General features: G+C 43.0%; 1 protein-coding gene, 1 long non-coding RNA gene and 2 pseudogenes across 2 annotated transcripts; 3 read left to right on the top strand and 1 right to left on the bottom strand.

The window, feature by feature from the left end:
* Positions 1-630: 630 nt before the first annotated feature.
* Positions 631-2,068, bottom strand: LOC141407714 (eukaryotic translation initiation factor 2 subunit 2-like; annotated as a pseudogene).
* Positions 2,069-20,915: 18,847 nt separating this feature from the next.
* HHEX (hematopoietically expressed homeobox) lies at positions 20,916-26,576 on the top strand. The gene is made up of 4 exons (XM_005565955.5): positions 20,916-21,308; positions 23,310-23,488; positions 23,645-23,695; positions 25,481-26,576. The coding sequence occupies exons 1-4, from the start codon at positions 20,948-20,950 to the stop codon at positions 25,700-25,702; spliced, it is 813 nt and encodes a 270-aa protein (XP_005566012.1). The 5' UTR covers positions 20,916-20,947; the 3' UTR covers positions 25,703-26,576.
* A 3,828-nt stretch (positions 26,577-30,404) lies between these two features.
* Positions 30,405-92,157, top strand: LOC102130565 (uncharacterized). Its single transcript, XR_001493542.4, has 4 exons — positions 30,405-30,595; positions 69,621-69,726; positions 87,232-87,298; positions 91,161-92,157. It is a non-coding gene; the product is annotated as an uncharacterized lncRNA (long non-coding RNA).
* A 32,761-nt stretch (positions 92,158-124,918) lies between these two features.
* LOC102130950 (non-histone chromosomal protein HMG-17 pseudogene) lies at positions 124,919-126,128 on the top strand (annotated as a pseudogene).
* The last annotated feature ends 18,051 nt before the right edge of the window (positions 126,129-144,179 follow it).

Here is a 144,179-nt window from a genome sequence, read left to right on the forward strand (position 1 = left end):
GTTCACAATTTTTTTGCATTTTTCAATTCTAGAATTTCCATCCAATTACTTTTTATAGTTTTCAGCCAAAGTACTCCATCTTGTCTTTAAAGTTTTTGAAAATTCAAGTTTTAAAAACTTTGTTTGGGCTGGGCATGGTGGCTCATGCCTATAATCCCTGCACTTTGGGTGGCCGAGGTAGAAGGATTGCTTGAGGCCAGGAGTTCAAGACCAGCCTGGGCAACATAGGGAGACTTTTTGTCTCTACAAAAATTTTAAAAATTACACCGGTGTGGTGACATGCACCTGTAGTCCTAGCTACTTGGGAGGCTGAGGTGGGAGGATCACCTGAGCCCAAGAGTTGAAGCTGCAGTGAGATATAATCACACCACTGCATGCCAGCCTAGATACAGAGCAAGATCCTGTCTCAAAATCTTGTTTTACAACTCCATTAGCTGTATGGTGCTTTTTTTTTCACTGTTATAATAACTTTAATTTAACTTGCATTTTACAGAAGTCTAGGAACGATTTTTAAAAAGCACCTTCTTACCCCATATCATGTTTCTTTGATAGGTGTTAAAGTAGACAATGAGTATGTCAACAGCTTGAGCATCAGCGTCTTGCAAGGACTTCAGATCAATCAACCACTCGCCAAAAATCTTGGCAGCTTTTTAAATCTTGCTTTTAATACAATGGTACATCCACTCTGATGGCAAACCTGTCCAGCCACATCTCCACAACACGCTTTGCAAAATCAGTGATTAGCAAATTAGTTAGCTTTGGCACCGAGCTTTGCTCGCTTGCCCATGACAGCCTGGAAGCCAGTTTTGATGCTGGCAACAGAACATCTAGAATGACAAGTTTCGCACTGTAGGAAATAGAGTCACGTGTCCTTCTGCAGGATTGTGTCCAGTAATCGGCACATGTGACAAGTGACATATTCCTTGATATATCTTCTCAAGGCATTTTCTATCTGTTTCTGTTGGAATCTTCCTTTGATTACAAGTTGATTATTACCAGCTATAGAACTACTTGTATCCAATTCAGCCAACAAAAATGCAGGAGATGTTTGGGCTGACGATGTAATAGTTTACAGATATGTGTAAAGTTGACAAGTTTTCTTGGTTCCTAGTCGGACGAACTGTGGAGGTTTCATGACAAATTTCCTTTTCTCCCCAGCAACCAGATCTGGATTCTTTTCCCTCGTGATGTTGAACACTCAATTCAGTAGCTCCTCATATGTGTAGTCTCTTTCTGAGCCTGCCCAAGCAGGGCCTGTCTGATTACCAAATGAGATACCATCATCTTTTTTGTTGTCTTCATCTTCTAGAGCTTTATCTTTCTCTAGTATTTCATCCTCATCTGGGAATTTGACCTTCTTTTTCTTCTTTTTATTGCCAAGCATAATGTCACGGTCATCCTCTGGTTTAGTTAGTTCTTGAACATCACTTTTTTTTTTTTTTTTTTTTTGAGACAGAGTCACTCTGTGTCACCCAGGCTGGAGTGCAGTGATGCGATCTCGACTCACTGTAACCTCCGCCTCCCAGGTTCAAGCAGTTCTCTGCCTCAGATTCCCGTGTAGCTGGGACTACAGGTGCCGGCCACCATGCATGGCTAATTTTTGTATTTTTAGTAGAGATGGGGTTTCACCATGTTGGTCAGGCTGGTCTCGAACTCCTGACCTTAGGTGATCCGCCGGCCTCAGCCTCCCAAAGTGCTGGGATTACAGGCGTGAGCCACTGTACCCGGCTTGAACATCACTTTCAATCTTAAGATCCTTTACGCTTTATTTAGCTTCATCAGTATCAAACATCTTTTTAGTTTTTTTCTTCTTTTTCTTTTGATTAAAGAAGTTCAAGTCATCTAGATCACCAGAAGCATCTTTTTTTCCCAGTGCCCTCTTCATCACCTTCCAAATCTTTGTCCTCATTTGGCTCTGGCTCCACTTGTTTTGTTTCTGAAGGCTGGTTTTCTCAGTTTGGGTATCCCCTTCCTCATCTAACATAAAAGGCTTCTTTTTCTTCTTTTTCTTTTTGCTCATAGTAGGATCAAAAATCATCTCCTCCCCAGACATGGCTGCGGCTCGAGTGGGCTTGGGACGGACGGGAAGTCAGGCTCGTGAGCCCCAGGCCCCAGCGGCAGTGCTGCTCCTGCCGGTTACCTCTCCCACCACCGCACCGGTGCTTTTTATTTTTATTTTTTTAATTGTCTTTTCTCTTGGTTTTGGATCAAGGGCTATCTTCTTGTATACCAGATTCTTTCTTTTCTTTTTTTCTTTTTTTTGAGACGGAGTCTTGCTCTATTGCCCAGGCTGGAGTGCAATGGCAGGATCTCGGCTCACTGCAACCTCTGCCTCCTGATTTCAAGCGATTCTCCTGACTCAGCCTCTCGAGTAGCTGGGACTACAGGGCGCCTGCCACCACGCCCAGCTAATTTTTTGTATTTTTAGTAGAGACGGTGTTTCGCCGTGTTGGCCAGGATGGTCTCGATTTCCTGACCTTGTCATCCACCCACCTCAGCCTCCCAAAGTGGTGGGATTATAGGCGTCAGCCACTGCACCCGGCCTGTATACCAGGTTCTTTTTTTAAGGAGTGTAAACAGCTGTATTTTACGGATGCACAATGTTTTTAAAATTGTAACATTTAAAAACTTTGTCATATCTGCTAATTAATTCTACAAACAATATTGATGTCTCTTTGATATACGATAGGACACTATTTTCTTTTAAAAAAATTTTTAATAATAATAAAAAAGACTATCTGCTGGGCACAGTGGCTCATGCCTGTAATCCCAGCATTTTGGGAGGCCAAGGCAGGCAGTCACCTGAGGTCAGGAGTTCGAGACCAGCCTGGCCAACGTGGTGAAACCCCGTTTCTATTAAAAATAAAAAAAGTAGCCGGACATGGTGGCAGACACTTGTAATCCCAGCTACTCGGGAGGCTGAGGCAGGAGAATTGTTTGAACCTGGGTAGCGGAGATTGCAGTGAGCTGAGATCGCCCTATTACACTCCAGCCTGGGCGACAAGAGCGAAACTTCGTCTCAAAAAAAAAAAAAAGAAGAACCTAATAACAGTACACTTTCAATTATTCTCTTTAATCTTTTCTATGATTGCTTTTATTTATAAATTTGCAATAAACCCACAATACATTCCACTATATTTCTTTTTGAAAGTCAATAATTTTTAGAGATCAAAAATAAAAGTAAAAAAGTTTTTATATGTAATTTTAGTCATTTCCAGAAATCTTCATTTTTTGTGTGTAGATTTCTTTGCTTTGTGTGTAATACCAGATTCTGTGCTATCATATTCCTCTTGCTTAAAGAACTTCCTTTTTTTTTTTTGAGGCAAGCTCTTGCTTTGTCACCCAGGCTAGAGTGTAGTGGCACAGTCACAGCTCACTGCAGCCTCTACCTTTTGGGCTCAAGCAGTCCTCCCACCCCAGCCTCCCAAGGAGCTGGGACTACAGGTGTGCGCCACCATGCCTGGCTACTTCTTTCCTTTTTTTTTTTTTTTGTAGAGACAAGGTCTCACTATATTGCCCAGACTGGTCTCAAACTCCTGGGCTCAAGTGATCCACCTTGGCCTCCCAAAGTGCTGGGATTACAGACGGGAACGACCACGCCTGGCCTAAGAACTCCTTTTAACATTTCTTTTCTTTCTTTCTTTCTTTTTTCTTTTTTTTTTGAGATGGAGTTTCACTTTCACTCTTGTTGCCCAGGCTGGAGTGCAATGGTGCGATTTCAGCTCACCACAACCTCCACCTCCTGGATTCAAGCAATTCTCCTGCCTCAGCCTCCTGAGTAGCTGGGATTACAGGCATGCACCACCACGCCTGGCTAATTTTTGTATTTTTAGTACAGATGGGCTTCTCCATGTTGGTCAGGCTGGTCTTGAACTCCCGAACTCAGGTGATCCACCCGCCTCAGCCTCCCAAAGTGCTGGGATTACAGGTGGGAGCCACCATGCCTGGCCAATATTTCTTATAGTACAGGACTGTTGGTAATAAATTGTTTGGTTTGTTTTCTAAGGAAGTATTTATTTTGCCTTCATTTTTGAAAAGTATTTTCATTGAGTATAGAACTCTGGTTAAAAGTGGGTTTTTTCAATATTTTTTAAATGTCACTTTATTGTCTTCTGGTTTGCACAGTTTTAATGAAAAACCTGGTATAATTCTTATCTTCATTCCTCTGCATTTAATGTGCCTTCTGTTTTTGGTTGTCTTCAAAGTGTTCTCTTTCTGGTTTTCAGTAGTGTGGTGGGGGGCTAGGTTGCTAGAGGGTGTTTCTTTTCTTTTGAGACAAGCATCTTGCTCTGTTGCTCAGGCTGGAGTACAGTGGTGTGATTACAGCTCACTGCAGCCTCGAACTCCTGGGTGGGAGTTGACTCCTGGGCAGGAGTCAGTACAGGGCAGCAAATGTTGAGGTTTCACAGGGGCCTCTCTGGAAACCTCGCCCTCAAGGCCCCTGCTTGTCTTAAAGAGCTCTGAAATGCCTCTGCGATCATCCTTCCTTTGCCTTAATAAACGGAACCTGGTTTTCCTCTAGTCCTACTAATCTCTTTAGCAAATTGTTGCTTGGCCATGGCCTTGGTTTGCTCTCCTGAAGACGCCTTTTCACTCTTTACCAGGACAGGCCGTGAATTTTCTAAATCTTTCTGCTCTGCTTCCCTTTTAGTGATACATTCAATCTTTAAATTATTTCTCATCAGGCCTGGCGCCATGGCTCACGCCTGTAATCCCAGCACTTTGGGAGGCTGAGGTAGGTGGATCACTTGAAGCCAGGAGTTTGAGACTATCCTGGCCAACATGGTGAAACCCTGTCTCTACTAAAATTACAAAAATTAGCCAGGCGTGGTGCTGCACGCCAGTAATCTCAGCTACTCAGGAGGCTGAGGCAGGAGAATCGCTTGAACCTGGGAGGTTCAAGTGAGCTGAGCTGAGATGGCGCCACAGCACTCTAGCTTGAGCGACAGAGCCAGACTCCATCTCAAAAAAGGAAAAGAAAGAAATGAAATTAACTATTTCCATCAGTTCCTTGGTGGGAGTAAAAAAATTCTTTCTATCCTCTCATATCTTACTACATGCAGTTAAAAGTAGCCACGAAGCTCCTTCAATATTTTGCATCTTAGAGATTTTTCCACGAGATATTCTATTTATTTTTTATTGTTGTTTATTTTTTTGAGATGGAGTTTCGCTCTTGTCACCCAGGTTGGAGTGCAATGGCACAATCTTGGCTCACTGCAACCTCCACCTCCTGGGTTCAAGCAATTCTCCTGCCTCAGTCTCACAATTAGCTGGGATTACAGGTGTATGCTACCACTCCTGGCTAATTTTTTTGTATTATTAGTAGAGACAGGGTTTCACCATGTTGGCTAGACTGGTCTTGAACTCCTGACCTCAGGTGATCCACCTGCCACGGCCTCCGAAAGGGCTGGGATTACACGCATGAGCCACCGTGCCCAGCCCAGATATTCTATTAATAGTTCATCACACTCAAGTTCTGCCTTCCACAAAGCCCTAGGACATGGATGAAATTCTATCAAGTTCTTTGCAACGGTATAAGAAGGATGGTCTTTTTTTTTTTTTTTTTTTTTTTTGAGACGGAGTCTCGCACTGTCGCCCAGGCTGGAGTGCAGTGGCGCGATCTCGGCTCACTGCAAGCTCCGCCTCCCGGGTTCACGCCATTCTCCTGCCTCAGCCTCCCGAGTAGCTGGGACTACAGGCGCCCACAACCGCGCCCGGCTAATTTTTTGTATTTTTAGTAGAGACGGGGTTTCACCGTGGTCTCGATCTCCTGACCTTGTGATCCGCCCGCCTCGGCCTCCCAAAGTGCTGGGATTACAGGCGTGAGCCACCGCGCCCGGCCAGAAGGATGGTCTTTACTCCAGTTTGCAATATCTTATTCCTCATTTCTATCTGAGACCCCATCAGAATGGCCTTCATTGTCCATATTTTTTCTTTTCTTTTTTTGAGACAGAGTCTCACTCTGTCTCCCAGGCTGGAGTGCAGTGGTGTGATCTGGGCTCACTGCAACCTCTGCCTCCCAGGTTTAAGCGATTCTCCTGCCTCAGCCTCTCGAGTAGCTGGGATTACAGGCACACACCACCATGCCCAACTGATTTTTGTATTTTTAGTAGAGACAGGGTTTCACCATATTGGTAAGGCTGGTCTCGAACTTCTGACCTCAGGTGATCCACCCACCTTGGGCTCCCAAAGTGTTGGGATTACAGGCATGAGCCACTGAGCCTGGACTACTGTCCATATTTCTATGAACATTCTAAGCAACATCACTCTAGTAATCTCTAGGAAGGTCCAAACTTTGCCAACAGCTTTTCTCTTCTTCTGAGCCTTCTTGAGAATTGCCCTTAGTGCTCCACTCATGGCAGTCTAGGTGTTTTCTAGCCTGCTCTTCCAAATTCTTCCAGCCTGTATGCATTACCCGGTTCCAAACTTGCTTCCACATTTTCAGGCATTTGTTATAGCATCAGCCCTGCTTCTTGGTACCAGTTTTCTGTCTTGGTCCATTTTGTGCTGCTGTAACAGAATATCTGAAGACTAAGTAACTTATAAAGAAAAAATGTATTTAGCTCCCAAACTTTTGAGTTCTGGAGCCTGGAAAGTCCAATATGAAGGTGCCAGCATCTAATGAGGGCTTTCCTGCTGCATCATCCCATGGTGGAAGATGAGAGAGTGGGAAAGGATGAGAGAGGGCTGACTCGATTTTATAACAAACCCACTATCTCGACAATGAATCCACTCCCATAATAACAACCTTAATCCATTCATGAGGGCAGATCATTCATGACCTAATTACCTTTTACACATCCCATCTCTCAACACTGTTGCATTAGGTGATTACATTTACAACACAAAACTTTGTGGGATACATTCAACTCATAGCATTTGCATAGTTTATGAAGTTAAAAAATCAATCAACCAAAAAATTGTTTGCCCTTAAACATGGGAGAAGGAAAGATGGGCTGAGCTAAGGTTTTTGGGTTTTTTGTTTGTTTTTGTTTTCGTAGAGATGGGGTTTCACCATGTTGCCCAAGTTAGTCTGAACTTCTGAGCTCAAAAGATGCTCCTGCTTCAGCCTCCCAGATTGCTGGGATTACAGGCATGAGCCACCATGCCTGGCCTGAACTAGTTTTTTCTACAGCTATTTTTCTGCCACTGGGCAAAATTTATTCGACTCTCCTCAAACAGAAGGAAGTAGAGAACTTACTGGGTCAGGCATAGCGCTAAACATTTTAAAACCATATGATACGAGTGTGATTATTAGCCGGCCTTTTTTTAAAAGGCTAAACTCAAAACAAAACAATAAAAAAACACTCTGAGAAAGAGTAAATGCCTTGCCGAACGTCACAGAGTTAGGAAGTTTAGAGAAAAGTCCATACTTTTAACTACTGGGTAACACTACCTTCTACATTCAGGAATATATATAAACACCATACAAAAAATTCAGTTGCTAAGCACAGGTAAGAAGATGAGACTATTGTCCATGTGATATTTGGCACATTGCCACACTAGTGACTAGAGAATCTAGAGTATTAGATTCATTGAATTTCCAGCTCTTGAATCTTCATGTTATATATTCATTATAATTAAATCCACTACAATAACACCAACAAAAATCAGATAGTCTGGAGCTTTTCAGGACATTCATTTACCAATACCATTATAACAAAGCTCCTTGAGGGCAGGAGCCTTGTCCTATTAATATTTATATTCTCCACTAGATATTTACATCTAGCACGATAGACCCTGGGTAAATTTCTAACTGAAATCCTCCCTATAGTAACAGATTTCCAAAATTCAGACAAGGCACATTTATTTCAAGCAATATTTGCTAGAGAAATGCTCTACTTTACCATAAAAGAATTAGAAGAGCCCCTTGAGCTACTTTTCTCCATTATCATTATTGTAGTTGTCATTGGCATTATTATCACCATAGCAACTACCATTTATTAAGTGCTTACTCTATGCTAGTGATTTACTGCAACAACTCATTTTATCATCACAATACTATTATGAGAAAGATATTACCATCCCTATGCTACCTGAAGGACACTGGGGCTCGAAGAAGTTAAGAAACTAATCAGGCTGGGCTTGGTGGCACACACTTGTAATCCCAGCACTTCAGGAGGCTGAGGCGGGCAGATCTCAAGGTCAGGAGTTCAAGACCAGCCTGACCAATATGGTGAAACCCCGTCTCCACTAAAAATACAAAAATTAGCTGGGCGTGGTGGGGCACACCTGTAGTCCCAGCTACTCGGGAGGCTGAGGCAGGAGAATTGCTTGAACCTGGGAGGCAGAGGTTTCAGTGAACCAAGATCATGCCACTGCACTCCAGCCTAGGCGATAGAGTGAGACTGTCTCAAAAAAAAAAAAAAAAAAAAAAAAAAAGAGGAAACTAATCAAAGCACACAGTTAAATTGGTGGGACTTGAATTCAAAATCATGTTTGCATGTGACCCATTATTGGGTATATTCTCAAATAAATATAACTCATTCTACCATAAAGATGCATGCACTTGCATGTTCATTGCAGCACTGTTCACAATAGCAAAGACAAGGAATCAATCCAAATGTCCATCCAAAGTAGAGTAGATAAAGAAAATGTGGTACATATACACTATGGAATAGTACACAGCCATAACAAAGAATGAGATTATGTTCTCTGCAGCAACATGGATGGAGATGGAGGCCATTAACCTAAGCAAACTAATGCAGGATCAGAAAACCAAACACCACACGTTCTCACTTATAAGTAGGAGCTGAACATTGAGATAAAGAAGGGAGCAATAGATGCCAGGGTCTAACCGAAGGTGGAGGGTGAGGACTGAAAAACATAGTACCTAAAGGGTACTATGCTTATTACTTGGGTGACAAAATAATATGTACACCAAACCCCTGCAACATGCGATTTATCTATAGAACCAACCTGTACATGTACCCCTGAAACTAAAAGTTTTAAACAATCATGTTTATTTGACTCCATTCATGCAGCTTTTCAAAAATACCTATTGTGCACCTACTATATGCCAGATACTTTTTAGAAACTGGGTTCAAAATTCACAAAGTACAAAAGTGGCAGCATAAAGCCATTTCCCATCTCATTCTGCCCTGCCTCTCTCCACCACTGTGTCTACACCACCAACCAGCTTCCCTCTTTTGAGCAACCAATGTTATCAGTTTCTGGTGAGGCCTGTAACTTCAGTCAGGGAGTTCCTTTTTGGGTCAAACCTTGGCATGGGCAATCTCTCCTACCACTCTCACACCTCTCCAAATGACCTCAGACTTCTTCAATAAGCCAATCTTTTTTTTTTTTTTGAGATGGAGTCTTGCTCTATCACCCAGCCTGGAGTGCAGTGGCACGATCTCGGCTCACCACAACTTCTGCCTCCTGGGTTCAAACCATTCTCCTGCCTCAGCCTCCCGAGTAGCTGGGATTACAGGTGTGTGTCACCACGCCCAGCTAATTTTTGTATTTTGAGTAGAGACGGGGTTTCACCATGTTGGCCAGGCTGGTCTTGAACTCCTGACCTTGTGATCCACCCACCTCAGCCTCCCAAAGTGCTGGGATTACAGGCATGAGCCACCGTGCCTGGCCAGCGATAAGCCAATCTTAAATAATTCAGTGTTTCAGGCCCATTTCACGTCTGGGGGAAACATGTGTCTTGGGAAGGCAGCTTATGTTTGAAACGAGATGAAGTCCTTAAGGAACGGAAGGGTGAGTTCCTGTAGGTTAATTCACAATGTCTTTACCATGAAGCCTCTGTTTTTCTAGGAGGCAGCCATCCTCAGCTCTCATAGATCCCCATACTTAGAAAGTCCACACTGCTTCCCTTCCACCTCTGTCTGAACCGGGCTCTCTCTGACACTGGCAGCCCCACAGAACACGGGTCTTGCGACTTCTTTGTGGGCCTGGCATCGTGACATTTGTTGTCTTTTCCTTTTCTCAGAGTGGAATCTTTACAGTGCTCCTTAAAGTGAAGGATGGTGGAATTTTGTGGCCATAAGATCTGAGAGGACATTGTGAAAATTTTAAAATCAGGAACAGAATTTGGACTGGCTTCCAGGTTTTCCAATAGACTTTGAGATCTCTGGCAGTAAGTCCCTCTTCCCCTACTTTCTCGGTGGTGATTAGAAGGGCACCTGGTTAGCGAAAAACATGCAAATTAAAAGGCACAGGATCAAGAGGAGCAGGCTGTTCCTCTTGAATAGAGGTGTCCATGGTCCAGACAGCATGAGTCCTGGTTTATCATTGAGATTAATAGTACCGGCCAGGTGTGGTGGCTCATACCTGTAATCCCAGCACTTTGAGAGGCTGAGGCTGGCAGATCACCTGAGGTCGGGAATTTGAGACTAGCCTGACCAATATGGTGAAACCCCATCTCTACTAAAAATAAAAAATTACCCTGGCTGTGGTGGCATGCACCTGTAATCCCAGCTACTCAGGAGGCTGAGACAGGGGAATTGCTTGAACCTGGGAGTCAGAGGTTGCAGTGAGCCGAGATCATGCCACTGCACTCCAGCCTGGGCAACAGAGAGAGATCCTGTCTCAAGAAACAAAAAACGGCCAGGCGAGGTGACTTGCGCTTGTAATCCCAGTACTTTGGGAGGCTGAGGCTGGCGGATCACCTGAGGTCAGGAGTTTGAGACCACCCTGGCCAACATGGTGAAACCCCGTCTCTACTAAAAATACAAAAATTAGCCAGGCATGGTGGTGGGCATCTGTAATCCCAGCTACTCTGGAGGCTGAGGCAGGAGAATCACTCGGACCCGGGAGGTGGAGGTTGCAGTGAGCTGAGATCACGCCACTGCACTCCAGCCTGGGCACTCCAACAAAACTGAAACTCCATCCCCCGCCAAAAAAAGATGTTGATAGTACTTTCTCAGGACTTGTTGCCTAGGAGTTTGGCTGTATATCTACAGATTTAGATTATATGTAGAAATCTCACTTCTGATATTGTAACCCTCGTTTAAAATTATTATAGGGTACATTACTGGCTTTCATATGATATCCTTTCATCGTCTAAAAAAAAAACTACGTAGAGGCTGGGTGTGGTGGCTCAAACCTGTAATCCCAGCATTTTGGGAAGTTGAGACAGGCCAATCACTTGAGGACAGGAGTTTGAGACCAGCCTGGCCAACATGATGAAACCCCATCTCGACTAAAAATACAAAAATGAGCTGGGCATGGTGGCACAGGCCTGTAGTCCCAGCTACTCGGGAGGCTGAGGCACAAGAATCACTTGAGCCTGGGAGGCAGAGGTTGCAGTGAGCTGATATCACGCCACTGCACTCTAGCCTGGGTGACAGAGGGAGACTCCGTCACAAAAAAAAAAAAAAAAAAAAAAAAAAAAAAAGAACCAAACCTACCAGTTGTATTGAGATATAATTCACATATCATAAAATTTACTCATTTAAAGTTTTTTTTTGGCCGGGTGTGGTGGCTCATGTCTGTAATCCCAGCACTTTGGGAGGCTGAGGTGGGTGGATTACCTGAGGTTAGGAGTTCGAGACCAGCCTGGGCAAGATGGTGAAACCCCGTCTCCACCAAAAACACAAAAATTAGTTGGGTGTGGTAGCGCACACCAGTAATCTCAGCTACTTGGGAGGCTGAGGCAGGAGACTTGCTTGAATCTGGGAAGCAGAGGTTGCAGTGAGCCAAGATCATGCCACTGCACTCCAGCCTGGGTAACAGAGTGAACTCCGCCCTGTCTCAAAAAACAAAAAAAAAAAAAAAAGAAGAAAAAGTGTTATTAAAGCTATTCACAAAGCTATGTAACAACCACCACAATAACTGTTAGAACATTTTCATCACTCCAGAAAGAAACCCTGTATCCACCAGCAGTCACCCTTCATTTATCCCCAACCTCCTCAGCCTTGGCAAACACTATTCCACTTTTCATTTCTACACATTTGCCTATTCTGAACATCTCATATACAGCAGGGGTGTCCAATCTTTTGGCTTCCCTGGGCCACACTGGAAGAGGAACTATCTTGGGCCACACTAAAATACACTAACACTAACGATTGCTGATGAGCTAAAAAAATAAAAAATAAAAAATAAAAAAAATCACAAAAAATCTCATCATGTTTTAAGAAAGTTTCCGAATCTGTGATGGACTGCATTCAAAGCCATCCTGGGCCACATGCGACCCATGGGCCGTGGGCTGGACAAACTTGAAAGATACATATAATATGTGGGCTTTTGCATTTGACTTCTTTTGAAAATAAATCTTTTCAAAGTTCATCCATGTATCAGATGTATCTTTTTATTACCAAATAATATTCCATTGTATGGATATACCACTTTGAACATATACATTCATCATTTGAGGGACATTTGGGTTGTTTCCACTTTTTGGCTATTATAAATAATTCTGCTGTGAACATTAGTGAACGAGTTTTTGTGTGGACACATGTTTTCATTTTGTGGGAATATACCCAAGAATAGAATCATTGGGTCATGTGGTAACATTATGTTTAAACTTTTCAGGCATTGCCAGACTGCTTTTCCAAGCTGCTGCTTCATTTTACATTGCAATTAGCAAAGCATGGGGTTCCAAATCTCCACATCCTCACCAACACTTGTGTTTTTAAAATTATTATAGCTATCCTAGTGGATGTGAAGTGGCATCTCATTGTGGTTTTGATTTGCATTTCCCTGATGACTAATGACATTGAATATTTTTTCATGTGCTTATTGGCTATTTGTATATCTTCTTTGGAGAAGTATCTATTCAGACCTTTAGCCCATTTAAAGAACTGGGTGCTCTTTTTATTATTGAATTCTTCATCACTTTTTAAATTGAGCAGTTACCTAAAGCTCTACCTAAAGCTCCATGGTCAGTAAAATTCACCCACATGACAGTGGTATGTGATGCACCTTGTAGTATGTAAAATGTGGAAAAAGGCTAGGCATGGTGGCTCATGCGTGTAATCCCAGCACTTTGGGAGGCTGAGACTGGTGGATCACCTGAGGCCAGGTGTTCAAGACTAGCCTGGCCAACATGGCAAAACTTCATCTCTACTAAAAATACAAAAATTAGCCAGTACCTGTAATCCCAGCTACTCGGGAGGCTGAGGCAGGAGAATTGCTTGAATGCAGGAGGTGGAGGTTGCAGTGAGCCAAGATCACGCCATTGCACTCCAGCCTGGGTGACAGAGCAAGACTCCATCTCAAAAAAAAAAAAAAAAAAAAAAAAATTGGAAAAAGAACATCACTGAAGCAATGTCATGATGCCTACTGCTTATGTATTTCAGGGCTCTGATTCCATTTATGATGTGGATGAGGCATTTCTGTTTGATTAGGTTAGTATTTTGTAAATTAGTAAACCACTAAAGCACTAACTAGATTTTGTCAAATATTTGAAAAATATATGATTTGATATGAAATTCAATAAATGCTTTAGTCATCCCAACAGTTGAAGATAAAACTTAGTGTAAGTATAAATAGAACCAAGTTGTTATAATAAAATCCACTGATGCTTTCAAGCTATAGCTAACTTGAATTTTTACCTCTACATATATTTATTAAAAGTAAGTTGCAAAACGTTTACCTAAATTCCTTCTAGATAAATTACAAGAACCTTCTTACAAATTTGGTCTTTTGCACAACAGCAATGGCTAAAATAAATGGGGCCAAATTTTTGGAGAAAGTCTTGTTTAATTCAGAATATAATTAAAATCTCATGTAGCTTTATTGGTTTTAGTATCCAGCAGAGAAAAAATATTGAAACTCCAAGAGATTTTGAATTAAATAGCTAGAACAGTTTTGTTTTATTAGTTCTGACTGTGTGAAAAAAAATCATAAGGACAACTTTGGAAAAATCTAGTTCTTTTAGGGCCCCAAATGACTTTTAAAACAATAAAACAAACTATAAAACGTACACAAGTGATATTAAAAATTATGTAGTTCAATAAATGTGACATTCACAAATGTGGTTGTAATTTTTTTTTTAACTTTAGCTAAGTGAACATGGATCTGATGATTAGATGTAGAAAAGGTAGTGTTATATAGCTTAACAGAATTAAGTGCTTCAGTTTGCCAGTGAGAATTATGTAGCTGAGTTGGAATGTTTTACCAATGCCTTCTCAGATCTCCATCTACTTCCCAGGATCTGTGGCTAAATCAAAGAAAGAGAGGATGCTTCCTTTATTAGTGATTATTTAATAATTCTATGCTAGTGATTATTTCCCTAGCATTTTAATATATATTTTTAAAAGATTTGTAGATTTAGATCTTTTGGCTGGTGGTTGAATCATGCACAGAATAAACCAGTACCATAAACTCATACTATTTCTGAAGATGGGGAATAAAGGCTGGCTAGTGATTTACTGTGAAAGCATTAAATGAATTGGAGTCATCATCTGTTACTTGCGGAGTAGAAGGGGCAGGAAAAAGGAGAACAACAAAAACAAGGGGGAAACATTTTGTGAGAAAAATAATAAGCACAGTTTTCTGCTTAGTTTACTGAGGTCCCAATCTTTGAAGACCCAAACATAACTTGTGAAGGTAGGTTTGAATTTCAGATAACTGTTCTTTCTTGGTCCCCAGAGCTTGTCTCTGTCCTTGGAACACAGAAGAGCACATTGAATTCATCAGGCCATTCATGAGAATGATGACTGGTGGAGATGGCATAATATTGGAGCTGACCCACAGAGGGATCAATGATTCCCAAATAACGCTTCACTGATAGTTTCCAGGGGCAAGGCACTACCTGAAATTGTACGCAATCTTCACAAATTATTCAAAACATTTTGCCTTTAAAAAAATGGATGGTAGGCCGGGCATGGTGGCTCATGCCTGTAATGCCAGCACTTTGGGAGGCCGAGACGGGAGGATCATGAGGTCAGGAGATCAAGACCATCCTGGCTAATACGGTGAAAGCCCATCTCTACTAAAAGTACAAAAGAATTAGCTGGGTGTGGTGGCGGGCGCCTGTAGCCCCAGCTATTTGGGAGGCTGAGGCAGGAGAATGGCGTGAACCTGGAAGGCAGAGCTTGCAGTGAGCCAAGATGGCGCCACTGCACTCCAGCCTGGGTGACAGAGCAAGACTCCGTCACAAAAAAAAAAAAAAAAAAAAAAAGGATGGTAAAAAGGAATTTGAGATTTAAAAAAAGAAATGGTGTTTTCATTTTTTTCTCATTTTTACATTGAAAACTTTCAAATCTATAGGAATTATGGTAATTTAATTACTATGTGTAATTATAAAAAAGCTAAAATTAGAGTATAACAAATACTTATATACCCTGAAATTATAGTAAAACAAATACCTGTATACTCTTCGCCTAAATTCACCAGTTAATAATTCTCGATACAGGCATGCCTCATTTTATTGTGCTTCACCTTATTGTGCTTTGCAGATACTACCGTTTTTTACAAATTGAAGCTTTGTGACGCCCCTGCATCAAGCAAGTCTATTGGCACCATTTTCCCAAGAATATGTGCCCATTTTATGTCTTTGTGTAACATTTGGGTAATTCTTGTAATATTTATTATTATATCTGTAATGATGATCTGTGATCAGTGATCTTTGATGTTACTGCTGTAATCATTTTGGGGCACCACAAACTGCACCCATAGAAGATGGCTAACTTAATAAATGTCGTGTGTTCTGACTGTCCTACTGACAGGCTGTTCCCCAGTCTCTTTCCTTCTCTCCTTGGGCCTCCTTATTCCTTGAGAGACAACAATATTGAAATTGGGCAAATTAATAACCCTACAATAGCCCTTAAGTGTTCAAGGGAAAGCAAGAATCGCATGTCTCTTTCAATCAAAAGCAAGAAATGATTAAGCTCAGCAAGGAGGTCATGTAGAAAGTTAAGATCCACCAGAAGTTAGACAAGCTGTGAACACAACGGAAGAGTTCTTGAAGGAAATGTAAGGTGGTACTCCAATGAACAAATGAATGCTAAGAAGTGAAACAGCCTTATTGCTGATCTGGAGAAAGTGCAAGTGGTCTGGATAGAAGATTAAACCAGCCACAACATTCCCTTACACGAAAGCCTAATCCAGAGCAAGGCCCCAACTCTCTTCAATTCTATGAAGGCTGAGAAAGGTGAGGAAGCTGCAGAAGAAATGGTGGATATTAGATGAGGTTGGTTCACGAGGTTTAAAGAAGGAAGCCATCACCATAACATAAAAGTGCAAGGTAAAGCAGAAAATGTTGATAGAAAAGGTGCAGCAAATTACCCAGAAGATCTAGCTAAGATCATTGATGAACATGGCTACACTAAACTGATTCTACATGTAGATCAAAAAGCCTTCTATTGGAAGAAGATGCCATCTAGGACTTTCATAGCTAGTGAGAAGTCAATGCTGGCTTCAGAGTTTCAAAGGACAGTCTGACTCTCTTGTTAGGTGCTAATGCAGCTGACACTTAAGTTGAAAGCAATGCTTATTGGCCATTCTGAAAATCCTAGGGCCCTTAAGAATTATGCTACATCTACTCTGCCTGTGCCCTATAAATAAAACAACAAAGCCTAGATGGCAGCACATCATTTTACTGTGTGGTTTACTGAATATTTTAAGCCTACTGTTGAGATCTACTGCTCAGGAAAAAAAAAATATGCCTTTCAAATTATTACTGATCATTGACAATGCACCTGGTCACCCAAGAGCTCTGAAGATATACAAAAAGATGAATGTTGTTTTCATGCCTGCTAACACAACATCCATTCTGCAGGCCATGAATCAAAGAGTGATTTTGATTTTCAAATCTTATTACTTAAGAAATACATTTTGTAAGGCTATAGCTGCCATAGTGATTCCTCTGATGGATGTGGGCAAAGTCAAGTGAAACCCTTCTGGAAAAGATTCACCACTCCAGAGGCCATGATTCATGGGAGGAGGTAAAAATATCAACATTAACAGAAGTTTGGAAGAAGTTGATTCCAACCCTCACAGATGACTTTGAGGGGTTCAAGATTTCGGTGGAGAAAGTAATTGCATATGTGCTGAAAACAGCAAGAGAAATAGAAGTGGAGCCTGAAGATGTGACTGAATTGCTGCAATCTCATGATACAACTTGAATGACGAGGAGTTACTTCTTACGGATGAGCAAAGAAAGTGTTTTTTTGAGATGGAATCTACTTCTGCTGAATATGCTGTGAACATTATTGAAATGACAACAAAGGATTTAGAATATTACATAGCTGGATGCAATGGTTCATGCCTGTAATCCATTTAGGGAGGCAGAGGCAGGAGAATAGCTTGAGCCCAGTAGTTCGAGACCTGCCTGGGCAATGTAGTGAGACTCCATTCTCTACAAAAAGGAAAAAAAAAGGACAAAAAAGAGAGAGACTATTACACAACCACACTTGATAGAGCAGCACAGGGTTTGAGAAAATGAACTCCGATTTTGAAAGTTCTACTGTGGATAAAAATGCTATCAAACATCACCACATGCTACAGAGAAATCTTTTATGAATGGAGCAGTCAATAGATGTGGCAAACTTCATTGTTGTCTTTAAGGAGTTGCCACAGCCACCCCAACCTTCTGTGCCTCCCACCCTGCAGTCATCCACATCAAGGCAACATCCCTCAAAAGCAAAAAGATTATGACTTGCTGAAGGCACAGATGATTGTTAGCAATTTTTTCTTTTTTTTTGAGATGGAGTCTCATTCTGTTGCCCAGGCTGGAGTGTAGTAGCATGATCTCAGCTCACTGCAACCTCTTCCTCCCGGATTCAAGCAATTTCCGCCTAATTTTTGTATTTTTAGTAGACACGGGGGTTTTACTATATTGGCCAGGCTGGTCTTGAACTCATGACCTCAAGTGATCCGCTGGCCTTGGCCTCCCAAAGTACTAGGATTACAGGCATGAGCTAACACCCCTTGCCGATAGTTAGCAATTTTTTTAGTAACAAAGTATTTTTAAATTAAGGTATGTACATTGTTTTTTCAGACATAATGCTATTGAACACTGAATACAGTATAAAGATAACCTCCTTTATATGCACTGGGAAACCAACGAATTCATGTGACTTGCTTTATTGCTATGTTTATTTATTGAAGTGGTCTGGAACTGAACCTGTGATATCTCCCTCTTTATATATACATATATGTGCATATACATAGATATGTGTGTATAAATATACATGTAGATGTGTGTGCACATATATGTATATATTGAAGCATATGAAAGTAAGCTGCAGATATGACCCATCACCCCTAAACACTTTAGCTTGCAACTCCCAAGATCGCAGACATTTTCCAAAGTAACTTACAATACCAATATCATATCTAAAAGAAGATTAATAATGTCAACTAACATACACTTCATAGTTTGTCCCCATTTTCCCCCCATAAAAAGCAATGTCTTTTATAGTTTTTTAAAATCTAGAATCCAGTTAATTGGGATGATATTATGAGGCCTTGTGAAAATCCTCATCCTCAACATTTCACTTGTTAGTTGATGATGACTTTCTTGAAAGAATCATTACTTTTTTTTTTTTTTTTTTTTTTGAGACGGAGTCTTGCTCTGTCACCCAGGCTGGAGTGCAGTGGCCGGATCTCAGCTCACTGCAAGCTCCGCCTCCCGGGTTTACGCCATTCTCCTGCCTCAGCCTCCCGAGTAGCTGGGACTACAGGCGCCCGCCACCTCGCCCGGCAATTTTTTTTTTGTATTTTTTAGTAGAGACGGGGTTTCACCGTGTTAGCCGGGATCGTCTCTCGATCTCCTGACCTCGTGATCCGCCCGTCTCGGCCTCCCAAAGTGCTGGGATTACGGGCTTGAGCCACCGCGCCCGGCCAATTATTACGTTTTTTGATTGTACCAATTTTTCTGCATCTGTTAGCTGGCATTCTTCCAGCTTTCACATCCACTGCACGTTTCCCCCTCTGAGTACCACTATGGACTCACGAATTGTTATATTCAAAGTGGTATAAATCTATAATGTATTTTTAAAGCTTAAATCACCCCAAATTTTGCCGATGGAAACCACTCCAAGGTGGTCCCTATTTTCTTTTCACGGTTTCTGGCACAAGATGTCTTTGAGCTTACCTTGTACTTTTCTTGCCCTAGACCTAGAATCAGTCACTTCTTCAAGGACTTACTTATACGACAAATAGGTCATACATCCATCTAGTGCAAGTCTCCAAATATTCACAGCCATACATGTTCCCTCCAATCCACCCTTTTCTTCATAGTCAACCAATGTTCGTTATCCTTCCAGAGATAGTTTATATCATATATAAAATTATAATTTATATATACTATATAATAGAGCAATTATATTCTTACCTACCCCCAACATGCTTTAACTCGAATGACAGTGTAGTACATTTCTGAGTTTGTCTGGGCTTGTAGCTCTTGTTCGTCCTTAGATTCTGAAAGATACCTGTTAACACTACCCTAGAAAGATTAGGAGCCTTTAGGCCAAGTCTCAAATGTTTCAGGTGAGAAAAACTCAGGGATGGTGACTTGATGAAAGTTGCATTAACTAACAACGCTCACATGCTGTTCTCTGGACTTGGAATGTGAAAGCACCCTGGGCTTGCTGACACCTACTCACTTTTCAAACATCAATTCTTGGGAAGCTTTTCCCTTCCTTAATGTCCCCCAGATAGCTGATGTCCCCTTGTTACAGGTTTTAGATCATTATGTACATCTCCTTCCTAGCACATACATGTATTAAAATTTGTTTCCTGTCTCCGTGAGGAGAGAGACTACATCTGTCCTTTTCACTGCTGGCACACACTAGTTGCTCAACAAAAATGTGCGAAGTGAAACTCGAACAGGCGGTCAGGCTCACAGTCCACGCCTCTTCCTACTGTGGTCCCGCTGCGTTTGGACAAATAGTTCCAAATTATAAACTTTAAAACCTGAGAAGTCTCAGTAGAAAAAGCTGGGAAAAAGCTGGGAAGTCTTTCCATTTCCACGATTAATGGAGCACCTTAGCAGAAACCGCTCACCGCGAGGTGTGACGACCGCAGGAGGGCGTCAATCAAGAAAATGCCCCCTTGCCCCGCAGGCGAGTGGAGCCGCACAGAGCCGAGGCCATACCGGCCAGCGGTAGGGACTGCCTCAATAGAAAACACGTGCAAAACCAGAGAGCCAGACTGCGCGCAGCTGCGACCCTCAAGAGCCGGCAGAAAAGACACGGAGCAGCCCCCACTGGATTGTAGACTGCACAGCCTCCGCCCGGCGCTGTAGAACCCGGGTCTCCCCTTGATTGCTGCTCGGTGCGGCTTCTGCCAGCATCCTCGCGGAAGTGGCTTGAGTCCGAGGCCTCCAAATGAAACCGGGGGGAGCGGCCAAGAGCCCGCAGCACCTGAACGCCAGCCATCCGAACCCCGCCGAGCCGCAGCTAAGGGCCGCGGAGCAGCCCTAGGAACCCAGGGCGCTGTCCCGCTCTGAGCTCGGGAGACGGCCGGGGTGACAGCCAGCGCCACTGTTAATCCAGGGAGCGCACCCACTGGGAAGGCGTCTTAGGCCAGCGGCCTCTGCTCCCGCCGAGTCCCGCTGCTCCCCGCCTGGAAACGCCTGCTGCCACCCCGGTCCCGGGGCCGGACGGCGCTCCCGAATTTCGGCAGAGGTGCCTCGGGACCGCGGACAGGGCCGCTGGAGCCCGCACTCCAGGCGGCCGCCTTCCTCGCGCCTCCCCCGACGCACGCGGCCCCGGGCTTCCCTCGAGGGCGTCCTCAGCCGGGGTGCCTGGAGCCCCGAGGGGCGACGGCGGCGGCGGGGAACCAGGGAGCCAGGTCCCCGGAGCCTGGGAGCAAGCGCGTCCCAGGGGCGGGGAGCTCGGCCGGCAGGGCGGGCCGGGGTGGGGGCGGGCGGCAGCTCCTGGGGCCCCGCGCCATTGGCCGCAGGGCCCGGCGGCAGGAAGGGGCCAGCAAGCGCGGCCCCACCCCGCGGCCGGCGGAGCCTATCGCCGGGAGCGCGGAGCGCGGATAAATGTAGCGCCGCGGCGCGAGCTAGTAGCTCTGCGAAGGGCCGGAGCGCGGCGGAGCCATGCAGTACCCGCACCCCGGGCCGGCGGCGGGCGCCGTGGGGGTGCCGCTGTATGCGCCTACGCCGCTGCTGCAGCCAGCACACCCGACGCCCTTTTACATCGAGGACATCCTGGGCCGCGGGCCCGCCGCGCCCACGCCCGCCCCCACGCTGCCGTCCCCCAACTCCTCCTTCACCAGCCTCGTGTCCCCCTACCGGACCCCGGTGTACGAGCCCACGCCGATCCACCCCGCCTTCTCGCACCACTCCGCCGCCGCACTGGCCGCTGCCTACGGACCCGGCGGCTTCGGGGGCCCTCTCTACCCCTTCCCGCGGACGGTGAACGACTACACGCACGCCCTGCTCCGCCACGACCCCCTGGGTAAGGCGGCCGGGCGAGGGTGGGGGTGAGGAGGCGCCACCCGGCAGGTGGCAGCCCCGGGGAGGCCAAGGGGGCGAAGGGGCCAGGCCGTAGACGGCTGTGGCAAAAGCGATGGAAAAAAGGCTGTGGGTCACGCGCGGCGACAGGAGGCGCGCGGCCGGGGCTGACCGCACCGTGACTCAGATTGGTTTTCCTGCACCTTGCAGGCGTCGGGGCCCGCGGGCCGGCGATAGACCTCGCGGCGAGAGCAGCCGTGGACCGCGCGTGTCACCCGGGGTGGGGCTCCCTTAGCGGGAGGGATGGGGAAAGGGGCGTCGAGGCGCCTGGGCCGGCCCCCGTGGGGCAGCCGGGCCCGGGTGACTACGGGGCTGGACCTGGTTCAACAGGCTTGTGCAGTGAAAGAGCCTGACCCTTTCCGTTCATACAGGAAATCTTGAGTTCTCGATAGGAGTAAATCTGGTTTCAGAAGCTGTTAAGTGTTTTCCTGGCTGCATGAAGCAGACCCTTCCCCCGGAGTAGTGCACGCTGCTGATTATTTTATCGACATCCTCAATACAGACAAATTCAGGAAACACTCGACTTCTGATAGCCGGGATCCGTTTTTCTGATATTGTTCATTTCCTCTGTGTGGGATGTGACTTTATGGCAGCTAAAATAACCAGTTGCTTCCTATTTTTTTTTTCGAGGCTGTTTTGCACCAGTCTGAAGCCTGACGCAAGCAAAATCTCGAAAAAACAATGCTAGCTTTCAAAGCGTTGAGGTGCAGGCCTGCACACTGACGGACACACCGACCGACACTACTTTGGGAGTAGGAAGCAGCAGCTGCTGGTCGCCAGTTAGGAAGGGAAGCAGGGACACATAGGGCATATATTCCAGAACTTCGGGGCTTGTCCCCTCGCTGTGCGGCCTAAGAAATAAGCCGCCCGTGGTCCGCGCTGTGGGTGACCCTTGGCGCCTTCGAGGTCTGGAGCCCTAGGGTAAATAAGGAAACGGGGCGCCTCTAGAGTTTTAAATGAACTCTGTTATTAGAAGCTTCAGTAGGGACCCTGAAAACAATTAACGTCTTAATTAGCATTTTAATGTCGCCATTATTATGGCGCGGCCTCTAGCTCGGCCCTCTACCTTACCTTCTCGCCGTTACAGGGAGGGGGATTGTATTTTTAGTTCATCTTTTTATGATTTTCAGTTGTTATCCTGTCTGATTCCAGCCTCGAGGGTTTGATGATGCGGCCCGAGCCTGGCTGTGGTCGCCTGTCGGGGCTGGAGCTGGACCCTCAGCCGGGCCGGACCTGGGGGCTAACGTTTTCACAGTGCGCCCTGAGTTTCCTTGGGTTACTGCTGGGACCGCGCAGGAGGAAGCAAAGGGTTTTTCGAGCTAGACCAACAGGAAACACATTGACGGAAATGTTGCCATAGCCCATGGGGTGGCTTTAACTGGCCGCCCCCGCGGGCTGGGTGTGAAATCAGAGGAGGCCGCGGCTCCCCCAGCCAGGATTGGAGGCTCCTCGCGCGGCCTAATGCGGGCGGCCGGGCCGGAGCGCTTCCCGCGCAGCCAGGCCTCGGCGGTGCAGCAGCCCCGCTCCTCTCCAACACGCACACACCCGGTGTTCGAAAGCGCGGCCCACCAAGGGAGATCCAACGGGGCAAAAAGTTATGTATAAATCCGAGATCCACTGGTGAAAGAGGGTCATGGTATTGTAAAACCAGCAGGTAGTGCGCATTTTTTTCGGGGTTAAAGATATGTCTGGATTTAGTTCTAGGTGTGACGGCTGTGCGTCTGTGTGTGTGTACAAGGCTGTGTGCATCTGCGGTGTCGGGTGTGACTTTGGGTATGTTTATGTGTTGATGGGAACGTGTTAGGTCCACCTGCCGGTGGGTGTATGTGAACGTGTCTGGTTGGGTGGCCTCCTGGCCAACCTTTGTCATCCCCTGGGCCCGGCAGCTCGGGTCTGGCCAGGCCGCTCCAGGGCCGTGGGTGAATGTCGCTCTTTCCGCCCGCAGGCAAACCTCTACTCTGGAGCCCCTTCTTGCAGAGGCCTCTGCATAAAAGGAAAGGCGGCCAGGTGAGGTTCTCCAACGACCAGACCATCGAGCTGGAGAAGAAGTTCGAGACGCAGAAATATCTCTCTCCGCCCGAAAGGAAGCGTCTGGCCAAGATGCTGCAGCTCAGCGAGAGACAGGTGAGCTCGTTCGGGGGCCTGGGGCCGCCTCCCGGGAAGGGAAGGCTTCTGGGGCAGGGGTCGCCGGGTCACCGAGAGAGAGGCGAGGAGCCACCCTGCCCTCTGGCACGTCCCGATGCGGGCTCGTGGCAAGTTTTCTTTCTCTCTTTTCTGTAGGTCAAAACCTGGTTTCAGAATAGACGCGCTAAATGGAGGAGATTAAAACAGGTATGGACATGGTTCTGTTTCTATGGAAATATTTTTATCACGTTATCTCAGTGCAAGGCTGTTATGGGTTGTATGCAAAAGTCATTTAAGAGACTATTTAACCTCTTCACCTTGATTAAAAAGACAAATAGTCCTGCTGAAATTCAGGATGAGTTGCTCAGGTGGCAGTAATGCTAAAAGCACCTAATGGGGTTCCTATATCAATTATGCTTGGGTTTTCACACACTGGCTAGTAAAACCCCCAGCTAATTGTTTTATAAATCCCATATGTTGTTTATCTAATTAACGCAGGAAAGATAAAGTAATTGACAGTAAATGACTTAAGCAGTTATCTTTGGGAGAAAATTGTTTCTTTTATTTACACAGCCATAATAAAACCAGGCAGAACTCAAGGGTAAATATAAAGAAACAAACACCTTTAAGTCTTGTTTGCACTGTTTTTTTAGAAGAATTAAATGTCACGGAGTTTAAAAATTATTTTCTATCTAATGCCAGCTCTTAAAATGAAATATAAAACTTGTAAGAAAATATTCAAGCCTGTTTGAAAAGTAGCTTAAACTTTCTAACAGTCTTTCTTCCAGTGACCTTGTTTCGCAATATGCGATAAAAAGTAAAGGCTAATTTGGTTTTTTAAAAGAAGGTCTATTGACTTAAAGCTAAACATTCATTTTTGATATCCTAATCTGGATATATTCTCCATAGTTATCTGATAATTGCTGAATTGTTCACTTGTCATTATATATACAGTTTATAATAAATACTTTGAAACAATGAGTAGAGAAATTTAAAGCAAAGTGGATTTTAAAATTTACTGATCATTACTTTTTCATTAAAAAGAAAGTGTCCCAAAGAATATTTTGAAATAGAAAATAAAATTCCTGTAATTTCATTACTGTAATGTGATTTAAATATTTGCAGATTCACTCTCAATTTGTGACCTTGTACATCTATTTGTTGAGACTATAGGCTTGCAACTATATAACAAATAGATGTTGTAATATTTCTGTGTAGTATTTATATGCATTTTAGACAAGCATAGGATTAAAAATTCACTAGCTTATATACTTAATAGTTCTTGGTCAAAGGCTTGACTCTAGTTTACCAGAGACCTTAAAAATAGTGGTTTCTATGTAATATGGGGATATTTCCCAGAAATTTGCCCCAGATTTTAAGTAAATTGTAGCTAATTGTCTACGTTCTCAGTTGGCAGCCTTCTTCCAGATACACATTTTTTTCTTTGCCATGATTTTTTAACTTGTTATACATTTACACATGTAGATGTTTATAAATTTGCTCCAGAAAATGAATGAAAAAAATCCAGTCTAATAATTTTGAAACTTTATTCTTAATTCACCATTTAGCATTCTTATTTTTAAAATGTCGGAAAGACTGTTAATTGGCAAGGTGTTTAAATATTTAAAGAATGAAGTTAAGGTGTATCTGTAGAGATCGGATTTTCTTTCCCCCTTAAACTTTTGAGAATATTGAAACCATGGGTCTGGGCTGGTGTTAAGTAACCAGAATTCATGTTCAATTGGTGTAATATATCACACTTATATTCATGATTGGTTCTCATCTTTTAAGCATATAATCTTTGATATGACAAACTTTTCTTACAAAGTGAGAGAAAAGCACAAGTATGTATCTCCTGAATAAGATTATAAACTAAAAACAGTAAACTAAAAATTAAAAGATGGAATCAGATGAGGAAACATTTTGATATATTCCTCTCACTATCCATATTTTATGATCCTTCCAATCTCCATTTTCATTTCTTTTATTCAGGAGAACCCTCAAAGCAATAAAAAAGAAGAACTGGAAAGTTTGGACAGTTCCTGTGATCAGAGGCAAGATTTGCCCAGTGAACAGAATAAAGGTGCTTCTTTGGATAGCTCTCAATGTTCGCCCTCCCCTGCCTCCCAGGAAGACCTTGAATCAGAGATTTCAGAGGATTCTGATCAGGAAGTGGACATTGAGGGCGATAAAGGCTATTTTAATGCTGGATGATGACCACTGGCATTGGCATGTTCAGAAAACTGGATTTAGGAATAATATTTTGCTACAGAAAATCTTCATAGAAGAACTGGAAGGCTATATAAGAAAGGGAATCAATTTTCTGGTATTCTGGAAACCTAAAAATATTTGGTGCACTGCTCAGTTAACAAACCTACATGGAGACCTTGATTTTGACTTAACAAATAGTTTATGTACCGATCTTAGGTGGTTTTCATAAAGTGACATTGTAGTGATTAAATTCATCCCCCTTTAAAAAAAAATAAGTTGTTTTCACTATTTATAAAAAAGTAATTTTGTTAAATTTAAATTTTTAAGTTACAGCTTTAAAGGTTTTAATAGGACCTTCTTGAATGTCTTTTCTGTAATCTGTGTATCTCCCACTTAATGGAAAGGCAAAGGGATACCCCAAATCCAGAGGTGCCTACATTTCAGGCAGCCTTGGAGTATTTTAAAATGAAAACATTCTTTACTTTTATATGACATTCTTATACTGGCGTCTTAAATCCAAAACCATTTCAGAGCTCTTGTCTCAGAGATGTGTGTTCTTTTTGTCGGAGATATAGCTGATAAGAATCTTAAATGCTTGTTTTGCACTATCACTTAGTACCTGTTTGACCAAGGTGTTAAGGGGATAGTACCTCCCAATTCAAGCAGAGAAACTGACCTGACTAAAATTAATCGCAGATGAACTAGAAGTCACAGCTTAATTAAATGTAAGTAGATTGTAGATACTGTTTTATATCAATGTTTATAATGTGTATATAGAATTGTTCACTGTAAAAAAAAAAAAAATGGCCCAAATGTTTTTTTTTAAATAAGTAACTTGACTGTAAAATAAAGCCGTCCGTGGGACGACTGACCTCGTTGCAAGTCTAATTCTTTGATTTAAAAAATCTGCATACCTTTTCTTGACCTCCTGGGTGCCTGGCGTGGTGCTGGGCTCTGGGGACAGGAAGTAACTGGGGCTGCATCTTGTTGGCTCTCGCTCTGAGGCCCGGGACCGCGGCTGGGTGCTTGGAATGTGGGTTGGGGTCTCTCCCGGGGCGTTTGCCTTGGGGCTCTGCTCCTGCCGGCGGATGGCGAGCCGGGCAGGTTCGAGTCCCGGGCACGCCAGGTGACGGGAAGAGCCGAGGCCCAGGCCCCCTACGCTGCGAAGCGCGGGACTGTCCGGACCCCATCGATTCGCCTCAGCCCCCGGGCTGGCCCTCGCTGTCCTTGACCGGCTGAGTCAACACCGCGTCATCTCTCCGTGGCCGGGGCTCAGGAGCCGGCTCCGCACCGCTGGGCCCGCGGTGGGGAGGTTCGTGTGGGGGGATGGGGGACCCTGGCCGAGAGGAGCGGGGAGGTGGTTTGCACTGAGAGCGGTTCTCGAACCCGGGGAACTTCAGAACCTCCTGCAGGGCTTGTGGAAGCTCATTGCCAGCCCTGTCCCTGGAGTTCTGAGCTGTTAGGACTGGGCTGGGACCGGGAATTTGTATTTCCAGCAAGCGCTGAGGTGACACCAAAGCTGCGAGCCCAGACACCACCCCTGGGGAACCACTGATGTGAGCGCTTGGGGGTGTGGAAGCAGCAGCTGGGACCGGCACTCCTCCCTCCCACCTGCTTCCCCCGGGTAACTCTGGCCAGCAAGAGGCTGGGGCGGCGGCCTGAGAGGAAGGAAAGGCGAGGGGGAACAGAAGAACGCGGGGCTTATCCAGGCTAGTGGGAGTGAGGTTTGATGGCTGAGCCCAGGGCGCAGGGTGGAGGAGGGGACACTATGAGATGGAGGGAGAATGGGGTGCTGAGGTTAGGTGGGTGTGGGGGCCCAGGTTTCTGACTCTTCAGGGTATTGCTAGTCTGTGCCAGCTGCTTGCCTAACTGAGCCATCAGGTCTCTGACATTCCAGGTAAACCATGACAGAGACCTTTTCGGGAGAGGTCTGGAAATCTCTCTCTCTAGCCTTGGCCTCCATGGAGGCCTCTAGTTGGAGAGTTGGGTACCTCCTGGCTAAGGACTTGTGAAGGAATGCCCCTACCCCTGGCCTGGCTCCCAGGGCTGTGGTACCCCCAGATATGGACACTCAGATGAAGACAGTGAAAAAGTCATTGCTCTTAGGGACTTGTCATATCCTGCCTCCTTTTTAAGAAGGCCCCTAGAATTGCAGGGGAATTAAGATTTCTGAGAAAAGCAGTACTAGCCCTTAAGCAGAGAGGTGTGGTTAGACTTGGAAGATTTGGGTTGGTGTTTTAGTTATTGGCCTCAAATCATTTGTAGAATGAAGATGGTCTAGTTGAACCACACGAACCCCTTCCAGCTCCCAAATTCCCAACTCAGTTCATGCTGTCATTATTGTTCTCCCTATTCCCCATGTCTCCTCAGCCTTGGCACCCAAAGTGGCCACCCAGAGGGAGAGTTTCCCTTCCCATCAGCTGTAGGCTCCAAGCTCCAGACCCTGCCTAACAGATTACATCAGGGTTTCAAAGGTCATAATCTGTCTCGTCTGAAAATGGGATTGTCCGTATCAGATTTTTGGAGAATGGGAGGCTTATGGATGTAATATTAAAGTAATCCTGAAACCTGTGTGTGTGTTTCACTTCTGGAGATAAACCCTGGTTAATGTTTATTCTTGAGAGTAACTGTATCATGACTATTCAGCAGAGAAATACAGACTAATGTATTGATTGACACTAGAAAATTTGAGGGGTAAAATCTAGTTTTAAAGTTGACAGTTCCCTGAAATCAGGCTGCTTTCCAGTTTCAAGCTTATCCTAACTCTCTTCAAGTCGCTCCCATTCTGAATCTAAACATGTCTTAAGAATCAAGAGCATGTTAACTGGAGGAGGTGCAATATTCTCAGGACACAGGTAGGCATTCACTTTTCTGAAGTACCCCATTGCAGATTGCCAATGAAGATTTAGAAATTCCTCCTACGATCCGGGCATTTTTCATTTGTTTGTCTTTTGGCTATTTCATGTTGAAGCAGCACGTATGACCTTTACAGCACAACTCCTGTCTTGTTTTTAACTCTTTTTATCAGGAGATTCAACTTGAAAACGGTTATCATTTAGCAGAAAGACAAACAGAAAAGCACATTTTTGTAAGCAAAACGTTAATGATTGGAAGAATTGCCCTAATTTCACCATGACAGTGTGTGATTAATCCCCTGGGTCGTGTACTTATACTTTAAGTTATTCAGTTCATTGGTCTTTGATATTCAGAACCCTTTCTAACTTAATATGATATTGATTTTGTTGGATGATGTACTTTGACTCTTTAAACAATATCACTTTTAGAGATGACTAGCCTACTGTGTAGTATTTTATTCAGAGAACTATTGCATAACATTTCTTTTTCTTACTTTTTATGGTTTTCTCAGGGTGAAAGCTGATAAGACATCTTGTGGGAAAAGAGGAAACCATCTCTGATAGTGAAAGTACCTTTTCTCTTTCAACTTTTCTGACAAGCTTGTGTGTGTGTGTGTGTGGTTTTCATTACTGTGAATACTCATCTTAGTTAATGGGGGCAGACAGGGATTCAAGAAAACTTATTTGGACTTGGGGAAAATGCATTTTGCTAGGGACAGAAGACACCAAAATTCCCACTCCAGATATATTGGCATGTGGAAGCTGATGAACTCAAAATCTCCTGATTTTGATTTTTTTTTCAAGATCTACTAATCAATGATCCTTTAAATCTGTGATTGGAGGTACTTACGTGACTACTTACAATATGGGACAGAATGTGAATACCAAACAATCACCCAGGATGCTTCTAAATGATTGGGAGTTCAAGCTGGGCATGGTGGCTCATGCCTGTAATCCACCACTTTGGGAGGCCAAGGTGGGCAGATCACTTGAGGTCAGGAGTTTGGGACAAGCCTGGCCAACATGGTGAAACTCTGTCTCTACTAAAACTACAAAATTAGCTGGGCATGGTGGCACGCACCTGTAATCCCAGCTACTCGGTAGGCTGAGGCAGGAGAATGGCTTGAACCCAGGAGGCAGAGGTTGCAGCGAGCTGAGATCATGCCACTGCACTCCAGCCTGGGTGATAGCGTGAGCCTCTGTCTCAAAAAAAGAAAAAAAAGAAAAAAGAAAAAAAGAAAAAAAAGAAATGATTAGTTCAGTATTTTGTCGTCAAAATAATCAGGTTGGACTGACATTTATTTTTCAGTCCATAGAAGTTTTAGGAAGTCCCAGTTGGGCTCTGTATATGTCTAATCTAATTTTGTCCCTTGATATGTATTTTTTGGTATTGCTGATAACTCCAGATAAGAAGCACTTTGGAGACTCATCCCACTCACCCAAAGATCTGAGACCCCAGGTCTACAGAAGAGCAGTTACCCCTTCACATGTGGCTGTAGGAAAACCAGAATCACCCCGTTGTGGATACAAGCATGGCTCGCAGCAGGGGAGATGGAACCCCCTACCCTTCTCTTGCTGGCGGGAGCCCCGGGGGACACCGGCATCCTCTGCCTACGTCCCTCAGTTCCTAGAACGGAAAGCGTCCGTCCCTGGCCCGCCGTGGGCCCCGAGTGTCAGTCAGAAAAGCTAGACAGCCCGAGTGATTCCCTTCTTCTGAGATAGCTCTTGGGTTCGCAGTTGCAGGCGGGAAACCTATTCAGTCGGATGTACACAAATCTCTCTGGAGGGCTGCGGCCAAGGGACCTTGGAGCTGGTAGAGGCATTTCCTGTCTGCGGAGGATCTTGACTTTGGAGCATCCGGCCGTCGCCGCGAGCAGCCGAACACTTTCCTGCGTCGCTACTTAAAAAAAAAAAAAAAAAAGTCACTGCCAGTATCAGGCGACTTTCCACATGAAAGCCAATGAGGCCGCTTCCCACTTTAAAAACATTTGTTTAAAACATATTTTCTAAGCATTCCTTAGACTCCTTTTTATTTTGGAAGGTGAGTTTGGTGTCCTTGAAAAACCGTAAGTATTCAAAAATCTCATTCTCTCTGAAGACAACTTCATAGATGAACAAGTATGGGAAACAGTTAACAGTAGAGGATCCCTCCCCTGATGCTCGCAGACGCTTGCAGTAAGACATGCTCATAACCTTGTTTATGTTTTTCTTTCATGGTTCATGCCCTTCCATCCTTCTGCTCCCCACTTTTCCTTCCTCATCTTATTCATTCCCTTTCTCTTTTTTCCCCCTTCCCTTTTAGGATTCCTCATCTTCATTCAGTTTACTTCCCCATTTAGAATAGAAAATGACTAATCTCCGCTCTTTGGATGTCACTATTGGGGCCAAGATTTTCTTTACATTTCTAGAAATGTTCAACTTTTAGCTGAGGTGAGAATCCTGTTTGAGGGAAATGTTGCTGGAGTCCTAATGCGTTGCTCCCATCCCACCAGGGATTTTTTTTTTTTTTAAACAAAACAAAACAAGCAATAATAATAACATAGGCCGGGCACGGTGGCTCATGCCTGTGATCCCAGCACTTTGGGAGGCGGAGGCAGGCAGATGATTTGAGGTCAGGAGTTCAAGACCAGCCTGGCCAACATGGTGAAACCCCGCCTCTGTTAAAACAAATACAAAAATTGGCACGGTGTGGTGGCAGGTGCCTGTAATCCCAGCTACTCAGGAGGCTGAGGCAGGAGAATCACTTGAACCTGGGAGGTGGAGGTTGCAGTGAGCCACTGCACTCCAGCCTGGGTAACAAAGCGGGACTCCATCTCAAAAAATAATTTTAAAAAAAAATAACATAAATAGAAGAGTAATAATCCCTGTGTCTCTAGGGTCCAGGCACTCAGTAGCACTAGAGTGTAACGGAGCTGACACAGAGAGATGCTGCAATAAGGGGTGGACAGCAGATGCTGTGGCAGAGTCCGCCAGGGACTCCCAACTAGAGAAAAGGAAAAGGAAGGCTGTTCCACGGAGAAGGACGATCCTGTACACAGGCCTGGAGGTGAAAGAGGGCAGGGAGTATGCATGACTGGACTCCAGAGATTTTGGATTTGAGAATTTTGAATGAGGGATTGTGGACCTATGTTCTTTCTACGCACCACAAAGGTCTCTGTTTTTGCATTGGCACTTTCCTCTCTCTGGAACTCTCTTCTCCCCAAATATAGCCTCATGGCTTGCTCCCTCCTCTACTTCAGACATGGCCTTCACTTGCCACCTTTCTACGTGCCAACCTCCTCTTCCTATCCCCAAAAACAATTTAATTTTCTCTATTTCACTTAATGCAATTGGATATAATATTTTTACTGTCTTATTTATTATTTGTCCTCATTGACATATGAACATCATGAGGGTAGGGATTTTTGTCTGTTTTGTTCACTGCTATGTATCTTCAGCCTGACCTATTAGGTGCTTGTTAAACATACGTTACATTAATGAATTACTGAGCGTGTACTATGTGCTGCTAAATATTATGTAAGTCTTTCACCTGCTTTATATCATTTAATCATCAACGACTGTATGAGGTAGAGGCTGTTATCAACCCCATTTTCCAGATAAGGAAACTGTCACTGAGAAATTAAGCCCAAAACCTCAATTACCATACTGGTCAATGTTGTAATGAGAAATTCCTCATTGAATCTGTTGCATTCTTGAGAAGGTATCAAATCAAGTCTAATTCTAGCTATAAGAAGAGAGTTGAGGCTTTTTTTTTTCTCATCTTATTTAATCTTTTGCCTTGATTCAAGTCTAGCATTACATCTGGAAGGGATTATGATACAGTATAGGGGATAAGCAATTTCTGTGTATGTAACATATTATTCTATTACATTAGGAAACTAATAAGCTGGGTGAAGTACCATTTTCCCCTCAGTTTTCTGGGGAAATGAGCATTATAAGATATACTTTATATCTTTCAAAGTGTTTAAAAAAAAAAAAAAGTTGGCCAGGCGTGGTGGCTCACGCCTGTAATCCCAGCACTTTGGGAGGCCGAGTCGGGCAGATCATGAGATCAAGAGATCAAGACCATCCTGACCAACATGGTGAAATCTCATCTCCACTAAAAATACAAAAATTAGCCGGGCATGGTGGTGCACTCCTGTAATCCCAGCTACTTGGGAGGCTGAGGCAGGAGAATCACTTGAACCCAGGAGGCAGAGGTTGCAGTGAGCTGAGATGGGGTCACTGCACTCCAGCCTGGAGACAAAATGAGACTTCATCTCAAAAAAAAAAAAAAAATATATATATATATATATATTTTAAATGTCCATATATATAAAATATCCATATATATAAAAGTTTGCCTCTCATCTGGCCCATTGAGGCATGTTCCACAAGGGACTCTGAACATGGCAATGTGATGGCTTACTATTTGTGTCCCCAGCATCCAGCACTGTGTTTGGCCTACAGTAAACTTTTAATAAATATCGTATTACAGAATGAAAGTGAAAGCCATGTGCCCTCCCTGAAGGAAAGGAGAGCCGTTTCTCTCCCTCCCCAAGCCCTGCACTCTCACTATACTTCCTATTCTTTGGCCACCAGAAACACAGCTTGCCTGAATGGCTTTGGGAGCACAGCAGAAAGCATAGTGGGTAGGGGCTGTAAGTGCTACAGAGACACTTGCCAGGTGCCAACTTGGGCCACAGGTGAGGGGAGGACATATTTAGGTCTATTTAAGCCTAAACAAGCTCTAAAAGAAAATGTTCTCTCCCATCTTTTTACCAGCATAAATTTGAAGAGGAAATGCTTCTGTGGTTTTATTAGCCATTTTTCCCTTTCAGACTTGGCAATTTCATTCAATTTCCAGTTCACACTTCTCAATTTCAATCAAGAGTTTTATTTAAAATATACCCAGTTTCCTGGAAAAAAAAAAATGACACTATTTGGGATGGGCTGTGATCACTACTATTTTTATCAGCATCATCTATTCAGAAAATGGAAGCAGGAAATCCAAATGTTTTAAAATTATTTCTGAAAGTATTTTATGAATTGCAAAGAAACAAGTATAGAAGGAACAGAAAGTGTTTGCTTCACATGCTCTTTCAAAGTTTTTACTTTCCTTAGCTGCTTATGGAATCTGCATTACTACAGACTTTCCATTAATTGTAGATTAGACCAGACTAATTCAATAAGTGTTTAAAAAATGGACCCTGAGTGCAGGTTCAGACGTCTAGAGGAAATGACTTGACAGTACGGAGGTGGAAAGGAGTGAGAAGTTATGATGATATATGGTGCTGTTGATCAGTTAATTGAAGGTAAAATTTTTAGCTTCACCAAGCAATTACCTGATCTCATTAAGGTCTTTAAAATCACCTAAGTACCATTTTGCCTGAGGCAGCTGCCCCTTGTTTAGAAGTTATTTCAGGCATTAAGAAAAACACAATGTTAATGGTGACCAGGGAATTTATGTGTGCAGTTTCTGGTATATATTGTTCTGAATCTTAGCCATTATTCAGTATTATCCATCCTGTATCAACATGGAGCACTAAAATATATTTACATTTTGCATATATTTACATTTCGTATTTGTTTTACTTTTCAAATGTATTTTAAAGCATGTTTACAAGATAGTTTTTTTTACAAGTAAAATTTGTCAAGAGATATGGATTGTCAATTTTTTTCAAGAAACTACTTATTACAATATAATATATATATTTTAAAAGCTCACAAATCATAGGTGTACAGCTTACAACATGACTACACTATGTAACTGGAATCTATATCTTGAAATAGAACATTACCAGATCCCAAGGAGCTCTCTTTATGCCCCCTCTAGGTCACTATCCCCAACCCCACTCCAAGGGACTCCACTAACCTGATTCCAAATCGCATAGATTCACTTGCCAATTTTTGAACTTTATGAAAGTAAAATCCCACAGTATTTTCTCTTTTATCTCCCATTCCTTTAATTTTTAGGTTTTGGTTTTTGTTTTTGTGTTTTTTTTTTTTTTTTTTGGAGACAGAGTCTTGCTCTGTCACCCAGGCTGGAGTGCAGTGGCGTGATCTCGGCTCACTGCAACCTTGCCTCCCAGGTTCAAGCAATTCTCCTGTCTCAGCCTCCTGAGTAGCTGGGATTACAGGTATCTGCCATCACACCTGGCAAATTTTTGTATTTTTAGTAGAGATGGGGTTTCACCATGTTGGGCAGACTGGTCTCGAAGTCCTGACCTCAAGTGGTCTACCCGCCTCGGCCTCCCGAAGTGCTGGGATTACAGCACTGAGCCACCATGCCCGGCTGCCCATTCCTTTAGTTTTTTGCTGGTAAAATTCATCCACGTTATGGTGTGATGTTGTTTGTTCATCCTCACTGCTGCATAGTGGTCCATTGTATGAATTTTCATGTTAGTTTAAATAATGCATCTAAATATAAAAACTGTACCATAAAATTTACATTTGAAAATGACACTGCTCACATTTTACTGGACTCCAGGACTCCTAGGTGTAGAGAAAGAAAGACAGCAGAAAGACCAGGAGCATTAGACTGTCAAGAAACAAATTACTGCAACCTTTCACATATCAGAAGGGCTGGGAATATCAGTAACCAAAATACCACTTATTTTTCCCACTCATGTGGGTTAAATGAAAAATCACCTAGGTTGGGTGCGGTTGCTCACGCTTGTGATCGCAGCACTTTGGGAGGCTGAAGCGATTGGATCACTTGTGGTCAGGAGTTCGAGACCAGCCTGGGCAACATGGTGACACCCATCTCTACTAAAAGTACCAAAAAACAACAACAACAACAACAAAAACTCTAAAAAATTAATCAGGCGTGGTGGCGGGTACCTGTAATCCCAGCTACTCGGGAGGCTGAGGCAGGAGAATTGCTTGAACCTGGGAGGCAGAGGTTGCAGTGAACTGAGATCATGCCACTGCACTCCAGCCTGGGCAACAAAGCAAGAATCCGTCTCCAAAAAGAAAAAAAAAAATTTCTAAAGACAACTTTATTTTAATTCTGGACATAGGTCTCCCTGTAGTTACAGTATTTTATTTCAGTAGTTTTAGGAATTTAGTTTGCATTCTATTCCACTTTCATTTTCTGTTGCTTTGATGTTTATGATTATAAAGCTGCTATGGGATGGTGTGCTGGATTTTATGCCTAGATTTGCTGTTAAGTAGCAATGTGACTTTGGACATGTCACTTACCTCTCTGTTTCCTCATCATAAAATGAGGCGCTTCAACCAGGTCATCTTTTTTTTTTTTTTTTCTTTTTTATTTGAAATGGAGTTTCACTCTGTCACCCAGGCTGGAGTGTAGTGGCGCAATCTTTGCTCACTGCAACCTCTGCCTCCCGGGTTCAAGAGATTCTCCTGCCTCAGCCTCCGGAGTAGCTGGGATTACAGGCACACACCACCATCCTGTCTAATATTTGTATTTTTTAGGAGAGATGAGGTTTCACCATGTTGGCCAGGCTGGTCTCAAATTCCTGACCTCAGGTGATCCACTCCCCTTGGCCTCCCAAAGTGCTAGGATTATAGGCGTGAGCCATTGCACCCAGCCTAGGTCATCTTTAATGTTGCACTTAACACTAAGACGCTATGTTTTTCTGTTCTATATCTTTCTAAGCAACATATTCATCCCCTAAACTTCAGTGGCTATGTGTTTTAGGTGTTGAGGGGAGTGAAGAATCTTTTATTTCACCAGCCTTCTGGTGTTCACTCCCTGAGCAGGACTTGTCTTATACTTAAGGTCAGTTCTAAGGTTGAATCAAGGCTCAGTCTCTATCAAAGCCTATAAAAGCTCACCCTAGGGAAGTGTTTCCCAGCTGTCCATATATTTTCAAACAAATAATAGGGTATTGAAGTAAACTCGAATGTTGATTATAATTTTTCTATCAAATTATTCAAGTATTCATTCAGAAAATATTTATTGAGCACCTACTATGTGGCAAGTGGTATGAGAAGCCCTGGGGATATAAATTTGCATAAGGTACAGTAGGATGACTTTGAAGACCAGAAAAAACATCCTTTTAATTTCCAATATTCAAGGATGAACCTATTTTTATCCTAAGCATAATTATAATTTTGCTTGCTATATAATAATTTCATGCTGTTTCAGTTCTTGAGTTTGTCTTGCAAAACTTTTGCCAAACAACCCATAGCAAAATATTTAATAACACATGGGCATTCCAAAGTCATAAATAAGAAACGAAGTGGACCTCCTTTTAGAGCATGTCCCCACAAATGCCCTCTTCTCTCCTCATTTCCATTCTGGGGTCAATGCCCACTTCACCTCCCACACAGTGTGGTTGAAATAACGATAAAAGTGTCTCCAACAGATGGCATTATCTGGCATCCCACACCCAGGACTGTCATCTCTCCCTTGACATTTCCTTCCTTTAGCATTGAGGCTGTGAATCTGCCCATCTCCCCTGGTTTCCTCCAGGTAACTCCACCTTGGGCAAGGTTTGCATTATGTGTATATATATATCTATATTTACATGTATAAAAGTATATGTATACATATTTTTAGAGGCAAGGTCTCGCTCTGTCACCCAGGCTGGAGTACAGTGGCATAATCATAGCTCACTGCAGCCTCCAACTCTTGGGCACAAGGGATCCTTCCACCTCGGGCCCGCAAGTAGCTGAGACTATAGGTGCATACTACCACACTTGGCTAATTTAAAAAAATTTTTTATAGAGGTAAGATCTCTATGTTATCCAGGCTGGTCTTGAACTCCCAGCCTTAAGCAATCCTCCTGCCTCAGCCTCCCAAAGTGCTTGGGATTACAAGCATGAGCTACCCTTTGGGCACATAATATATTATTAGGTAGAGATGGCATGGTTTCTTAATTCTCTTGTTGGGTTAATGTTGTTTTGTTATTATAAAATCTTCTAAAATGAGAATGTTTTCCCTCCATTTCAGTTTAATTCCTTCTAGAGTATATTCGTAGAAAATGAATCATTGAGGCAAAGGGATGAATATTTGATAAATACTGTGAAATTACTTCCTGGGAAAGTTCTATCAATTTATATCAGTGGAGAACAAGGATTATTTCTCTATATCTTCACCAATGGAAGTGCTGTTTTTCTAATCTTAATTATTTAGGAGAAGAATAGTATGCTGTATTTTAGTTTTATGTTTCATTTATTTCATTATTCCCAAAGGTGAATTTTAAAAATATTCTGGCTGGGCGCGGTGGCTCACGCCTGTAATCCCAGCACTTTGGGAGGCCGAGGCGGGAGGATCATGAGGTCAGGAGATCGAGACCATCCTGGCTAACACAGTGAAACCCTATCTCTACTAAAAATACAAAAAATTAGCCGGGTGTGGTGGCACGTAGCTGTAGTCCCAACTACTTCCGGAGGCTGAGGGAGGAGAATCACTTGAACCCGGGAGGTGGCGGTTGCAGTGAGCCGAAATCATGCCACTGCACTCCAGCCTGGGTGACAGAGTGAGACTCTGTCTCAAAAATTAAAAAAATGTATATAAGCTAAACTTTTATTTCTTTATCTTCTTTAGTATAATGTCTTTCATGTCTTAGTCCTTTTTGTGGATTTATTTGAATTTTTTATTTTTTTATTTTTTGAGACAGTTCACTCTGTTGCCCAGGCTGGAGTGCAGTGGTGCCATCTCGGCTCACTGCAACCTCCGCCTCCCAGGTTCAACCAATTCTCCTGCCTCAGTCTCCCGAGTAGCTGGAACTACAGGTGCGCACCCCCATGCCCGGCTAATTTTTTGCATTTTTAGTAGAGACGGGGTTTCACCATTTAGGTCAGGCTGGTCTCAAACTCCCGACCTCAGGTGATCCGCCCGCCTCTGCTTCCCAAAGTGCTGAGATTCCAGGTGGAAGCCACCATGTCCAGCTGATTTATTTGAATTCTTTATGTTGGAAGATATAAACTTTTTGCCTTATTTATTGCAAAAACGTTTCTCAGTTATTTAAGAAGATGTTTAGGAAAACGGAAAATTTCTGTGTAGTCAAATGTAACAATCTCTTTTATTATTTCTTTCTTTTCTCGTAAGCTTAGAAAGATTCCCTCATTCAGAAAGCAAATGGACATCCACATACATTAAACAAAAACCCTCCCCCTAAAACTCTTCCTTCTCTCCCCAACCCCTCATTATTTTACATTTAATGCTTAATCTACCTGAAATTCATTTTGCTCAACAATATCAGGTAAGGAACTAAAATTAAAAATTACCCCCAAATACCTAACTGTTTCATTCATGCAATAATCATTCCTTTTTGCCCTTTTCCTGGATTAAATGTCTAAAAACACCTTGGTTTCTGGGCTAATTGCTATGTTCTTTCAATTTTGTTTTTGTATTTTGTGTGGCTGGGCTTACGGACTAGAATTTGCTTTCTGTAGCAGAAGGATGAGAGCTTCTGTTCATTCTTACATATAATCAGCTTTCTCCTTCAAAGGTGTGAGCTGGCTTTTAAAACAAACAATAGCTAGCCTTCTCATCAGATTCTCTTCAGAGTCTACCATATCTGGGTTTTCCTGTTTATGACTTTTTTTTTTTTTTTTTTTTTTTTTTTTGGTGAGACTGAGCCTGTCTCTGTTGCCCAGGCTGGAGTTCAGTGGCACGATCTTGGCTCACTGCAAACTCCGTCTCCCGGGTTCAAGTGATTCTCCTGTCTCAGCCTCCCGAGTAGCTGGGATTACAGGCGCTCGCCACCACGCCCGGCTAATTTTTGTATTTTCAGTAGAGATGCAGTTTCACCATATTGGTCAGGCTGGTCTCAAACTCTTGATCTCAGGTGATCCACCCACCTCAGCCTCCTAGAGTGCTGGGATTACAGGTGTGAGCTATCGTGCCTGGCCTTCTGTTCATGACTCTTGCACTGCAGATGAAAGTGCTATCAGAACCTACAGAGCACTGAACTCAAGAAACAGAACGTAGGAAGCTTTATGTGTATCATTGGCTGAATCCTCTGACACGGAGGAGCAAGTGCCCTGCCTGCTAGTCCATTTCTATTTTAAATTATAGTATACTACTCCAGTGGTGTATTAGAAAAAGTCTTTAGATGAAAACAATAGCTAACACTTACTAGAGACTTATATTTTTTGCATTTTTTTTCAAATCTTTATGAATGTCCTCAGTAAAGTTAAATATTTTCTTTAATACATACTCATTAAAAATTTTCAAGTTTATTGAGGTGAAATATTACATAAAATTAGTCATTTTAAAGTGAACAATTCAGTGGCATTTAGTACATTCAAAATGTTGTACAAACACCACCTTTATTTGTTCCAAAACATTTTCTTTTCCTTTTTTTTTTTGATTTAGCTTTTGGTGCCCAGGCTGGAGGGCAGTGGCATGATCTCAGCTGACTGCAACCTCCACCCGCTGGGTTCAAGCGATTCTCCTGCCTTAGCCTCCTGAGTAGCTGGGATTACAGGCGCGTGCCACCACACCTGGCTAAGGTTTTGTATTTTTGGTAGAGATGGGGTTTCACCATGTTGGCCAGGATGGTCTCGAACTCCTGACCTCAGGTGATCCACCTGCCTCGGCCTCCCAAAGTTCAGGGATTACAGGCAGGAGCCACCATGCCCGGCCTGTTTCAAAACATTATCATCTTTCCAAAATAAAACTCTGCATCCATTAAGCAGTCACTCCCCATTCTCTCTTCCCATTTTCTGGCAACCACCAATCTGCTTTCTGGATGGGTTTACTTATTCTAAGCATTTCACACAAATGGAATAATACAATATGTGATCTTTCATGTCTTATTTATAAAACATTAGCATAATGTGTTTGAGGTTCATCCACGTTGTAGCATGTATCGGTACTTCATTCTTTCTTATGGCTGGACAATATTTCATTGTATAAATAAAACACAGTTTATTTATCCATTTGTTAGTTGATGGACGTTTGGGTTGTTCCCACATTTTGGCAATTGTGAGTAGTGCTGCTATGAACCTGTGTGTCCAAGTACTTATTTGAGTATCTGTTTTCAGTTACTTGGGGTATATGCCTAGGAGTGAAATTGCTGGGCCATATGGCAATTGTATATTTAACTTTTTGAGGAAATTCTAAATCATTTTCCATCATCACTGCGCCATTTTACATTCCTACCAGCAATGTTTGAGGATTCCAGTTTCTCTGTCCTTACCAATACTTGTTGTTTTCCTTTTATAGAAAAATTATAGCCAACCTCATGGGTATGAAGTGGTATATCTTTGTGGTTTTGATTTGCATTTCTCTAATGACTAATGATGTTGGGCACCTTTTATATGCCTATTTGCATTTGTATACCTTCTTTGCTTTTTTATTTTTTATTTTTGAGTAGCCAAGTGCAGTAGTGAGAAGGGGGAAAGAGTAGAACAAGGAGTTCGATCTATAACTGACTCTGAACAATCAACTGAGATAACTCACTATCTTCAGATCAGCCTGTATACCTTCTTTGGAGAAATGTCTTTTCAAATTTTTTACTCATTTAAAAATTGTGTTGTTTGTCTTTTTTGTTGTTGAGTTGTAGGAGTTTGTTACATATTCTGGATACTGAACCATTATCAGATATATGATTTGCAAATATTTTTTCCCTATTCTGTAGGTTGTCTTTTCATTTTTTAAAAATTGATACATAACAATTGTACTTATTTAGAGGGTACGTGTAATATTTTGATACATGCATACAATGTGTAATGATCAAATCAGGGTAACTGGAATATCCATCACCTCAAACATTTATCATTTCTTTTTGTTGAGAACATTCCACATCTTCTAGCTACTTTGAAATATACAATAAATTATTGATAACCATTCTTTCACTTTTTTGATAATGTCCTTTTTTATATAGAAATCTTTAATTTTGATGAAGTTCCATTTCTCAATTTTTCTTTCATTGCTCAAGCTTTTGATGTCACAGTTAAGAATCAGTTGTCAAATCCAAGGTCATAAAGATTTACTCCTATGGTTTCTTCAAATAGATTTATTATTTTAGCTCTTATATTTGAGTTGTTGATTCATTTTGAGTTACTTTTTGGATATAGTATGAGGCAGCTTCATTCTTTTTGTTTTAATTTTTTTTTTTTTTTTTTTGAGACAGAGTCTCACTCTATTGCCCAGGCTGGAGTACAGTAGTGCGATCTCGGCTCACTCCAACCTTGGCCTTCTGGGTTCAAGCGATTCGCCTGCCTCAGCCTCCCAAGTAGCTGGGATTACAGGCGTCTGCCACCAGGCCTGGCAAATTTTTGTATTTTTAGTAGATACAGGTTTCATCATGTTGGCCAGGCTGGTCTTGAACCCCTGACCTCAAGTGATCCACCCACCTCGGCCTCACAAAGTGCTGGGATTATAGGCGTGAGCCATCATGCCCAGCCAAAGCTTCATTGTTTTGCAAGCCGATATCCAATTGTCCTAGTACCACTTATAGAGATTATGCTTTTCCCACTGAATGGTTTTAGCACCCTGTTGAAGATCAATTAACTATAGACATATGGGTTATTTCTGTACTTTCTTTTTTTTATTTTAATTTTTTTTTAAATGGAGTCTCACTCTGTTGCCTAGGCTGGAGTGCAGTGGCATGATCTCAGTTCACTGTAACCTCCGCCTCCTGGCTTCAAGGGATTTTCATGCCTAGCTTCCCAAGTAGTTGAGACCACAGGTACATGCCACCATGCCTGGATAATTTGTGTGTGTGTGTGTGTGTGTGTGTGTGTGTGTGTTTGAGACGGGGTCTTGCTCTGTCACCCAGGCTGGAGTGCAGTATTGCGATCTTGGCTCACTACAAGTTCTGCCTCCCAGGTTCATGCCATTCTCCTGCCTCAGCCTCCCGAGTAGCTGGGACTACAGGTGCCTGCCACCACACCCTGCTAATTTTTTTGTATTTTTTAGTAAAGACAGGGTTTCACCATGTTAGCCAGGATGGTCTCGATCTCCTGACCTCAGGTCATCCTCCCGTCACAGCCTCCCAAAGTTCTGGGATTGCAGGCGTGTGACATCACGCCCGATCCTGAGCTTATTTTCTTAAGAATTACATACCGTCTCTGTCGAAGAGGAGAGACCATTGGCACTTAATACGTTGTTTACTTTAGGTTTACAAAAGGTTAGATAAACAAAAAGACTAAAAATCTGTTTGTACTAGTGAACGTTTCTTAATTGGTAACCCACAGTTAGGTTGATAGATATACTGAGCAATTTTTCTTGTTCACATATAGTACTTAATTTTTGTCAAGTTTGTGACTGCTCAGTTTTGCATCCTCCTTTGTCTTCCTCTTTTCATGACCTTATTTCTTCAGATGAATGTTTTGAGGTTATTTTCTATTTTGAGAAAACTATACAAATCTGATTTATTATCACAATAGCTCAAAAGTAGTTCCTGTTGAAGCTGTCCACATTGTCAATACTGTGACCTCCTGTCAGTCTCCTACACTGGATGGGAAACTCAAGCTGAGATTTCTCCAAAGTGCTTCCCACAGTGGCTGAACTAATTTCAATTCCCACCAATGGTATATAGGCGTTCCCTTTTCTCCACAGCCTCGCCAGCATCTGATGTTTTTTGACTTTTTAATAATAGCTGTTCTGACTGGTGTGAGATGGTATCTCGCTGTGGTTTTGATTTGCATTTCTCTGATGACTAGTGATGTTGAGCATTTTTCATACATTTTTTGCCTGCTTGTGTGTCTTCTTTTGAGAAGTGTCTGTTCATGTCTTTTGTCCACTTTTTAATGTGGTTATTTGTTTTTTACCTGTTGGATTATTTAAGTTTCTTATAATTTTGGATATCAGACCTTTGTCTGATGCAGTTTGTGAATATTTTCTCTCCCATTCTGTAGGTTGTCTATTTACTCTGTTGATAGTTTCTTTTGTTGTGCAGAGGCTCTTTAGTTTAATTAGGTTCCATTTGTCAATTTTTGTTTTTGTTGTAATTGCTTTTGAGGACTTAGTCATAAATTCTTTCCCAAGGCCGATATTCAGAATGATGTTTCCTAGATTTTCTTCTAGGATTCTTATAATTTGAGGTCTAACATTTAAATCTTTAATCCATCTTGACTTGATTTTTGTGTATGGTAAGAGGGAAGGATCCAGTTTCATTCTTCTGCAAATGGATAGCCAGCTATCCCAGCATCACTTATTGAATAGGGGAGTCCTTTCCCCATTGCTTATTTTTGTTGACTTTGCTGAAGATTAAATGGCTGTAGGTTTGTGGTGTCATGCCTTTTGAATGCATTTTTTTTTTCTTTTTCACTTAGTACAGTGCATTTGAGGTTTATCTGTGTTCATATGCTTATTAATAGTTCCTTTGTTTCTGAGTAGTATTCCATAGTATGCATATACCTCAGTTTGTTTATTTATTTGCTACTTGAAGAACATTTGAATTCTTTCCAGTTGTTGGTGATTACAAATAAAGCAGCTATAAACAGTTAACATAAAGGTATTTGTGTAAACATATGTTCTCATTTCTCTTGGGTACGTATCTAGGAATGGGATTCCTGAATTATAGGATAAATTAAGGTTTAATAAGAAACTGCCAAACATTTTCAGTTTTGTAGAGCCACCACAACGAATTATCACGGTCTTGGTGGCTTAAAACAACAGAATTTTTATTGCCTCATAGTTCTGTGATGCTAGAAGTTCAAATTCAAAATGTTGGCAGGCCCATACACCCTCTGAAAGTTCTAGGGGAGAATTCTTCCTTCCTTTTTTTTTTTTTCCTGAGACAGACTGTCACTCTGTCACCTAGGCTGGAGCACAGTGGGGCAATCTCAGCTCACTGCAGCCTCTGCCTCCCGAGTTCCAGCCATACTCCTGCCTCAGGCTGCCAAGTAGCTGGGATTACAGGTGCCCATCACCTTGCCCGGCTAATTTTTGTCTTTTTAGTAGAGACAGTGTTTCACCATATTGGCCAGGTTGGTCTCAAATTCCTGACCTTAAGTGATCTGCCCGCCTTGGCCTCCCAAAGTGCTGGGATCTTTGGGGTATCGATTTTCTTCCTGGAAACCTTTGTGGCCGGTGGCACCTTTGCCTGAGTTCTTGTGTCCAGGAAGAATGAGGTACGCAGACAAGTGAAAGGTGAAGACGTCAAAGGGGAGCTTTATTTAGTGTTAGCACAGCTCAGAGGAGACCCACAGTGGGTAGCTCCCCTCTGCAGGCAGGTTGTCCCATGGAGTGTTCAGCTCTCAGCAGAGAGGAGGCCCTGGAGAGGGTAGCTCCTCTCCACAGGCAGGTTGTTAAGGGCATCTCTGCAGGTCTCTGAAGCTCTCAGCAGAGAGGGTAGCTCCTCTCTGCAGCTAGTCCTCCCATTGTCTGTCCATCCTCTGCCCTCTTCTTGCTGAGCCCAGGGCTCAGAGGGGAGGAAGTATGTGCTGATTGGCCCATGGCAGCCATAGGTGGCCTGGAGGAGGCACCACAACTCCTCACTCTGGTCTGTGGGACTGGCAACCCAGCCCCCTCTCTGGCCTGAAGGTGTGGCCTTACTGGAATGTGTTCCCTTCCCCGCAGGAATCTGTCTGCCTTCTGCTGCCATTCATGACCCCAGGGCTCAGCCCCCACGCTGCTCAGAGATTGGAGCAGGCACTGGGAGAGGAGAGAGGCCAGGCAGTGGGAGCAGACAACCCCAGGCCTGCAGGTATGGGTGGGAGGGGCCTTCTTGGGCCCCCGAGGGTGCAGGCTGCAGAGATGCCTGGGTCCTGTGCCTGGGAGGGCAGCTGCAGCTGCACCCTAGGAGCTACCACCCCTCCAACTTGGAAGCCTCTTCCTCTGCTTGTCCCTGGCTCCTGCCTGCTCTGTGGAGCAGGAGGCCCAGGTCTGCAGCTGCGGGTCCAGGGGCTGCAGTTGCACCCAGGGGGGCAGGGCCCCTGCCTGCTCAGTAGAGCAGGAGGACTGGGTCTGTGGCCATGGTCAGCTGCCATCCCTGGGATGACAGGCATGAGCCACTAGCCTGACCCTTCCTTCCTCTTCTCACCTTCTGGTAGCTCCTGCAAACCTTGGAATTCCTTGGTTTGCAACTGTCACTCAATCTCTGCCTTTATCTGCACATGGCCTTCTCTCCTGTGTCTTTCTGTGTTTTTTCCTTTTTTTAACGACACTAGTCATTGGGTTTACAGCCCACCCTTATCAAGTATGACCTCATTTTAACTAATTATATCTGCAAAGACCCTATTTTCAAGTAAGTTCACATTTTTAGGTTCAGGGTGGACATGAATTTTGGGGGGAACACTTACTCAGGCTGTACCATGTTGCATTCCCACTAGCAGTGCCTGAGAGTTACAGTTGTTCCCAATCCTCACAACTTCAGGCTTAGCAACTTCAGGAGATAGGAGAGTTTCATTAGAAGTCTCAGGACTGTCTCTCATTGGGCTGCCTTGGCATACATGTGTGTTCATCCTTGAACTTATCGCTACAGCCCAGACATGGAACATGATGGTTGGCCAGGATGTGATCATGTCCCTACTCCTAAAGGTAGGGATGGGCAGGGGTCAGTGCCACATGAATCATGTAAATTGATTGTGGATAAGGGGCTCCCTGGAAGAAAACTAGGGAGATGTTAACAGAAGAAGAGGAACTGAATGATTGTCAGGTAAAAACAACTAATTTCCTCTACAAATAGGAAAGTGCCTTTTGCAACCGCTCCTTATCAGTTTCCAACAACTGCTGGAATCAAAGCAATTGATTATTTTCAATGTGCCGGGCACTATGCCACGTGTTTTACATGGCTCTAGTTTCCCCAGCATTCCTCTGGGGAAGATTCCACTACTCTCACCTCTTTTTGTTTTGTTTTCTTTTCTTTTCTTTTGAGGCAGAGACTCGCTCTGTCACCCAGGCTGGAGTGCAGTGGCACGATTTCCGCTCACTGCAACCTCCACCTCCCAGGTTCAAGCGATTCTCCTGCCTCAGCCTCCCGAGCAGCTGGGATTATAGGCGTCTGCCACCATGCCCAGCTAACTTTTGTATTTTTAGTAGAGATGGGGTTTCACCACGTTGGCCAGGCTGGTCTTGAATGCCTGACTTCAAGTGATTACCCTCCTCGGCCTCCCAAAGTGCTGGGATTACAGGCATGAGCCACCGCGCCCGGCTCACCCTTTTTACATGTAGGAAACTAAGACTTGGAGACTTTGGATAACATTCCAAAAGTCACGTAGCTATTAGGGGGTACCCTGGATCCTGGGCCAGGTCTGCTAACGTCGGTGCGCATTATACTGTCCTCGTATCTCTCCCCAGTCTCCCAACCAGCCAGTCTGTCCCTGTCTACCTGGATTTGACCCTTTCATTGACATGAATAATTTCATGGAGTGGTAACTTTTTTTTTTTTTTTAAATAACATTTCAGGGCTTTTCCTAGTGATAACCTCTGCTTCCTGCTGAGTTCTGGATCTAGAGCACAGGCAGGTTTCCTGCCCTTTCTGCCATAGCTACTGAACTCTGACTTTGTACTGATGGAGTGTCTGGGGCCCAAGAGAGATTTCTGGCCTTCACCTGGCAGCAGTAGACCGCTAATTTATATCAGAGTGTGTTTCTTGCCCCTCCCCCAGGGGCAGACAGGCACCACCTTGTCCTCAGACAAGACTCAAGGCATGAATGGGCTTCTCTAGGTATGCCTGCTCCACCCTAAAACCTTGGCAGGTGCTGTAGGGCTGTACCACCAAGGGGGAAGGGTCTCCTAGGCCTACTGCGCTGTTTCCAGTCTTTCTCCTGCACACCGAGTAGAGGCCAGTGGGAAAGGTGGCAAGCAGATGGGGATTTCTCTGTGTCCAGCATGCTCAGGACTTCTAAACTGCCCTGCTAGCTTATCCTTTGCCGGTAAGAATTTGTTTTCTTCTTAGCCAGTTTTCTGATGATTGTCTGTTCTTCCCATTCTCTGCCAAAAGAGGAAACAGCTGGTGTGTCTTGTCCCTCTTTGGAAGGACTTGTGAGCTTTAGGAATTCAGTTGCCTTGATTGCTTTATATAATAGCTCAATTTGCTGATGAACTAAAACAAAACTATGGTTTTGTATGTTTTATAGGTTATCCATTTTTTAATATATTTATTTGACACATTGAGGGTTTTTGTTTGTTTGTTTTGTTTTTGAGACAGAGTCTCACTCTGTTACCCAGGCTGGTGCGCAGTGGCACAATCCTGGCTCACTGCAACCAACCTCCACCTCCTGGGTTTAAGCCATTCTCCTTCCTCAGCCTCCCAAGTAGCTGGGATTACAGGTGCCCGCCACTACGCCCAGCTAATTTTTGTATTTTTAGTAGAGATGGGGTTTTGCCATGTTGGCCAGGCTGGTCTCGAGTTCCTGACCTTAGGTGATCTGCCCGCTTCGGCCTTTCAAAGTGCTGGGATTACAGGCGTGAGCCACCGCACCCGGCTGTTTATCCATTTTTTTCTTGTGTAAGCCAGCCTCACAGAGTGTGGGATATGAGAAAGAAAGGATCCTAGGGTTGAATAAACTTAAGACATTTGTCATGCCTTATCCTCTTCTGGATATTTACATGGTACATTCACATCTTAAAGACCCTGAGAATTCTTGCAGAATAGAGAAATATATATATATATTTTTTTTTTTTCTTTTTTTTTTTTTGAGATGGAGTCTTGCTCTTGTTGCCCAGGCTGAAGTGCAATGGCACAATCTCAGCTCACTGCAACCTCCACCTCCCAGGTTCCACCTCCCAGGTTCAACCTCTCAGCTCACTGCAACCTCCACCTCCCAGGTTCAAGCAGTTCTCCTGCCTCAGCCTCTCAAGTAGCTGAGATTATAGGCACCACCACACCTGACTAATTTTGTAGTTTTAGTAGAGACGGGGTTTCTCCATGTTGGTCAGGCTGGTCTCAAACCCCTGACCTTAGGCGATCCACCAGCCTCGGCCTCCCAAAGTCTTGAGATTACAGGCATAAACCACCACACCCGGCCTAGAGAAGTAAATTAAGCTTTGTTTAACAAAGTGTCCCTAAAGTTTGTTTGATCATAGAACCCTTTGCTTGTGTAGCACTCATTATTTCCCTTAGAATTAATATTCTGTGAACACAGTTTAGGAATAGAGGACTGGATGTTGATGTTTTATTGTCTGGGAACCTGGAACCAAAATAGAAAGCCAGGATCCATAAAGATAGTAACAGAATTGTTGTGGGTATTTCTAGAACCAAAAGCCATCCTGAAGATTGGGTGGAGGTTCTGGGTGATACCGAGGCACTCAGCAATGGCCTTGGTCAGTAGTCCGTGTTTCATCTTGTACGCTATAACTTCAGAGATGGCCAGGTGTGGTCACTCACTCCTGTAATCCCAGTGCTTTGTGAGGCCGAGGCGGGTGGATCAGTTGTGGTCAGGAGTTTGAGACCAACATAGCGAAACCTCATCTCTACTAAAAATACAAAAATTAGCTGGGCGTGGTGGCAGGCAGCTGTAATCCTAGCTACTTGGGAGGCTGAGGCAGGAGAATCGCTTGAACCTGGGAGGCAGAAGTTGCAGTGAGCAGAGATTGCGCCACTGCACTCCAGCCTGGACAACAGAGTGAGATTCTGTCTCAAAAACACAGAAACAAAAACAGAAACAACAAAAGACTTCAGAAAGGATACCTGGATGAATGAGACACAAAGTCAAAATAAAATGGAAGTCTCTAGATCATTCCATGGACTCTCCTTTCTGACACACCCATCTCACTCTCTGAAACCAATAAGAAATCTCTTCCTGGCCCCTGTGTTTATACAGCTTGCTCTGATGGCTGGTCCTCACCAACCCTGTTGTGGCTGGGGCCGACTCTGAATATGGAGCTGCTATTATATAGTAGGGCTGGATGCGAACCTGTTTTGTGGATCTTCATCCTAGTTGTAAATTATTTCTCAGCCTCAAATTTAAACTCCTTTGCTTCTGGGCCCTGGTCTGCCCCATGGATTTGAGAGTGGGCATTTAGTCTCTCTGCTCTGTGCCCCTCAGTTCCATTACCATCCCTTGAAGTAGACTAGACACCTGTTGTTTTCAGCTCCTTACATCCCTTTTATTTTTGCTCCTGGGACACCACCTCTCTCCTCCATCCTATATTCAGGTGGGTCTGCCTGTCCGTAATTGCTGGTAGGGACCAAAGCTGGGGTTCAAACCCAAGAGGTCTGACTCCAAAACCCACTTTCATAAAAATTACTCTAGCTTGCTTCCTGGTGCCAAATTGCATTGCTTTTCATTGCATTTAATTTTTAACACTCTAGATCGTGAAATATACTAGAGTTTCTCTCCAGTCATTTGGATAACCACATGTCAGACAATATTTGAGTCAAGGTTTAAGATTACACAAAATAAACCAAAGTTCTCATCTCATAACAGGGAAAAGTTTCATCTTACTAGTTTTAATGGTGGCAAAAAATTAAGCTTCTGTTTGAAAAATTATTTTTACTCTAAGATCCTTAGTCCTTTTTATTCCTCAACTACATCAGTTAAAATGTGGCCATGTATGATGATTAGGGAAGCAAACAGCTCTTTCTAAAGGATACTAACCTAATTACTCTGGAAATATCAACCATGAATCAAGAAGCATATTATGACTTAATTGTTCATTACACAAAATTTAGATAATCCTTCATTTCTTCCATGCCTTTCCTCTCTCCATCTAGAAGCATATTTAACTAAGTAATCAGAGGTACTAACTATTCACAGCCTAGGCAAGTGTGGGCAAATAACCACTGCAATAACACATTGGCAGCCTCAGAAATGACTGGCTATGAATAAGCACATAGCACTTAGTCTGCTCCTTCTTATGTGTTTGCCAATACATTTGCAATTTCATGCACAGTTTTAAATGTTAAGCATTAATCTGAAATGGGCACTGAAGCATCAATAAAGTCTACAATTTGCCCCCTTTAATGAAAATGCTAGATATAGATTTAATGCAAAACTAAACATTTGGCTCAATATGTTCTACTCCAGTAAATTAGCTAGTGTTTGTCATCTTTTTAAAAAAACAGGGGTTGAATGCCTCATTTCACATGGTTTTGTTAGGGACAGATAGAAAGCTGATAAACAACCCATTTGTTCTATGACAGTAGCTCCTAGTCACACTACTGAAGTTAAGCTTCAGTGCTCATTTCCTTTACAAATCCTGTTGTGAGTTTAAGTGGCCTGCTGTTGAATATTTGAAGTGTAGCCTTGATGAGAGTGTTTTCCCAGAGGAACACAGACTAAGCTTTTTTGGATGGTGGCCCTAGAGCAGTGGGTTCTGAAATGACTCGGTGAACCTGAAAGGGAACAGGGCATCAGTGAGCCCTACTGTGTGCTATTTGAAACTGTCAGAGATGTTATCCCACAACACCCCCAAAAGGTTCATGTAATTGCCCTCTACTTGGCCAGATGAGGAAACCGAGGGCTAGAGATGAAGCTGTGTAGCTAGGAAGTGAGGAAACCTGGATTTGACCCCACTCACTATTTCACACTGTCTGGCAGCTGGGAGCTGCCCTTCTTCTATCTCTACCAGTGGTGCATTATTCAAGGAGCTTACACATGCCACCTCCTCTAGGAAGTCATTGCTGACTGCTCACTATTAACCATCCTTCTTATGTGTTTTTATTGTACTTTGTCTGTTTCCAATGTAGTCCTTAATTTCGAACCTTTTGGTACATTAATTTTAATACCTGTCTGACTCTTTATAAGGGGAAGGGCTATCTCTTACGTCGACCTTCTATATACTGCAGGACTTTCACTATCAAAGGCACTCAATAAATGTTCATTGAGGCTGGGCATGGTGGCTCACACCCCTAATCCCAGTACTTTTGGTGGCCAAGGTGGAAGGATCACTTGAGGCCAGGAGTTTGAGACCAGCCTATGAAACATAGCAAGACCTCATCTCTGCAAAAAAAAATTTTTTTTTTTGAGGCGGAGTCTTGCTCTGTGGCCAGGCTGGAGTGCAGTGGTGTGATCTCGGCTCACCGCAACCTCCACCTCCGGGGTTCAAGCGATTCTTCTGCCTCAGCCTCCCAAGTAGCTGAGATTACAATGGCGTGCCACCATGCCCAGCTAATTTTTGTATTTTTAGTGGAGACGGGGTTTCACCATGTTGGCCAGGATGGTCTCGATCTCCTGACCTCGTGATCCACCTGCCTCAGCCTCCCAAAGTGCTGGGATTACAGGCGTGAGCCACTGCACCCAGCCAAAACGTTTTTTTAAAAAATTAGCCAGGCGTGGTGGTGAGCACCAGTACTCCGAGCTACTCAGGAGGCTTAGGTGGGAGGATTGCTTAAGTCCAGAAGGTCGAGGCTGTAGTGAGCTATGATTACACCACTGCACTGCAGCCTAGGTGACAGAGTGAGACCTGTCTCCAAAAAGAGTTAAAAAACTGTTCATTGAAATGTTTATAAAATAGATGGTTCTCAATATCTCATATCCTATTTCCAGAATTATGAAGAACAGTACAGTCGAGGGGGCAGGTCTTGCAGTAAGCCTGGCTGAGTTTGAATCCCAGCTGTATGACCTTAGGAGAGTTGCAGAGCTTCTCTCAGTTTCCTATTCCTTCTGTTATAAAACAAGGATAGGAATAGTAGCTACTGCAAAAGGTTGTTGCAAAAGTCCAATAAGAGAAGGCACACATAGTGCTTAGAATAGTGCCTGGTACATAGAAAATGCTCACTGAACCTTGGCTATTATTTCCGGAAATGTTTGGAGATTTTTACTGCACAGGCGAGAAACTTTGTGGCACTGGTTGTTTACCATTTTAAAACGTAAAAAAAAAAAAAAAAAAGGCAATATTTGATTTGATTAATAGTTGAACTGACAACGTGCAAGAACCATTTAATAATGACCAATCATTAAAGATTATGGAAAAAGAAATGATTTAAGAAGGCCAAGACCCAGGCCCAGGTATTGGTAAGCCCAGAACTCATCACATGCCTGGAGTTGACAGTTCGATCAATTCTAGTCTTGAATATGGGCAGGAGATTTTTGTAAAAAAAAAGTTTTTGGGCAATATGCATACTGCTTTCTTTTTTTCTTTCTCTTTTCCTGCCCCCTGGGCAATATGCGTACTGCTTTCTGAGAATGACTTTCCAAATAATTGTGTACCTACTGACGCAGGTGTCATAATTTCCAAACCCATCCAATCAATATGTACCGGCGAGAGATCTGCTCACAGTTCAGAGAGCTACTTTGGAAACTCCAGTGGGCCATTCTATTCCTTGTTCTGGATAACCAACTGACTAACCTACCTGCCTATTTAACACTATTTGACTTGGGTAAGCCCCTCAACATCCCTTGGGACTTGAATCTTCTTACGGATAAATATGGATCAAAATATGGATACCTCTCCTTCCTTTCCCTCTTTGGACCTCAGTTTCTCATCTGTAAAATGACCAGGTGGCCTCTCAGTCCCTCCTCTGGCTAACCTTCCATGGTTCTGCCTCCTCTGGGATGCTGTAAAGTCAGTTCAATGATATTGACTAAGCTCCTGTGAACTTCATGACCCACAGCCCAGCTGGACACCAACTGACTAGGAGGGCTGATGGCCACATGGGGAAGAACTGCCTCTCCTCAACTGCTGGACAGGGAAAGGAGGGGTGGGGCAGCTGCTGATGGCTATGTCTTCCCCTGTGTCCTGCTCACCTGGCCTCTGCTTGCATGTAACAACTCTATTTTTGGACAGGAGGTGGGTGGCAGGAGGGCCCAGAGGTCTGAATTTTCTTAAACAGTCAGGCATCCTTGGGCTGACACGGTGTCCTTGCTCTCACCAAAGGACATGATGAGTGTATAGAAAGTGAAGCTACACGAGCAGCCCATTGTGAAGGGAGGAGAAGGGCAGGAGGTCTTGTAGCCTAGACTCTTTGGCTCCAGATGGCTGGAAAAGTCAACAGCTCTAGACAGTTTCCCAAGCCGGCTGTGCACCAGCAGCACTTGGAAAGGTGGTTTGAAGTACAGATTTGTGGGCTGTAGCTTAGAACAGTCTGATTCAGTAGGTGAATGGCCTGAGCGTCTTATTTTTAGCAAACTCCCCAAGTGGTTCTCGTGCATAGCAAGGCTTGGGAATCCCTTTGGTTTAGGTCATAGGGAGATCGAAGCTGTAAGAGAAGAATGGCTCACGAAGCACATCAGCTCCACCCATGCTCCAGTGGGGTCGGCAGTATGCGGCATCCCAGCTCATCCAGCTGTGTCTTGGTTGTGTCTTAAAATCTCAAAGCTTCGATGCTTATTTCTAAAATGGGAACCATACTGACAACCCTATAGTATCAGTGTGAGGATGAAATGGATGATACCCATAAGGCACTTAGCAGGGGGCCTGGCATAGAGTGAGCATTGAATAAATGTTAGCTATTGTCATTCTTGTTGTTGTTGACATTATTACGGAGGGCCAGGTGCGGTGGCTCCCACTTGTCATCTCAGCACTTATGGAGGTTGAGGAGCAAGAATTGCTTGAGGCCAGGAGTTCGAGACCAGCCTGGGCAACATAACAAGCTCCTGTTTCTACAAAAACAAAAACAAACAAACAAACAAACAAAAACAACCTGAAAAAATTAGCCAGGTGTAGTGGTGCATGCCTTTAGTCCTAGCTACTCAGGAGGTTGAGAAGAGAGAATCACTTGAACTCAGAAGTTGGAGGTTGCAGTGAGCTATGATTGTGCCACTGAACTCCAGTCTGGGCAACAGGGTGAGACCTCATCTCTTAAAAAAAAAATAAAAAGAAAGGATCTTTAAATTCTTAAAAAAAAAAAAAAAAAAAAAAAACCCAGCAAAAACCATTATTAACTAATGAAGCACTTGGCCATTCCTGCTGTTGTTCTCTTCCTTATTGTGGGGTGGGTGTCTTAGTTTGGGCTGCTAGAACAAATACAACAGACTGGGTACTTAAACAACAAACATTTCTTTCACACAGTTCTGGAGACTGGAAGCCCAAGGTCAAGGTACTCACAGATCTAGTGTCTGGAGCAGGCTCACCTTCTGGTTCAGAGATGGCTGTCTTCTCACTAGGTGCTCACATGGCAGAGAGCAGAGAGACACAGGAAGCAACTGCTCATGTCTCTTCTTAGAAAAGCATGAATTCCATTTCTGAGGGCTCTACTCTCATGATCTAATCACCTCTCAAATCCCTGCCTCCTAATTCCATCACACTGGGGGTAAAGATTTCAACATATGAATTCTGTTCAGTCCATAACAGTGGGGTAGCCCTGGACAACATCTAAGTTCTTGTTCGCTAGATGATTTGCTCCAGAGCCCCCAAGGAACTGCACTTCGAACACATTTTACAAAGATGACTCATAAAAGTAGGCTAAAAAATGTTAATATTATTCTAACTGGGTGAGGAGTATTTAACTGGCTATTAAGATATTCCTTCAATTTCCTTAATATTTGAAATATTTCATAACAACAATAAACTAAGCTAACATTCATAAATGCCAGCTGATTTGTTCATGTTAATCCCAGCTGGTGTGACCTTGATCAAAATGGGTAAGCAGACAAAATGGCCTTCAGGATCCTCCAGTTGTGTGACTATACTACCCTCTTTTAGACCCCCGTCACTCCCTCCCAAGTTCTTCAGCCACCCAAGACCTCCCTTCCTCAAGGACTTGTTCTTCCAGAGCTCCTGATCTCATCTTGGAACTAGTCTGACTGGAGGTATTAACAGTTGATAGTGGCTTAATTTCGATTTCTACTTTTTCTCATAAACCAAGTGGCATACACGTCGGACGCCTGCCTGTGAGTGATGAGGACATTTTGATGGAGGGTGAAAGTTGTACACTACCCTTGCAAACTACCAGGTGTAAAGCTGTTCCCTTGTTGCAGTGGAAAGGTCAACCCCATTTCAATGTTATAATGTTCAGTTTCTGTTCAGAGCAATTCAGAATGGTGCCAAACAACTGCTCAATTCAGGCGTGTGTGTGTGCGTGTGTGCGTGCGTGCGTGTGTGTTTAACCTGTCAATTTGTTGGTTGAAAAAAAGTGATGAGTTGCCTTTGTGTAAACAAAATAGCCAGTTAATTGACTGGGATTTTCACTTTTTAACCAGTCATCATTGCAAAGACAAAGAGAACTTTTGCTAAGTTGCTTTTGACAATGTCACACAGTCAAGCAAGCACAAATTCAAGGTGAGATTTTCCTTTTGTTACTATCCTCCTCTGGTGTGAATAGCTAACCTGATATCAGATCTTTCTCTTCTTCCTTCACAGTCCTCCCAATGGGCTTTGATTCCCTTAGAGTCTTAGTTTTCTCCTGAGGAGGCACCTCTCTCTCGGATACCTGCAGCGCTGCCCACACTTCAATCATTCCCATATCGCTCTCCTGGTTTTTGCCATATCCGTGTATCACCCTTCCTATCATTGAACCAGCTTTCTTTATATAAAATCACTTAGAAAATAAATTTATTTTTGCCAGGCACGGTGGCTCACACCTGTAATCCCAGTACTTTGGAAGGCCAAGGCGGGTGGATCACCTGAGGTCAGGAGTTTGAGATCAGACTAACCAACATGGTGAAACCCTGTCTCTATTAAAAATACAAAATTAGCCAGGCATGACAGTACATGCCTGTAATCCCAGCTACTTGGGGGACTGAGGCAGGAGAATCGCTTGAACCCAGGAAGCAGAGGTTGCAGTGAGCCGAGATTGCACCATTGCACTTCAGCCTGGGTGACAAGAGCAAAATTCTGTCTCGAAAAACAACAACAACAAAAAAGAAAATAGATTCATTTTTAAAGAGAACTTTACATTATTACCATAAATGGGAAACCAGTATTACTCACCATACATACAGGGTAACCATAAAAATTAACACAGTGAAAACAAAACAGTGTTCCTAAATTCTAGCTGTATTCCCTAATAAGAATCTTGACTTAAGACCTGCTTTCTCTAATAAAAAAATAAAGGAGGGCCGGGCATGGTGGCTCACGCCTGTAATCCCAGCACTTTGGGAGGCTGAGGTGGGCGAATCACTTGAGGTCAGGAGTTCCAGACCAGCCTGGCTAACATGGCAAAACCCCATCCCTACTAAAAATACAAAAATTACCTCAGCATGGTGTGCATGTCTGTAGTCCCAGCTACTCGGGAGGCTGAGGCAGGAGAATCACTTGAACCTGGGAGGCAGAGGTTGTGGTGAGCCGAGATAACGCCACTGCACTCCAGCCTGGGTGACAGAGTGAAACTCCGTCTCGGGAAAAAAAAAAAAAAAAGGGGAGTAGCAAGTGTTAAACTTTAAAAACATACTAGCACCAAACTCAGAATTTTTCTCCTTGATTTAATCCAAACAAACAAAAAGCTAATAACCTCTTTAAGTAACCAACTGTTATTTAATGCCTACAGTGATCCCTTATGCTAAAAGTAGCCACATCCCACTCTTTGGAGCTCTGGATCCCTGCAAATGGTCTTCTAATCAGGCTACCTGGTTCTATTCTGGCCTTAATACCTTGAATGCCCAAGCCACCCACTCCCTTGTTAGCTTTGGAGTCTTGCATTCTTTCCCAGCGTCTTCTACAAGTCTCTTCAGGCCTTTGTACCTCACCTCACCTGCCACTCATTCAGGTCCACACAGATGCTAATTTTGTGAGCATTTTTCCTAAACCCCGCTTCAAAGACTTCCAAAGAAGGCTGACAGTGTGTCACTTAGTCTCTCAGAGCCTCCATTTCCTCATCAGCAAATCAAGGAAGTCTAATCATTCTGGCCTCACAGACTGTTGCAAGGATTAACTGATTCAATGGAGAGAAAGTGCCTTGCACAATGGTCGTAATATGTGCTCAATAAGCAGCCACGTGTTGTTAGCCATGGAGTCATCCAGTCTGACCCCAGTGCCAACTTCTTTCAGTCAGTCAGTTCTTGAACTACCTCTTAGCCCTTGCGACGCACATTCACTGGCTCTTACAAATGCCAATAAGTTGTTGCTTTACTCAGACTCCTGGTCAGTGATGGTTGATTGTCTGGAATGCCATGTGTGTTTGCTTGGTGCATCTCAAACCTGGATTAGCTGCCGAAGTCAAGGAGTCCTGCAAGGGAGTGTGATTGGAGAGCATGTCCTACTGTTCCCACCAGAGAGATTCATGGCTTCGTGGACAGCCTTTGTTTTTCTCCCTTAGTGGACATAAGTAGAGGGACAGTTTTTACAAGGGACTGTGGCCATTTGCTCTCAAGGGGCTTTGGAGTCTCCTCCTGAGTATGAGGCAGTAAGTTCCCAAGGTAAGATCAGTTTCTTTGTGCAAGCCTCTCCAGCGCGTCTTTGCCTTACACACTAGACTCTTGGAACCCAGGTTCATCCTCTTATAAAAGGATGCCAAGCAGAGGGTCATACAGTAAAGGGAGGTAAACATTCTTTTAAACTAGTTATCAATTCAACACAGCACAGTGGTGTTGGGTTACCAGGGTCAACAGTCAGCAGTCACATTCCTCAGCTGTTTGATTGGGGCAGTGCATTAACAAACAGCCAGGAAAACTCTTTCTGATTAATTATGTTGATAAGTTTTTTTGTAGTGTGCTACAAGTTCTTTTAATTTAATCTGCTTGGACAGCAGCCCATTCAGGTGAAGTGTCTTGACTTATCTAAAGAAGCACTAATGAGAAGGCTACTGGGCCTGGGATTTTATTGTGCTATCATGTAATCATTAACAGATGTGGCTACTGTTTTCCTGCATTTTGATTTTCTTCTTGAAAGGAAGGACATGTCTGTGGGGTGGGGGTATTAGGGAAGTAAGGATGAGGCCCGGCAGCAGTGACAGGAAAAGAGGATGCTATTACTAGCTTAGCCTGAAAACACTATCTTTATTGCCAGGAGTAAAAGTATTTGAAAGCACTAATAATGACTTCAGTGAATACTCATCTTTTAAAAAAGAGCAAAGGATGATGAGGACATACTTCTTTCAAAGAGTGGAAATCTTCTGGATTAAGGTTGTCCAATCTTTTTGCTTCCCTGGGCCACAGTGGAAGAAAAATTGTCTTGGGCCACACATAAAATACACTCACACTAATGGTAGCTGATGAGCTTTAAACAATTGCAAAAAAACCTCATAATGTTATAAGAAAGTTTATGAATTTGTGTTGGGCTACATTCAAAGCTATCCTGGGCCATGTGTGACACATGGGCCGCAAGTTGGACAAGCTTGTTCTAGATCAAGGTTTCTCCACCTTGGCAATACTGGCATTTTGGGCTGGATAAGTCTCTGTTGTGGGGTGCCTGTCCTGTACACTGTAGGATGGGTAGCCTCTTCCCAGTAGGTACCAGCAGCACCCCTCTCCCCAACAATTGTGATAACCAAAAAGATCTGTAGACATTGCCAAATATCTCCTGGGACACAAAATTGCCCCCAGTGGAGAACCACTGTCCTGGATGTACAGATTCAAATCTTAAGTAGCCTATTATGACTCTCTGCTGATCTCTTTCCATCACCTCATTTAAGACACAATTCAGCTGGGCCCGGCTCACGCCTGTAATCCCAGCACTTTGGGAGCCCGAGGCAGGCAGATCACGAGGTCAGGAGATTGAGACCATCCTGGCTAACATGCTGAAACCCCGTCTCTACTAAAAAAAAAATGCAAAAAAATTAGCCGGTCGTGGTGGCGGGCGCCTGTAGTCCCAGCTACTTGGGAGGCTGAGGCAGGAGAATGGCGTGAATCCGGGAGGCGGAGCTTGCAGTGAGCCGAGATCGTGCCACTGCACTCCAGCCTGGGAGACAGCAAAACTCCATCTCAAAAAAAAAAAAAAAAAAAAAGACACAATTCAACACATAACTCTTCCAGGGTGCCAGTCCTCCCTGACTTCTTTGTCATCTGTCCTCCCTACATTGAGACCTTGGGTCTATACTATCTTCTCCTTCCTTCTCTTCTTCCTCTACTCCCTTCTTGTTTTTCATCCACAGAACTCTGTTCTGAGCAACTGTTCAATATCAAGTTGCGAATTAACCAGGGAATTATTTCTCCTTTATATTTGTGACAGACGTCTATCTCAGAGGCAACCCAGACAAAATTTCCCAAATGGTCCAAAAATAAAATGAATATTTTTTGATTAAAAACAGATGTCTAGGCCGGCTGCAGTGGCTCATTCCTGTAATCCCAACACTTTGGGAGGCGAGGGGGTGGATCACCTGAGGTCAGGAGTTCAAGACCAGTCTGGCTAACATGGTGAAATCCCATCTCTACTAATAATACAAAAATTAGCCAGGTGTGGTGGTGTGCATGTATAGTCCCAGCTACTCAAGAGGCTAAGACAAGAGAATTGCTTGAACCCAGGAGGTGGAGTTTGCAGTGAGCTAAGATAGAGCCACTGCACTGCAGCCTGGTTCATAGAGCTAGACTCAGTCTCAAAAACAAACAAACAACAGAAAAAAAAAAACACAGACGTCTAGGCTAGGCACAGTGGCTTGTGCCTGTAATCCCAACACATTGTGAGGCTAAGGAGGGAGGATCGCTTGAAACACGGAGTTCAAGACCAGCCTGGGCAATGTAGTGAGACCCTGTCTCTATTAAAAATAAGAGAGAGAGAGGGAGAGAGAAAGCAAAAAAATACATGTCTAAATGGGGGCAATTTAAATTTGAGGTGAAAAGTAGCAGGAAGAAGTGGCAGAATTACAGAAATTTAAAATAGCTCACATTCTGCAAGCACTTAATCCACTATATGCCATGTGCATTATCTCATTTAATTCACACATTACCCCATTTTGTAGAGGAGGAAATAGAGTTTTAGTGAAGTGAAGAAATTTATGCAAGTCCCCAAAGTTGAACTGGCAGTGTGAGGATTTAAACCCCGGCAGCTTGATCCTGGGGTGGGTCCTCAGCCCCTGTTCACACAGTTACAGTCCTAAAGGGGTGGAAAGTCATCAAATGAGGCTGAGGACCAAGGGCAGGGTGACTTTTCAGGAGCTGTAAGAACAACTTGTCTGAATTCTAGAGGCCCCAGCTTTCAGTGTCTGGACCTATGCAAATCTACAAGTGAATGTGGTCCCATTTCTTTGTTTCCATCTGTCTTAGTGAAACTGCCTCTGCTTAGCGGTGTGGAGTATTGCTTTCCCAGTTTAGAAAGTTAATTTATCAAGGCAGCTGAAGTGAAGAATATGGTTCAAGAGGGTGCTTCAGCTAGCAGGTGCTAGGGGAGTGGGGTGGGGGCGGGGAATGTAGGGCTGGAGAATCAGGAAATAAATTAAATCTTTGACCCTTGATGACTGTGGGAGAAAAACATGTGTGGACATAGATCCAAAGCCTTGGCAGTACCTATCCCTTACCTGTCCTAAGCCGCGATTTTTGCTCATTTTGTATTTCTCATATGAAAGCACAAAGTTGTAGTTTCCAATTTCTTGGTGGCAAAATTGTGGGCAAACATTGAAAAAGAATTGAAAAATCTTTCATCTTGTCATTCCTCCTCCTCCTCCTCCTCCTCTTCTGTTTTTGTTTTTTGTTTTTTGAGACAGAGTCTCGCTCTATTGCCAGGCTGGAGTGCAGTGGCTCAGCTCACTGCTGCAACCTCTGCCTCTGGGTTCAAGAGATTCTCCTGCCTCAGCCTCCCAAGTAGCACACGCCATCATGTCTGGCTAATTTTTGTATTCTTAGTAGAGACGGGATTTGCCATGTTGGCCAGGCTGGTCTTGAACTCCTGTCCTCAAGTGATCCACCTGCCTCAGCCTCCCAAAGTGCTGGGATTACAGATGTGAGCCACCATGCCCGGCCTCTAGCCTCCTCTTGAGCCACCTTTTCTTCATCCTGTGCTCCTGCCATACTGGCCTTTCCACCGTTCCTGCCTCAGGACCTTTGCACATGATGGCCACTTTACATGGGTGCTGACTCCTTTGCCCAGGTAAGCTCCTCGGGTCTTTGTTTACATATCACTTCCTCAGAGGGGTTTTTCCTGGCTTCCTTCCCTAAGCTGATTCCTTCCTTCACTGTTCTCTCAGCACTTCTTTTTTGGGGGGAGGCAGGGAACAGAGTCTCGCTCTGTTGCCCAGGCTGGAGTGCAATGGCATGACCTTGGCTCACTGAAACCTCTGACTCCTGGGTTGAAGTGATTCTTTGCCTCAGCCTCCCAAGTAGCACATGCTATCATGCCTGGCTAATTTTTGTATTCTTAGTAGAGACGGGGTTTCACCATGTTGGCCAGGCTGGTCTTGAACTCCTGTCCTCAAGTGATCCACCTGCCTCAGCCTCCCAAAGTGCTGGGATTACAGGCGTGAGCCACCATGCCTGGCCTTCTCAGCACTTCTTTTGGAGAATTTTCTATAACTTAATGTTTGTCTCCCAGCTAGACTATAAGCTCCCTGAGAACAGAGACTTAGCATCCCATATGGCAGTGGCACACAATGGCCTGGCACACAGTGTTTTATAAATATTCGTTGAGGGAATACGTGAAGTCTAGACTGAGTATTTGGTTGATTTGGAAGCAATTGTGTGTTTCCTGCCTTTTAACTTTAAAAATGTGTGAAATTTTTCAAATGTACATAAAATTAGAATAATACAATGAACTTTTATATACGCATCACCTGGGTTCACCAATTGTCAAGATTTTGCCACATTTACATGATTTTTTTTCCCTTTTTTAACTTAAAATTTTCCCTAGCCTTCTAAAGGCACAGAAACATTAGCTACTATTCATTGTGTTTACTATGTGCCAGCAAATGTGCTAAATGTTTCTTTCTTTTTTTTTGAGACAGAGTTTCGCTCTGTCACCCAGGCTAGAGTGCAGTGGCAAGATCTCAGCTCACTGCAACCTCTGCCTCCCCGGTTCAAGTGATTCTCCTGCCTCAGCCTCCTGGGTAGCTGGAATTACAGGTGCCTGCCACCACACTTGGCTAATTTTTTGTATTTTTAGTAGAGTCGGGGTTTCATCATGTTGGCCGGGCTGGTCTCGAACTCCTGACCTCAGGTGATCCACCTGCCTCGGCCTCCCAAAGTGCTGGGATTAGTAGGCGTGAGCCACTACTCCCGGCCTAAATGTTTCTTACATATGTTGTTATTTAATCTTCTCAACAACTCTGCTGTGGGTATTATAACCCTATTTTAGAAATGTGGACGCTGTTGATACAGTGTAAGTCACTTTATGCAGTGTTCCCACTTTAGTAGGTGGAAATCTGGGACTCCAAAGTTCATGTTCTCAACTACCAAACATTGCTCTTTATAGATTTAATCAAACACACTTCTCTCCCACCTGCCTTTTCTTCTTCATACCTACAGACTTTTAAATGTTTGAAACATTTTTATTGTGCCTGACCTGGAGGGCAAGTGCTCTAGTGCCTGTGAAAAAGGAACAGCAATTGGCTTTATTAGTCTCCTAATAAAAAATCAATTTGGCAATAAACATTTATTGAACCCTTTTTTATTTATCAAGCACCATGTGAAGAGCTGGGGAGACAACAGTGAATCAAATAAATATTGTCTCTAGTCTTACGGAGCACAGTAGAGTCAGGTTCTCCAACAGTAATTCAGATAGTTTGTGGTTGGATCCACCCTATATAAATATCCTCTTGGCTTTCCAACTGAGACTGTGGGTTTACAATGAGCAAAGTAAGATGGAGCAGCTGACGCTGAGGGTTCAAAACAGTCAACTCCACTATTTAGAGGTTTGCTTCTCTGACACTCGCCTCTACTTTTCTCCTTGCCCTCTGTTTCCTGACTATCCTGGAGCAGTACTGCTTTCATCTCTGATTGGACAAAGGAAGGGACCAGATATGTAATTCGAATTTACTCTGATAGCTACAAAGGTCTTCTGTGTTCAGTTGTGCAATTTGTGCACTGCACAAAGACATCTGGTTGAGGAGCTGGCTGGAGCTGAAATCCTGCTTGCACTCCATTTGCCAAGGGGTGGACCCAACCCGGGGCTCTGCCAGCCTTGAGAAAGAGCCTCTTTTTCTACCTACCAAGCTTCCCACAACAGACACACAGGAACCACGGGTCTATGAGCTACAGAGGCATCCCATGAACTTGAGGAAGCCCTCTTGGCCAGCCTGGAAAGAGAATGGAAAGGGCGATCATTGAAACAGCTGGGTCAAATTGAAATTGTGGATTATGTGTGAAACTCACCATTTGTACTCTCCATGTCACCCATGGACTCAGTGGATGGAATTCAAAGTGCCTTCAGGTTTGATGGCAGTAAGAATGTCAGTTCAACACAGGAAAAAGGCATGGTGGTTAAAAGCATATACACTTTATAGGGTACATAATGTGACTTGCGAGACTTCTTGCCAGCAAGTAATAGAAGAGAATGGGAAGAATTGGTAACAATTTTCAGGTGGTTTATTTCCTAGACTTAATTCTCAGTGTTAAGTGGATCGCCTCATCATAGTGATGAAGAGAATACTAACACCTGCCCAGCCCTCTCAGCATAAACCAAGAGGTTTTCCACAGGGAGTATATTCACTGTTTTTATGATTGTGTATAGTAATATTGATAGCTTTCACTTAGTAAGCACAGATACGTGCAGGGCATTGTACTGAGAATTTCACCTGCGTTGCTTTATTGAATTCTCTTTATATCCCCATAAAGGAGGTATGATTACATTTTATGCATGGGGACACTGACATTTGAGTTACCTAAGGTCATATAATAAAGAAGTGGTACAGCAGGGCTTGAACCCTTGCCTTTTGACTTCAAAACCCACACCTGGCCGGGTGCAGTGGCTCACATCTGTAATCCCAGCACTCTGGGAGGCCAAGGTGGGCGGATCACTTGAGGTCAGGAGTTTGAGACCAGCCTGGCCAACATGGTGAAACCGCCTCTCTACTAAAAATACAAAAATTAGCTGGGTGTGCTGGCGGGCACCTGTAATCCCAGCTACTCAGGAGGCTGAGGCAGGAGAATCGCTTGAACCCAGGAGGCCAAGGTTGCAGTGAGCTGAGATTGCACCACTGCACTCCAGTCTGGGTGTCAGAGCAAGACTCTGTCTCAAAAAAAAAAAAAGACCAAAACCCACACCTGTAACCACCACGCATGCCTGTTTTGGGAGAAGAGTCTGTCCTGTTCGGTCTCTCTCCTGGCCTGGAGAACCTACCATGCACATCTCAGACTTCTGTTCAAACATATCAAACTTCCCCCAACTTGGGATCTTTTTTAGCTTTCTTTTCTTGAATACCCACTGTCTTCATGCATAACTGATGAATAGGAATCCTTCTTGGGGCCGGGCGCGGTGGCTCAAGCCTGTAATTCCAGCACTTTAGGAGGCCGAGACGGGCGGATCACGAGGTCAGGAGATCGAGACCATCCTGGCTAACACAGTGAAACCCCGTCTCTACTAAAAAATACAAAAAAACTAGCCGGGCGAGGTGGCGGGCGCCTGTAGTCCCAGCTACTCGGGAGGCTGAGGCAGGAGAATGGCGTGAACCCGGGAGGCGGAGCTTGCAGTGAGCTGAGCTCTGGCCACTGCACTCCAGCCTGGGCAACAGAGCAAGACTCTGTCTCAAAAAAAAAAAAAAAAAAAAGAATCCTTCGTGGGCAGTGCAGCAAACTGGCCACTTTTTCTCAGTATTATCACAACTCACACTCATGTCACAAACCACACCCCAGCCAAGGCCTTTAACCTCTGCCAACCTCATGACTCATCAGAAGCACTGTTATAAGTATATTAAAACATTTTGTAAGGGTTTTTCTGCCAACCTCAATAGCTCAGCAGAAAACTGACATAAGAAAATATTTTAAAAATCTTATAAGGATTTTTCTCTTTGACTATCTCCCCACAGCTGTCCACAAGAGAGGACAGTAATCCAAAAGGCAAGGTGTGTCTTTTTGAGTAATGGGATTTGGGAGGATCAAAGAGACTTCAGTTTAACAGGATGAAAAATGTCTTTCATGGGAAGTTGGGGCAGGAGGTGTTGGCACTGCGAGGTGGTTTGCATGGTCCTAAGATCACAGGTATGATCAGGTGTTGACTGTAATTAGTTTTTGTTTTGGGTTCAGGCGAGAGAATTGGTGCGCAATTCTTGGCTAGCGTTGGTATTTTCCTTCACCTCTTAAATGGCAGAGTTCATAGTTTTTGTAAGACAAAGTTACCAACCTCATGATAACAATAACTCGCATTTGTTTTGTACTTACCCTTTACTGTTATGGACATTCTTTTATTTAATCCTCACAACCGCTTTGTGAAGAGGCATATTCATTATTGGCATTTTGCAGATGGCAAGATGGAGGCTCACAAAGGGTATGAAGCTGTGGCTGTGTAAGCTGAACAAGTGTAGAGAGCTAAGGTACAATAAGAAAACTACAGTTAATAATACTGTATTCTGTACTGGTGTTCGCCAAAAGAGAAGATTTTAGGTACTTTTTTTTTTTTTTTTTTTTTTAGACAGGGTCTTGCTCTGTCACTCAGGCTGGAGTGCAGTAGTGAAATCTCAGCTCACCACAGTCAAGACCTCTGAGGCTTAAATGGTCCTGCCACCTTGACCTCCCAAAGTGCTGGGTTTACAGACATGAGCCACCGTGCCTGGAAGATTTTGGGTACTCTTAACACACACACACACAAACACACACACACACAAGAAAGAGAGAGAGAGAGTTATCTGGGCACAGTGGCACATGCCTGTAGTCCCAGCTTCCCAGCTACTTGGGAGGCTGAGGTGGGAGGATTGCTTGAGCCCAGGAGTTCAAGGCTGCAGTGAGCTACTATGGCACCACTGTGCTCCAGCCTAGGTGACAGAGTGAGACCCTGTCTTAAAAATAGTAATAATAAAATAAATAAGTAAAAAAATGTAGCTATGAAGTGATGGGTATGTTAATTTGCTTGACTATGGTAATCACCTGGGCATGTGTATGTACCTCAAGATAAGTGTAGCCAAACATGTTACATACCTTAAGTATGTACAATTTAAAACAAGACGGAGGCTCAGGAAGGAGAAATAACTCGCTGAAGGTCACAGAGCTAGTAAGTGGCAGAGCCTGGATTCAAAAGTGAGCAGCTGCCTCCAGGTTGGGCTCATCATCATATTTCATGTACCCTCTAAATTCTTGTGGGGAAATTAGGATGCTTATTCAATCCATGCTGCATATAGAGGTTGTTAGGTGGTGAATACTTCTTGTCCATTTTTGTTTCAAAGATGGGGTTTCCCCCAAATACCCCTGGCCTCTGTCTCACCTTTACTCTCCCCCTGGGGAGATGAGCGGGTTGCCTGAGTGTGAGAAAGAAGGGCACCCATGGCCTAGCCTTTTTTTTTTTTTTTGAGATGGAGTCTCGCTGTGTCCCCCAGGCTGGAGTGCAGTGGCCGGATCTCAGCTCACTGCAAGCTCCGCCTCCCGGGTTTACGCCATTTTCCTGCCTCAGCCTCCCGAGTAGCTGGGACTACAGGCGCCCGCCACCTCGCCCGGCTAGTTTTTTGTGTTTTTTTAGTAGAGACGGGGTTTCACCGGGTTAGCCAGTATGGTCTGCATCTCCTGACCTAGTGATCCACCCGTCTCGGCCTCCCAAAGTGCTGGGATTACAGGCTTGAGCCACCGCGGCCGGCCGGCCTAGCCTTTTAACGACACATCTTGTTCTGCTCCTCCAGGGGCAGGTCTTCCTAGCTGGGTGAGGTGGGAGGCCTTCGGAGTTCTAGTGCTCCAGAGTATGTGAGTCTGCCTATCTTTGGAGTTTAATATGAGGAGACCCTTGGCCCTATATAAGCCAGAGTTTCCAAATCAGCTTATTAAAGGGGATATTTGGCCCCTATTTGATTATTCTCTTGTTTTCTTTCTCTGTTGATCTAGAACTCCAGATGGAGAAGAGAGTGTTATATATCCCCACTGTACCCTCTCCCAAGAGCTACTGTGGAAAATAAATAAAGAAATATGAGTCGGGTGCAGTGGCTCACGCCTGTAATCCCAGCACTTTGGGAGGCAGATCACCTGAGGTCAGAAGTTCGAGACCAGCCTGGCCCCATCTCTACTAAAAATATAAAAATTAGCCGAGTGTGGTGGCAGGCGCCTGTAATCCCAGCTACTCGGGAGGCTGAGGCAGAGAATTGCTTGAACCTGGGAAGCAGAGGTTGCAGTAAGCCAAGATTGCACCACTGCACCATTGCACTGCACTCCAGCCTGGGTGACAAGAGAGAGACTCTGTCTCAAAATAAAAAAATAAAAAGAAAAAAGAAAGAAAGAAAGAAGTGAGTTAAGTATTAAGACATCATATGAACGAAAGACTCTTGATCTAACATTCAATGAATCTACTGGGCACACTGGCTCATGCCTGCAATCTCAATTGAGGTTGGGTGGGTAGACGGCTTGAGCCCAGGAGTTCAAGACCAGCCTGCACAACATAGAGTGACCCTGTTCTACCAAAAAACACAATCTATCAGCCAGGCATGTGGCGTGCACCTGTAGTCTCAGCTACTCAAGAGGCTGAGGAGGCAGGATTGCTTGAGCCTGGGATGTTGAGGCTGCGGTGAGCCAAGATCACACCATTGCACTTCAGCCTGGGCTACAGAGCAATACCCTATCTCAAAAAAAAAAAAAAAAAAAAAAAAAGAAAGAAAAGAAAAACCAAAAACCCATCCAATGAATCCACTCCCTCCCAGGGTAATTGGTTCATCAATTGAGTTAAAGAAGAACATAGCAGGTACTTTGCTTACATGATCTCACTTAACTGCTGTAATAATCAGGTGAGATGAAATTTATTATCTCTGTCTCATCCATAAGAAAACTGTATCTTATTCAGTCAACAAATATTGGGTATAGCCCATAGCCAGACTTTATTCTAGGAGGCTCAGGAAGGTCATGGGAATTGCTCAAGATTGTATATAGCTGGTCAGTGGAAGAACTAGGATTTGAATTCGGGTCTGACCAATGCCATGGGTTAGGCTTTCCTTGGAGAGATGGGAGAGTGGGAACAAATAAAATAATGACAATAAACATATTGAGCCCTGACTTTATACCAGTATGAAACTTTATACCACTCAGTGCTTGTGATGCATTACCTCATCGAGTCTTTGCATCATCCTTACAAAGCAGGTATTGTTATCCTCATTATATACATGAGGAACATGAGGCTCAGTGATGTTAAACATGAGGCTCAATGAGCTCAGGAGTTCGAGACCACCCTGGCCAACATGATGAAACCCTGTATCTACCAAAAATATAAAAATTAGCCAGGTGTGGTGGCGCATGCCTATAGTCCCAGCTACTCGGGAGGCTGAGGTGGGAGGATTGCTTGAGCCTGGAAGCTGGAGGTTGCAGTGAGCTGAGATTGCACCGCTGCACTCCAGCCTGGGTGACAGAGTGAGACCCCATCTTTTTTTTTTTTTTTTTTTTTTTGAGACAGAGTCTTGCTCTGTCACCCAGGCTGGAGTGCAGTGGCATAATCTCAGCTTACTACAACCTACAACCTCCACCTCTCAGGTTCAAGCAATTCTTCTGCTTCAGCCTCTTGAGTAGCTGGGATTACAGGTGCCTACCACCACACCCAGCTAATTTTCATCTTTTTTCAGTAGAGACGAGGTTTCATCATGTTGGCAGATTGGTCTCGAACTCCTGACCTCAAGTGATCCACCCACCTCAGCCTCCCAAAGTGCTGGGATCACAGGTTTGAGCCACCGTTCCTGGTCAACCCCATCTTAAAAAAAATCAAAACAAAACAGTAAATGGTAGAGCTCCAGTTGAAGCCAGGTCTTCTCATTCCAAACTGTTAGCCTATGTGTAGTATTGCCTTTGTTTTCCTGCCTTTACAAAGGTAGTTGGGAGACATAGCCTCTGATATGACATCAGAACACCTTGAAACAATTAATTAAAAAGTGCAGATCAACCTGGTGGATGTGCATGGAGGTGCCCCAGAGTGGGGGAGGAAGGCAGAGGACGAGGTATGTGGGAGAAAGGGCTAGGAAGCAGAGTGAAGTGATTAATATTGGGTAGGTTGAACCAGGCTTCATGGGAGGCATTTTCAGCCAGGTTTCAGCTGATACATGCTTGATGACAGCAGAGAAAAATAACAGGGCAAGTCTGAGAATCAGGGATAATTTTTGAATGGCATGACTTTGTACATGGTAAATCAGTTGTAAAAAAACAAACAAAGCAACAGCAACAACAGCAAAACTCCATCTCCTCTGAAATGTAGGAATTGCCCTGTTGAAGAGATGGGCTGTATCCAGGTCCTCAGGGTTTTGTTTGCATGAACATTCAAGACCCAGAAAATCCTGGATTTTATCATGGTTTTCTGTTGTTAATTAATTGGGGTGAGTATGGGGTCATTTAATTTTTCTGGACCTTAATATCCTTATCTCTAAAATGAATGTGTATCCTCCAAAGTTCCATCTAGCAATAATATTTCTTCTCCTTTCTTTCAGGGCAGAGGACAATACCAGCCTCTGGCACACAGACGATGGTTGAGAAATGCTTGTTGGCTGGGTGTGGTGGTGCAAGCCTGTAATCACAGCACTTTGGGAAGTCAAGGTGGGCAAATTGCTTGAGTCCAGGAGTTCGAGACCAGCCTGGGCAACAGGGCAAACCTCATCTCTACAAAAATAAACAAAAAATTAGCCGGACATGTTGGTGCGCAACTGGGGTCCCAGCTGCTCAGGAGGCTGAGGTGGGAGGATCGCTTGAGCCCAGGAGGTTGAGATTGCAGTGAGCTGTGATTGTGCCACTGCACTCCAGCCTGGGAGATAGAGTGAGACCATGCCTCAAAAAAAAAAAAAAAAAAAAAAAAAAAAAAAAAAGTTGACTTGAACTAATTAAAGGCAGTGGTATTAATTGAAAAACAAATTCTCCTCATGTGGGCATGTCCTGCTTGCTATCTTGTTGCCTGTGCTCCATAGGTCATGTGGCCTTGCCCCTGAGTTATCCAGCTTGTCATCTCCTTGTTGAGGAAACCTCTCCCCGCCTTTCCACACAAAAATCACTTTGCTTCCCTCATTCTAAACTCTCCCTGGTATAGGCTCAATCTCTCTATGAATCCCTTGCATTCTTAATTCTTCCTCTGCCTTCTAGCTTTCCTGTTCTTAGGTATGGCTGAACTGGCGGTGTGCTTACTTTTCTTTTCTTTTTTTTTTTTTTTTTTTTTTTTTTTTGAGACGGAGTCTCGCTCTGTCGCCCAGGCTGGAGTGCAGTGGCCAGATCTCAGCTCACTGCAAGCTCCGCCTCCCGGGTTCCCGCCATTCTCCTGCCTCAGCCTCCCGAGTAGCTGGGACCACAGGCGCCGCCACCTCGCCCGGCTAATTTTTTGTGTTTTTAGTAGAGACGGGGTTTCGCCGTGTTAGCCAGGATGGTCTCGATCTCCTGACCTTGTGATCCACCCGTCTCGGCCTCCCAAAGTGCTGGGATTACAGGCTTGAGCCACCGCGCCCGGCCGGTGTGCTTACTTTTCATTTTTCGTTTGATGAATGGATAGTGTCTCACTTGCTCTCTTCCTGGAGACTGAACACATGCCTGCATGAAGAGTGTGGAGGAAGCCATATGATTGAAGGGGCAATGTCTAGTAATGTCATGCCTTAATTGTAGGCTCAAATTTTAATGATGAATTAACTTCTTGAAAGTTGATCTTTAGGCCAGGTGCAGTGGCTCACACCCATAATCCCAGCACTTTGGGAGGGTGAGGCAGGAGGATCTCTTGAGCCCAGGAATCTGGGACCAGCCTTGTGACATGGCACAATGGCATCTCTACTAAAAATACAAAAAAAAAAAAAAAAAATCAGCTGGGCATAGTGGCGCACACCTGTAGTCCCAGCTACTTGGGAGGCTGAGGTGGGGAGATTGCGTGAACCTGGGAGGTTGAGGCTGCAGTGAGCTGTGATGTTGCCACTGCACTCCAGTCTGAGTGACAGAGCAAGACCCTGTCTCAAAAAAAAAAAGAAAAGAAAGTTGATCTTTAAAATGAAGTGTGTACAGTGAGAGGAATATTTCAAGGAGGAATGGTTCTTTCATATATTTGGTTTAAGCAGATTTATTTAGTATTATATATAAATCAACCATGTATTTGATGGACTTCTTCACTTTTCACTTGCATGGCTTAGCACCATACCTGCAAAGCCCAATCTTTCTTTCTTTTTCTTACCATAGGCATGAATACCATTTTATTATTATTATTTTTGAGATGGAGCCTCGCTCTGTCACCCATGCTGGAGTGCAGTGGCATGATCTTGGCTCACTGCAACCTCCGCCTTGCGGGTTCAAGCGATTCTCCTACCTCAGACTCCCAAGTAGCTGGGATTACAGGAGCCCACCACCATGTCCTGCTATATATATATATATTTATTTATTTATTTATTTTTTAGTAGAAATGGGGTTTCACCATGTTGGCCAGGCTAGTCTCGAACTTCTGACCTCAAGTGATCCATCTGTGTCAGCCTCCCAAAATGCTGGGATTACAGATGAGCCACTGTGCCCAGTCCCTCTCCTCTCCTCTCCACTCCCCTCCCCTCCCCTCCTCGCCCCTTCTCTCGTCTCCTCTCTTCTCCTTTTCACTCTCTCTCTCTCTCTTTTTAAAGAGCTTGAGTCTCTCTGCTCAAAATTTCAAACTCAGAAAGTTTACTCACCTGGATTACTTTCATCTGGGCTTCTGAGCCTGCGTCAGAGCCTTGGAACCCAGCTGATCTACCTGTTTGTGGCAGTAGAGCGGCAGATGCCCTGGTTGGCCTCTGGTCTCCAGTCTCTCCTTGTTCCTCACTAACAGGCCTCCAGCTGGGCTTAGGGCCAGAGCCCCTTGAAGCTGAAGTGTCTACAACCCAGGTCTGGCCAAAAAGATATCCGTAGAAGCTTCCTCCGGGAGCTTTCAGGAGAGCCCCATTGTTTCCCTGATAAAAAGGGACAAGTCCAATCAGTACATGTGTTTTGCCCTTGACTCCTCCCCTTCTTTCTGTGTGGAGTATGAGCACCATGCTGGAGGAGCAGCCCAGCTTTCCATTGTGAGGAAGAAAGTCAGGCACTAAGAGTAGCGGAGAAAAATTAGAAGGAAGCTGGGACCTTGTTTTCTGTAAGCAACTGCTTCAGCCTTATCTTAAGACTTCTATAATGTGAAAAAAAAAAAAGAGAAAAAAACCCTATTTGGTTAAGTGCTGCGTTCAGTTACTTGCAGCTAAGTAAAATTTTAAATGATGCGGTGGCTCATACTTGTAATCCCAGCACTTTGGGAAGCCGAGGCAGCCTAATGACTTGAGGTCAGGAGTTCAAGATCAGCCTGGCCAACATGGTGAAACATTGCCTCTACTATAAATACAAAAAAAATTAGCTGGGCATTGTGGCGGGTGCCTGTAATCCCAGCTACTTGGGAGGCTGAGGCAGGAGAATCGCTTGAATCCAGGAGGCAGAGGTTGCAGTGAGCCAAGATCGCACTACTGCACTCCAGCCTGGGTGACAGAGTGAAACTCCATCTCAAAAAAAAAAAAAAAAAAGGAAAAAGAAAGAAACCCTATCTCTACTAAAAATACGAAATTAGCTGGGTGTGGTGGCACGTGCCTGTAGTCCCAGCTACTCAGAGGGCTGAGACAGGAGAATCGCTTGAACTCGGGAGGTGGAGGCTGCAGTGAGTCAACGTTGCACCACTGCACTCCAGCCTGGACGAGACAGAGTGAGACTCCGTCTCAAAAAAAAAAAAAACAAACTTTTTTTTTTAACTGATGCAACTAGAAAATAGAGGAAAATGTGAAAATTATAGGCCTCAGGAAACACTTGACATACCTTGACAATATTGGCAGCCAAATGTAGCTGGTCGTTAATATATTTTGCCCGGTGTTGGTCTATCCAGAGTTTGTCAGTGATTATTTGGGTCCTCTCTTTCTTCCTTCCTTTCTTTCCTTCCTTCCTTTCCTTTTCAACAAATTTTGCTGAACAGCTTCTATATCTATGAAACAAAATAGCCGTATCTGCCTTCAAATAATTATACAAATCTATAATTATGGAACAATCTAAATACAATAAAAGAAAATACAGATGACAGTGAGGATATGTAATTGAGGCACCAGATCTGGTCAGGGAGCCTGAGGGGCTGAGGTCTGCTCTGAGACTAGAAGGATGAACAGGAGTTTATTAGGCAAAGGCGGTGGCCAGAGTGAAAAGCAGCAGCATGCATGAAGGCCTCAGGGCTGTAGAGAGCATGGTGCTTTTGAGGAACTGAAAGTAGTGCCCTGTGACTGAAATATTGAGAGTAAAAAAGAAAGTAGCACAAAATTAGGCTGGAGACATAAACAGGGGCCAGATGATGCTGGGCCCTGTGGTCAGTTTATATTAAGGATTTGGGTCTTTATCCTAGATGAATAGGAAGTCATGGAAGATTCTAAACCTGTAGGGTGACCTGACCAGATTTGAGTTTAACAAAACAAGTGCCATTCTAGTCATATGAACTAGAATGGACTAGAATGGAGATGTGAGGTGCAGGTGATGTGGGGAGCCCATTTAGGATACCAGACAGAGGATGTGGGCAAGGTGAGGGATGAGGGCAGCTTGGATTAAGGGGTGGCAGTGGAAGTGTAGAAAAGTTTTGGGATTTGAATACTATTTAAAATGTAAAACTTATAGGGCCTGGTGATGGAGTAGAAATAACTGTTGATGGGTGGAGGAGTTCCAAGAGGACTCCTCGATTCTGGCTTGCAAAACTGGATGTCCAGTAGGGGGTGGGGGTGGCATTTACTGAGAAAAGAAACCTGGAGGAGGCCTGAGTTGGGTGGGGGGCTTCATGATGAGTTCCCACTGAACACACCAAGCGTGAGGAGCCTGGAGACAGCCATGGGGCTGTGGGAGTAGGTGGTGTGAGTAGGATCTGGTGCTTAGCCGAGAGGTCTGAGCTGGAAGCATCAGCATTTAGATGGAGTGGATGAAGTCATAAATCATGAGATTATTTAAGGAGAGAAGACAGTGAACAGAGAAGGGGGCTTAGGACCAAGCTGATACCAAGATGAATAACCTTGTTTCCACCCTCAAGGAGCTATGGCTGCGTAGAGGTGATGAGCTATGCACGTATGTAATTATAGTATCGTCAGAAAAGGACTTATACTCTACCAATACCATAAATGATGCATTCGGAGGAGGGAAACATTATACCAGCTGAAGGGATTAGCAACAGCTTCATGGAAACACATTTAAGACCATCTTTTTTTTTTTTTTTTTTTTTTTGGCAGGGGGGCAGGGTCTCACTCTGTTGCCCAGGCTGCAGTGCAGTGGCATGATCATGGCTCACTGCAATCTGGAGCTCCTAGGCTCAAGCAATCTTCCTGCCTCAGCCTCCCAGGTAGCTAGGACTACAGGTGCGTGCCACAATTCTTTTAAAAAATTATAGAGATAGGGTCTTGAACTCCGGACTCAGGTGATCCTCTTGCCTTGGCCTCCCAAAGTACTGGGATTATAGTCATGAGCCACTGCACCCAGCCTTAAGACCATCTTTGTTGTATAGCTAGAATAAAGTGAGGCGGATGAGGGTAGCGATAGGCTTCCAAGTGGAAAGAGTGACTTGACAAAGAGTTTGAGGCTGAAAAACCAAGACCCATGGCAAATTTCAGGGAGTTCAGCTTATCTGGAGATAGGGTATAAGTGGGGAATCATTTAAAAGGTGAGTTGGAGCCAGACTGAGGAGGGCTGCAGAAATACCTGGCTGAGGTGCTTGACCTGTAGGAGTGGGGACCTAACTAAGGTTTGTAGGACAAGTAGGGGGAGGGTGCCTTGACTAAAGCAGTGATTGAAGAAGACTCCTGGATTCCCATGTGGGAAAAAATATGTGTGTGTGTGTGTTTATGTGTGTGTGTGTGTGTATTTAGGAAACCTCATAGAATACAACCCTGGTAGTCCTGTGGGCCCACAGGAAATGGACAGTGGTTTGTCTCTGTTTCCCTGGAGACACACGCATGGTGTCTTGTCTTTGCCTCTCTCAGCTTTCCCATACTCTTTGCAGATCAGCTTTCTCTGTAAGGGCCTTGGCTTCTACTTTCCCTTCGCCTGCTTTGCAGGAGGTTTGGGTTGCCATGGCACCCACTCTGACCCCGATCCACTGGATCTTATATCAGACCCCACCATCATTTGCTGCAGTCTCTCTGCTGATCATAGCATAAAGACAGGCTGTACCTTTTGGTGACTCCAAATTGATATTCTAGTCACAATCAGTACAATAATCTCCTGATCACATTTCCTGTTGGTGGGTAAGTCTAGCATTTGCACAGATTTGCTGGACACAACTTGACTCACATTGTTTCCACATTTGCTTAATAACAGGTTATTATCTGCTGTAAGAATGAGGACAGGAACTGTTTGTCTTGTCTCCCACTGCGTCTATTGCCATATAACAAATTACCCCAAAACTTGGTGGCTTAACACAGTAGGCATTTATGATCTCACAGTTTCTGTGAGTTAAGGATTTGGAAGTAGCTTGTCTGGATGGCTGTGGTTTGGGTTGCTTATGAAGTTGCAGTCAGGATGTTGGTTGGGTTACAGTCATCTGAAAGTTTGAATGAAGCTGGAGGATCCACTTCCAAGATGGCACACTCACATGGCTGTTGGCAGAAGGCTTCGGTTCCTTATGACATGGACCTTTCCATAGGGCTGCTTGAGTGTCCTCACGACATGGTAGTTGATTTTCCCCAGAACAATTGATCCAAGAGAGAGCAAGGAGGTGGACATACACTGCCTTTTATAACCTAGTCTCAGAAGTCATACATCATCACTATTGCTACATTCTATTTGTTAGAAGTGAGTCATTATGTCTGTCCCACACTCAAGGGAAAGAGGAATTAGGCTCCATCATTGAAGGGAAAATTGTAAAATAATTTGTAGATGTATTTTATATTTTTTATTTTCTTTGAGACAAAGCCTCACTGTTTTGCCCGGGCTGGAGTGCAGTGGTGCAAACACAGCTCAGTCAGCCTCAATCTCCTAGGCTCAAGGATTCCTCCCACCTCAGCTTCCCAAGTAGCTGGAGCTATAGGTGTGTGCCACCATGCCCAGCTACTTTTTTATTTTTTGTAGAGACAGGGTCTTACTGTGTGGCCCAGTCTGGTCTAGAATTCCTGGGCTCAAGTGATCCTCCTGCCTCTGCTTCCCAAAGTGTTGGGATTACAGATGTGAGCCACCATGCCTGGCTGCAGATGTATTTTAAAACCACCACAGCCACCGTAACTTTAGCACCTATTATGGTGCCTGACATATAGCAGTTAATAATGGCTTGCAAAAGGAACAGTTGTTCTCTCTCCTAAACTTGATTCACTAGCACTGAAAGAGTGGCAGTCACTATAAGGCAGGCCGTCATACCAAGGAATGGCCATTTCAGGCTTCATTCAGCTTTAGTGTCTTCCCATGTGTTGTTCTATCAGGAAATGGTGGGCCATTTTGAGAAGTCGCTTGGCCAAGAACACAAATATAGGCTGCTGAGATCCCTTTAGATGTTGGCATAAAACTAGCCAAAGAGAGAGGAGGTCTCAGAGGTTTGTAAGAGTTGAGTTCTGCTAGCGAATTAGAATTTTTATTAAATATTTATAATAGGGGGCTTCTAATAAAATTATTAATACTATTATTTTGAGGAACAAATCCTTTATATTTAATATATCTCTGAAGACTTGGGATTATTTGTGTCTATAAGATCGAACAGGGCAGGGTGCGGGCCTGTAATCCCAGCTCTTTGGGAGGCTGAGGCAGGCAGATCACTTGAGATCAGGAGTTCAAGACCAACCTGGCCAACATGGTGACACTCTGTCTGAACTAAAAATACAAAATTAGCAGGGTGTGGTGGTGTGCGCCTGTGATGCCAACTACTTGGGAGGCTGAAACAAGAGAATTGCTTGAACACGGGAGATGGAGGTTGCAGTGAGCCGAGATTGTGCCATTGCACTGCAGCCTGGACAACAGAGCAAGACTTAGTCTCAAAAAAAAAAAAAAAAAAAAATCAAATAGATTCAGGTCAGAGCAGGTGCTGTGGAACATAACCATGCTGGAGCAGGAGCACAACGGGGTTCTTTATTACAGTTCTTTGCATCCCAAGTGTTCAAAGAGAAAAGAAGGTGGGTGTTAGGTGCTGCGGCCATGGACTTGACATTCAGTGGGGAGGAGTGCAATGAGCTGCAGCACTGTTTTGTTGTTATTGTTGGAGATGAGGTCCTGCTATGTTGCCCAGGCTAGAATGCAGTGGTTATTCACAGGCATGATCATAGCACACCACAACCTCAGACTCCTAACCTCAAGTGATCCTCCTGCCTCAGCCTCTCAAGTAGCTGGAATTGCAGGCCTTTAGAATCCACCATAGCTTTCATGCTGGAGCTGTGCTCTTCCTGGTCAGCCCATAGCCAATGACAGAGAATGGTGAGTGCAGGCCTAGCTATTTCTGTCTAACGTGGGACTTCTCAAATGGCTCCCTGTGGAGCTGACTGAGATTCTGTCACATCTGTCTTGTGATCCTAGGCTCTCCCTGCCCAGTTCTGCTGCCTCCTCCTTTATCTTCCATGGGTGTCTCCCTCTCCCCAGTGAGCCTCTTGCTCTCTTGGCTTTATCTCAGCATTCCGGAGGACATGAATGACACGGGAGGAATGAGGCCATGTGGTCATGATAACCATTGGAAGACCTACTGGGCAAGCCTTTAAGATCTTCTAGCTCAGGCTTTGAGAACTAGTGTCTGCTGGATGGGGATCTTGGCTTTAGAAACTTATTTTGGAAGGAATTTCCAAATTGCTTACATGATATTGTAGGCCAAGGCGGAAGTTTGGGCATCATTGTAGATGAGGGTACTGGTGTCAAGGCTCCCCAGGAATGGAGAAGAACAGTGCAAGGGGCTCACCAGACAAGCTCCTCAGAGCAGTCAGAACTGTGTTTCCCCAGTGCTGGGACACAGGGAGGCAGTCTCACTGTGCACTATTGCCATTTGCAGGAGGTGATAGAGCTTGCCCAAGGAAGGGGCAGGAGATTGCGGTGGTTAAGTGCTTTGGAGGCAAATAGGCCTGGGTGTGAGCCTGGCAGTGCTACCTACTAGCTTGGTGATGTTGGACATGTGACCTAAGCTCTTCATCTCTCAGCTTCCTCGTTGGGAAGATGGAGATGATAATATAAGTCTACTTCTTAGATTTGCTGGGAGGATTTTTAAAACTCCTTCTAAAATGCTCAGCATTGTACGTAATTGAATCAGGTAAAGTTCTCAGCTGTAAGCAACAGAAACTGACTCAGGTTGACTGAAATAGAAAAAAGAATGGATCAAAAAGCCAGTGGGCAGCTCCCAGAATCCCCAAAGAGGCTAGAAAGGCAGCTCAGAGAACAGATAGAAATAAGGGCAGTAGCCAGGGCCATAGTCAAAATCCTGCCATAAATCCAGCCTGGTGAGGATGCTGCTGCTGCCATCATTGATCGCTGGATGCCTTTGCTGTTTCCCGTCATAGAACCCAGACCCTGCCCTTGGCCTTGTTGCCACTGTTGCCTGGAAACGGGTGTGGCTGTCACCACTACCACTGCTAGCCCAGCCACCAGAATGGCTTCTCTGTGGTTCTCAGCCTCTTTTCTGCTTCCCCTCTCCTTCCCTTTCCACCTCTACTTTCCCCTTCCCCCTCTTCTTCCTCTGCCTCCTCACCTTCCCCCCTGTCTATTTCTTTCTCTATCCTTCTTCACATTTTCTCCGTCCACTGGCTAGTTATCCTCATCCATTAGCTGTACCAATTTTTTCCCATTAAAGGAAGAAATAGGCTGGGTGTGGTGGCGCACGCCTGTAATCCCAGCTATTCAGGAGGCTGAGGCAGGAGAATTGCTTGAACCTGGGAGGCGCAGGTTGCAGTGAGCCGAGATCGCGCCATTGCACTCCAGCCTGGGCAACAAGAGCGAAACTCTGTCTCAAAAACAAAACAAAACAAACAAACAAAACAACAAAAAAGGAAAAAATACATGACCCAATGCTCCTTCTTCAACTTCCTTCCTATCTTCTTTCCTTCTTTAAATGTCTGGAAAGTTTATTTTTATTCCTCACTTCAATCTGTCCTCCACCTCTTTAATTCACTATAACTGCCCTTCCCAAGGTCACCAGTGACCTCTCCATTGCTTTGCCAAGGCTGACTTTTCTATCCTCCTCGACCTCTTGGGAACACTTGATTTTGTTGACTATGACCTCCCTTTGAGACTCTTTCCTGTTCTCGGCTTGGTGATGCCATGCTTTTCTGGCTTCCTCCTTTCTCGGACCTGATTATCTTGATATTCCTTGTGGGCTTTTCCTTATAACAAAATACTACAAACTGTGTGTCTTCAGCAACAAAACTGTATTGTTTCATAGTCCTGGAGCTTGCAATTTGGAGATTAACATGTTGGCAGGACTTGTTCCTTGGCTTGTAAAGCATCACCCTGATCGGTGCCTTCATCTTCTCGTGGTGTTCTCCCTGTTACATGCCTCGGGTTCAAATGTTTCCTTTTTATAAGGACGCCAGTCATATCGTATTAGCTCCCCTCCTCTACCATAACTTCATTTCTGTTGCTTATAACAGAATACTTGAAACTGGGTAATGTATTTACTTATTTATTTATTTTGAGAAGGAGTCTTGCTGTGTTGTCCAGGCTGGAGTGCAGTAACACAATCTTGGCTCACTGCAACCTCTGCCTCCCAGGTTCAAGCAATTCTCTTGCCTCAGCCTCCTGAGTAGCTGAGATTACAGGCACACACCACTACACCTGGGTAATTTTTGTATTTTTAGTAGAGATGGGGTTTTGCCATGTTGGTCAGGCTGGTGACGAACTCCCAACCTCAGGTGATCCACCCGCCTTGGCCTCCCAAAGTGCTGGGATTATAGGCATGAGCCACCATGCCTGGCTGAAACTGGGTAATTTATAAAGAAAAGGAATTTATTTCCTACAGTTCTGGAGGCTGAGAAATGCAAGGTCAAGGGGCCACATCTGATGAGAACCTTCTTGCTGGTGGGGACTCTGTGGAGTCCTGAGGCAGCGCACGGCGTCACATGGTGAGGGCGTGGATGTGCTAGCTCAGGGCTCTTCCTCTTGTTATAAAACCACCAGTCCCATTCCCATGATAACCCAGGAATCCATCACCCCATGAATCCATGAATGAATTCATCCCTTCAGGAGGGCAGAGCCCTCATGACCCAATCCCAATCGTCTTTTAAAGTCCCCGTCTTTCAATACTGCCACAGTGGGGATTAAGTTTCAATGTGAGTTTTGGAAGGGACTGACATTTAAAGCATAGCACTCATCTTAGCTAATCACAGCTACGTTGGCTCTATTTCCAAGTAAGCTCCCATTCTAAGGTGCTGGGGGTTAGCACTTCAGCACATAACATTTAGGGGAACACAGTTCAATCTATAGCACTCTTTAAACGTTGCTTTCCTTTGGCCATGTTCTTAGGCTCCTCCCCTGAGAAACTTTATCCAAACTCATGGCTTTAATGACCATACCACCTTAGAATGATGCTACCCCAGAGTGTTTCTCAAACCCAGTTCTCTCCCTCAGTTCTGGAGGAACAGATCTGATTACCCAGCAGTTATATTTGGATATTTACAGGTCCCTTTTTTTATTCATTTTATGAGTCAGGATCTCACTCTGTTGCCCAGGCTGGAGTACAGTGGTAAGATAATGGTTCACAGCAGCCTCAAATTCCTGAGCTCAAGCCATCCTCCTGCCTCAGCCTCCTAAGTAGCTAGGACTACGGGCATGTGCCACCATGCCCAGTTAATTTTCTTATTTTTGTAGAGATGGGTGTCTCTCTATGTGGTCCAGCTAGTCTTGATCTCCTGGGCTCAAGCAATCATCCCACCTCAGCCTTCCAAAGTGCTGGGATTGTAGGAATGAGGCACTGACCAAGTCCTTTGTGTAATGTTTCAGATTGAATTTATCTTTTCCTTAAAGCTGCTGCTTCTCCTGAGTTTCTGATCTCAGAGACTGGCCCCATCATCTACCTTGCTCTACCATGGTGGGAGACCACCCTGGAGGCTTGCTTCAGTTTATCAGTCCCACCCCTTCCAGTCACCATGTCCTTCAATAGCATCACATGTTTCTTTTTTTTCCTCTCTCTCTTTTTTTTTTTTTTTTTTTTTTTTTTGAGACGGAATGCTCTCGCTCTGTCAACCAGGCTGCAGTGCAATGGCGTGATCTCGGATTCCTGCAACCTCTGCGATTCTCCCACATCAGCCTCTGAGTAGCTGGGATTACAGGCAACCTGCCATCATGCCTGGTTAATTTTTGTATTTTTGTAGAGATGGGGTTTTGCCATGTTGGCCAGGCTGGTCTTGAACTTCTGACCTCAGGTGATCTGCCTGCCTCAGCCTCCCAAAGTGCTGGGATGACAGGTGTCAGCCACTATGCCCAGCCTATTTTTATTTTTTGAACTGAACATTCCTTCATACTTGTTTTATATGGTCAGTATACTACATTGGTAGCAATGATTCATTTTGTTAGTCATGAAACAAACAACAACAACAAAAAAACAATTCTTACATTTTACTTTGTTTCTCAGAAGTGAAAGATGTTTTAAGAATGTGTTTTCATGAGATTTGCCAAATATTTTTCATTGCACAATAGCTTTTTTTTTTTTTTTCCTCTTCCTTTTGGAGAATTGTTGGGTTGATGAAGCTTTTGAGATAGGTAAGAACACATGTGCTGACACAGTTTGGGAAAGCAAAAACAATTTAACTTGAAGAAAAGCCCCTAGAGAAATGACACTCTCCCAAGGATGTTCGAAACCCAGTTATAGGAAGTACTGTCTTCAGCCGACAATGTGATTTGGGTTAACAGCCAGCAGAGCTGGGGGAAACGCTGACAGTCCTCCAAATACCACAATGCAGTGTTAGAATCAGACTCGCTATGTTGAAATTTAAGAGGATTTACATTTTAATTACTTGCTCAAAATTTGCCCTCACAATTGGTCCTTTAGGCGAATGTTAATCCCATTTACTTCTCTCTAATTTTAATGCTCCAAACCCCACCAATTTAGAGAAGGAAGAAGTGTTCTTTCAAGTTTTTTAAGTGGTTTATTATATGATGTGAGAATTTTTTTTTCCTTAAAATGATATAAATGTTCAGTCCAAACATGGAGGTACCACATAGGAGAAATGGAATTGAGGAATACCAGCTGAAAAGCTCTTATTCACCCTCTCGTTCAATCCCAGCCTCACAAATTAGAAAACAAACCCAGAGAGGCCGAGAGACTTACTTAAAGTCACATGGTTATTCATAGATCTAGAAGTCACACTTTCTGGTGCCTGAACCAAAAGTCCACTGTAGTAAAAATTATAGTCAACATTTACGGAGCACTTGCTAAGCACTAGGCTCTGGGCTAAATGCTTTTCAAAACTTTCAACAGTTCACAAAATCAATGAAATAGAAAGTATTTCAAATGTAAAAGAAAAACATAGTCAGTCCTCTCTAACAATTTTTCTGTGGATGTTTCATTTGCTTTCTTAAACAGAAGCTGCTGACGTACATGCCTTTCCTCCCTTCCAGATTCCAAGTCTGCAAAGGGCTCCTAGGTGTACTCCACTGAGCTGTGTTTTGAAAGCTAAATAAGCATTAACTTATTCACAACAAAAGCCTGATCTATTTCTATTAAGGCTGCAGAGAGGTTTGGAAAGCACAGATTTCTCCCCGTTTTTCCTCCCTTAGTTTGTTCACCAATTACTTCTTCCCTCTCTTCCTTCTTTTTCCCTTCCCTCCCTCTCTCCCCAGCTTCTCCCACTTTCTTTCCTCTCTCTGTCTCCCTCCCTTTCTTTCTTCCATTCTAGAAAGTGAGGTATTTTCCAGCACCTGTAATCTGTACACTTTGGGAGGCCGAGGTGAGAGGATTGCTTGAGGCCAGGAGTTTGAGATCAGTCAGGGCAACATAGCAAGACCCTACAGCAAATTTTTTGTATAAAAAATTTAAAAATTAGGCAGGCTTGGTGGCACATGCCAATAGTCCCAGCTACTTGGGAGGCTGAGGCAGGAGGATCACCCAGAATTTCGAGGCTGTGGTGAACTATGATTGCCCATGGCACTCCAACCTGGATGACAGAGTGAGACCCCATCTCTATAAAAAATAAAAAATGAAAAATAAAGATAATCCCAGCACTTTGGGAGGCTGGGGGTGGCCAGATCACCTGAGGTCAGGAGTTCGAGACCAGCCTGGCCAACATGGTGAAACCCCATCTCTACTAATAGTACAAAAATTAGCTGGGTGTGGTGGCACACGCCTGTAATCCCAGCTGCTCGGGAGGCTGAGGCAGGAGAATCGCTTGAACCTGGGAGGCAGAGGTTGCAGTTAGCCCAGATTGTGCCACTGCATTCCAGCCTGGATGACAGAGTGAGACTCCATCTCAAAAGAAAAAAAAAATGGAAGTGAGGTATTAAGGACTCTTCTCTGTTGTGATTCAAAACTCCTTTTGATTTGTCTTAAACACGTAGAACGTTGGAAATGCTGGGGCCTTAAGCATCATCCAAAGGGGAGTGGAGGCTAGAGAGGTAAAGGATTTTGCCTGAGGTCAACTAAATGAAATCCTACCAAGATCAGACAGTGACTATAAAGCAAAACTCCAATCAACACCAAGAGGAAAGCTACCAGAATAGCAAAGGCAAAGTCTAATTGGTTCTGGAGGTGTTATCCTTTTTAAATGACTTAATTCAATCTCAAACCAGCAAGCTCTTCACCTTCACTTGAAGGAGTGTAGGATCTTTTATCAGGAGCTTAAGAATGAAAAGCAAACTTCTAATCACTTTTTGAAACCCAGCTCTTCAAAATCCCCAGAGTTGAGGGCCAGGTAATGAGTGGGGCTTACACAGAGTAGGTTCTCAGAGATATAAGGGTTGGGACTTGGAAATACACATGACAGGCGGAGACAGAAATTTTATTAACCTGTACCTTAAAGTCCTTTAAAAAGACATTTGATTGTGGAATGAAACCAACACATTGAGAAGACTCAAAGTGGGGAGAACTTGAAATTAGTTTTGCACTTTCGAATCCCAGGTTTCCAGGCCCTCCATCCTCAGTGCTTGGCTGGTGAGATTCTGAACGCTGGGCTGTTTGTTTTCCCATCCCAATAACTTCAGCAAAGGAATCTCTGAAGTCCTGTGTGGAAGCTCAATGCATGGACCAGGCAGGAGGATCGCTTGAGGCCAGAAGTTTGAGACCAGCCTGGGCAACATAATGACACCCCCTTCGCTAGACAAATCATAATAATAATAATAAAATATAATAATATTATTATAATAAAGAACCAGCGAGAGAGTGAGCCTGGGAGGTAAGTAGCATGCCACAGATCACTTAGCAATCTAGAAACAGATTCTGAATTCTAGGTCCCACTCAGAGAAGGAGAAGGAGAAAGTGTGGCAGCCCTGACTTTTGTTCTTCAGAGGCAGCTTTGTATGGTGGAGATTGCCTGGAGCCAGGAGATAAGGCCATGTACTTTCTGGGCCTCAATAACTTCCCTTGTAAAATGAGAAAGAATTGGTCCACATCACTGCCAACTTCCTATCTATATGTAAGAACCATGTGACTTTAGAATCATATTCAAATGGTAAAATGACATGTGATCTAATTGATTGATTGTTTTTTATTGTCCTAATTTCCCCCCTCCATCCTGGTTTGTGGTTTGGCCGAAATGACTGAATTTAGAGAAATATCTTTGATGTCCCAAATTACCTGGAGGAATTTCTTCTCACAATTTTTCTCAAACGCCTTTAGGACTGCTGCATTTTTTTGAGATCCTTGCCTAGAAAACAATCTAGGAGCAGAACACGATGAGAGGTCAACAGCATTTTTTTTTTTTAAGATGGAGTATTGTTCTGTTGCCCAGGCTGGAGTGCAGTGGCACGATCTTGGCTCACTGCAACTTCCACCTCCCCGGTTCAAGCAATTCTCCTGCCTCACCCTCCTGAGTAGCTGAGGCCTTCCACCATACCCAGCTAATTTTTGTATTTTTAGTAGAGGTGGGGTTTCTCTTTGTTGGCCAGGCTAGTCTTGAACTCCTGATCTCAAATGATTCACCCATCTTGGCCTCTCAAAGTACTGGGATTACAAGGCGTGAATCACCATGCCCAGCCTTTTTTTTTTTTTGAGACAGAGTCTTGCTTTTGTCGCCCAGGCTGGAGTACAGTGGTGGGATCTCAGCTCTCTGCAACCTCTGCCTCCCAGGTTCAAGCGATTCTCCTGCCTCAGCCTCCTGAGTAGCTGGGATTACAGGCGTGTCCCACCATACCTGGCTAATTTTTGTATTTTTAGTAGAGACAGGGTTTCACCATGTTGGCCAGGCTGGTCTCGAACTCCTGACCTCAAATGATCCACCCACCTTGGCCTCCCACAGTGCTGGGATTATAGGTGTGAGCCACCGCACCCCGCCTGTTCAGCAGTATTAGTGAAATGTTTCCCCACCATGTTCAGTCTAAAGCCACACTTCTTCACGCCTACCAAGCGCTGCACTTTCTGGATCCTCCTTCCTTTCCAGCCTCCTATCATATCCTCTCTCCTCATTTAATTTATTTTGGACACACAGGCTTTCCTTTAGTTCCTCAAAGGCACAAAATTCTTTCCTAACTCAGGACTTGCGAGTTAGGAAGTCCTGAGTTAGGACTTTTTGGTGGCTTCCCTCATTTTTGGTTGCTTGGATGATTCAGGCCTGAATACCACATCATCAGTTGGGCCTCCACTGGTATTAATATTTGGACCTCCACTGACCACCTCATCTAAACTGAAATTGGACCACCCTATCCTTTCTCTTCAGAGCCCTTAACATTATTTGTGTGTTTAATATCTGCTTCTCTAACTAGACTGGAAAGTCCATGAAGTCAGAGGCTATCTCTTTTTTGTTCACCACTGCATTTCCTAGCATGTAGTAAGCCCTCAATAAATATTTGCCGGCCTGGCGTGGTGGCTCACCCCTGTAATCCCAGCACTTTGGGAGGCCCAGGCGGACAGATCACTTGAGGTCAAGAGTTCGAGACCAGCCTGGCCAACATGATGAAACCCTAGTAAAAATACAAAAATTAGCCAGGCGTGATGGCGAATGCCTGTAATCCCAGCTACTTGGGAGGCGGATGCAGGAGCATAGCTTGAACCCAGGAGGCAGAGGCTGCAGTGAGCTGAGACTGCACCACTGTACTCCAGCCTGGGTGACAAAACGAGACGCGTTTCAAAAAAAAAAAAAAAGAAAAAAATTTACTAAATAAATGAATGAATGCATTCACAGAACATTCCCAGCACAATCTGCTTTTATTGGTTGTTTCTATATGACACAATCTACATAAACACTTAGTGAAATTGCCACGTTGACCCTGTTTTGGTATTGTGGGAACAGCTATTGGCCCTTGGATAAGTTGGCAAGGATTCCAATGTGTGTTTATTCAAACTGAATGGGCCTGTTTAGGGGCTCAGTAAGAACCCCAGGAGCCAGTTAATGCAAACGCAGTTCTCTCAATCTGACTTCTTGTAAAATTTCAGAGACATTCTCTTGGCCAAGAAGATAACTGAGATTTCAAGTTAGAACTGTAGTATCCTTAAGAGAGAAAATCAAGTGACTCTCAAGTGACCGATTTTGCCTGAGTAAAATCGGAATTAAATCATATGTGGAATTACGACAGAGTCACTGGATGGCAATCAGTTTTGTTTTGTTTTTCTGGGACCACATGAAAAAGAGGTTATTTATTAAGAATGGAATAGTTCCTTTAAAATTCTGTAGCAATCATGTCTCTCTCTTTTTTTTTTCCTTCCAGTCCATGGAAAGTGTTATCTCAGGCAGCTTTGTGCAGGAAGTTGGGTTTATCACTTCCTCACAGTTGCAGTTTGTCTAGGACTTAGCTACATGCTATCAGATTGCATCAAAATGTAGGCCTTTGTGTGTTTAACTCATCAAAGGAATGGGCCCTCAGGACTTGATATCACTTCACTGCATACGCAGCCATGTAGCAAAACAAAGCCTATCTAAACAGGACACAACTATTTCTGTTGTACGGCAGCTCCGCTAGCTCGCGCTTTCAGAAATGGTTGGGTTTTGGGTTTCAGGTGTCTGCACTGTTTCACTTCTTGTTTTTATATTTATATCTTTTTAGAATTGCAGCCATTTGCCTGGTTATGTGCAAGGAAGGAAAACCCAAAATATTACCTATGAGAGAGGAGGTAAGATTGCCCCAATCCAGTGTCAGTTGGAGGTAGCACTAACCCTTACCTCATCTTCTTGCTATTCACTTGAGAACTCAGTTGCTGCAGTCTCAGTAGTCTGAGCTTCAGGGCTGGCCATGTGGGGGTTTCAAACCTTGACTTCTCTGCGTCCTGGGGTAATTATTTCACCTCTGAGCTTCAGTGTTCCCATCTGAAAAATGAAGTTAATAATAGCACCTGCCCCATAGCTTCATGACATGGAATAAATGATATGGATTAAAGAATATATGAAGAGCGCTTGTAAGAAGTGCTCCCCATGGGAGGGATATCAGGATTTTAAAGCCTGAGGGGATACCACACCCCAGGCCCTGCGAGAGCAGCAAGACAAGCAGGCAAGGCAGCCAGTCCCAGGCTGGGCAGTTTCTCAGGCTGTACTTCCACCTTTGGGGCCTCATTACTATTTTCTTCTCCGTGGAGTTCCCTCTTCTCTGTGGTGGGCTTTCTGCCAGATGCTGCCTCTATTGGCGGCCACAGGAAGCCAATGCAACTGTGAAGTAATACTTCTGCCTCAGGCCTGGCTCCGCCCTGTTGACCAAGGGTTTTTAGATCTGCTCAGCCAACTCTTTTTAATGCCTTGCCTAAAAAGGACTTCTCACCCAGCCCTGCTGCACTAGGATATGGCTGGCTGCCCCGGAGGCTTTGGACAGAAAGTTTTCTGGAGAGCGAAAGGGTGGAGCGGACGTCTCCCTCTCAGCTCAATTCTTCAGGAGTTTGGGGTATCACTTTGTGGCAAGTCTCATATGATGCTCATTTACCAAAAGCAGGTGTCAAAGGAAGAGGGAGAGAGCTTGATGCTATACAATCTCTTTGAGCCACTGGAATAGAATGAGGCACTCTTTAAAAAATGATTTGCATCAGGAAGTATGCGAACTTTCACAGGCCTATGACCGGAAAGAAATTTAAGTTACACCTAAAAAACTGTATGCTTTAAGAAGGTAAATGGTTTTGCTTTTTTAAAATCTGAAACGATTTTGCATAGAAAATTGAAACCAGCCTAAGGGTTTGTTGCTGCTTTTTTTTTTTTTTTTGCCTCACTTGGCCAGAGAGACTTTATTGCTTCTTTATACATCAGTTATTCACTGATAGCTTGCTATCTTCATAGCTTCCTGCCATCCAGCCCCTGAGGCGGCAGGTGTCCTGTGAGCCACACTCTGCCTCAGCTGTTCAGAGAATCACTTTGGACACCAGTCACCTCCATTCAGTGCCGCTAGCTTAGGGTTGGTGCCACAGGTTCCCATCCATTGGATTTTGCCTCTATCTAGCCCCTGGCATGGGCTGTTAGGCTGTCTTTTCAGCTTTTGCCCTTAGTATAATAGCACATGATACTGTGAAATAGCCACAGCCACTCAGATCGGTTTCTTAGACTCCTCGTAATGGCCACAGGGTCAGTTTCACCTCACCCTCAAATCCTAAGCAGCACACAGATTCCCTGTGTGGCTGTGGTATCCTGGGCTTCCCCTTGACTAGGAATAGAGTTGGGACATTTGCCTACAGCCCTCTTAGGATAAGTGTGACTGCTAAGTGAAGACCAGCACTTTCTGTTAGACTGATGAGATTAAACTTCTTTTTTTCCAATTATAAAAGCAATTAATGTGTTTTCTTTACACACACACACCCCCATGCACAAAAATGCATAAAGTTTAAATTTTAAGACCTTCATATTAAGGCTCCTAATGATAATTTGTTTGTTGGATGCTGTTCTAAGATTTATTTCAGTACAATAAAAGCATTATAAAAAAGAAAAAGATAATGGGATGTATACATACTCTTCTGAAACTTACATGATTTCCTTCATAGTATATGTTGTATAGATTTAAATGTCAGTCTACACAGATTTACCTTCTTATTTTGAGCAGCTCTGGCTATTCCACAGAATGATGTGCTATAATTTATTTACTCAATTCCTTATTGGTGGGCATTGGACTATTTCAGACTTTTTGTTTGTTTGTTTTGTTTAACAAACAGTACAGTACCACTGAACATCCTTGTGCAAACAGCTTTGTGCTTATGTGTATTTCTGTAGAATTGTTGGGTTAAAGGTACAGACCCTTGAAATTTTAATATGCATTGCTAAATTGAGTACCAGTGTACCAGCTTGCAATCAACCCAAAAGTCTGAAAGGTCCTGTTTCCCCAAACATGTATCAGCTCTAGTATTAGCAAATTTTATAGAGCTGATAGGCAAAAAAAAAAAAAAAATGTTTTCATTTGTGTTTCCTTTGTTATTCACAAAACCGAGCATCTTTTAAAGATGTGTTTTGGCTACCTGTATCTCTCCTCTGCGTTTTCTGTTTGTATTGTTTGTCCATTGAAAAGTTGGACAAATGAACCAAAGTTGGACAAAGCTGAATTGTCTTTTTAATGACCTGAGCATCAGTTAGGATGTTTTGGGCTATAAATACAGAATTCTTGCTAAAAGGTGGCTTATATTTATTGCTTATTATATTCCAAACACAGTGTCTGGATGGAGGTAGGGCATTCCAGGGCTGGGAAGTGGCTTATTGATCTTGCACACAGACTCTTTCTGCTATGTTTTACTCAGCTTGTCCTCTTGTGGTTCCAGACGGCTGCCACAGTTCCAGTCATCACATAACAACCATCTCCAAAACCCAAAAAGCCACTCCCCAACCCCCAAATCCTCAAGCTTCTCTTTTGATCATGGAGTAAAACTCTTCCTAGCAGCTTCCTTGCAGACATCAGCACCCCTCCTTCCCTCAGGTCTCATTGGCCAAGATTGGGTCACGTGTCCCTTTCCAAGCCAAGATGCCGATGCATCTGCTAATTTTTTTTTTTTTTTTAGACAAGGTCTGTTGCCCAAGCTGGAGTGCAGTTGCATGATCTTGAGTCACTGCAGCTTCCACCTCCTGGGTTCAAGTGATCCTCCCACCTCAGCCTCCCAAGTAGCTGGGACCACAGGGGCATGCCACCACGCTCAGCTAATTTCTCATGGAGATGGAGTCTTGCTATGTTGCCCAGGCCGGTCTTGAACTCCTGGACTCAAGTGACCCACCTGCCATGGCCTCTCAAAGTGCTAGGATTACAGGTGTGAGGCACCGAGCCTGGGCCTGCATCTGATATTTTAAATAAAAATTTCCCCCTTTAGTTATCACGTCTCCTGAATTAGTTGAAGCAGGCACATGCAATTTGACTGTAATGCAACAATTTGAATTTAGGGGCAAATGCTGTATGCTATGCCTAAAATATAAGGATTGGGCCAGGCATGGTGGCTCACGCCTGTAATCCCAGCATTCTGGGAGGCTGAGGTGGGCAGATCACTTGAGGTCAGGAGTTTGAGGCCAGCCTGATCAACATAGTGAAACCCCGTCTCTAATAAAAATACCAAAATTAGCCAGCTGTGATGGCACGCGTCTGTAATCCCAGCTATTCAGGAGTTTGAGGGAGGAGAATTGCTTAAACCTGGGAGATGGAGGTTGTAGGAAGCCAAGATCGCGCCACTGTACTCCAGCCTAGGCGACAGAGTGAGATTCTGTCTCAAAAAAATAAAATATAATAAAATATAAGGATTGTTGGCTTTGAATGATGTATCTTTAAAGACTAAATGTATGAGTTGAACATGAGCAGCCCAGCTCCATAATATCTGGCCACTCTCAGTAAGTCATAATGTCACCACTCAGCTCCCAGAAGTAGGATAACTCCATGGCCTTCTCTTCCAGGCAGCCAAAGGTAGAAGGATTGCCTCTCATCTTTGTAGCCACTGTTAGCCCAGCCAGGGTCCACTGGTGGAATTTCTAGACTTCTCCAGATGAGATGAGGGAGATTGTTTTCTTAAGGGTTGTAACAATATCTACCTTCTTTGACAGATGCTGAGCTCTGACTGGAACCATGAGAAGCTGTAACCCTCTTCATCTCTTTTGGGCCAAGGATCTGCCCTCTTCTGACACTGGGCAGAGTAAGAATGGGAGGTGGCAGTTACAGTGTATTTTTGCTTTGTTTATGTCTGGTGAGTCAGCAAATCTCAGTCAGAGGAAATAGAAACCAATCTCAGTTATACCTTTGTAACTAGCAAAATGTCTTTTGATTGGACTAAGAGACCTCCTCGGGTTCACATTCTCTACTTTCAGAGTCTTGCTGGCATCTTCTGGGTACCAAGGCACTCAATTTTGGCTATGGACATGGAGGCTGCGTTCCAGAATCATTTCGGTGATTTTTATCCTTCTCCTTTGAGCTACATTTTTTTTTTTTTTTTTAAGACGGAGTTTTTCTCTGTCATCCAGGCTGGCATGCAGTGGCACGATCTTGGCTCACTGCAACCTCCGCCTCCCGGGTTCAAGCGATTCTCCTGCCTCAGCTTCCCAAGTAGCTGGGATTACAGGCGCCTGCCACCACGCCCAGCTAATTTTTTTATTTTTTGTAGAGACAGGGTTTCACCATGTTGGCCAGGCTGGCCTCGAAATTTCTGACCTCAGGTGATCCACCCGCCTTGGCCTCCCAAAGTGCTGGGATTACAAGCGTGAACCACCGCGCCCGGCCCCTTGAGCCATTCTTATTTTCTCTATAACAACTCCAAAATGAAAGTTCAAGCAAATGGCATTCCCCCTCTGCTTCCCTCCTTCCCCTATTCCCTATCCCATGATGAACACAGCAGTTACAGTGATACCTAAACTGGGTGTTTATTAGGCTGAGGAATGTATTTGCTTTCATTTTTAATAATAGAGAATCCCGGACAGCTATTATTCAGATGTATTCCTAATTGTTTTGTTTCCAGGTATTATTGTATATGGACTTAAAAATTTTCCTTTCCAATTTCTTGTTGCTAGTGTCTAGAAATAAAATTGATTTTTGTGTGTTGACTTTGCATCCTGCTGTTTGTTTTAGTAGCTTTTTTTGTGTGTAGATTCCTTAGACTTTTCTGCATACATAGTCATACTCTGAACAGAGACATTTTTACTTTTTCCTTTCCAATTTGGATGGAAAGATGCCTCCTGCAGGCAGCCAGCTTGATGAGTAGTCACATGGTTTCAGTCTGGAAGCTGCTCACCCCTTGACTGGACTGCTTCAAGCAGTGAAATCCCTGTGCAAGCGATGGTCTTTTCTTGCTCTTTGGCTCTGTGCATGCTTTTTGTGCTTTTTATTCCTCCTAGCTGAGTCTTTCCTTCCGAACTTGAGTTTGATTTGAAAACAGGTTCACTTAGAGAAAGTTTTTAGTGTCCAGTTAACTTCTAAGGCATTTTCCTTCTGGCTAAATGACAAATCTGCCATTCCCAAGCCATTGACCACCTCACCTTTTCCGTTTCCTTCTTTGGTTCTCTATGCAGCTGTTGGAATGATTCCCTCCAGACTCACCAGCCAGTCTGTCCACTGGCTGTTCCCTGATTTGTGCCAAGAAACCGTTCACCAGCAAGTTATCTGGTGTCCTTGCCAAATGAAGGTCTGGGACTTGTTTTGCCCCCGCTGCCCAAAACTTTAAATTTCCTTTATCAAGTAGCTTCTCATGCTGGGAAAAACCACAGTTGGTCTCTACTGCTCCCTCCCTGTTTCAGCTTCTTCAAATTGCTTGATGGTACCTTTGGTGCTTTATCTTAACCACTTGTACACTTGCGTTGTTGAAATATTTTATCCTCTAAGTACCACTTATTCTTTGTAATTATTTTTCCTTCCTTCCTTCCTTCCTTCCTTCCTTCCTTCCTTCCTTCCTTCCTTCCTTCCTTCCTTCTTATTTTTTTTTGTGAGATGGAGTCTTATGCTGTGGCCCAGACTGGAGTGCAGTGGTACCATCTTGGCTCACTGCAACCTCTGCCGCCTGGGTTCAAGTGATTCTCCTGCCTCAGCCTCTTGAGTAGTTGGGATTAGAGGTGCTGGCCACCATGTCTGGCTAATTTTTGTATTTTTAGTAGAGATAGGGTTTCACCATGTTGGCCAGGCTGGTCTCAAACTCCTGACCTCAGGAATTTGATCCACCCACCTCGTCCTCCCAAAGTGCTGGGATTACAGGCGTGAGCCACGGCGCCTGTCCTGTAGTTATTTTTATTTATTTTCCATTTATCTACTTCAGGGATTACTTCTTTTTTGTTTAGTTTCTTTCATTTTTAAAATGAAAGGATAATATAATATCCAAGCTCTGTAATAATTCTTAGATTTCCTTTATGGAATAGTGGTGTAAGATTATTTAAAGCCCGTGGAACTGTTTTTAGCAGATTATAGTGAAAGAACAGCTTACCATAGCTATACAGAAGTATACCCAAGGGTCAGGATGAAAATGTGCCCAGGGAGGGCCACTTATAAGCACAGGGTAATCCTGGATTTTTGTTCTTCCTTTTTCACTTTTTACAGTTTGCTTTTGTATTTCCTTGCCTTCAACACCACGTTGTTTTCCTTGAATCCTTTTTCTTTTTGGAAAACAGCATGGATAAGTGGAAAAATATGAACTCTGGAATATAAACATACCTGAATTTCTTTCTTTTCTTTTTTTTTTTCTTTTTTTTGAGGAAGTCTCACTCTGTTGCCAAGGCTGGAGTGCAGTGGTGTGATCTTGGCTCACTGCAACCTCCACCTCCCGGGTTCAAGAGATTCTCCTGCCTCAGCCTCCAGAGTAGCTGGGATTACCAGGCACGCACCACCATGCTTGGCTAATTTTTTGTTTTTTTTTTAGTAGAGACAGGGTTTCACCGTGCTAGTCCGGCTGGTCTCTAACTCCTGACCTCAAGTGATCCATCTGCCTTGGCCTCCCAAAGTGTTGGGATTACAGGTGTGAGCCACCGTGCCTGGCCTGAATTTCAACACTACACTTTTCAGTTATTGACTGTGGGTCCTTTGGCAAGTTGCTTACCCTTTTTGAGCTTTAATTTTCTCTTCTAAGGATTACCTTTAAAAATACAAGCATTTATGAGGCATCTAGCATAGTATCTGGAAGACACTCCAGACATGGAAGTCACTCAATATGTGTTACTTTTGATTACTATTGCCTTTATGCCTTTGATTTTCTTTCTTCTATTCTCTTTCTTTAGTCACTTGTCATTCATTATGGGGCTTGGATGAGGCCATACATTTACGATCTTTGAGAAAGATGGCTTACCTCTTCTTCCCTCTTAATATTAGGTCATCAATGTGCTATATCTGCCACAAAAAAAAAAAAAAAAAAAAGCTTCTGTGATCTTAGCCTGAATGACAAAGGAATGAATGGGTCTGGAATTATAGTTGAATATGCCCAGAATCATAGTATCAGAGCCTGAAGGTATTTTAGAGACCAGCTGCAAATGAACTAACTGATATAGCAAAGATAAGCAATTTGCCCAAACCCCACAGAAGAGTATATGTGGGCCTGGGATTTTCTTACTGCAGGAAAGAAGTTTTAAAAATTGAGGTGAAATTCACATAACATAAAATTAGCCATTTTAAAATGTACAGTGCAGTGTCATTTAGTGGTTTGCAGTGTTGTGGAGCCATCCACTTTATCTAGTCCCCAAACATTTTCATTGCCCTGTACTCATTAAGCAGTCATTCCCCATTCCAGCTCACCCCCAGCTCCTGATAGCTCCAAATCTGCTTTCCGTCTCTAGGTATTTGCCGATTTTGGATATTTTATATAAATGGAATCATACAGCATGTGGCATTTTGTGTCTGGATTATTTCTCTCGGCACAATGGTTTTAAGGTCCATGCTCATAATTTTAAAAATTCAAACATTACAGGAAAGTATAATGAAGAAAAGGAAAAATATTCTGTAATCCCACCTGCCACTGATGACGACTGTTGACAGTGTAGTGAGAGTTGCTCTTCCTGCTATCTCCCACATAAAGATGTTTACACTGTTCAAACCTTTTTCATCAGTTTGTTTTTTTCCCTTAATGCCATATATGAAACATCTTCCTCTGTCAATACATACATATCTCTTCATTCTCTTTAGTGGATTGTATAGTGTTTCATTACATGATTATAGTTTAGGTTGTTTAATAAACCTACTCGGCCGGACGCTGTGGCTCATACCTGTAATCCCAGAACTTTGGGAGGCTGAGGTGGGTGGATCATTTGAGGTCAGCAGTTCGAGATCAGCCTGATCAACATGTGAAACCTCGTCTCTACTAAAAATACAAAAATTAGCTGGGTGGTAGTGGCACATGCCTGTAATCCCAGCTACTCGGGAGGCTGAGGCAGGAGAATAGCTTCAGCCTGGGAGGCAGAGGTTGCGGTGAGCGGGGATCACTCCACTGCACTGCAGTCTGGGCAACAGAGTGAGACCCTGTCTCAAACAAACAAACAAACAAACAAACAAACCTACTGATGGACATCCTCTTCCTCCCCGCTAATTCTGTGCATCTTAACCTGCTGAGTGTGAGTTACTTTGAAATTCCAATATTGGAGAAAAATAAACAGGAAAGGCTCCCATTTCTCTGGGGTCAGCTTGGATACACTGGGAAATTCATGCATCAGTAGGAGCTAGATAAGCCTTGAGGTTATTTCTAATTTCAGATTCTTTGATTCTTGGGATTAATACCCAAATCATGTAGTGCTAGGGACATAAAGGAAAGTGCTAGGACTAGGAATTAGGCCTGGATTTAGCCTTCATTTTGTTAAAGAACAGTTCTGGGTCCTTGGAAGTAACTTACCTGTTTAGACTTCAGTTGTCTCATCTGTGAAACGAGGTAAATGGGCTAGCTGGTCACTAGTCGTATGGACTTCAGCTGGGGTCACCGCCCAGTTTACAGTGGTTCCCCTTTCTGCAGGAACAGCTCTGCTTCACAAGCGTGGGCCCCCACTGGCCACGTCTGGTGGATCTAGTGGAAGTCATTTGTTACAAGGTGAGTCCATCAAAACTCTTCTCTAGGATTTTTGAGTTTGAACCACAGAGAATATGAGCAGTTCTTCTCTTATGGTGGGAACATGTGAGAAGTGAAATTTGGTAGCCACTGGTAACCATATCACCAGTTTAGTGAGGCTCTAGTGTAGAGAGGAAAAGTATGGAACTCCCTGTGATATGGGTTAGTGGGGGAGTAATCACATAAAAGAAGATCTACCTCTAATGCCATATGGTATCCTGGATTCTTCCCTGCAACAGAAAAAGAACATTAATAGAAAAACTGATCATCCAAATGTGATGATTAATTTTATGTGTCAACTTGACTGGTCCGAGGGGTGCTTAGATATTTGATTAACCTTATTCTGGTTGTATCCATGAGGGAATTTCTGGAGGAGATTAGCATTTGAATTGGCAGACTGAGTGAAGCAGCTTGTTCTCCCTAATATATGTAACCTTAAACTGATATGTTGAAGGCCTGACTAGAACAAAAGAGAGAGTAAGGGAGAGTCTCCTCTCTCTGACTGACTATCTCGAAGCTGGAACATAGGTCTTCTCCTGCCTTCAGACTTGTTCTCAGACTGGAACTGACAGCATTGGATCTACTGGGCCTCCAGCCTCCCAACTGCAAATCTTAAGACTTCTTGGGCCAGGTGCATGGCTCACGCCTATAATCCCAGCAATTTGGGAGGCCAAGGCGGGCAGATCACCTGAGGTCAGGAGTTTGAGACCAGCCTGGCCAACATGGTGAAACCCCATCTCTACTAAAAACGCAATAATTAGCTGGGTGTGGTGTCGCGTGCCTGCAATCCCAACTACTTGGGAGGTTTCAGGTGGGAGAATCACTGGAACCTGGGAGGCGGAGGTTGCAGTGAGGCAAGATCATGACACTGTGCTCCAGCCTGGGCGACAGAGAGAGACTCTGTCTCAAAAATAAGTAAATTAATTAATTAATAAAATAAGATAAAAGTTGAGATTATTTTTTAAAAAGACATGAAAATTTAAGACACTACAGAAACATATACAGAAGTGATTTGTACTGTTTTTTCCAACCTTATAAAAGCCTGAAATTATTTTTAAAATCCAAATTTAAAAGCTTAGAAAAAGGTGACATCATCAACATGGTGGTATAGGGAGTTCCAAATATCTCTCTCTCCAGGAAACATTTTTTAAATACTAGGCACTGTCAAAACCAATGTTGTCAGAACTCTGGAAAACAGTGAAAAAAAATCCAAAGCAATCAAGTGAATGCTGAATGAAGAGAAAGGCAACTTAAAAATGGTAAGAAGACTGGGTGCGGTGGCTCATGCCTGTAATCTCAGAGCTTGAGGAGACAGGATTGACTGGGGCCAGGAGTTCGAGACCAGCCTGGGCAACATAGTGTGACCCCCATCTCTACAAAAGGTGAACAAAATTAGCTGGGTGTGGGGGTGCTCCTGTAGTTTTAGTTCAATTTAGCCCAGGAGCCTGAGGTTACAGTGAGCTATGAGGTTGTCACTGCATTCTAGCTTGGATGACAGAGAGAGGCCCTTTCCGCCACCCCTGCAAAAAAAAGAAAAAAAAAAAGGAAATATCTGTGACACTTTTACTCACACCACTTATCCCACCCACTCTCTGGAGAGATAGCTGTTTGGAAGATAGCAGCCTAAGCTCCCAGTGTGGGACCCTGCCCTGGTTCTGGAGGGAGCAGGAAAAAACCTGATTCACAAATTGTTGTGTCTAGCTATTCGACACTGTCTGGAGGCTATGTGAATGAAGGTCTGATGCAAGGTGCTTGTCTCTGTTTCACAGAACTTAGAACTTAGGGCAGAAAAGTAGTAGGCACAGCTCTCACATTATAAGGTAAACAAAAAACCTGCAGCCACCTGGGACAAAAGACTATGGTTGAGATATACAATATACTGCCCAAAGCGTGGGAGGAAAAGCTGGGGAGAGACTTTCTTAAGAAAATTAAGGTGCTCAAAAGAGCCAGTGTATACTGGGGAATTTAGAAAGCCACACACATGCCCAAGATAGGACACATGCTCAGAAAAGCCCTGAGAAACACCTATGCTTTCACCTTCTAGACTTAGCGCAGGTGACGAATAAAGGCTAAGGCAGAGTTGCAAGAAGGCTGGCTAAGTGTTAAAGGACAGCCCCAATATGGCCAACCTGCAAAGAATGGGAAAGGTGTTTCTTTGTTGTTGTTGTTGTTGTTTTTTAATCTCCTGGTGTCAGGGGTACCTCTTTGAAAACACTAGCTGAACACAGCTAAAGGAGCAGAGACTTTGGTGACCGTACATAAGAATGCAGGCTTTGCAAACATGTCACTAAACATGTCACTAAACCAGTCTTTGCAAACATGTCACTAAACATGTCACTAAACAAGTGGATAACTGTAAAAAGTCACTAAACAAGTGGATAACTGTAGCCTGCAACAACCAAGAACAGCAAACCCTGGGGATGGAAGAGAATCTGATTTCTAGAGTTACCACATTATAATATTCAAATGTCCAATTTTCAACAAAAAAAATCACAAAGCATACAAAAAAATGAGAAAGTGTGACCTATTCAAAGGAAAAAAATAAATTGACAGAAACCATCCATGAAAAAGACCAGACATTAAAATTAGTAGCCAAAGCCTTTAAATTGATGGTCTTAAATATGCTTATAGAACTAAAAGAAATCATGTACAAAAAACTAGAGAAACCAGGAAAATGATACATAAATACAAAAAGAATATCAATAAAGAGAAGTTATAAAAAGGAAACAAATAGAAATTCCAGAACTGAAAAGTACAACAACTGAAGTGAAAAATTCACTAGAGGGAATTCAATAGCAAATTTGAGCAGGTATAAGAAAGAATCAGTGAACTTGAAGGTAATAACAACAGAAATGATTCATTCAGATAAGTAGAATTAAGGCCAAAGCGGGCAGATCATGAGGTCAGCAGATCAAGACCATCCTGACTAACATGGTGAAACCCCATCCCTACTAAAAATACAAAAAAATTACCCGAGCGTGATGGCGGGCGCCTGTAGTCCCAGCTACTCAGGAGGCTGAGGCAGGAGAATGGCGTGAACCGGGAGGCAGAGCTTGCAGTGAGCCAAGATCCCACCACTGCAGTCCAGCCTAGGCAACAGAGCGAGACTCCATCTCAAAAACAAACAAACAAACAAACAAAAAACAGATAAGTAGAATTAAAAAAAAAGAAAAGTGAAAGAGCCTAAGGGACTTGTGGGATACCATCCAGCTGATCAACATCTGCATTTTGGGAGTCTCACAAAGAGAAGAGAAAGAAAAAGGGATACGAAGATTACTTAAATAAATAGTAACCAAAAACTTTCCACATTTGATAAAAAGCATGAATCTACACATTCAAGAAATTCAACAAACTCTGGTTGTGGTAAACTCAAGGAAATCCACACCAAGACATATTACAATCAAACTGCTGAGAGATGAGGGAGAGGGAGGGAAGGAGAGAGAGGGAGAAAGAGCGAGAGAGAGAGAACGAGAGAGAGAGAGAGAGAGAGAGAGAGAGAGAGAGAGAAAGTCCTGAAAGCAGCAAGCGGGAAGAAACATTCAGGTGATTCTCAGTAAGATTAATAGCCAATTTCTCATCAGAAACCATGGAAGCCAGAAGGTGGTGGGAAGATATATTTAAAGTGCTGAAAGAAAAAAAATACCTGTGAACCAAGAATTGTTAAGAAATAGAAATAATGATCTCTGGTAAAGGTAAGTATGCAAGTAAATATAAAAGTCAATATTAATGTATTTTTAGTAACTCCACTTTTTATTTCCTACATGATTTAAAAGACAAATGCCAAAAAATAATTATTGATCTATATTGTTGGTATACAAAGTGAAAAATTCAAGGTATATAATGGTGTAATTAAACACTGCCAGTTTTGTAAAAACAAAAAATGTGTCTATGTACACATAGATCATACACAAATGTATACAAACGCATGCCTGTGTGGGCATAGAATATCTCTGGAAGGCTACACAAAAAAGCTGATAAATTGCTTCCCTTATAAGTTTAAGGGCTGAGTGGACACATTCTCAGCAGTTAATTTTTGTTCTGTGCCTCAAATCTGCCTCTCCTTTTATTTACCGATTTCCCTAAGGCACTATCACTTATTCAGTTGATTATATCAGAAAAGCAGGAATCAGGTTTTTTCCTTCTCTTTTCTTCACCCCCCACCCATCCATTAAATCAACTATCAAATCCAGCTAATTTTACCTCCAAAACATATCTCAATTTTGTCTACTTCTATTGTGGAAGATATTGGCCGTTCCTCAATGTTCGTTGTTCCTTTCATTCTTAGTTGTAGAACTCCTGATTTTCAGCCAGACCTGCAGTAACCTAAAGTAACTATTTTATTTTCTATCTTTCCTTGCATTCGAATGGGGCCATGTCACTAAGTTCTGTGCCATAAGCTGTAACTAAAATTGTCACGTATAATTTCTAGAAATGCTCTTAAAGGGAGGAACATCAGTCATGCTACCATTGCAAGAAGTAAAAAGAAAAAGATTTTCTTAAAAAGAGAGAAACATACCTTTTCTCCTCCCTTCCTCATTCATGTTGGCTGGAATGTAAACAAGATGGCTGGAATTAGAGCAACTACCTTGGACTGGGAGGTGGAAGTCACATGTTGAGAAATAAGATGGAAGGAATCTGGTCCCTAAGAACGGTGGAACCACCAATCAAATTCTAGGCTATGTACAGGCTTCAATTATATGACAGAGGACTAAATATCTGTTTGTCCAAGCCGCTGTAATTTGAATTGCAGTTACAGCTACTCCAAATCCCAAATGACAAAATGTCTCTGCATTTCAATGGCCAACCACCTGGTCCAAGCTCAGCCATCTCACTTGAACTGCTACCTCCTAACTGTTCTCACCACATGCCATCCTTGACTTCTCTCTCCATTCAGTTCTTTACCTTCCAACAAGAATATTCCTTTAACTATATGGGCAAGATTAAATCACTCCCTTGTTTAAAATCCTTTAATGAGTTACCATTAGTTTTATTTTATTTACTTATTTATTTTTGTTGTTTTCTAAAACAATTTTTTGGTTTTTTTTTTTTTTTTTTTTTTTGAGACAGGTCTCGCTCTGTCACCCAGGCTGGAGTGCAGTGGCATGATCTCAGCTCACTGCACCCTCCGCCCCCTGGACTTAACCTTAGACATTCTAATGAGAGAAGCTCATTGGTGAAAACAGGCATTCCTGTGATAGAGACTCCTGGGAGGATGAGCCAGGAGAATAACTTGAGCCTGGGAGTAGAGTCCAGCCTGAATAACATAACAAGACATCATCTCTAAAACAAACAAACAAACAAAACATCCTTGTAAATGGCTTGTTTTTCTTGCTTTTCTTGCTTGTATTAGTGAATAACTGTTTAAGGTTCAGTTACAACCAGAATATATCTCAAAGTTGCTTGTGCTATATCATTTTTTCCTTTGCAACTTATACATCAGTTACCTTTCGTTGGCTTGTTTTTGTCTGTCTTCCATTTCTGTTATTTTCTCTGTATTTACTTCAACGTCTGCATTTTTCCTGGCATTTGTTAAAAAGCAAAACTGAAGCCCATTATTTGCATTAATAATTCCATTTTAGGCTGGGCACTGTGGCTTATGCCTGTAATCCCAGCACTTTGGGAGGCCAAGAGGGATGGGTCAGTTGAGGCCAGCAGTTCGAGACTGGCCTGGCAGATATGGCAAAACCCCGTTTCTACTAAAAATACAACAATTAGCTAAGTGTGGTGGTGCATGCCTGTAATCCCAGCTTCTTGGAAGGCTAAGGCGCAAGAATTGCTTGAATCCAGGAGGTAGAGTTTGCAGTGAGCCAAGATTGTAGCACTGCACTCTAGCTGGGGTGACAGAGCGAGACTCTGTCTCAAAAAAAAAAAAAAAAAAAAAAAAGAAAAAGAAAAACTAATAATAATAATAATTCAATTGTAAGCAAATGTATATTATTTTCCCAGTATATTGTTTATTTAATAGTTTTTCTATAGTATTACTTTGGCCTTTGATTTGTTTCCTTAACCTCTATCTCTCTTTTCATCTCATTCTATTATCATAGTATCTTTGAACTCTTTTTTTTCTCCTTTCTTTGCTGCAGGATATTTGCATAGCTGCTGTACTGCTTTTGAAAATCTTGCTCATGCTTAATATGAGGAGCTATTTTCAGACCTTCTATTTGCTAGGCTATTGTTTGGTGAATTCTTACTACTTTACCTGTTTTTCTTTCTTTCAAGTTTCAACTTGAGGGCTAGGTTTTGTGCTCTACCTGCTTTTAACTAGCTTGAGGGCATAAAGGAAAGGGAATTACTGCTCAGCTGAGCTGTGCCCAGGGAGAATTCACCCTGGGAGAAGATTCTAGATTTAGAATCATGCAGTCTTAGCAGAGCTAAGCTTGAGTAACTATACCACCAAAGTTCATCAGATGTCACAGAAGCTTCTCACAAGGATGGAATAACTGTATGGTAGACAACACTTCATTCAGCATCTACTCTGTACCAGACACTGAAAGAAAAAAATAGTTGCCGCCTTTATTATGTATTTATGATGTCAGGCTGATGGTAAGTACATTATGTATAATTTCATTGGCTCAATACAACTTTATGAAATACCTTTATCAGCCCTCATTTTTTGAATGAGGAAACTGAGGCTCAGAGAAGTTACATTATTTGCCAAAATCATATAGCAAATAAATGACAGGGTTGAGCTTTGAAACCATGTCTAAATCTTAAACATTAAATAGATTCTTTACCAGGAGATTAACATGATATTGGAGAACATTTGTAGAACTTTTAGTCCACTGTGGTATGCATGTAATCCATTAAAAGCTTAACAATTTTCTTTTCTAAAAAAATTCTGGTGATAAAATATGACCTAGACTTGCTTTGAAATAATTTGAGGGAGGGAAATCTGAGTGAGGGAATAGATGGGACAAGATTGGCCATGAGTTAATGATTGAAGCTGGGTGAGTTAAAGCATGAGGGCTCAGTGTACAGATTTAAATAATGACTGCTCAACTAATCACTTTTTACCATAGCAGCTCTTGAAAAGTTATACCTCTTTTTGGGCAATGACCCACTTTCTTTTGGTAATGACTTTTCAGTGCATCATACTCCACAGGTAAATATACCACAAGAAGTGCTATTTCAACATTATGGATTTAGGTAAAGACACATTTGCCAATTTACTCAAAAAATTTGCATTGCCTACCATTTTAGGATGAACCCAAACCATTTTGGTTTACATGCAGATGTCAAGAAAGATGTGAAGATGCAGGACCACTGACTACTCTTAGGTCTGTTTCTTACATGTGCTCTTTCTACCTTTAGCTTTTTGCCTTTTCTTTGCTTTAAAGGTGGTTTTCTGTGCCATAACTTAATTTTTAAGTGCAGTTTGAGTGTAAGATGACCCCGAAGTTTGAAAAAATAGTGGAGAAAAATGGTGCAGAAACTGCCCCTTCCAATAAAAAACATTTCTTATCTCCTCTCTCCACCCCTTATGACCCCCATGAAGTCTTTTCTTCCTCTTTGAGTGAATACAATGAACTTCCATTATGTTACAATTTATGTATGAGTGGTGTTTATTTACTTTCCAATTGTCGTTAATTACTTAGAGTTAGAGGTTGAATTGTGTCCCTCCCTAAATTCATATGATAAAGATCTAACCCCACAACCTTAGAATGTGACTCTATATTTGGAGACAGTCTTTAAGAAGGTAATTAAGTTAAAAATGAGGTTATCAGGGTGGACCCAGATCCAATATGAGTGGTGTCCTTATAAGAAGAGGAAATCTGAACACTCTATGTACAGAGGGAAGATGGTGTGAATATCCAGGGAAAAGACAGCCACTTAGAAGCTAAGGAGAAAGGCCTCAGAAAAAACCAACCCCGCCAACACATTGATTTTGGACTTTCAGTCTCCAAAACTATGAGAAAATAAATTTCTGTTGTTTAAGCCACCCAGTCTGTAGTACTTTGTTATGGCAGCCCTAGCAAATTAGTATACTTATCTAAACTTGTTTTCCTTATTCTCTTAGAGAAAACACTATAAGGAATGGATTAAATTCATAAAGTGAGGGATAGGTATTTCCCTCACCTTTTCAATATGCTACTTGGGAGGCTGAGGCAGGAGAATGGCTTGAACCGGGGAGGCGAAGGTTGCAGTGAGCAGAGATCATGCTCCTGCACTCCAGCCTGGGCAACAGAGTGAGACTCTGCTTAAAAAAAAAAAAAGAAAAAGTAATAGCTGGTCAGTGGAGAAGGTCTGTCCCTTTGCTGGTGAGGTCCGGATACCAGTGGTGTTGGATGTCTATGAATGATAATCTGAACTTTGGGCCTTGGCCATCTCTGACATGTGGATCAAGATGACTCCAGGATTAGGTGATTTGGTTGGTTCTGCACCTCATGACCCCTCTGTATTGGTCTATTTCCTATTCAAGGGCTTTGGCTGTTAGATAAGGTAATGTGACAAAGTGGTTCAGCGCATTTTGTTTAGGAGTTGGACGACCTGATTTTGAATTCTGGCTCTACTCTTCACTATTTGGGTGATTGATCTTGGATAATTGTCTTCTCTAAATCCTAATTTCCTCATCTGTAAAACAGGGATAATAATACCTATCTTTTTTGGTTATTGGAGGGAGTACATGAGATTATGTATGTAATATGTTTAGCATGGTGGCTGGTCATATGATTATGCTTTAGTTTAGGTCCATTTGACACGACCTAGACTGAAATGTCCTGAGTGTCATTTTCTGGGTGTTATCATTTGTCTTAAGGTGATAAACTCAGCTGGCATCCTTCTCTTTATTTAACAATTTTAAGCCTCATGTGAACCTCAGAAAATAGATTTCAACATGTTTAGGGAAATGGAAGTCTCAAATGGGAAGAAAGTCTACCTACCATAGAAATTCCACAGAGGTAAAAGATTCATTGATTCATTCAACAAACATTTATTGAGTACCTAGTGTATGTCAAGGACTATTCTATATGCTGGGGATATAGCAGTGGATAAAACTGACAAAAATTCCAACCTGAGAATGAAAGTGACATTCCTGGGGCTGGGGGTTGACACCATGCATCTAGTAGGTGTTAATTAAAAAAAAAAAAATTTCCCTCACCTCTTTGAGTTTCTATAGTAGGTGTTATTTATTAAGTGTATATAGTGGCTAGTAAATACGCCATTTACTAACCGCCATATATTTCTGTGTGGAATATAAATTTCCTGTGTGGAACCAGTGATCAAATTGCTCTTGAAGATATAAAATAATATATGCTGGCGGGGCGCGGTGGCTCACGCCTGTAATCCCAGCACTTTGGGAGGCCAAGGCGGGCAGATCACGAGGTCAGAAGATAGAGACCATTCCGGCTAACACAGTGAAACCCCATCTCTACTAAAAATGCAAAAAATTAGCTGGGCATGGTGGCAGGCGCCTGTAGTCCCAGCTACTTGGGAGGCTGAGGCAGGAGAATGGCGTGAGCCCGGGAGGCGGAGCTTGCAGTGAGCCGAGATCGCGCCACTGCACGCCAGCCTGGGCGACTGAGCGAGACTCCATCTAAAAAAAAAAAAAAAAATATATATATATATATATATGTGTGTGTGTGTGTGTGTGTGTGTGTGTGTGTGTATACGCTACCTGTACATGTTCTTTGCTCATAGGAGGACTCCACTGAATGGGGAATGAATAAATGAATATGAACAATTGCAAGGGTGGTGAAACTCAGAGTGTGATTTCTAGGCATAAGGATTGAAGTTCCACTGTTCATTGGTACACACTTTATATCATCTCTTTAACCAGAGTCCCAACTCCCATTGTGATGCACTTTATATTTAGAAGACAGCCAGGTAACACCCTTTGTCTTTCCTCTCAAGCATACTTTAAATTTTCATTATGGAAGGTATTATTCAAATTTTAGAGCTTCTTATTTGATTTTAATAATATAAGACAAAATATGGGCAAGTAAGGGAAGGGAATTTATATTTATGTAGCATCTACTATGTGCCAGGCTCTTTTTACATGACATATCTCATTACTTTTTCACAAGAAAACTTTATGAGGAAACTAAGGGTATCTACAAATAAAATTTACAGAAAATGTGCAAGACCCTTATGACAAAAATTATGAACCCTTCTCAAAAGATACTATGATTTGAATGTGTGTCCCCTACAAAATTCATGTTGAAACTTAACCCCCATTGTGGTGGTATTAAGAGGTGGGGTCTTTTTAGGAGGTGGTTAAATTGTGAGGCCTTCGTCCTCATGAACGAATTAGTGCCTTATTAAAGAGCTGGAAGAAACTAGCTTAGGCACCTTTTTACCTTTCCATCTCTTCTCCTTTTCCTCCGTGTGAAAACACAGCATTCAAGGTGCCATCTTGGAAGCAGAGACCCAGCCCCCGCCAGACACTGAACTTTCCAGTACCTTCATCTTAAACTTCCCAGACTCCAGAATTGTAAGGAAATACATTTCTGGTTTTTTAAGTAAATTACCCAGTCTCAAATATTTTGTTATAAAATAACAAATGGACTGAGATGAAGACCTAAATCAAGTGAGATATGCCATACTCATAAATGGGAAGACTCATTATGATAATAATGTCATTTTTTTCCTAATTTAATCTATAAATGTAATGCAATTAAAATAAAAATTCCTGTAAGGTTTTTCAAAGATCTTGAGGAGCTCAGAAATTCATATGAAAGAGCAAATATCCAAGATTCATCAAGACAATATTGAAAAATAACATAGTGGTACTCATCCTATTAGACATGAAAACTTGTTATGAAGCTATAGTAATTAAACAGTATCATTTTTACCTTGAGAGAGACAAATAGACAAATGGAATGGAATTGAGAACCCAAAAATAAAGCCATATATCTAAAGATATCTATCCGTAATAATAGCACTTTGGGAGGCCGAGATAGAAGAATCATTTGGGGCCAGGAGTTTAGACCAGCCTGGGCAACAGAGTGAGACCTTGTCTCTAAAAAAAATTTTAAATTAGCTGGGCATAGTGGTGCATACCTGTAGTCCCAGATACTGGCCGGGCATGGTGACTCACACCTGTAATCCCAGCACTTTGGGAAGCTGACGTGGGAGGATTGTTTTAGCCCAGGAGTTTAAGGCTGCAGTCAGCCATGATTGTGCCACTGCACTACAGCCCAGGCAACAGAGCTAGACTCTGTCTCCAAGAAAAAAAAAAAAAAAGGTAAAAGAAATCTGATATATGATAGAAGAGACATTATAATCAGTGAGGAAAAAGAAAGAACCAGTCAATAAATGATGACCCAATTGTTTATCCATACAGAATACAGAAAAACAATTTTTGACTCATACCACATAATCACAAACAAAAAATAAATTCCATGTGAATTAAAGATATCTAAATGTGAAACTCAAAAAATCAACCATAAAGGAAAACAATGGACAAATATGATTATTTTAAAATATAAAACTTTTGCATGCCCAAAGATACCAAAAACAAAATTTTAAAAAATCACATTGGAAGAAGATATTTGCAATGCAATAAATAGTAAATGACTGACACTTAGAATACTTAAAGAACTTCTAAAATAAGAGGCTGGGCATGGTGGCTTATGCCTATAATCCCAGCACTGTGGGAGGCTGAGGAATGAGGATTGCTTAAGCCCAGGAATTTCAAGACCAGCCCCAGCCTAGGCAACACTGTGAGACCTTATTTCTACAAAAAATTGAAAAAGTAGCTGGGCATGGTGGTATGCACCTGTAGTCCCAGCTACTTTGGAGGCAGAGGCAGGAGAATTGCTAGAGTCCAGAAGTTTGAGACTGCAGTGAGCTATGATCATGCCACTGTACTCCAGACTAGGTGACAGAACAAGATTCTGTCTCAAAAAAAGATAGGAAAAAGACAAAAACCCAGTAGAAAATAGGCAAATAGATAAGCAGAAGGAGAAATACAAATAGCTATTAAACACATAAGAAAAAGCTGGGTGCGGTGGTTCATGCCTATAATCCCAGCACTTTGGGAGGCTGAGGTGGGAGGATCACCTGGGAGTTTGAGACCAGCCTGGCCAACATGGTGAAACCCCATCTCTACTAAAAATACAGAAATTAGCCAGGCATGGTGGCACATGGTGGTGCATCCCAGCTACTTGTGAGGCTGAGGCACAAGAATCGCTTGAACCTGGATAGTGGAGGTTGCAGTGAGCCAAGATTGAACCACTGCACTCTAGCCTTGGCGACAGAGTGAGACTGTCTTAAAAAAAAAAAAAAAAAAAGATAAGAAGTTATTCAATCTCACCTATAATCAAAAAATCAAAGTAAATCAATAATGAGTAGTGGTAAGCTCAATGGGTTCTTCTTGCCCACTGCATAGATAAAGCCAATTCACTGAGACAACAATTTTGCAGTAAAGAAAGGATTTAATTACTACAAGGCAGTCACACAGATGGACAGGAGACAGTTCTCAAATCCACTTCCCTGAAAGCTCAGAGGGCAGGGCTTTCAAGGATAATTTGGTAGTCAGGGGGTTGCAGAATGGGTGCTCCTGAGTGGTTGGGGATAAAATAATAGGATTATCCAAAACGGTCTTCAGGCACTGAGTCAGTTTCTGGGTGAAGGTCATAGGACCAGCTGAGATAATTCCTTGGTGTGAGTCACAGGTCTGGGTAAAGTTGGTTGGTTGCCAGAATGCAAAGGTCTGAAAAGTATCTCAAAGACCAATCTTAGTTTTCACAGGAGTGATGTTATCTATAGGAGCTACTGGAGAAGTTACAAATCTTGTGATCTCTGGCTACATGACTCCTGAGCAGTAAGGAATTATAGGAAAGTAGGCTGGGGAACAATGATTGGTTATGGGTTAACTAATGCCCGCATCTTAGCAGAATTCAGGCCCCTCCCTTCATCCTAACCTTGTGTCCTTTTATTAGTTTTACAAAGGTGGTTTCCGTTCCAGGATGGAGTCAGTTTTGGGAGGGACTATTATTGTCCTTGCTTTAAAGATAAACTATAAACTAAATTCCTCCCATAGTTAGCTTTGCTTACACCCAGGAATGAGCAAGGGCAATTAGCTCATGAGGTTAGAAGCAAGATGGTTAGATTTATTTCACTGTTAGTGAGACAGCCAGGTAGGAAGGTGTCCCAGAGAAACTCCAACCAGCTTGCACGCACTAGGAGGAGTGCACACTGGGGTGGAGCCGCAGAAGTTTGCGACATTTGCGGCAGGGAGGATCCTGGTCCCTCCTCTTCCTGGGTGGAGCCTGGAATTCAACCGGTGAGGTGGGAAGCATATACTGGCAGGATTGTCGCTCTGGCTTTGCACAGTGTACCTGTTTCCTTTTTTTTTTTTCCCCCTTTTTGCTCAATACATTCCATTTTTCTCCCCCTTCAAATTGTCAGCAAACCTAAATTTTCATGGCTGTGTGACAAGGACCCCATCTTTAGCTGAACTAAGGAGATAGTCCTACAACGTTAGATTATATTTCTTCCACTGTTATAATTTTTTGTTGCTATTCTTTGAGACAGGGTTTCATTCAGTTGCCCAGGCTGGAGTACAGTGATCATGGCTCACTGCAGCCTCCACCTCCGCAGGCCCAAGCAATCCTCCCACCTCAGCTTCCTGAGTACCTGGGACTACAGGTGCATGCCACCACGGCCAGCTAATTTTTAAATTTTTTTGTAGAGACAGAGTCTCATTATGTTGCCTGGGTTGGTCTGAAACTCCTGGGCTCAAGCCTCTGAACTCTCCCACCTCAGCCTCCCAAAGGATTGGGATTATAGGTATGAGCCACCATGCCCAGCCCACTGTTATACTTTTTGCAAAGGCAGTTTCAGTAGCATTTCACGCATATCAAGCTGGCAACAGTTATAAAAGTCTACAATTCCAGGCATTGGTAAAAATGTATAGCAATGAAATTATTATATGCTACAATGGGAGGGAAAATTAATAAAACCTCTATAAAGGGAAATATTTCTTTTCCCTTGGACCCCCTATCTACAGGCAGTTTTTGGGGAAAATGGGAGAATGTGTATGGTAGACATGAGTGTTGTTGTCTAATGTTTCTGATTCTACTCTTGATCCAGGAGCACAGGAAGACTGTTCTCCAATTCTTGAGTTAGGTAGACCAAGTGGCTTACTTTAGCAATGACATGTGAGTGTAGCGATGTGTGTCATTTCTGGGCAAATTTTTTAGCTGCTGGTGTGCTGGTGTCTATGCTGTCTTTTTCCTGCTGCTAAAATCTGGAGAATGTGTGTTGATATGGAGCCGCTAGAAGAGCAAAGCTGTTGAGAAACAAGAGCTGACAAGAAGAGGCCAGCTTCCCTGGAGAGTCACCTATACTCAAATGGACTTTATGTGAGCAACAAAGAAACCTTTTATACCATTGACATTTTATAGTTGGTTATACTGCAGCAAAACCTAGTCTTCCTGTCTAACAAATGCATACCCTATTATGACCTAGTTCTACTTCTGAGTATATGCCTTAGAGAAGCTATAGCAAATATGCACAAAAAAATATTACATTTTAGATAGTACACAATTAGAAATTACCTAAGTGTTCATCCAAAGAAAAATAAATGAATAAATTGTATGTTCATAAAATCGAATACTATAGGGCAGTTAGATAGCATTCTGTGCAGAAAAGAGGGGGATGTATGTTGAAAGGCAGTGGACAGTATCTGCCGTGGAACCTCCATTTTCCTTTGAGGAATCCATTCTTTCCCATATTCAGCCCATGTGGATCAGATGGAGTATCCCCATTCACGAGTTGTGTCTAGGGGTGATGGGCAGGATGACTGCAATACCGGCTAGAACATTTGCTGGAGCTATTGAGGAATGAAGCCTTCTTGGCTGGGAGTGCTAAGGAAATCGTGTGCATGGGGCTTGTCTGAGATGCAGTAGTTGGATGCAGAGAGGGCCTGATAGGCTAGGACCCTCGTCCAAGGAGGTCTGAACTAGAGTCTAGTCTTCTAGACTTTTGAGCTACTTGAGCCTATGAGTTCTGTGTCTAGTCTAGTTTAAGGTGGATGTGGATTTTGCTACCAAAAGAGTCATAACAGTGTATTCAGAAAGTCACTTTTCTCAGGAGGTCAGGAGTTCAAGACCAGCCTGGCCAACGTGGCGAAACCCCGTCTCTACTACGAAATATAAAAATTAGCCGGATGTGGTGGCAGGCACCTGTAATCCCAGCTACTTGGGAGGCTGAGGCAGGATAATCGCTTGAACCTAGGAGGGGGAGATTGCAGTGAGCCGAGATTGCACCATTGCTCTCCAGCCTTGGCAACAGGGTGAGACTCCATCTCAAAAAAAAAAAAAAAAAAAATCGTTGCACTCATTCTCCAAGCCCAGATATAATCCAATTCTTCCAGTACACCGAGGCAAGAAACCCTGGGATACAGAAAGCCCTCTGTCCTTATGACAAGGTAGAGGATCTAATTGAGCTGACTAACACAAGCTGCCTATAGATGGCAAACTAAAAGAGTGCCCTGTAAGAGAAAATTCCACTGACAAAATGGAAATTGGGCTGTATAGATAAGAAGGAATATGACAAAGCAGCCCTGTCTTTTAGGTATGGAATAAAAAAAGTAAAACCAGGAGAAGATGCACCTTTTAAGGAATATCAAAGTGAATAGCATTAACTTTCCAGCTCCAGCAAGTGAAAAGAAGGAACAGCAACGCTATCACCAATGGAGAATGTCTTTAAACTAGAAAGATGGTGAGGAGAAAAAGAAGAGACCCTTAAATACCTTTTGCTCCTTTAAAAAATTTCCTTCTTCCTGAGAAAATGCTCTGTGACTAGAAAACTAGAATAATCTGAAATGAAAAAGCAGCCAAACAGCACAGACTAGGAAATGGTGGTTTGGAAATCATCACTTCTTAAGTGCTGGATTCATGTTCTACTTTGAGAATGTGATGAAAGCTAGGTACTCTCTTTCCACAAAAATGCACATTCTATCCCCCAAATTTTGCACACAGTTTCAGGGATTCACACACATTTTGATAAACAATCCATGGACACTCTCATCCCCAACATAGGGATCCACGGATGCTAGGTTAAAATCCTTCTTTTAGGCTGGGCATGGTGGCTCACACTTGTAATCCCAGCACTGGGAGGCTGAGGCCGGCGAATCACTTGAGGTCAGTACTTTGAGACCAGCCTGGGCAACCTGGTGAAACCCTGTCTTTATTAAAAATACAAAAATTAACCAGGCGTGGCAGCATGTGCCTGTAATCACAGCTACTCAGGAGGCTGAGGCATGAGAATTGCTTGAACCTGGGAAGCGGAGGTTGCAGTGAGCCGAGATCACACCACGGCACTCCAGACTGGGCGACAGAGCTAGACTTCATCTCAAAAAAAAAAAAAAAAAAAAAAAAATCCCTCTTTTAAAGAAGTGGATTCAGTAATGTCATCAATTGGCACATCTTGACTATTTCTTGTGGAAACAGTGGAAATGGGATGCCCAGATGAAAACAAAAAGTTGGGGCAGGGAGACAGGGAAATGACAAGTAGAAGGATGATGAGTTTTGGTGTTAGACAAACATGGGTTTGAATCCCACCTTGTGTGACCTTTGTGAAGGTATTTAACTCTTTAAGTCAGCCTCACTTTCCCCATCTGTAAAACATAGACTAACGATAGTGTCAGTTTCATGGGATTCTTGTAAGAACTCAACAAGATAATATACACAAGACTATTAAACCCAGTGTCTTGTCATACTTTAAAAAGCTTAAAAAATGATAGCTATTATTGACCAGAACGTCACAAATTGGCTATTTTTGAGACAGAGTCTTGCTCTGTTGCCCAGGCTGAAGTGCAGTGATATGATCTCGACTCACTGTAACCTCTGCCTCCCAGGCTCAAGTGATTCTTGTGCGTCAGCCTCCTGAGTGGCTGGGACTACAGGCATATGCCACCATACCCGGCTAATTTTTGTATTTTTAATAGACAGTGTTTTACCATGTTGGCCAGGCTGGGCTCAAACTCCTGGCCTCAAGTGAGCTGCCCACCTCGGCTGCTCAAAATGCTGAGATTACAAGCGTGAGCCACCATGCCCAGCCAGTTAAATTTTCTTTCCCCAAATAATTTTAGAACAATGATTTACATATTTAAAAGAGAACTTGTGACTGGATGTAGTGGCTCATACTTGCAATCCTCACATTTTGGGAGGCTGAGGTGGGAGGATCTCTTGAGGCCGGGAGTTTGAGACCAGTGTGGACAACATAGCAAGACACCCATCTTTACAAATAAAAAAAAGAAAATTAGTCTGGCGTGGTGTCACACACCTGTAATCCTAGCTACTTGGAAGGCTGATGCAGGAGGATAGTTTGAGCCGAAGAGTTTAAGGCTGCAGTGAGCTATGACCACACCACTGCACTCCAGCCTGGGTGACAGAGCAAGACCTTGTCTCAAAAGAAGAGAGAGAGAGAACTTGTTAACTTATGATCCATATGATTTTGTGGGAAAAGACATCCTTCTATTCTAAAATAAATGTCTGTGTCATGCTAGGCAATCACAGCCATGTTCCAAGTCTGCTGTTCCTCCCTTGACCTCTGCCACCCTGGTCTCAGCTTCCATCATCTTTCCCTGGGATTCTTGCAATAGCCTCTTCGCTTGCTTCCCAGTAACTCTCCAACACATGTAGCATAAGGTCCCTCTTAAATGGCTCTCAGAATCCCATATAACCTGGCCCCCAGATAGGTCTTCCAACCCATCTCCTTCTCTCTTTCTCCTCTGGTCATACCCACCTCCACGCTGTCTCCCCGGTACTGCAGTCCTTTCCTTTTCCGGGCATTGCCTCTTGCTGCTGCCTTTGCCTGTGGGTCTCTTACTTCAGAGATCTACATGGCTTGTTCTGTCCTTTCAGTCAGGTCTCTGCTCAAACTTCACTCCCTTGGAGAAGCCTTCTCTGACCAACTCATCTAAGATGGCACCTCACTGTCCCATCCCTCTCTATGCCCTTACCTGTCTTTTTTTTCTTCATGGCACCTCCCATATCCCCACTTTTTTGTTTTGTTTTGTTTTTTGTTTTGTTTTGAGACAGGGTCTCACTCTGTGGTCCAGGCTGGAGTGCAGTGGCACCATTATGACTCACTGCAGCCTTGAGATCTGGGCTCAAGCAATCCTCCCACCTCAGTCTCCCGTGTAGCTGGGACTACAGGTGCACACCACCATGCCCAGCTAATTTTTGTGTTTTTTTGTGTGTGTGTAGAGACAGGGTTTTGCTATGTTGCCCAGGCTGGTCGTGAACTCCTGGGCTCAAAGGATTCTGCTGCCTTGGCCTCACAAAGTGTTGTTGGGATTACTTATGTGAGCCACTACACCGAGCCTGTATCTTGACATTTTATCACATACTTAGTTATAATTTTTTTTTTTTTTTTTTTTTTTTTTTGAGATGGAGTCTCACTCTGTCACCCAGGCTAGAGTGCAGTGGTGCGATCTCGGCTCACTGCAACTTCCACCTCCTGGGTTCAAGCAATTCTCCTTCCTCAGCCTCCCAAGTAGCTGGGACTACAGTTGCGTGCCACCATACCCAGGTAATTTGTGTATTTTTGGTAGAGACAGGGTTTCACCATATTTGTCAGGCTGGTCTCGAACTCTTGACCTCAGGTGATCCACTCACCTTGGCTTCCCAAAATGCTGGGATTACACGTGTGAGCCACCACGCCTGGCCTCTACTTATAATTTTATTGTCTGCCTCTCCATCCATTGAAAGCAAGGATTTGGTTTTATTTCCTGCCTAGCACAGAGCCTCGCACTTAGGAGATGCCCTGCAAACATGTTTGGATGAAGGAAAGAGTGAACGAGGAAGCAAGGGGAGAAGTACAAATCCGGTCTTTGTTTCGCCTCATGTGGCTCTTGCTTTAACAAGCTTGGAAATTCCACACCAATATTTCCCTAGCTGGCAGGAAGCTCCGAGGGACGTGGGATGGCACCTGCTAAGGTGGGTGCCTGTCAGTGCAACCTCTGCCCTCTGACCTCTCCACAGCCATGGCAGTGCCCTTCTTTCCTCCCGATTCCTCCCTAATGGACCTTTTAAATAGCACTGACCCCAGGACTGACCTCTCAAAACTCTCCTCGGTTCCTTGATTTAATGAGAATCTTTGCCTTTCCAGCCAAGAACAATGTCACTGGACTTCTGTTTCCTGACCTTTTAGAAAACCCAAGGATGTGGGACAAAAGTCTCACTACAGTTAGCCAGGTCGGTTCTGCTCTGCTGCTGCTGTGCTCTGGATAATCCGTCTTCTTAGCCTGACCAGAGTTTTTCCTAATAAAATTAGTATTGTGCACTCTGATCTCTCGAGGGGTTTGAAAATTGGTTGTATTAATTTTTTCCCTTGTATTTTCTTGGGCACCAAAATTAAGCTTACTGGTCTTTATTTCTCCTTTATAACATGGTCAACTTGTAGCTCTTTTTCAGTCTTTTGTATGAATTTGAAAGCATTTTGGAAGGGTAGCTGTTATATAATAATCATGACATTTACTTATGTCGGAGGCAGGAAGATCACTTGAGCCCAGGAGTTTGAGACCAGCCTCGGCAACATAGGAAGACGCCGTCTCTACAAAAAAATTTTAAAATTAGCTGGGTGTGGTGGCGTGCACCTGTGGTCCCAGCTACTCAGGAGCCTAAGGTGGGAGGATCACCTGAGCCTGGGAGATAGCAGTCTCAGGGAGCTGTGACTGCACCATGGCTGCATTTGATTGAAAGTTGTTTTAGCAACATGATTGCATTTAACATTATTTAAAAGTTTATAGGCCGGCCATGGTGGCTTACACCTGTAATCCCAGCACTTTGGGAGGCTGAAATACGTGGATCACCTGAGGTCAGGAGTTCAAGACTAGCCTGGGCGATGAAGCAAGTCTGTCTCAAATAAATAAATAAATAATAAATAAATAAAAGTTTGTAACAGTGTTTATAGTTACAATTTATTAAGCACCTACTATGTGCAGGTATTGTACCAAGAATATCACATTGATTATCTCACTTAGTCCAATTAACAATCCTATGACATGGGCTATAATAACTAGCACTTATTGTGTGCCAGTTAACCTATTACATATATCATATTATTACATATATTATTTCACTTAATTCTCTCAGTAACTCTATGGCAAAGGTAATGCAATTATCCCCATTTTACAGATGAAGGATCTGAGGCTCAGAGAGGTGTATTTGCCTGTGAGGCCTGCCATAAGAAATGATACAAACTGGGTGGTTTAAACAACAGGAATTTATTTTTTTCACAGTTCTGGAGGCTGGAGGTCCAAGATTAAGGTGCCTCCAGGGTTGGTTTCTGATGAGGCCTCCCTTCCTGGCTTGCGGACAGCTGCCTTCTGGCTGTGTCTTCAAATGACTTTTCCTCTGTGCCAGGACAGACAGAGATAGTTCTCTGATGTTTCTTCTTCTTTTTATAAGGACTTCAATCCTATTGGATTAGGGCCCCACCCTTTTAGCCTCATTTACCTTAATCACCTCCCTAAAGGCCCAGTCTCCAACTACAGCCACATTGAGAGTTAAGGCTTCAATCTATGAATTTCAGGGAACACAGTTCAGTCTATAACAAGAGGATTTTCTATCAGGAGACTGAACAACAACAATAACAACAATAACACTCAGAGGGCATATAAAGTATCAATGCAGTCCTGTCTTCCTGTTAATTCGCCAGAATAATTCCTAATGTTCCCAGTCGGCCTTTGAAAAATGCCTTCTTTCAGTGGCTAAGGCTGAGTCTTGCCATAGCTTACCCATCTCAACAAACACAGATTATTCTTTCCTAGTGTGTGAAGGCTTCCACTGCTGCTATTAAAACAGCTTAAAGCCAGGTACAGAGGCTCAAGCTTGTAATCCCAGCACTTTGGGAGGCTGAGGCGGGAGGATCGCTTGAGCCCAGGAGTTTGAGACCAGCTTGGCGAACATAGGAAGACCTTGTCCCTACAAAAAAATTTAAAATTAGCCAGGCCTGGTGGCGTGCACCTGTGGTCCTAGCTACTAGGGAGGCTGAGGTGGGAGGATTGCTTAAACCCAGGAGTTTGAGACCAGCCTAGGCAACATAGGGAGACCCCATCTCTGCAAGTCATTTAAAAATTAGCCAGGTGTGGTGGCATGCACTTGTGGTCCTAGCTCCTCAGAAGGCTGAGGTGAGAGGATTGCCTGAGCCTGGGAGATAGAGGCTGTAGTGAGCCATGATTGCACTGCTGCACTCCAACCTGGGCAACAGAGTGAGGCTGTCTCAAAAGCAAACAAACAAAAACTTAAAAAAAAGTTTTGTGTGCCTGTGTGTGTAGCAGTTAGAATGACAGCTGAGGTAAAACATGTATTACAAGCTTCTTCCTTGCTGTTCTTCTCTCATCTGCTTCCCCTTCCTGTTTCAACAAGAAACCTGTCACCTGCACTGCCTGGTTTTGGTAGACAATGCCCAGGTGGCAGCGTCTTCCCTCTGACCTCACCACACCTGTGCCTCCATGCTGCTGAAGCCCTCTCTGGGATAGGTTGGGACATTTGCTCCTGTCGCTGTCACACGTCTTTTAGTAACTCTTTTCTTGTTTCAGCACACGAGAAACTTTCTCCTGCTCGCCTGCTCTTGTTAACTAAATGCAGGAGCAGGCAGAGCTGTCTTTGCTGCAGGAAGTCACACACACCTGCAGACAGGCCTCTGCCATCTGGCCCTTGCTTCTCCAGGTGTGGTGGGAATCCCTGGGAAGCTTGTTTACACAAGCTTCTGGGGTCTCACTTTCGGGGATTTTGATTCATAGGAATAAGGTGGACTTAGAAGTCTCCGTTTGAATAAGCACCCCCAACCCTTCGTCAGAGATCTTACTATAAAGCTCAAGAACCATTCGTTGGTCCAGGTTCATCTGGTCTAGGGGAGTATGAAAGGGAAGTGTAATGAAAGCACGTGTTCACTCATGGCTGCCCTTGACTCTTCCTTTGGAGTTCTCACTTCTTTTGGCCCCAGTTCCATGGGTCTTTGTACAACTGACTGCCACCACCATGCCTGGTTCTGGGGCTCCTCCATTCCCTTGGCTTGGCTGTGGACAATACATACTCTCTTTGGCCTAGTGCAGCTGCGATGCCTGCCAATTGTTTTCTAGTCCTTACTCTGCTGCTAAGAATTAGCTCACACCAAGTTTTGATCCCACTGATTGAGAAGAAGCCCAATCAGGCCTCCTGATTATGGTGGCTAAGAGCATGGTAGTTACGGCCTTGGCCATGGAAGCTGGAGGGACCTGAGTTTAAATCTCAATCCCACTCAGTAACATGGCTCTGTGGTTTAAGTCAGACACAGGATCTTTTTGGGCCTCTACTTTCTGATCTGCAAAATAGGGTGAAGATATTTTCTGTACCTATGTCAAAGAGTTGATGAGTGGGAAAAATGAAAACATATTCTAAAGGTAAGATTGTGACATGTGTGACACGACTGTTGTGCTATAGAGAAAAATATTCAAATTGGTTGCCATGATCCCTTAGAAATCATAAGACTCCAACATTCTTTTATGTTGGGAGAAATCCCCCAGTGTTCTGGAAGTAGCGGGGAGGATGGAGAAATTTTCCTTTACAGGAAACTTTAAAAAAGTTGAAATCAATGAAAGCTGACCACCTACCATGAAACCAAGATCAAAGCTGTTTTCTTTCAAATGCAAGAGGAGAAGTTAACTGGTTGTGTTTGTCTTTCTTCATGTGGAGTGGCTTCTCAGGGCTTGCCACTTGGGGAGTGTGAACCTAGACAGTGGTCAAGGCAAACCCATATCCTCCCTTGTGAAACGGGAAGGACGATTGCAGGGTCCATCTCAAATTTTATTCGTTAGTTCGTGGACACCCATTGTCAGGAAGAAAATGACTCTCGGAGAGCTGGAGGCCTTCACACCTGCCAGCTGAAGCATTTAAGGCTGTACCGGCTGCTTCTGAGAAGGCCCTAGTTGTCACACTTGAGCAACTGAGCATCTGGGTGACTGGAAACCCAACAACAGGGCCTAGCTCGGCTCTGTCCGGCCTCGAGTCCCCTCGTCCCAGACTGAACTGCTGGGGGTGCCCTCTGGAGGTTTATTGGTTTTGGTCTCCCGGTGTTGAAGAATCTGGCTCCTTTTCTTCTTCTTCTTCTTTTTTTTTTTTTTTTTAAATCATTTTTATTTCTTATTGATTAAGGCCTCCAGCTTTGCAAAAGAATCTGGCCCCTGCTTTAAAAAACAAAAAAATAGAGTTTTTTTGTTTTTTCTTTTTTTTGAGACAGAGTCTCGCTCTGGTTACCCAGGCCGGAGTGCAGTGGCGTGTTCTCGGCTTACTGCAGTCTTGACTTCCTGGGCTCAAGTGTTCCTCCCACCTCAGCCTCTTGAGTAACTGGGACTATCGTTGTGGGCCACCATGCCTGGGTAATTTTTGCATTTTTGTAGAGACAGAGTTTTACCATGTTGGCCAGGCTGGTCTTGAACTCTTAACCTCAAGCGATCTGCCCACCTCGGCCTCCCAAAGTGCTGGGATTACAGGCATGAACCGCTGCACCCAGCCTGGCCCCTGCTTTTAACAGGATCACTAGCTGTACTCAGCTGGAGTCTACCGCATGCAGTAGGTGCAAACCTGGGCCTATAATTCTGTACTTTAATTTCGCAGCAAGACTTTGAAGCAGGCCTTTCCCAAACTGGTGGCGTGCAGGGGAAATGCCTTGTAGATATTGCTCACAATAGGGAAATCCTTTCCAGTATACTCTGACTGGGGCAGAAAGCCTCAGTAAAGGGTTGGGCTTTGAGATATTTCAAAAGAGAGATTAACACTTATTGTAGAAGCGCTAATCACTGATTTAATTAATCAAGGGCCAAACTACAAGGTGTTAACAAGAAAGATTAGTGACTTCGGGTGTGAATATTCAAAACCAGTATTGGGAAGCCTGGGACCTGAGGTTTTCTGATCACACAACAAAAAAAAGGACACACAGAAGACAGGGTAATGAACGTACCTAGCGATTTCTCCCTAGGCAGGGTTCAGGAATCATTGTTGGAAATATTAAATATCAAGTACATGTACAGTGTTTAATTTATAATAAGCACGCATACATGTCAGTTGTTGTTATCCCTTTTGTCTAGTAAGACCCCTTGTTAGAAATACCAACCAAGAACTAGAGCGAAACATTTTTTTTTTCTTTAGAGAGAGAAAAAACAACTGGCTCAATTGCTTTTTTAAAAATTGAAGAATAATTTGCCTGCAGGAAATTTAATAGATCTTAAACTGTAAGTTCAATTTCTTTTATAATAAAAGATTGGGAAACAGATTTCAGTGCTACAACATACAGTAAAATGATTTTTACTTCCTTTCTAGAAAAGGGGATCTGTAATTAGAGAACCAAATAACCAAGGACATATAACTTGAAAGTGAAATTAGAGCATGTAAGGAAATGGTTGCTTCAAACACACAGCTATGTCCAAATCACTGAGGCTGTAGGAAATGGTTTTCTAGGAAGTCTGTATTTGCAGGGGCCACAGTGGGAGGGCAGCGGGGAGGAGGTGGGAACCTGGTGGTGGTTTCTTAGAGAACAAGGAGCTTTGAGAATAAAGTGTTAATTTTAGAATATGATGAACAAATCCAAAAGAAGGAAACAAACAAACAAACAAACAAAAAACAGAAAGAGATAATCTATTAAGTGGAGTTAACTTGGAAAAAGTCATTTAAAAAAATCCAGGTGGGGCCGGGTGCAGTGGCTCACGCCTGTAATCCCAGCACCTTGGGAGGCCGAGGCAGGTGGATCACCTGAGGTCAGGAATTCCAGACCAGCCTGGCCAACATGGTGAAACTCCCTCTCTACTAAAAATACAAAACAAGCAAGCAAACAAACAAACAAACGAAAAACCGGTCATGGTGGTATGCGCCTGTAATCCCAACTATTTGGGAGGCTGAGGCACAAGAATCACTTGAACCAGGAGGTGGAGGTTGCAGTGAGCCAAGATGGTGCCACTGTACTCCAGCCTGGGCAACAGAGTGAGACTCTGTCTCAAAAAAAAAAAAAAAACAAAAAAACCCAAAAAAACCCACGTGGAACAATTGATAGGTGAATGAATGCTTTTCTTACAACTGAATAGAGGAAGGAGGAGGACACTAACATTTATTGGGCTTTTGCAGGGCCATTGAAGGACAGGGAGGGGTAAAACCATAATATGCTTTAGTCTTCCAGCCCAAAGAGGACTTCACATTTAGACAGTTGTAGACTAAGGACCTTGAGTAAATGATCCCTTATAAACATCACTATAACATACTAGAAGGTGGGTAATATTACAGATGGGGAAACAGAAGCTCAGTTTAAGGTCCTGGAGATATCAGTGTACTTTTTGGATGTAAACCAGCCAAAATGGATTCAAAGTTGTGGAAGCACACATCTGACTTTTCTTAGGTGGAAAAATTTGTTTACGATATAAATGCAGTAATTTATACAATTATTCAGGGAATCAGTATGTATAAAATTTTTATCACCTAGACCGGCGCTGTCCAATAAATATGTAATGTGAGCCTGAGCCACCTATACCTATGTAACTTAAACTCTTCTAGCAGCCACATTTTAAAAAGTAAAAGAAACAAGTAACATTAATTTTAATAGTATATTCTATTGAATATGCCATGTCAACAAATAATCAATAACATCATGTAATAACATGTGATACAAAATTATTAATGACGTAGTTTACTTTTTTCCATGTTAAATCTTTGAATTATGGCATATATTTTTAGACTTACAGTCTATCTCAATTCAGCCTAACCACACTTCAAATGCTCAGTAACCACATGTGGCAATCATATTGGACAACAGAGACACAGATTATGTAAAGTACAAAGGCACTGGTTCTACCCTTGCAGGTGATGACCCCATCAGCCAACAGTATGAGAGATCCACCAGAATGTGAATTAATAAATGGTGAGTGTCTCCCTTTTTGTTTTCCCAGAGAAAAGGCCATAATTTGAGGGGTTTTTGTCGTTGTTCTCAATACAGCTAAAGCAAAAGTTACCTTTTACCCCTTTGCCTCTGGTCCTAATTCTCTCTCCAGAAGTGGCCACGGTTAGCAGTGTGGTGTTTCTGGATCTATTTTGTATGATTTTACATATATGTAAAGCATGTCTTTGATGTGTGTGTTTTATTTCATTTAATTTTTTTTAATTTTTTTTTTTTTGAGATGGAGTTTCGCTCTTGTTGCCCATGCTGGAGTGATGTGGCGCAATCTCAGCTCATGGCAACCTCCACCTCCTGGGTTCAAGCAGTTTTCCTGCTTCGGCCTCCTGAGTAGTTGGGATTATAGGTGCCGACCACCATGACTGGCTAATTTTTGTATTTTTAGTAGAGACAGGGTTTCACCATGTTGGCCATGCTGGTCTCGAACTCCTGACCTCAGGTAATCCTCCTGTCTCGGCCTCCCAAAGTGTTGGGATTACAGGCATGAGCCACCATGCCCAGCCTATGTGTGTGTTTTTAAAAAAAAGCTTTGTGAGCTGAGTGTCACGGCATGTACCTGTAGTCCCAGCCACTCGAGAGGCTGAGTCAGGAGGATCATTTGAGCCCAGGAGCTCAAGGTTGCAGTGAGCTGTGACCTTACCACTGCACTCTAACTGGGTGATAGAATGAGACCCTGTTTCAAAAAAAATATTTTTTTGATGACATAGTATAATTTCTTTCAATTCGCTTTTCTCATTTAACAATATGACTTTGAAAACTCTTCCTGTTGGTAGATGTATCACCCTCATTCTTTTAAACTGTTCCATAGTAGTCCGTAGTTTATTTAACCATTTTCCCGTTGATGGACATGTAAGCTAGTTCTAATTTACTGTTGCTATTTTTAGAACAACAATGGACAAGACAACCTCTTTTTGATGGTGAAAACAGCATCATTGTTAGAAAGGAGAATGGAAAGTCCATCAGAGATTGAGAAATTAAATATGTTTGTTCAGCTGGATGGGTGGCTCACGCCTGTAATCCCAGCACTTTGGGAGGCAGAGGCGGGAGGATTACTTGAGGTCAGGAGTTCAAGACCAGCTTGGACAACATGGTGAAAGCCCATCGCTAACTAAAAATACAAAAATTAGCCTGGTATGGTGGCAGAAGCCTGTAATCCCAGCTTCTCAGGAGGCTGAGGCAGGAGAATCACTTGAACCCGGGAGGCGGAGGTTGCAGTGAGCTGAGATTGCACCACTGCACTCCAGCCTGGGCGAAAGAGTGAGATTCTACCTCAAAAAAATAAAAATAAAAATAAATAAATACATTGTTCAAATTGTATAGCCTGGGGCCATTGCTGATGCCTCTCTTTGAGCTATACCATTTCCCCCGAGATTCTCAAATTAAGTCTTTGCAAGGTTTTTTTTTGTTTTGGTTTTTTTCCTTTTTTTTGGTTAGAGGACACCTTGGCTTTTCAGGGAGAAATAGAAAGAAAATAGTTGGGTTTTTTGTTGTTGTTGTTGTTGTTTTAAATTTTTAAATTAAATCTCAGGAGAGTGAAAGCCTTTGGCAAGAAGAATAATGTGCTCCTAGTTTGGAAAATTACCTGCGACTCTTCACCCCCTCACCCTATCCTTCAGCTTTCTTCCTGGCTGCTCACTGATGTCCTGACGCAGGCCTGCCTCCTTGTCTCTTCTCTGCTAGTGCCCCATGCTCCAAAATTCCTCTTTAATCCTTCCTGGGAGAAACCAATATGATTAAACTAGTGACAATGATCAATACTTCTCTAACCATCATAAGGAAGGTCTGTACTTTGAACACTGTGTGTTAAATTAATGATTCTCTATATCCATCTATCCATGCATTCAACAAATATTTAATGAACATCTAACATTTCCCCTGGGCTAGGCCCTTGGGATGCAAAGACGCAAGACAGCCCATGATGTTATGAGTGGTATCCTAGAGGGCATTACAAAGGGAAATAAAGACATTCAGGTACAGGCTGGGAGTGACAGTCATCTTTGGGGTGGTATTAGAGGAGCATATTGTAAAAAGAAACCATTTCAGGGTCTACCCAAAGAGATATTTATTTACTTGACACAGGGTCTTGCTCTGTTGCCCAGGCTGGAGTACAGTGGTGAGATCATGGCTCACTGCAGCCTTGACCTCTGGGCTCAAGCAATCTACTCACTTCAGCCTCCCAAGTAGCTGGTATTATAGGAGTGAGTCACCATGCCCTGCTAATTTTAAATTTTTTTGTAGAGCCAGGTTCTCCCTATGTTGTCCAGGCTGGTCTTAAACTCCTGTGCTCAAGCGATCCTCCTGACTTGGCCTCTCAAAGTGCTGAGATTACAGGCGTGAGCCACTGTGCCTGGCTCCAACACAGTGTTTAAAGATAGCCTATAGGATGATCATGTGATTTTTGTATCCAGTGAAACTAAGCATCATATATGAAGGAAAGATAGTCTTTTTCAGACAAACAAATGCTGAGAGAATTCGCTACTATCAAGCCACCACTATAAGAACTGCTAAAAGGAGCTCTAAATCTTGAAACAAATCCTGGAAATGCATCAAAACATAGCCTCTTTAAAGCATAAATCACACAGAACCTATAAAAGAAAAATACAACTTAAAAAGCAAAAACAAAAAAACCAAGGTACACAAGCAACAAATAGCATGATGAACAGACTGGTACCTCACATCTCAATACTATCATTGAATGCAAATGGCCTAAATGCTCCACCTAAAAGATACATAACTGCAGAATGGATAAGAACTCACCAACCAACTATCTGCTGCCTTCAGGAGACTCACTTAACACATAAGGACTCACATAAACTTCAAGGGGTGGAAAAAGGCATTTCATGCAAATGGACACCAAAAGTGAGCAAGAGTAGCTATTCTTATATCAGAGAAAACAAACTTTAAAGCAACAGCAGTTAAAAGAAACAAAGAGGGGGAGCAGTGTGAAGAAGAAGAGGCAAGAACGACCCCCGGACCAACCAAAGCCAGCGCATGCGCTGCATCCCGCGTCTAGCACCTACGTCCTGCCACCGTCGCCACCATGCCCAAGAGGGAGGCTGAAGGGGATGCTAAAGGAGATAAAGCCAAGGTGAAGGACGAACCACAGAGAAGATCCGCGAGGTTGTCTGCTAAACCTGCTCCTCCAAAGCCAGAGCCCAAGCCTAAAAAGGCCCCTGCAAAGAAGGGAGAGAAGGTACCCAAAGGGAAGCTGATGCTGGCAAGGAGGGGAATAACCCTGCAGAAAACGGAGATGCCAAAACAGACCAGGCACAGAAAGCTGAAGGTGCTGGAGATGCCAAGTGAAGTGTGTGCATTTTTGATAACTGTGTACTTCTGGTGACTGTACAGTTTGAAATACTATTTTTTATCAAGTTTTAGAAAAATACAGAATTTTGTTTTACTTTTTTTTTTTTTAAAGCTATGTTGTTAGCACACAGAACACTTTATTGTTGTTTTTGGGGGAAGGGGCATATGTCACTAATAGAATGTCTCCACAGCTGGATTGATGTGGGGAAAACACCTTTCCCTTCTAGTTTTGAGAGGCTTCCTCTTGGTTCCCAGGAGGAGGGAGTCCCTACTTTGACACACAAGGCCATCTTGGCACAAAAGCCTTGTGGTATGGAAAAACAAATTTGTTTTTATGTCCTCTTCTCCCTTTCCATCTTTCAGCATAGACTTAACTCCCTTAAGCCCAGACATCTGTTGGGACCTGACCCCTAGTCATTGGTTACCAGTGTGTCAGGCAATCTGGACTTTCCAGTGATGCCACTGAGAGGGCACCTGTCAAAACAGCATTGGTTCCATTTCTAGATTGTGGATCTCCAGATAAATTCTGCCATTTTCATTTCACTTCCTGAAAGTCAGGGTTGGCTTGTGAAAAGTTGTTAAACAACATGCTAAATGTGAAATGTCAACCCTCACTCTAAACTTTCCCTGTTCAGAGCATCAGATGAAGGCTTCATTGGGTTTTATAGTGGCTTTCTGATTTTTGGTAGTCCATTAAAGAAGGGAGTTTGAAAGTTGTTGTATACTGTTAACGATTGTCTGCCCATGTCCTGCCTGAAATACCATGATTGTTTATGGAAAGTATCTTTAATAAAGCTGGATACAGTTTGGCTTGGGAAAAAAAAAAAAAAGAAACAAAGAGGGACATTATATAATGGTAAAAGGCCTTGTCCAACAGGAAAATAGCACAATCCTAAACATATGTACACCTAACACTGGAGGTCCCAAATTTATAAAACAATTACTAATAGAACTAAGAAATGAGATAGACAGCAACATAATAATAGTGGGGGACTTCAATATTCCACTGATAGCACTAGGCAGGTCATCAAGACAGAAAGTCAACAAAGAAACAATGGATTTAAACTATACCTTGGAACGAATGGACTTAACAGATATATACAGAACACCAACAACTGCAGAATATACATTCTATTCAACAGCACATGGCACTTTCTCCATGATAGGCCACAAAACGAGCCTCAATAAATTTAAGAATAGTGAAATTATATCAAGCACTCTCTCAGACCACAGTGGAATAAAACTGGAAATCAACTCCAAAAGGAACCTTCAAAATTTTGCAAATACATGGAAATTAAATAACCTGCTCCTAAATGATCATTGGATCAAAAATGACATCAAGATGGAAATTAAAAAGTTCTTCAGACTGAACAATAATGACACAACCTATCAAAACCTCTGGGATACGGCAAAGGTGGTGCTAAGAGGAAAGTTCATAGCCCTAAATGCCTACATCAAAAAGACTGAAAGAGCACAAACTGACATTCTAAGGTGACACCTCAAGGAACTAGAGAAACAAGAACAAACCAAACCCAGCAGAAGAAATCAAGAAGGTCCAAGGTCCAAGAAAAAAGGACCAAGATCAGAGCAGAACTAAATAAAACTGAAACAAAAAAAAAATATGAAAGATAAATGAAACAAAAAGCTGGTTCTTTGAAAAGATAAATAAAATGGATAGACCATTAGCAAGATTAACCAAGAAAAAAAGAGAGAAAATCCAAATAATCTCATTAAGAAACAAAACGGGAGATATTACAACTGACACCACTAAAATACAAAAGATCATTCAAGGCTACTGTGAACACCTTCATGCACATAAACTAGAAAGCCTAGAAGAGATGGATAAATTCCCGGAAAATACAACCCTCCTAGCTTAAATCAGGAAGAAGTAGATACCCTCAACCGACCAATAACAAGCAGCAAGATCATCTCAATAGATATAGAAAAGGCATTAGACAAAATCCAGCATCACTTTATGATTAAAACTCTCAGCAAAATCGGCAAACAAGGGACATAGCTCAATGTAATAAAAGTCACATATGAGAAACCCACAGCCAACATAATACTGACTGGGGAAAAGTTGAAAGCATTCCCTCTGAGAACTGGAACAAGACAAGAATGCCCACTCTCACCATTTCTCTTTGACATAGTATTGGAAGTCCTAGCCAGAACAATCAGACAAGAGAAAGAAATAAAGGGCATCCAAATCGGTAAAGAGGAAGGCAAACTGTCACTGTTTGCTGGTGATATGATCATTTACCTTGAAAACCCTAAAAACTCCTCCAGAAAGCTTAGAACTGATAAAAGCATTCAGCAAAGTTTCTGGATACAAGATTAATGTACACAAATCAGTAGCTCTTCTATATACCAACAGCATCTAAGTGGAGAATCAAATCAAGAACTCAACCCCTGGCCAGGTGTGGTGGCTCACCCCCATAGTCCTAGCACTTTGGGAGGCCAAGGCAGGTGGATTGCCTGAGCTCAGGAGTTCAACACCAGACTGGGCAACACGGTGAAACCCCATCTCTACTAAAATACAAAAAATTAGCCAGGCGTGGTGGCAGGCACCTGTAATCCCAGCTACTCAGGAGGCTGAGGCAGGAGAATTGCTTGAACCTGGGAGGTAGAGGTTGCAGTGAGCTGAGATCAATGCCACTGCACTCCAGCCTGGGTGACAGAGCAGGACTCCATATCAAAAAAAAAAAAAAAAGAAAAAAAAAAAAAAAAAAAGAGAACTCAACCCCTTTTACAATAGCTGCAAAAAAAAAAAAAAAAAAAAAAAAAAAAAAAAACCAATTACAATACTTAGGAATATACCTAACCAAGGAGGTGAAAGACCTCTACAAAGAAAACTATAAAACACTGCTGAAAGAAATAATAGATGACACAAATAAATGGAAACACATCTCATGCTCATGGATGGGTAGAATCAATATTGTGAAAATGACCATACTGTCAAGAGCAATCTACAAATTCAATCCAGTCCCCATCAAAATACCACCATCATTCTTCACAGATTTAGAAAAAACAATTATAAAATTCATATGGAACAAAAAAAGAGCTTACATAGCCAAAGCAAGACTAAGCAAAAAGAACAAATCTGGAGGCATCACACTACCTGATTTCAAACTGTAAGGCCATAGTCACCAAAACAGCATTGTACTGGTATAAAAGTAGGCACATAGACCAATGGAACAGAATAGAGAACTCAGAAATAAACCCAAATACTTACAGCCAACTGATCTTCGATAAAGCAAACAAAAACATAAAGTGGGGGAAAGGACACCCTTTTCTTTTTTTTTTTTTTTTTTTTTGAGACGGAGTCTCACTCTGTCGCCCAGGCTGGAGTGCAGTGACCGGATCTCAGCTCACTGCAAGCTCCGCCTCCTGGGTTTACGCCATTCTCCTGCCTCAGCCTCCCGAGTAGCTGGGACTACAGGCGCTTGCCACCTCGCCCGGCTAGTTTTTTTGTATTTTTTAGTAGAGACGGGGTTTCACCGTGTAGGCCGGGATGGTCTCGATTTTCTGACCTCGTGATCCGCCCGTCTCGGCCTCCCAAAGTGCTGGGATTACAGGCTTGAGCCACCGCGCCCGGCCAAGGACACCCTTTTCAACAAATGGTGTTGGGATAATTGGCTAGCCACATGTAGGAGGATGAAGCTGGATCCTTATCACTCACCTTATACAAAAATCAACTCAAGATGGTTAAGGACTTTAATCTAACACCTGAAACTATTAAAATTTAGAAGTTAACATTGGAAAAACCCTTCCAGACATTGACTTAGGCAAGGATTTCATGACCAAGAACCCAAAAGCAAATACAATAAAAACAAAGGTAAATAGCTGGGACTTAATTAAAATAAAGAGCTTTTGCACAGCAAAAGGAACAGTCAGCAGAATAAACAGACAACCCACAGAGTGGGAGAAGATCTTTACAATCTATACATCTGACAAAGGACTAATATCCAGAATCTACAACAAACTCAAACAAATCAGTAAGAAAAAGACACAATCCCATCAAGAAGTGGGCTAAGGACATGAATAGACAATTCTCAAAAGAAGATATACAATGGCCAACAAACTTATGAAAAAATGTTCAACATCACTAATGGTCGGGGAAATGCAAATCAAAACCACAATGTGATATTACCTTACTTCTGCAAGAATGGCCATAATCAAAAAATAAAAAACAGTAGATATTGACGTGAATGCAGTGATCAGGGAACACTTCTACATTGCTGGTGGGAATGTAAACTATTACAGCCACTATAGAAAACAGTGTGGAGATTCCTTAAATAACTAAAAGTAGAACTACCGTTTGATCCAGCAATTCCGCTACTGGGTATCTATCCAGAGGAAAATAAGTCATTATACGAAAAAGATACTTGCACACGCACGTTTATAACAGCACAATTCACAATTGCAAAGTTGTGGAACCAACCCAAATGTCCATCAATCAACAAGTGGATAAAGAAACTGTGATATATATATATATATATATATATATATATATATATATATATATATATATGCGAATACTACTCAGCCATAAAAAGGAATTTGCAGCAACCTGGATGAGAGTGAAGACTATTATTCTAAGTGAGGTAACTCAGGAATGGAAAACCAAACATCATATATTCTTGCTGATATGTGGGAGCTAAGCTATGAGGACGCAAAGGCATAAGAATGATACACTGGACTTTGGGGACTTTGAGGGAAAGGTGGAAGAGGGGTGAGGGATGAAAGACTATGAATAGGGTGCAGTGTATACTGCTTGGGTGGTGGGTGGACCAAAATCTCACAAATCACCACTAAATAACTTACTTATGTAACCGAATACCACCTGTACTCCAATAACCAATGAAAAAAAAAAAAAGCCTATAGGATCGCTTGAGGCCAGAAGTTTGAGACCTGTCTGGGCAAAATAGAGAGATCCTGGCTCTACAAAAAATAACAACAAGAAAAAGTTGGTCAGATGTTGTGGCATGCACCTGTAGTCCCAGCTATTTGGGAGGCTGAGACAGCAGTATTGGTTGAACCCAGGAGTTTGAGGCTGTAGTGACCTATGATTGTGTCACTGCGCTCCAGCCTAAGTGACAGAGTGAGATCCTGTCTGAAAAATTAAATTAAACTATATTATTATTATTATTATTATTTGAGACAGAGTTTCACTCTTTTTGGCCAGGCTAGAGTGCAATGGCAAAATCTTGGCTCACTGCAACCTCTGCCTCCCGGGTTCAAGTGAATTGCCTGCCTCCGCCTCCCAAGTACCTGGGATTACAGGCATGCACCACCATGCCCAGCTAATTTTTTTTTGTATTTATTAGAGACAGAGTTTCACCATGTTAGTCAGACTGGTCTCGAACTCCTGACCTCAGGTGATCCACCCACCTCTGCCTCCCAAAGTTCTGGGATTACAGGTGTGAGCCGCTGCACCTGGCCAAATTAAACTAAATTAAAAAGACGACTCTGAGTTAAAACTTAGTGAAAAGGTAAAAGTCCATTTAAAGATGTTCCAAAATGGAACATACACTCCTCTGCCATACACTCTGCCCCTAAGGTTTTTCCCTCTACCCTGCTCCTTGTTCCTCATGGCCTGTCCTGGCCCTGGATGATTCCTTTGCCCCTTCTCACCTCACAGTATAGCTTCTTCTCATTTCAGACAAGGAACAAATGTGGCACATCAGAGGCAGGTGGTCCAGAGCCCATGGTATAAAACATCATGTAATGAAATCTCAAATCTCATCTGTGAGATAAGTTACTATGCAAAGCAGGATATGAGTACAGAATTGGCACCTTCTCTACTGCAGCATTTCATAAAATCATGCATGGAATATCTTTAATAATAAATTACACAATTTAGAATTATAGTAACCTAAAATATTTTGAAATAGATTTCTGCTTCCTTCCCTCTCACATTGACCAGACAAGCCTGGCATCTATCCAAAAAGGATTTTTAATTAGTGAGTCATTAGGCTGTGTAAAAAGAGCTAACCTTGTGTAAAGGTTCTCCCTTTCACGAAACAAAAAGGCTTCAATGACCAAAACTCATTAAAGTGAAGATTAAACATTTTAACACGAAGAGTGCCCTAATTCAGCAAATTTTATTTATTTCCAAATGTAGTGCTACCAACAACGAAGGCAATTCAAAAAGTCATAACCCAAGACAATTATTGTGCAGGGCCTTTGGAGTTCCCTGTAAATTTTCTCTGGTGACCTTAGAGCCCACGCTGGACCACATAGTCAAATATTTGTATTAGGTGTTCCTGTGTTTAGCACACTAATTAAAAAGATGGAATTCTTTGATTCTATCTCAAATCATTTTACTTCTAATCTCTTTCTGGAAAAGCCTGCTGAATAAATGGAACTAAGAGTAGGCTTTCTGAAAAGAGGCTTTACTGTGTTGCAATAAATCCAGGGACTGAGGACATTAATGTACTTGAAGTGCTCTTAATGTGTCAATGGTGCGGAGCATCCTTAGAGTCCTGTTTCAGAGACCTTTACCTTGAAGGTTATAAATTCTTTGAGAACTTACTATAATGGGGAAAAGCTTTACCAAAGGAAACATCGAGTTCAAACATAGCTAAATGCACTGGCCAGAAGGGCAGGGTTAAGGACAGGTGAGGAAGCCATGACACTTTGAGGCATTGACACAAAAAAAACTTGTTTGCAGTGAGGTCACATGACTGACCCTGAAATCTACACAGAGGAAACCAAAACACCATTTTAAATCTCTCCATTGACCCTAAAATAATATATTTCTCTTCATTCTTTCTGTTTACACTTTAGGAGTGAGAGGGGCCTTAGAGAGCACCTGTCTGAAGGGTAGATGAGGACCGCCTGCATCATAATCGCCTGGAGGAATTATACAAAATGAACATTTCCAGGCCCAAGTCCATTCCTATGGAACCAGAATTCTTGGTGCTGCTGGTGGTGGGGGGTGGCAGTTTGGGGAACTTAGAATCTACATTTTCACAGTTTTTAAATATTTATTTATTTTTTAAAAGCAATAATAAAATCATTATGTTAATGCACATTGCATATCATGTGAAAAAAATAATTAGATCATCTCAAACAACTAATAATGTAATTTAAAGTCTTCTAGCAGCCACATTTTAAAAAGTGGCTATTATTTTACATTTTGGCTATCATTTTATCATTTTACATAGTAGTATCACTTTACATTTTTGCAAATCTCTTTAATATCTTATAATATTAATATTAACAGAGGACAGCTGGGCTCTTTTCTGCTTCTGCATTGCATCTGTTATGTTGTTTGGTTGAAGTCTGACCTCATACAGATATGTAGTTAAAAAAAAAAAGAGGGGTATTTTAATAGCATTTTCAGATTATTGCAAATGTTTTTCTTTGCAATTTCACCAAAACTATATAAATAGCAATTTCTTAAAGGATAATTACAATGTGAAATCTGAAATCATATAATTGATTATATCATTGCCTATATCATTATTATATTGTTACACTAAAATATATTATCTACCTGGAATCTGCAGCTACTTAGTGCGATCCTTATACAGACCATAGTTTGAGAACCATTAAATCTAATTCAGTCCTTTTGTCACACAGATGTAAACTGAGGTCCCATGAATGTATCTTTTCTTCATGGAGTCCAAAGGCCTTTCCTTTTATGATACTGGTTAGTGAATAATAAAGTGCTAGAAACATAATGGGGACCTGTACATTTCTCTAAATTCCTCTGTAAATTCTTTGGGTCCAGAAGGCCTACTCCAAAGAGGAAAATGGGGAGAACGGGGAGAAAGGGGAGAATGGGGAGAAATGTTAACCTTTCCCATTTCCCCCACCTTTCCCTATTAGGTATCTGGATAGGTAACCTTTCTCCTTATTATTCGGTGGTCAAGATATTCAGGGAACTCAATAGGAGGCAGAAGCCAAACCAGAAAGCAAATTACTTTCTTTACATAAAGAGGCAAACCTGGGTCTTCACAACTTTGTAATGACTTTAGTTTTCACAGATTCCTAATACATTAGATCAGAGTGAGATGTTGGTGTCTTTGATCAAATCATGACCCCTCTCACAATGTGTGCAAACATTCATATTTATGCCAGTATTTCTCTATGTAGTTTTACTAGAGCTTTCTTTCCTCCCCTAGACCAGGGTAAAAAAGACTTTTAAAATTGGGTCACACCTGAAATAAACAGGCATTCCTCAGGAGGGGGAGGGAGAAGAGGACTCATGTTGCATCCTCCCAAAACAGAGACCAGTAGCTGACCCCTAATATCCGTTTTCACTTTCTACCATAACAGAATTTGCAGCTATGCACATGGCCCCAGAATTAAAACTACATTTCCCAGCATCCCTTGCAGCTAAACGTTACTTAGTCTGGCTAAAGGGATGTGAGCGGACATGCCAGGTGGCATTTCTGGAAACCTTCCTTAAGAGGTAACTAGTGTTTACTCTTCACAGTTTCTTATTTCCTTGCTCCTGGAGAGAGCTGACAGGAGCTTCATCATGGGCCATGAGGACAAGGCCTAACTAAGTGTAGGGTCTTTGGAATGGTGAGCAGAAAGTTGGAAGGAGCCCAGGACCCTGAGGACTTTATAGATTAGGACTAGCATCTCAGTCTGGGCTTACTTTTTTGACTGTTACATGAGAAATAAACATCATTCTAGTTAGTTTGAGCTGCTATTATTCTGGGTCTCTATTACTTGCAGCTAGCTCTAACCTCACGGACACCTCCTTTTGTATGGGAGAAAAGGATAACTAGTTGTAGATTCCTCACTGGGCTGCCAGTTGTCCTATGATGTCACCGCCTAAAAGAGCTCTGCAGTGTGCAGCAACAATGAGACAGTGGTGCGTGCCTAGGGAGTCTCTGGGGAGCCTGGCATCTCCCAGCTGCCCATGGGACAGGTGGGCTTGCTTGGCATCCTGGGCATGCATGGTGTTTCCAACTAGATGGAGGACAGGAACCCCACTCTGCTTGATTCCTTGGCTCTGCCCTCCCCTGGGCGATGTGGGTGAATGTAGTGTCATTGAACCTGGAAGATCACATTAGGAGTGGAGAGTACCTGTCAATTTGTCTCTGTGGATAGGTAATTGTATTAGGGATTCATTTTTAACACTTTAGCTTTAACATGTTTGTATTTGTGTGTTATAGCACACTTTCGAATCGATTTATATTTCTTTTTAATGTTTCACTAATTTTTACCTGTTTTAGCTTTGATATCATTTTATTCTTTTACATCTGAGTTTTCGGTTTTTAATCTGGTTTATTCTTAGGTTTTTTTTTTTTTTTTTTTTTTTGAGACGGAGTCTTGCTGTGTCGCCCAGGCTGGAGTGCAGTGGCCGGATCTCAGCTCATTGCAAGCTCCGCCTCCCGGGTTTTTACGCCATTCTCCTGCCTCAGCCTCCCGAGTAGCTGGGACTACAGGCGCCCACCACCTCGCCCGGCTAGTTTTTTGTATTTTTTAGTAGAGACGGGGTTTCACCGTGTTAGCCAGGATGGTCTCGAACTCCTGACGTCGTGATCCGCCCGTCTCGGCCTCCCAAAGTGCTGGGATTACAGGCTTGAGCCACCGCGCCCGGCCTATTCTTAGGTATTTTAATTCATTTGCACTGTTATTATTTTCCACTTTTATTATTTTGCTATTTCATATTTCATTCCTTTAATCTTTTGATTAGATTTTTAAAAATCAACTTCTACTTTCTTTTTACTTATCTTTTTTAAATTTTTAATTTTTTTTAGAGACAGGGTCCTCCCACCTCAGCCTCCTGAGCAGCTAGGACTACAGGCACTCATCACCGTGTCTAGGGACTACAGGCACTCATTGCCATGCCTAGGGACTACAGGTACTCATCGCCATGTCTAGCTAATTTTAAAAGGTTTTTTTTTTTAGACTCACTCTGTCGCCCAGGCTGGAGTGCCGTGGCACAATCTCAGCTCACTGCAACCTCTGCTTCCTGGGTTCAAGCGATTCCCCTGCCTCAGCCTTCTGAGTAGCTGGGATTATAAGCATGTGCCACCACGCCCAGCTAATTTTTTTTTTTTTTTGTATTTTTAGTAGAGACAGGGTTTCACCATGTTGGTCAGGCTGATCTCGAACTCCTGACTTCAAATGATCTGCCCGCCTCGACCTCCCAAAGTGCTGGGATTACAGGCATGAGCCACCGAGCCTGGCCTAAAAGTGTTTTTTATAGTGACAGGGTCTCACTGTGTTGCCCAGGCTGGTCTCGAACTCCTGGCCTCAAGTGATCCTCCCACCCACCTCGGCCTCCCAAAGCATTGGGATTACAGGTATGAGCCACAGTATCTTTTTATTTATCTTAATGTTACTAACATTTTCTTGGCATCCAGTTTTAAAAATGTTATTGTTATTTTAGCTTGTGGTCTTTTGATTCTTCTGGTTTTAGTTCAATTTTTTTTTTTTTTTTGAGACGGAGTCTCACTGTCACCCAGGCTGGAGTGCAGTGGCACAATTTCGGCTCACTGAACCCTCCGCCTGCTGGGTTCAAGTGATTCTCCTGTCTCAGCCTCCTGAGTAGCTAGGATTACAAGCGTGTGCCACCACGCCCAGCTAATTTTTGTATTTTTGGTAGAGACAGGGTTTCACCATGTTGGTCAGGCTGGTCTCAAACTCCTGACCTCGTGATCTGCCCACCTCATCCTCCCAAAGAGCTGGGATTGTAGGAGTGAGCCACCGCGGCCGGCCTCAATCTTTTTTTCTTCAAAGTTTTTTCTTGGCTGGTTGTGGTGACTTATGCCTGTAATTCCAGCGCTTTGGGGGGTGAGGCAGGAAGACTGGTTGAGCCCAGGAGTTTGAGACCAGCCTGAGCAACATAGCAAGACCCTGTCTCTAAAAAAAAAAAAATATATATATATATATATATTTCTTTCTTAAATTTTTTACTTAACCTTTTCAATATTAATTTGTTTTATTCTTTAATATTAATGTGTCATAATTTTCTCCTTTAAATTTTGGGCTTCTGGCTTTATTTCTTTTTCTTTCTTCTTCTTCCTCTTTTTTTTTTTTTTTTTTTGAGATGGAGTCTAACTCCATTGCCCAGGCTGGAGTGCAGTGGCATGATCTTTTGATCTTGGCTCACTGCAACCTCTGCCTCCCGGGTTCAAGTGATTCTTCTGCCTCAGTCTCCCAAGTAGCTGGGATTACATGTGCCTGCCACCGCGCCCGGCTAATTTTTGTAGTTTTTAGTAGAGACGGAGTTTCTCTATCTTGGCCAGGCTGGTCTTGAACTCTTGACCTCGTGATGCACCCGCCTCAGCCTCCCAAAATGCTGGGATTACAGGCATCAGTCACTGTGCCTGGTCCTGGCTTTATTTCTTAACTTTAGTAGTCCCATTTCTATTATGCTTATTTTTAATTTCCTCTTCATAACTCCTGAATTAATTTTTATTCTTGATCTATTTGTTTTAATGGTAAGTAGAAAGTATGGCTACAAATGTGAAGCCATGATATTCTAACTCATTCTCTAACTTGCTTCTTAAACTACAGGTACCTTGGCTGCAGGCTGGGGGATGAAGGGGAGGAGTCTGTAGTTTCTCTAATGGGTCAAAAGGTACTGGAACTACAGGATAAACATTGCATTTTCTTGAAGGATTCATTTTACTCGAAGTTCTAGGAGAAAGAAAAATTCTGTGTCCTTGATGATCCTTGAAGAAAAGAAAAATTCTTTTTCTTTCCTCTTTTTTTGAAACAGGGTCTCATTCTGTTGTCCAGGCTGGATGATCATAGCTCAATGCAGGCTTGAACTCCTGGGCTCAAGTGATCCTCCTACCTCAGCCTCCCAAGTAGCTGGGACTACAGGCATGCGCCACCATACCCGGCTAATTTTTTAATTTGCATTTTTAGTAGAGATGAGGTCTCACTATGTTGCCCAGGCTAGTCTTGAACTCAAAGCAATCCTCCTATCTCGGCCTCCAAAATGCTGGGATTATAGGTGTGAGCCACTGCATCCCCCTGATAAATTATTAATATATGGACTCAAAATGCAGTGTCAACTTTAAAAATTCACCCCAAGTGTCAAAAATTGGTAGATTCAATGTAGAGACATCTCCACCATACACCAATGGGAAAAAGAAAATTCTTCAGATGACATTTATGTCCAATAAGTAAACTGAAATGCTTCTGCCTTCTCTTTTCCTCCTCTTTAATCCCCCTTTTAAAATTAAATTCCCGGCCGGGCAGTGTGGCTCACGCCTGTAATCCCAGCACTTTGGGAGGCCTGAGGCAGGCAGATCATGAAGTCAGGAGTTCAAGACCAGCCTGACCAATATGGTGAAACCCTGTCTCTACTAAAAATGTGAAAGTTAGCTGGGCGTGGTGGCGCGCATTTGTAATCCCAGCTACTCAGGAGGCTGAGGCAGGAGAAACGCTTGAACTTGGGAGGCAGAGGTTGCAGTGAGCTGAGATTGCGCCACTGCACTACAGCCTTGGCAGGCAACAGAGCGAGACTCCATCTCAAAATAAATGAATAAATTCCCATCCCTTCTTTTAGCCAACCTTTGACAAGCCTTTTTTGCTTCCCCTTGATTTGCTAATGCACTATCCTTCCATCACAATTGTCCCATGGGGCCCAGTTTCTCATGCCTGACTCAACTCATAGACAAAAGGGGCCTTAAAACATTGACCTTTCCTTTCATTTTATGTCATGCTCAGTGTAGCAAGGGATTATGTCTTACCTGGATATTTCTCAGGAGCCTAGCACAGCATCCTGTAGATGCACTGCAGATGTTCAATGAATGCTGAAAAAACGAATGGATGAATGAATGAACGAATGGATGGAGAGATGCTCAACATGTCAGGTCACCGTTGACTTCCTGACTGCCAAATCTAATAGCCTACTCTCAGTTCTCATCATTGCAAACTTTTCTACAACCTAACCTTCTCAACTTTCTCCTCTGTCCCTTATCCATTTCTAAAATATCCTCTCTCCCTTGGCTTTCAAAATTTAATGCTATTCTGATATCATCACAACCCCTCCAAATACTTACCTCTATACTGTTTACTGCTTCTTATTCCTTCTGCTGGCCTTAGTTATGGACATCCCAGGGCTCAGGCACTGGATTAATTTCTTTATTTTCTACCTGGTTCTACCCAAATAGTTGTCACAGCTTCAACCCTCACCTCCATGCTGATAACCCCCAAATCCATATCTCTAGCCCTGACCTCTCACCTGAGTTCCTGCCTTTTATCTCTGTCTGTCTACCACTGGAGATTTCTGCCCAGATTTCTCACCACCACATATCCTAAACTCACCTCCTCAAATTCCTCTCTATGGAAAGTGTGTGTGTGTGTGTGTGTGTTTATGTGTGTGTGTGTGTGTGTGTGTGTGTGTGTATTTTACTTGCTTTTGCTACCACTGCAAACAGGTATGATAATAATAGCTACTGTGTGTCAGATACCTTATATTATTATTAGCTATTTAATCCTCAGAACAACCCTGAAAGGTAGGAATTATCTTCATTTTTATAGGAAAGGAAACTGAGGTTCAGAGAAGTTAAACAACCTGCCCTGTATCACACAGCTACTATGTGGGATTCAAATTCAAGACTATCTAGCTCCAAAGCTCATATTCTTTCCTCCAGATCATACAACTATGAAACTTGAAAATTTGTAGCCAAATTCCTTGAAAGGTGGAGGGCACCAGTGATCTCTACGAGTTTTTGGAATTTGGCATGAGCCACGTCCCTCCACAGACAATGTTTGCCAAATAACAGGTGGTGATTAAACATGAAGGCTTTGGACTCAAGCAGACCAAGATCAATCCCAGTGCCATTTTTAATTAATTTATTTATTTATGAGACGGAATCTTTCTCTGTCACCAGACTGGAGTGCAATGGTGTGATCTTGGCTCACTGCAACCTCCGCCTCCCGGGTTCAAGTGATTCTCCTGCCTCAGCCTCCCTAGTAGCTGGGACTACAGGCGCATGCCACCACACTCAGCTAATTTTTGTATTTTTAGTAGAGATGGGGTTTCACCATGTTGGCCAGGAGGGTCTTGATCTCGTGACCTCGTGATCCGTCCACCTCGGCCTCCCAAAGTACTGGGATTACAGGCTTGAGCCACTGCGCCCGGCCTGCAGTGCCATTCCTTATATAAAGGGGGCAGGATAGTTAGTCTGAGTTTCAGTTTACTCATCTGTAAAATGAGGACAGTAACACCTACCTCCCAGGAGTAGTGGAAAGAATAAATAAAAGAATGTATATTAATAATCAACCCCAAATGTCCATCAACTAATGAGTGGATAAATAGAACGCTATGCATCCATATGATGGAATACTATTTGGCAATAAAAAGGGGTGAATTCTGCTACATGCTACACCATGGATGAAACTTAAAAACATTATGCTAAGTGAAAGAAGCCAGACACAAAGAAAGCCATATTGTGTTCTATTTTTGTGTGAAATGCCCAGAACAGGCAAATCTGTAGAAACAGAAAGATTAGTGGTTGACTAGAGTTACTGGTCAGGGTGGAAGGGTAATGTTGGGAAGGGAATAGGGAGCGATTGCTAAAGAGAATGGAGATTCTTTTTGGGGTGACGACAGTATTCTAAATTGATGGTACTGTTGGTGGCACAACTCTGTGGATATAGTAAAAAGCATTGACTTGTATACTTTTATTTTATTTTATTTTATATGTTTATTTGTTTTTTGAGATGGAGTCTTGCTCTGTCACCCAGGCTGGAGTGCAGTGGTGCGATCTAGGCTCACTGCAAGCTCCGCCTGCCAGGTTCACACCATTCTCCTGCCTCAGCCTCCTGAGTAGCTGGGACTACAGGTGCCTGCCACCATGCCTGGCTAATTTTTGTATTTTTAGTAGAGTCGGGGTTTCACCATGCTGGCCAGGCTGGTCTCAAACTCCTGACCTCAGGTGATCTGCCCACCTCGGCCTCCCAAAGTGCTGGGATTACAGGTGTGAGCCACTGTGCCCGGCTGACTTGTATATTTTAACTGAGTGAATTGTTTGGTATATAAATTATATCTCAATAAAAATGTGTTAGAAAAAGAATATATGTCAAATGCTTAGTTCTCACTGTTCTCCCTCAGTTCTCAGTGTTCTCACTGTTACTACTTTTTCCTCTTTGCCTTGTTTGTCACCAGCCACTGATTGTGGACATGTGCTCCTAGTTGCAAGTGCCCTGGCTTTCCATTAGATTAGCTTAATTAAGTGCAGGGATTTTATTTCTTCTTGTTAAACACTTGGTGGACTTGCTTTGTCTCCTTTTGAGGTGCTTGAGGGTTTCGGGGAGGTCTACCTGCCGCTCCTTATTGCTTGACCTTGGTCTTTGCCTAGGCTGTTCTGAATGTGCCCTCCTTCACTGAATCTGTCAAATAATCTTCCTCATCTACCTTTCAGACCTTCCTCAGCTCTTCATCAACAGGTTGTTCATCAAGGTTGTGTAGGTAACAACCCTAAGTGAAGCCCCCTAGGCCTCATGGGTGATACAAAGAGGTTAAACACTCAACCACTAGTCCAAAGAGTTCTTTGATTGTAGTTGGAGAAATAGCACATAGATATAAAAACACAACTAAGATAGGGACACAGATCTGTTAAGTGTTAAGTGTGCAATTCTCACTTGGGTGCTATGAGAGTTTAAAGATGTGAGAGATCATTGGTCAAGGAAGTCTTCAAAAAGCAGTTCGGGCCAGACGTGGTGGATCATGTCTGTAATCCCAACACTTTGGGAGGCCAAGGTGGTTGGATCACTTGAGGTCAGGAGTTTGAGACCAGTCTGGCCAACATGGTGAAACTCTGTCTCTACTAGAAATACAAAAATTAGCCAGGCATGGTGGCATGCGCCTGTAGTCCCAGCTGCTTGGGAGGTTGAGACTGGAAAATTGCTTGAACCTGGGAGGCAGAGGTTGCAGTGAGCCAAGATCGCGCCACTGCACTCCAGGCTGGGCAAGAGCAAGACTCTGGCTCAAAAACAAAAACAAACAAACAAACAAGCAAACAAAAACAGTTCGTTCTTGGGAATGCTAAGCTTTATATTGAAAGAGGATGGAAGGCAGGTGCGGTGGCTCATGCCTGTAATTCCAGCACTTTGGGAGGCCGAGATGGGCGGATCACCTGAGGTCAGGAGTTTGAGACCAGCCTGGCCAACATGGTGAAACCCCGTTGCTACTAAAAATACAAAAGTTAGCCAGGCCTGGTGGTGTGTGCCTGTAATTCCAGCTACTCGGGAGGCTGAGGCAGGAGAATCACTTGAACCCAGGAGGCAGAGGTTGTAGCGAGCCAATATTGCACCACTGCACTCTAGCCTGGGCAATAAGAGTGAAACTCTGCCTTGAAAAAGAAAGAAAGAAAGAGGATGGAGTGTGAGCAAAAGCACAGATGTGGCTCTTCCTCTTCCTGCTCTGTATACTTATTAGTACATACTATATGCTAGACTCTGGGGATATTTGAAAAAAAAAGAGCAAGATTGAGTCCTGCCCTCTAGGAGTTTACAGATGTAGTGAAGTTAGACACACAAAGAAATTACAAGAAGTCCATACATATAGTGGAGCGAGTGAGTGAGCTATATGAGGGAGCTTGTAAGACGTCACAGAAGAGGTGATCTTTGGACTTTCGGGGCGAAGAGCAGTTTCACATCAGGAAGCGGGAAAGCAGGGTACAGTGAAGGCAAAGGCACAGGCAAGGAGGCACATGCTGTGGAGCCAGGGCAGGTGTTCGAAGATGAGTAGAGCAGAGCTGGGAGCTGAGACTGTGGAAGTGTGTTGGGTTTCATTGCAAAGATTTTGTTTTGTGTGTGTTAAACAATGTATGTTTTATACTGAGGCAATCAAAGATGTTGGGGGCACACTTTCCACTTCTCTCAGGCAGAATTGTCTAACCCTCATTCTTTCTTTCTGCTTTCTCTTAAACTCCAGCCCCCTTCCAGTGCTTCCTGAAGCAAGGCTTTTTCTTGCCCGGATTGAACTCTGAATGCTGTCAGAGTCATCTCCTGAAGCTGTGCCATGCAGGTCCCCAAGAAAACCACACTTCCTTGACCCTCTTCTGTCCAGCACATGCCTTACTGCGGGGTGGGGAGGGAAGCTTGAAGAGCAACCCCCTTGCAGAAGTCACTAAATTCAGAATCAAAATAATGTTGAGCTCATGGATTTTGCCTCTGGTCAAACACAACACATCTACTGCATGGCTTTCCAAATTTTATTTTAGCTCTAGCCTTTTTAAATGCAGCCACGGACTACTCCCAAAATAAATCCTTATCCTGTTCCCTGCATAAATTAGGACACTATCCATAGATTTTTTTTTTTCTTTCTAGGTACTGAAAGATTTAAGACATCTTTCCCCTTAAAACGTAAATCCCTTTGTAGATCATTGAAGGATTCATAGAAATGCATATAACACATTCAAATGTACTTAAGAAGCATTTTTAAATAGAATGCCATATAGATTATTTCTACAGTCTACAAGCAAAATGAGATTATAGCTTCCAAACAAAAAAAGGGCAAGTTTGTTGACTGAATTCATACTCATTTATCACACTCTCCTGTATGCATTAATATCTTTAACTGGCCAGTCAATCATAAAAAATTAAATTCTCAGTAAATCTTATCGGTACTACAAAAATAATGGGATTTCTGTTTACAAGGTGTCGATTGTGTTCAGAGTCTTTGATAATGACTGCAGACAGTCAATAAACACTGAGACATTTACATGGCCAGTAGGAGCCTAACTAAACTATCTAATCTTTCAAAAGACAGTCAACACAATGAACCCTAAACCTAATCCCCTCAAATACTGGAGAGACAGTTTAGTGCTTTAAATACTACTCAACTCCAAACCCCACACTAAAAGGAACCATTAGAGGTTTTTCTTAAACTCACAGAAGCGGAACATTTTGATTTCAGTTCCATTCTCTAGTGGCAAATCTTTACCTTACCTAAGTTCAACAATATATAGGACCTGGGATTTGTGAAGGGTAACAAGTGTCAGTAGTATTGACTAAAAGTGAAAGAGGAGTACTATCTGACACTTACTTAAAAATTCAAAAATGGCCTTTAAAAAAATTTCAAGAAATCAAAGCACATTACTTGCTGGTTTTGTTCATTATAATCAAGTAAACTCCAGTTCAAAACTTCTGGATAGTTGGTGCTGTATTTATTGCTGGAAGATTTTTTAAGAAGCTAAAAAAAAAAAGACTATTGATTGACCATTTCTTCTCTCTTAGGGCTGTATACTCAATGAAGAGAATGGTTTAAAAATTCTAAAATCCAGATAAAAGACTTTTACGTAAGGGAAGCTGAAAATGCCTGTCATGAATTTAGATAGTAAATAAACTTGGGGCTTTTCAGTGGCATAGAGAGAAAGAAGGAGAATTTCAGCATGACTTGTACAAATGTGTTGTTGACTCTGGTATTTTTGTAATGTCAGTCAATAATATGAAGATGCTCGGGATGGTATTTACTAGTTAATGGCTGGAGAAACGCAGCCCTCACAACACACTCAGAAGGAATGTCTTTCCTGAGAGATTTGATTCAGGGCTACTTTGTTCCTTTCTTATACACCTCCAAGGTGTTGGGTTCTTCCTTTTTCGTATTTAAAGAGCCTGGCCAGAGACGTTCTAATTTCTCTCCCTATTCCACACCTAAGGCAAGAGTGGGAATCAGGAAAGGGAAAGGGCAGCCCCAGTACATGTGGAGCAGCTTTAATGAACCGCTTCACACAGATGTGGTCTTGCCCTGAAAGGCGGTTAACACAATAGACTGCCAGAGATCTGCTGTTCAGTTCTCTTCAGGCTATAGAAATGGGAGATTCTTTGGTTGACCTGGCATTCTGCCCTGTCACAGAGCCCTCCTTTGTCACTGAAATCTCTTCTTTGCCATTTGCAGAAAATGGCAGGAAGTGTGTAAAAATCTGGAATCCTGGAACGGGATTTAATCCTG

Source organism: Macaca fascicularis, chromosome 9 (assembly GCF_037993035.2).
Source record: "Macaca fascicularis isolate 582-1 chromosome 9, T2T-MFA8v1.1".
Taxonomy (NCBI): domain Eukaryota; kingdom Metazoa; phylum Chordata; class Mammalia; order Primates; family Cercopithecidae; genus Macaca; species Macaca fascicularis.

Bases quoted from the DNA above. Each gene is read 5' to 3' on its own strand.
- HHEX (XM_005565955.5), top strand. From the start codon at position 20,948: ATGCAGTACCCGCACCCCGGGCCGGCGGCGGGCGCCGTGGGGGTGCCG. The intron at 21,309-23,309 runs GTAAGGCGGCCG...TTCCGCCCGCAG, and splicing joins GCTCCGCCACGACCCCCTGG to GCAAACCTCTACTCTGGAGC. The intron at 23,489-23,644 runs GTGAGCTCGTTC...TCTTTTCTGTAG, and splicing joins TGCAGCTCAGCGAGAGACAG to GTCAAAACCTGGTTTCAGAA.